This window comes from Oncorhynchus mykiss, chromosome 4, assembly GCF_057628025.1.
Source record: "Oncorhynchus mykiss isolate SJ-2025 chromosome 4, ASM5762802v1, whole genome shotgun sequence".
NCBI lineage: Eukaryota > Metazoa > Chordata > Actinopteri > Salmoniformes > Salmonidae > Oncorhynchus > Oncorhynchus mykiss.
Genome location: NC_143025.1, coordinates 3,119,886 through 3,264,064, shown reverse-complemented (window position 1 = coordinate 3,264,064; position 144,179 = coordinate 3,119,886). Strand labels below are relative to the sequence as shown.

Below are 144,179 nucleotides of genomic sequence, written 5' to 3'. Positions count from 1 at the left end.
GGATTCACCCCTCCTCTGGTATGGTAACTATGGAAGGATCCACCCCTCCTCTGGTATGGTAACTATGGAAGGATTCACCCCTCCTCTGATATGGTAACTATGGAAGGATCCACCCCTCCTCTGGTATGGTAACTATGGAAGGATTCAAGACTCCTCTGGTATGGTAACTATGGAAGGATCCACCCCTCCTCTGGTATGGTAACTATGGAAGGATTCAAACCTCCTCTGGTATGGTAACTATGGAAGGATCCACCCCTCCTCTGGTATGGTAACTATGGAAGGATTCACCCCTCCTCTGATATGGTAACTATGGAAGGATCCACCCCTCCTCTGGTATGGTAACTATGGAAGGATTCACCCCTCCTCTGGTATGGTAACTATGGAAGGATCCACCCCTCCTCTGGTATGGTAACTATGGAAGGATTCACCCCTCCTCTGGTATGGTAACTATGGAAGGATTCAAGACTCCTCTGGTATGGTAACTATGGAAGGATTCAAACCTCCTCTGGTATGGTAACTATGGAAGGATTCACCCCTCCTCTGGTATGGTAACTATGGAAGGATCCACCCCTCCTCTGGTATGGTAACTATGGAAGGATTCAAGACTCCTCTGGTATGGTAACTATGGAAGGATCCACCCCTCCTCTGGTATGGTAACTATGGAAGGATCCACCCCTCCTCTGGTATGGTAACTATGGAAGGATCCACCCCTCCTCTGGTATGGTAACTATGGAAGGATTCAAACCTCCTCTGGTATGGTAACTATGGCAGGATTCAAGACTCCTCTGGTATGGTAACTATGGAAGGATCCACCCCTCCTCTGGTATGGTAACTATGGAAGGATTCACCCCTCCTCTGGTATGGTAACTATGGAAGGATCCACCCCTCCTCTGGTATGGTAACTATGGCAGGATTCAAGACTCCTCTGGTATGGTAACTATGGAAGGATTCACCCCTCCTCTGGTATGGTAACTATGGAAGGATTCAAACCTCCTCTAGTATGGTAACTATGGAAGAATTCAAACCTCTTCTTTTATGGTAACTATGGAAGGATTCACCCCTCCTCTGGTATGGTAACTATGGAAGGATTCAAACCTCCTCTAGTATGGTAACTATGGAAGAATTCAAACCTCTTCTGGTATGGTAACTATGGAAGGATTCAACCCTCCTCTGGTATGGTAACTGTGGAAGGATTCAAACCTCCTCTGGTATGGTAACTATGGAAGGATTCAAACCTCCTCTGGTATGGTAACTATGGAAGGATTCACCCCTCCTCTGGTATGGTAACTATGGAAGGATTCAAGACTCCTCTGGTATGGTAACTATGGAAGGATTCACCCCTCCTCTGGTATGGTAACTATGGAACGATTCAAACCTCCTCTGGTATGGTAACTATGGAAGGATCCACCCCTCCTCTGGTATGGTAACTATGGAAGGATTCACCCCTCCTCTGGTATGGTAACTATGGAAGGATCCACCCCTCCTCTGGTATGGTAACTATGGAAGGATTCACCCCTCCTCTGGTATGGTAACTATGGAAGGATTCAAACCTCCTCTGGTATGGTAACTATGGAAGGATTCAAACCTCCTCTGGTATGGTAACTATGGAAGGATTCACCCCTCCTCTGGTATGGTAACTATGGAAGGATCCACCCCTCCTCTGGTATGGTAACTATGGAAGGATTCAAGACTCCTCTGGTATGGTAACTATGGAAGGATCCACCCCTCCTCTGGTATGGTAACTATGGAAGGATCCACCCCTCCTCTGGTATAGTAACTATGGAAGGATTCAAGCCTCCTCTGGTATGGTAACTATGGAAGGATCCACCCCTCCTCTGGTATGGTAACTATGGAAGGATTCACCCCTCCTCTGGTATGGTAACTATGGAAGGATTCAAGACTCCTCTGGTATGGTAACTATGGAAGGATTCAAACCTCCTCTGGTATGGTAACTATGGAAGGATTCAACCCTCCTCTGGTATGGTAACTATGGAAGGATTCAAACCTCCTCTGGTATGGTAACTATGGAAGGATTCAACCCTCCTCTGGTATGGTAACTATGGAAGGATCCACCCCTCCTCTGGTATGGTAACTATGGAAGGATTCAACCCTCCTCTGGTATGGTAACTATGGAAGGATTCAAACCTCCTCTGGTATGGTAACTATGGAAGGATTCAACCCTCCTCTGGTATGGTAACTATGGAAGGATCCACCCCTCCTCTGGTATGGTAACTATGGAAGGATTCAAACCTCCTCTGGTATGGTAACTATGGAAGGATTCACCCCTCCTCTGGTATGGTAACTATGGAAGGATCCACCCCTCCTCTGGTATGGTAACTATGGAAGGATTCAAGACTCCTCTGGTATGGTAACTATGGAAGGATCCACCCCTCCTCTGGTATGGTAACTATGGAAGGATCCACCCCTCCTCTGGTATGGTAACTATGGAAGGATCCACCCCTCCTCTGGTATGGTAACTATGGAAGGATTCAAACCTCCTCTGGTATGGTAACTATGGCAGGATTCAAGACTCCTCTGGTATGGTAACTATGGAAGGATCCACCCCTCCTCTGGTATGGTAACTATGGAAGGATTCACCCCTCCTCTGGTATGGTAACTATGGAAGGATCCACCCCTCCTCTGGTATGGTAACTATGGCAGGATTCAAGACTCCTCTGGTATGGTAACTATGGAAGGATTCACCCCTCCTCTGGTATGGTAACTATGGAAGGATTCAAACCTCCTCTAGTATGGTAACTATGGAAGAATTCAAACCTCTTCTTTTATGGTAACTATGGAAGGATTCACCCCTCCTCTGGTATGGTAACTATGGAAGGATTCAAACCTCCTCTAGTATGGTAACTATGGAAGAATTCAAACCTCTTCTGGTATGGTAACTATGGAAGGATTCAACCCTCCTCTGGTATGGTAACTGTGGAAGGATTCAAACCTCCTCTGGTATGGTAACTATGGAAGGATTCAAACCTCCTCTGGTATGGTAACTATGGAAGGATTCACCCCTCCTCTGGTATGGTAACTATGGAAGGATTCAAGACTCCTCTGGTATGGTAACTATGGAAGGATTCACCCCTCCTCTGGTATGGTAACTATGGAACGATTCAAACCTCCTCTGGTATGGTAACTATGGAAGGATCCACCCCTCCTCTGGTATGGTAACTATGGAAGGATTCACCCCTCCTCTGGTATGGTAACTATGGAAGGATCCACCCCTCCTCTGGTATGGTAACTATGGAAGGATTCACCCCTCCTCTGGTATGGTAACTATGGAAGGATTCAAACCTCCTCTGGTATGGTAACTATGGAAGGATTCAAACCTCCTCTGGTATGGTAACTATGGAAGGATTCACCCCTCCTCTGGTATGGTAACTATGGAAGGATCCACCCCTCCTCTGGTATGGTAACTATGGAAGGATTCAAGACTCCTCTGGTATGGTAACTATGGAAGGATCCACCCCTCCTCTGGTATGGTAACTATGGAAGGATCCACCCCTCCTCTGGTATAGTAACTATGGAAGGATTCAAGCCTCCTCTGGTATGGTAACTATGGAAGGATCCACCCCTCCTCTGGTATGGTAACTATGGAAGGATTCACCCCTCCTCTGGTATGGTAACTATGGAAGGATTCAAGACTCCTCTGGTATGGTAACTATGGAAGGATTCAAACCTCCTCTGGTATGGTAACTATGGAAGGATTCAACCCTCCTCTGGTATGGTAACTATGGAAGGATTCAAACCTCCTCTGGTATGGTAACTATGGAAGGATTCAACCCTCCTCTGGTATGGTAACTATGGAAGGATCCACCCCTCCTCTGGTATGGTAACTATGGAAGGATTCAAACCTCCTCTGGTATGGTAACTATGGAAGGATTCACCCCTCCTCTGGTATGGTAACTATGGAAGGATTCACCCCTCCTCTGGTATGGTAACTATGGAAGGATTCAAACCTCCTCTGGTATGGTAACTATGGAAGGATCCACCCCTCCTCTGGTATGGTAACTATGGAAGGATTCAAACCTCCTCTGGTATGGTAACTATGGAAGGATTCAAACCTCCTCTGGTATGGTAACTATGGAAGGATTCACCCCTCCTCTGGTATGGTAACTATGGAAGGATTCAAGACTCCTCTGGTATGGTAACTATGGAAGGATTCATCCTCATCTCTATGTCAAGCCTGCCCTCTACAGGGAAAACAGTGCACAGCTGGGATCATGATGAATTTGAAAAGAAGTATTTAAATGGAACTTTTATTTAAGTAGGCAAGTCAGTTAAGAACAAATTCTTATATACAATGACGGCCTACCGGGGAACAGTGGGGTTAACTGCCTTGTTCAGGGGAACAGTGGGTTAACTGCCTTGTTCAGGGGAACAGTGGGTTAACTGCCTTGTTCAGGGGAACAGTGGGGTTAACTGCCTTGTTCAGGGGAACATTGGGTTAACTGTCTTGTTCAGGGTAATAGTGGGTTAACTGCCTTGTTCAGGGGAACAGTGGGTTAACTGCCTTGTTCAGGGGAAGAACAACAGATTTTTTACCTTGTCAGTTCGGGGATTTTATCTAGCAACCTTTCGGTTGTTGGCCCAACGCTCTAACCACTAGGCTACCTGCCACCTCTACACTCTAACCACTAGGCTACCTGCCACCTCTACACTCTAACCACTAGGCTACCTGCCACCTCTACACTCTAACCACTAGACTACCTGCCACCTCTACACTCTAACCACTAGGCTACCTGCCACCTCTACACTCTAACCACTAGGCTACCTGCCACCTCTACACTCTAACCACTAGGCTACCTGCCATCTCTACACTCTAACCACTAGGCTACCTGCCTCCTCTACACTCTAACCACTAGACTACCTGCCACCTCTACACTCTAACCACTAGGCTACCTGCCTCCTCTACACTCTAACCACTAGACTACCTGCCACCTCTACACTCTAAACACTAGACTACCTGCCACCTCTACACTCTAACCACTAGGCTACCTGCCACCTCTACACTCTAACCACTAGGCTACCTGCCTCCTCTACACTCTAACCACTAGACTACCTGCCACCTCTACACTCTAAACACTAGGCTACCTGCCACCTCTACACTCTAACCACTAGGCTACCTGCCGCCCAAGTAGGCTTTTGTTAGTCCGGGTTGGGGTCAATTACAATTCCAGTCAATTCTGAAAGTAAATAGGATTTTAATTCCATATGTTCCTCATTGAAAAGTATTGAAGAGAATATGAATTTCAGAGTAGATCTGCATTGTGTCCCACCACCCGCCAACCCCTCTTTTTACGCTACTGCTACTCTCTGTTCATCATACATGCATAGTCCCTTTAACCATACCTACATGTACATACTACCTCAATCAGCCTGACTAACCGGTGTCTGTATATAGCCTCGCTACTGTATATAGCCTCTTTACTGTATATAACCTCGCTACTGTATATAGCCTATCTACTGTATATAGCCTCTCTACTGTATATAGCCTCTCTACTGTATATAGCCTCTCTACTGTATATAGCCTCTACTGTATATAGCCTCGCTACTGTATATAGCCTCTTTACTGTATATAACCTCGCTACTGTATATAGCCTATCTACTGTATATAGCCTATCTACTGTATATAGCCTCTCTACTGTATATAGCCTCTCTACTGTATATAGCCTCTCTACTGTATATAGCCTCTACTGTATATAGCCTCGCTACTGTATATAGCCTCTTTACTGTATATAACCTCGCTACTGTATATAGCCTATCTACTGTATATAGCCTCTCTACTGTATGTAGCCTCTCTACTGTATATAGCCTCCCTACTGTATATAGCCTCTCTACTGTATATAGCCTCTATTGTATATAGCCTCTACTGTATATAGTCTCCCTACTGTATATAGCCTCTCTACTGTATATAACCTCTACTGTTATATAACCCCTCTACTGTATATAACCCCTCTACTGTATATAGCCTCTACTGTATGTAGCCTCTCTACTGTTAGAGCCTCTCTACTGTATATAGCCTCTCTACTGTATATAGCCTCTCTACTGTATATAGCCTCTCTACTGTATATAGCCTCTCTACTGTATATAACCTCTACTGTTATATAGCCCCTCTACTGTATATAGCTTCTCTACTGTATATAGCCTCTCTACTGTATATAACCTCTACTGTATATAGCCTCTCTACTGTATTAAGCCCCTCTACTGTATATAACCTCTACTGTATATAGCCTCTCTACTGTATATAGCCTCTCTACTGTATATAACCTCTACTGTATATAGCCTCTCTACTGCATATAGCCTCTCTACTGTATATAGCCCCTCTACTGTATATAACCTCTCTACTGTATATAGCCTCTCTACTGTATATAGCCTCTCTACTGTATATAGCCCCTCTACTGTATATAGCCTCTCTACTGTATATAGCCTCTCTACTGTATATAACCTCTACTGTATATAGCCTCTCTACTGTATATAGCCCCTCTACTGTATATAACCTCTCTACTGTATATAGCCTCTCTACTGTATATAGCCTCTCTACTGTATATAGCCTCTCTACTGTATATAGCCTCTCTACTGTATATAGCCCCTCTACTGTATATAACCTCTCTACTGTATATAGCCTCTCTACTGTATATAGCCTCTCTACTGTATATAGCCTCTCTACTGTATATAGCCTCTCTACTGTATATAGCCCCTCTACTGTATATAGCCCCTCTACTGTATATAGCCTATCTACTGTATATAGCCCCTCTACTGTATATAGCCTCTCTACTGTATATAGCCCCTCTACTGTATATAGCCTCTCTACTGTATATAGCCTCTCTACTGTATATAGCCTCTCTACTGTATATAGCCTCTCTACTGTATATAGCCCTCTACTGTATATAGCCTCTCTACTGTATATAGCCTCTCTACTGTATATAGCCTCTCTACTGTATATAGCCTCTCTACTGTATATAGCCTCTCTACTGTATATAGCCTCTACTGTATATAGCCTCTCTACTGTTTAAAGCCTCTCTACTGTATATAGCCTCTCTACTGTATATAGCCTCTCTACTGTATATAACCTCTACTGTATATAGCCTCTCTACTGTATATAGCCCCTCTACTGTATATAGCCTCTACTGTATATAGCCTCTACTGTATATAGCCTCTCTACTGTATATAGCCTCTACTGTATATAGCCTCTCTACTGTATATAGCCTCTCTACTGTATATAGCCTCTACTGTATATAGCCTCTCTACTGTATATAGCCTCTCTACTGTATATAGCCTCTACTGTATATAGCCTCTCTACTGTTTATAGCCCCTCTACTGTATATAACCTCTACTGTATATAGCCTCTACTGTATATAGCCTCTCTACTGTATATAGCCTCTACTGTATATAGCCTCTCTACTGTATATAGCCTCTCTACTGTATATAGCCTCTACTGTATATAGCCTCTCTACTGTTTATAGCCCCTCTACTGTATATAACCTCTACTGTATATAGCCTCTCTACTGTTTATAGCCCCTCTACTGTATATAACCTCTACTGTATATAGCCTCTCTACTGTATATAACCTCTCTACTGTATATAACCTCTCTACTGTATATAGCCTCTCTACTGTATATAACCTCTCTACTGTATATAACCTCTCTACTGTATATAACCTCTCTACTGTATATAACCTCTCTACTGTATATAGCCTCTCTACTGTATATAACCTCTCTACTGTATATAGCCTCTCACCTGTATATAGCCTCTCTACTGTATATAACCTCTACTGTATATAACCTCTCCTGTATATAACCTCTCCTGTATATAACCTCTACTGTATATAACCTCTACTGTATATAACCGCTACTGTATATAGCCTCTCTACTGTATATAACCTCTACTGTATATAACCTCTCTACTGTATATAGCCTCTCTACTGTATATAGCCTCTACTGTATATAGCCTCTCTACTGTATATAGCCTCTCTACTGTATATAGCCTCTACTGTATATAGCCTCTCTACTGTTTATAGCCCCTCTACTGTATATAACCTCTACTGTATATAGCCTCTCTACTGTTTATAGCCCCTCTACTGTATATAACCTCTACTGTATATAGCCTCTCTACTGTATATAACCTCTCTACTGTATATAACCTCTCTACTGTATATAGCCTCTCTACTGTATATAACCTCTCTACTGTATATAACCTCTCTACTGTATATAGCCTCTACTGTATATAACCTCTCTACTGTATATAACCTCTCTACTGTATATAACCTCTCTACTGTATATAGCCTCTCACCTGTATATAGTCTCCCTACTGCATATATATATTTTTTCGATGCGATACGAAAGTAGAGGGATTTATGTTTTCTAGAACCGTGTCGCAATTGACAATCGATTTAAATGTAGATGGGGTATTCGGCTGTTTTGGCTGCCAGAACATGTCAGGTCCTTGGACTATAATTCACCTTTATGAGTATGAGTAAAAATCATTTCAAGTCGTTTTTTTAGGTCTACTTAGCTTTAGGCAATTTGTTTATTTTACTCCAATACATTCCTAAAGAAAATAATGTACTTTTTACTCATATACAACTTCCCTGACATCCAAAAAGTACTTGTTAACATTTCAAATGTTTCGGAAAAATGGTCCAATTCACACACTTATTAAGAAAACACATCTCTACAGCCTCTGATCTGGCGGACTCACAGACTCACTAAACACAAACGCTTCGTTTGTAAATTACGTCTAAAGTGTTGGAGTGTGCCCGTTGCTATGTGCCCGTTGCTATGTGTAAAAAAATAAAGTACATTTTTTAAAAAATCATGCCGTCTAGTTTGCTCAATATAAGGAATTGAAGTGACTTCGAGCATCTACTTTGCCTTGTGATACAAACTCCGTTATTGGAGGTGAGAGTTTGTATCACAATTTACATGAACCACCGTAGTTGAACTCAGTAAATACAACTGTTCGTACATACATTCACAAGACTTTCGAGGACGCGATGGTCTCATAGATATGAGAGGGAAATATGACACACACACTTAGTGTTGAAATGATGTGTGAAATGATAGTGTTGTCCACCAGGGGTCACCAGTGGCTAGGCTATCAGTATGCCTCCGAATGTCAACAATGTGGCAACTGCATTTATCATTAATATGTCAATTCAGACTTAGAGTCTTACAATAAATCAGTCACTGCCACCACTTTTAAACAGCCACAGCATCACAAAAAATAATGGAAATTCAATGCAACAAGGTATTGATGTGAATTTGAGTGTCGTCTGGTTCGTTAGACTTTCCGTTATGATGAAGTAAAGACAAGGAAAAGGTCTGTGGTCAGGGGTCATGTTGTTGCCGCTGTCGGTCGACGGCCCTCGTCTGGGCTCAAGCACAGGCTCTCTCTATCTCTCTCTCTCCCTTTCTCTCTCTCTCCCTTTCTCTCTCTCTTTCTCTCTCTCTTTCTCTCCCTTTCTCTCTCTCCCATTCTCTCTCCCATTCTCTCTCTCCCTCTCTCTTTTCCTCTCTCTCTCCCTTCTCTCTCTCTATTTGTTGATTGTAAGGATTCAGCATAGCAATATTCATATGATATAAACCTGATATTTGCCCATAAGTGTTCAGAGAACGCCAAAAAAAGTGACTTGAACAAGGAAAAAAAAAAAAAACAATCTCCAGGGTGAAATATGTGGCCTGTAGAGTCTGAACATGGCCCTGGTGTCACGGGATACTTCCTGGGAAGGAGAGACGGACCAAAACGCGGCGTGGTTATTGAGATACATCTTTAATGAAGATGAAAATAGAACAATATACAAAAACAATAACCGTGAAAAACCAAAAACAGCCCCATCTGGTGTAACAAAGACAGGAACAATCACCCACAAAACCCAACACAGAACAGGCTACCTAAATATGGCTCCCAATCAGAGAAAATGACTAACACCTGCCTCTGATTGAGAACCATATCAGGCCCAAACACAGAAACAGACAAACTAGACATCCAACATAGAATGCCCACTCAGATCACACCCTGACCAAACCAAACATAGAAACAGACAAACTAGACATCCAACATAGAATGCCCACTCCGATCACACCCTGACCAAACCAAACATAGAACATACAAAGCAAACGATGGTCAGGGTGTGACACCTGGTCACAAACCCATACACCCTATGCTGGTGTGACACCTGGTCACAAACCCCTACACCGTATACTGGTGTGACACCTGGTCACAAACCCCTACACCGTATGCTGGTGTGACACCTGGTCACAAACCCCTACACCGTATACTGGTGTGACACCTGGTCACAAACCCCTACACCGTATACTGGTGTGACACCTGGTCACAAACCCCTACACCGTATACTGGTGTGACACCTGGTCACAAACCCCTACACCGTATACTGGTGTGACACCTGGTCACAAACCCCTACACCGTATGCTGGTGTGACACCTGGTCACAAACCCCTACACCGTATGCTGGTGTGACACCTGGTCACAAACCCCTACACCGTATGCTGGTGTGACACCTGGTCACAAACCCCTACACCGTATGCTACAGCAAAAATAAATCCACATATAAAACAAGGTTATATCAACATGTCACGGCGCTCCAACATTTTTAATACAGAAAATAACATGTTTAAAAATGCCCTTTTTTTTGTGTTTTCTCTTCATTAAACGGAGATTGAGGGAAGAACCAATCCTTTGTTAAAGCAGGTCTCTGACGACAGTAATAGAAAATTAATAACAACTGCCCCCCCCCCCCCCCCCCAAAAAAAAATAACTAAGATATTCTACTAGATATTCTTCTAGTCCTGGTTATTCAAATAATTAGTCAATTGTGGAAATAAATCAAGATATTCAGGATTTGTATTATAATATCGTAGTTATATACTGAACAACTAAGGGGAACTCGTTGGAAATGCTTTTTTGGCTGCTCATCTGGTTCTGTTCAGTAGGTGGCGCTCTTGTCCCAATCTATCAAAGAACCTGGGATCCATGTGTACAGGGGCCAGTCACTGGAACGACGACCCAACATGGGAACGAGGGGAGGTTTTAGTGAATATTTTGAGGACAATTGGAGATTTACGCAGTTACCGTATGCCGTATGGATTACCGTATGGATTGTGTACGTGTGCCATTCAGAGGGTGAACGGACATCATTCAAAGAGGGTAAACGGGCACCATTCAGAGGGGGAACGGACAAGACAAAAGATTTAAGTGCCTTTGAACGAGGTTTGGTAGTAGGTGCCAGGCGCACCGGTTTGAGTGTGTCAACAGCTTCCCTTGTTCATCAAGAACGGTTCCACCACCGAAAGGACATAGTTTGTAGTGGGATTACCTTTAACCTGGAGATACAGGTTCCCCACTGAAAGGACATAGTTTGTAGTGGGATTTCCTTTAAGGGTCCGTGGAGATACAGGCAAAGACTGATCGTCTTTAAAAAAAACATCTGCTAAGCCAATACAATTATAACTATCTATACTGACTTGCAATAATATATAATATAATATAAATAATATATAATAAATAAATACATATTTTTACCACTTACCATAATGAGATACAAGTTTTGATTCTACTTCATTTCTTGTTTTGTCCTCAGAACAGCCTCAACTCGTCGGGGCGTGGACTCTACGAGGTGTCGAAAGCGTTCCACAGGGATGCTGGCCCCATGTTGACTCTACGAGGTGTCGAAAGCGTTCCACAGGGATGCTGGCCCCATGTTGACTCTACGAGGTGTCGAAAGCGTTCCACAGGGATGCTGGCCCCATGTTGACTCTACGAGGTGTCGAAAGCGTTCCACAGGGATGCTGGCCCCATGTTGACTCTACGAGGTGTCGAAAGCGTTCCACAGGGATGCTGGCCCCATGTTGACTCTACGAGGTGTCGAAAGCGTTCCACAGGGATGCTGGCCCCATGTTGACTCTACAAGGTGTCGAAAGCGTTCCACAGGGATGCTGGCCCCATGTTGACTCTACGAGGTGTCGAAAGCGTTCCACAGGGATGCTGGCCCCATGTTGACTCTACGAGGTGTCGAAAGCGTTCCACAGGGATGCTGGCCCCATGTTGACTCTACGAGGTGTCGAAAGCGTTCCACAGGGATGCTGGCCCCATGTTGACTCTACGAGGTGTCGAAAGCGTTCCACAGGGATGCTGGCCCCATGTTGACTCTACAAGGTGTCGAAAGCGTTCCACAGGGATGCTGGCCCCATGTTGACTCTACGAGGTGTCGAAAGCGTTCCACAGGGATGCTGGCCCCATGTTGACTCTACGAGGTGTCGAAAGCGTTCCACAGGGATGCTGGCCCCATGTTGACTCTACGAGGTGTCGAAAGAGTTCCACAGGGATGCTGGCCCCATGTTGACTCTACGAGGTGTCGAAAGAGTTCCACAGGGATGCTGGCCCATGTTGACTCTACAAGGTGTTGAAAGCGTTCCACAGGGATGCTGGCCCATGTTGACTCTACAAGGTGTTGAAAGCGTTCCACAGGGATGCTGGCCCATGTTGACTTCAATGCTTCCCACAGTTGTGTCAAGTTGGCAGGATGTCCTTTTGGGGTGTGGACCATTCTTGATACACACAGGAAACTGTTCACAAACCTGGCACCTACTACCATACCCTGTTCAAAGGCACTTAAATCGTTTGTCTTGCCCGTTCACCCTCTGAACGGCGCCCGTTCACCCTCTGAATGGCACACGTACACAATCCATGTCTCAATTCTCTCAAGGTTTAAAAATCCTTCTTTAACCTGTCTCCTCCCCTTCATCTACACTGATTGAAGTGGATTTAACTTGACTCCTCCCCTTCATCTACACTGATTGAAGTGGATTTAACCTGACTCCTCCCCTTCATCTACACTGATTGAAGTGGATTTAACCTGACTCCTCCCCTTCATCTACACTGATTGAAGTGGATTTAACCTGACTCCTCCCCTTCATCTACACTGATTGAAGTGGATTTAACCTGACTCCTCCCCTTCATCTACACTGATTGAAGTGGATTTAACCTGACTCCTCCCCTTCATCTACACTGATTGAAGTGGATTTAGCAAATACATTTTTTCTTGTAAAACAATTAGCATAATACAGTCTGACCTTCAGCTAGCTCCTATTGTTCTGTGTCTGACCTTCAGTTAGAACCTATTGTTCTGTGTCTGACCTTCAGCTAGCTCCTATTGTTCTGTGTCTGACCTTCAGTTAGAACCTATTGTTCTGTGTCTGACCTTCAGTTAGAACCTATTGTTCTGTGTCTGACCTTCAGTTAGCTCCTATTGTTCTGTGTCTGACCTTCAGTTAGCTCCTATTGTTCTGTCTGACCTTCAGCTAGCTCCTAATGTTCTGTCTGAGCAACCAGCTAGCTCCTATTGTTCTGTCTGACCTTCAGCTAGCTCCTATTGTTCTGTCTGACCTTCAGCTAGCTCCTATTGTTCTGTCTGACCTTCAGCTAGCTCCTATTGTTCTGTCTGACCTTCAGCTAGCTCCTATTGTTCTGTGTCTGACCTTCAGTTAGAACCTATTGTTCTGTGTCTGACCTTCAGTTAGAACCTATTGTTCTGTCTGACCTTCAGCTAGAACCTATTGTTCTGTGTCTGACCTTCAGTTTGAACCTATTGTTCTGTGTCTGACCTTCAGCTAGCTCCTATTGTTCTGTCTGACCTTCAGTTAGCTCCTATTGTTCTGTGTCTGACCTTCAGTTAGAACCTATTGTTCTGTGTCTGACCTTCAGCTAGAACCTATTGTTCTGTGTCTGACCTTCAGTTAGAACCTATTGTTCTGTGTCTGACCTTCAGTTAGAACCTATTGTTCTGTGTCTGACCTTCAGTTAGCTCCTATTGTTCTGTGTCTGACCTTCAGTTAGCTCCTATTGTTCTGTGTCTGACCTTCAGTTAGAACCTATTCTGTGTCTGACCTTCAGTTAGCTCCTATCGTTCTGTCTGACCTTCAGTTAGAACCTATTGTTCTGTGTCTGACCTTCAGTTAGCTCCTATTGTTCTGTGTCTGACCTTCAGTTAGCTCCTATTGTTCTGTGTCTGACCTTCAGCTAGCTCCTATTGTTCTGTCTGACCTTCAGTTAGAACCTATTGTTCTGTGTCTGACCTTCAGTTAGCTCCTATTGTTCTGTCTGACCTTCAGCCAGCTCCTATTGTTCTGTCTGACCTTCAGCTAGCTCCTATTGTTCTGTCTGACCTTCAGCTAGCTCCTATTGTTCTGTCTGACCTTCAGCTAGCTCCTATTGTTCTGTCTGACCTTTAGCTAGCTCCTATTGTTCTGTCTGACCTTCAGCTAGCTCCTATTGTTCTGTGTCTGACCTTCAGCTAGCTCCTATTGTTCTGTCTGACCTTCAGTTAGAACCTATTGTTCTGTCTGACCTTCAGTTAGCTCCTATTGTTCTGTGTCTGACCTTCAGTTAGAACCTATTGTTCTGTGTCTGACCTTCAGTTAGAACCTATTGTTCTGTCTGACCTTCAGCTAGAACCTATTGTTCTGTCTGACCTTCAGCTAGAACCTATTGTTCTGTGTCTGACCTTCAGTTAGAACCTATTGTTCTGTGTCTGACCTTCAGCTAGCTCCTATTGTTCTGTCTGACCTTCAGTTAGCTCCTATTGTTCTGTGTCTGACCTTCAGTTAGAACCTATTGTTCTGTGCCTGACCTTCAGCTAGCTCCTATTGTTCTGTCTGACCTTCAGTTAGCTCCTATTGTTCTGTCTGACCTTCAGTTAGCTCCTATTGTTCTGTGTCTGACCTTCAGTTAGAACCTATTGTTCTGTGTCTGACCTTCAGCTAGAACCTATTGTTCTGTGTCTGACCTTCAGTTAAAACCTATTGTTCTGTGTCTGACCTTCAGTTAGAACCTATTGTTCTGTGTCTGACCTTCAGCTAGCTCCTATTGTTCTGTCTGACCTTCAGTTAGCTCCTATTGTTCTGTCTAACCTTCAGCTAGCTCCTATTGTTCTGTCTGACCTTCAGTTAGCTCCTATTGTTCTGTCTGACCTTCAGCTAGCTCCTATTGTTCTGTCTGACCTTCAGTTAGCTCCTATTGTTCTGTCTGACCTTCAGTTAGCTCCTATTGTTCTGTCTGACTTTCAGTTAGCTCCTATTGTTCTGTGTCTGACCTTCAGTTAGAACCTATTGTTGTGTCTGACCTTCAGTTAGAACCTATTGTTCTGTGTCTGACCTTCAGTTAGAACCTATTGTTCTGTGTCTGACCTTCAGTTAGAACCTATTGTTCTGTGTCTGACCTTCAGTTAGAACCTATTGTTCTGTGTCTGACCTTCAGCTAGCTCCTATTGTTCTGTCTGACCTTCAGTTAGCTCCTATTGTTCTGGCTGACCTTCAGTTAGCTCCTATTGTTCTGGCTGACCTTCAGTTAGCTCCTATTGTTCTGGCTGACCTTCAGCTAGCTGCTATTGTTCTCTCTGGCCTGACCTTCAGCTAGCTCGTATTGTTCTCTCTGGCCTGACCTTCAGCTAGCTCCTATTGTTCTCTCTAGCCTGACCTTCAGCTAGCTCCTTTTGTTCTCTCTAGCCTGACCTTCAGATGGCTCCCATTGTTCTCTCTAGCCTGACCTTCAGATGGCTCCCATTGTTCTCTCTAGCCTGACCTTCAGATGGCTCCCATTGTTCTCTCTAGCCTGACCTTCAGCTAGCTCCTATTGTTCTCTCTTGCCTGACCTTCAGCTAGCTCCTATTGTTCTCTCTGGCCTGACCTTCAGCTAGCTCCTATTGTTCTCTCTAGCCTGACCTTCAGATGGCTCCCATTGTTCTCTCTAGCCTGACCTTCAGATGGCTCCCATTGTTCTCTCTAGCCTGACCTTCAGCTAGCTCCTATTGTTCTCTCTTGCCTGACCTTCAGCTAGCTCATATTGTTCTCTCTGGCCTGACCGTCAGTTAGCTCCTATTGTTCTCTGTCTGACCTTCAGCCTTCTCCTATTGTTCTCTCTTGCCTGACCTTCAGTTAGCTCCTATTGATCTCTCTGGCCTGACCTTCAGTTAGCTCCTATTGTTCTCTCTAGCCTGACCTTTAGTTAGCTCATATTGTTCTCTGTCTGACCTTTAGTTAGCTCATATTGTTCTCTGTCTGACCTTCAGCTAGCTCCTATTGTTCTCTGTCTGACCTTTAGTTAGCTCCTATTGTTCTCTCTGGCCTGACCTTTAGTTAGCTCCTATTGTTCTCTGTCTGACCTTTAGTTAGCTCCTATTGTTCTCTCTGGCCTGACCTTTAGTTAGCTCCTATTGTTCTCTGTCTGACCTTTAGTTAGCTCCTATTGTTCTCTCTGGCCTGACCTTTAGTTAGCTCATATTGTTCTCTGTCTGACCTTTAGTTAGCTCCTATTGTTCTCTCTAGCCTGACCTTCAGATAGCTCCTATTGTTCTCTCTGGCCTGACCTTCAGTTAGCTCCTATTGTTCTCTCTTGCCTGACCTTCAGTTAGCTCCTATTGTTCTCTGTCTGACCAGGCTAGCTCCTATTGTTCTCTCTAGTCTGACCTTCAGCTAGCTCCTATTGTTCTCTCTTGCCTGACCTTCAGTTAGCTCCTATTGTTCTCTCTGGCCTGACCTTCAGCTAGCTCCTATTGTTCTCTCTGGCCTGACCTTCAGCTAGCTCCTATTGTTCTCTCTTGCCTGACCTTCAGCTAGCTCCTATTGTTCTCTCTTGCCTGACCTTCAGCTAGCTCCTATTGTTCTCTCTGGCCTGACTTTCAGTTAGCTCCTATTGTTCTCTCTGGCCTGACCTTTAGTTAGCTCCTATTGTTCTCTCTTACCTTACCAGGCTAGCTCCTATTGTTCTCTCTTGCCTGACCTTCAGTTAGCTCCTATTGTTCTCTGTCTGACCTTCAGCTAGCTCCTATTGTTCTCTCTGGCCTGACCTTTAGTTAGCTCCTATTGTTCTCTCTGGCCTGACCAGGCTAGCTCCTATTGTTCTCTCTAGCCTGACCTTCAGCTAGCTCCTATTGTTCTCTCTGGCCTGACCTTCAGCTAGCTCCTATTGTTCTCTCTGGCCTGACCAGGCTAGCTCCTATTGTTCTCTCTTGCCTGACCTTCAGTTAGCTCCTATTGTTCTCTCTGGCCTGACCTTCAGTTAGCTCCTATTGTTCTCTCTAGTCTGACCTTCAGATAGCTCCTATTGTTCTCTCTGGCCTGACCTTCAGATAGCTAGGTATATTCCCCTTGGCTCCGCTATTTTTCAATATAAAACTGTGGAAATGTTACACAATGTGCTGTTATGGTTGCATAAGTTTTGTTAAATATTCATATTGTACATATTGTATGTTAAAACGTTTTTAAATCGAGCTCGCTAGCTAAGGTAACTATTGTAACTTGTGGGTACTTGGGGACAGTGTTCGAGTGAGTTTCCATGTGCCAGCGCAGGTGCCTGAGAGCTGTGACTGGGCCAAGGGCGTAACGTCTTGTACGTTGTCTCTCAGGACAAATAAAAAAAATCTAACAAGCAGACCTCCGGTTGTGGCATTAAAATGACCCGACGCAGCATAAGTCCATGGACCCACCCTGCCTGTTACAGGCTGGTGACGGTGGTTAGGTCCTTTTTGATACCAATTGAGCAATGAACAACACCTTGTAGAATCCATGCGCCGAAGATAGGTGTACCTAATAAACTGTCCGGTGAGTGTAAACGCATAATGACCTGCATGGGGGGGAAAACACACTTGGGCTTATGAGACCATCTGTAGCCTATTTTTCAGACTACTTTACACACAAAGCCTACACTCTTCCTCCCTCACAGACACACCCTCTCACACACACAGCCTACACTCTCCCTCCCTCACAGACACACCCTCTCACCCACTCACTTCCTCTCACACACACAGCCTACACTCTCCCTCCTCACAGACACACCCTCTCACAGACACACCTCGCTCGCTTGCGCACACACACACACACACACACACACACACACACACTGACACCCAGAGAACATTAGCACCGTAGCTCTTATTGCGGGACTCTGAAACAACTGAATTGAGCCAAATTTATTGTCAACCTACTATGTGTAGTGAGCACTGTTCCAGAGGAAAAACCAATACTGCGTGGATGTTTTGGAGTCTGATAACTCTCAGGACGTTAGGAAAAATATATATTGGGTATTGAGTAGACTGATACCCCATTTCATTGCTTCACATTCCAACCTTGTTTAAATCAAATAAAAATTGTATTTGTCACGTACACGTGGTTAGCAGATGTTAATGCGAGTGTAGCGAAATGCTTGTGCTTCTAGTTCCGACAATGCAGTAATAACCAACGAGTAATCTAGCTAACAATTCCACAACTACTGTCTTATACACACAAGTGTAAAGGGATAAAGAATATGTACATAAGGATATATGAACGAGTGATGGTTCAGAGCGGCATAGGCAAGATACAGTAGATGGTATCGAGTACAGTATTGAGATGAGTATGTAAACAAAGTGGCATAGTTAAAGTGGCTAGTGATACATGTATTACATAAAGATACAGTCGATGATATAGAGTACAGTATATACGTATGCATATGAGATGAATAATGTAGGGTAAGTAACATTATATAAGGTAGCATTGTTTAAAGTGGCTAGTGATATATTTACATCATTTCCCATCAATTCCCATTATTAAAGTGGCTGGAGTTGAGTCAGTGTCAGTGTGTTGGCAGCAGCCACTCAATGTTAGTGGTGGCTGTTTAACAGTCTGATGGCCTTGAGATAGAAGCTGTTTTTCAGTCTCTCGGTCCCAGCTTTGATGCACCTGTACTGACCTCGCCTTCTGGATGATAGCGGGGTGAACAGGCAGTGGCTCGGGTGGTTGTTGTCCTTGATGATCTTTATGGCCTTCCTGTGACAATCGGGTGGTGTAGGTGTCCTGGAGGGCAGGTAGTTTGCCCCCGGTGATGCGTTGTGCAGACCTCACTACCCTCTGGAGAGCCTTACGGTTGAGGGCGGTGCAGTTGCCGTACCAGGCGGTGATACAGCCCGACAGGATGCTCTCGATTGTGCATCTGTAGAAGTTTGTGAGTGCTTTTGGTGACAAGCCGAATTTCTTCAGCCTCCTGAGGTTGAAGAGGCGCTGCTGCGCCTTCTTCACGATGCTGTCTGTGTGGGTGGACCAATTCAGTTTGTCTGTGATGTGTACGCCGAGGAACTTAAAACTTACTTCCCTCTCCACTACATTATCTAGTCTAAATACGGTATGATTTCACACATTTTAACCTTCTTTATCACTTTCAAAGAGGTACTTTTATTTTGAAGGCAAACCGCAAATTCCCATATTGTGCCTAATCCTTACTGTGTCTAGCTTCACAACACATAAACCGGTCCGGTCGAGACTCACTCGCCAGATGAAGCTAGCTGGCTGCTTATAACGTTAGCTTTGGGCAACAGGGTTAAGTAGCTGGCGGGCTATTTATTTTCATGACCTTAAGTTCAGTTTCAATAGGAGAACAACAAGTGGCTACCTAGCTAATACTTACTCACAAGGATTCCTAAATCATTGCTAGGAATAATGAAAATGACTGCAGTTTCTACTGGTCTTTGTTTTCAGGCTGGTTGTATTGGTGCTAGATAAAGCTATCTTAGTACCTATCTAGCCCAGGAAGTATCGGTCAAGCAAACACTGCCTTATTACCAAACCCGATATTGTAAACACATCATTTGTGGCCGGTGTTTTCTTGTTTGCAGACTTTTTTTTGTACAGCTTTGAACAGTGCTACTGATAGTAGTGGTGGCGCTTGGCTGCAAATTCATTACACACAACATTCTATAATATAAATTGTATTATTTTGACGTGTCGAATTAAAACAATTATTTAACTATGACGCGTTAAATAACTCTTTTTTTTTTTGTAGCGTTATCAAAGTGTTATTTGACATGCAAAGCCCCAAACGGCGTTTCATACATACTCAGTAACAGCCTCCTCACTGCCTGATAGTCCGCAGCAGCAAGTCACAGAGAAATTACTATATATATTTTTTTAAGAGAAATGCCATGGCGGCCAAAGTGTAATATAGAAATAGCTCACCCCAAAAAAACGTACAACCCGCGACCAATACATGTTTTACCTGCAACATAGTTTTCCAAACAGGAAAATATCTGACATGGCAACCCTACAGACGGCTGTGTGTGACATCACGCATTCAGTAAGGCTCAACCAATCAGCCGACGGGGTTCTGTTTCGAATTTGCCACCCTCCTTCTACCGAAGGACATTTTGTGGACGGGAGACAAGTTTACATTCTCAGCCTGTGTGATGTAGGATATGAAATCTGACACCATTTGAAGCTGGGCTGTCCCTCATTCCATTTAGTGTGCTCTTCCGACTGGGAATCGATATTTTATTTTATTTTAACCATAAACTTTTGACTGAACCTTACTTCACAGCCAATGACAAAGCACATGCCTGCAATCCTTATATCATAGCGCCCGCAGGAGAGTGGTTTCGTCATTTTCAGAGATCGATTTATAGCCAACTTGATTAAAGTAGATGGGGGTAGATGTTTGTAATCAAGAGAGATCTTCAGAAAATATGCACATTTTCTCTAGCACTTAAAATACAACACTCTTGGCATTCTCTCTTCATTCCCTTGAATGAGTAGCTGTGTCCAAACTTTTGACTGGTACTGTCAGTTATCACACCCCTTTGCCTGGTGCTGTCAGTTATCACACCCCTTTGCCTGGTACTGTCAGTTATCACACCCCTTTGCCTGGTGCTGTCAGTTACCACACCCCTTTTGACTGGTACTGTCAGTTATCACACCCCTTTGCCTGGTACTGTCAGTTATCACACCCCTTTTGACTGGTACTGTCAGTTACCACACCCCTTTGCCTGGTACTGTCAGTTATCACACCCCTTTTGACTGGTACTGTCAGTTACCACACCCCTTTGCCTGGTACTGTCAGTTACCACACCCCTTTTGACTGGTACTGTCAGTTATCACACCCCTTTGCCTGGTGCTGTCAGTTATCACACCCCTTTGCCTGGTGCTGTCAGTTATCACACCCCTTTGCCGTGGCCAAATTGAGCTGAGGTGCATCCAACTTCCTGTGATCGTCCTTGAGATGATCTATAACATGAAACTAAACTCTGCAAAAAAAGGACCTTGTCTTTAAAAAATTATTCGTAAAAATCCCCCAAATAACTTCACAGATCTTCATTGTAAAGGGTTTAAACACTGTTTCCCGTGTTTGGTCAATGAACCATAAACAATTTATGAACATGCACCTGTGGAACGGTCGTTAAGACACTAACAGCTTACAGATTGACTGTCTGCAATAGGCTGAGAGAGGCTGGACTGAGGGCTTGTAAGCCAGTTGTAAGGCAGGTCCTCACCAGACATCACCGGCAACAACATCGCCTATGGGCACAAACCCACCGTCGCTGGATCAGACAGGACTGGCGAAAAGTGCTCTTCACTGATGAATCGCGGTTTTGTCTCACCAGGGGTGATGGTCGGATTCGCGCTCATCATCGAAGGAATGAGTGTTACACCGAGGCCTGTACTCTGGAGCGGGATCGATTTGGAGGTGGAGGGTCCGTCATGGTCTGGGGCGGTGTGTCACAGCATCATCGGACTGAGCTTGTTGTCATTGCAGGCAATCTCAATGCTGTGTGTTACAGGGAAGACATCCTCCTCCCTCATGTGGTACACTTCCTGCAGGCTCATCCTGACATGACCCTCCAGAATGACAATGCCACCAGCCATACTGCTCGTTCTGTGCATGATTTCCTGCAAGAGAGGAATGTCAGTGTTCTGCCATGGCCAGCGAAGAGCCCGGATCTCAATCCCATTGAGCACGTCTGGGACCTGTTGGATCGGAGGGTGAGGGCAAGGGCCATTCGCAGTTGATATTGATAGGACGTTTTTGGTGAGTTTACATAATTATCAAAAAGCCGTTGCAATTGATAGGCATTGGGAGCTCATTTAAATATTGTTATAGTTAGTCTAAATGCTATCAAAAAATGAATTCTCAAGGAACCCGAGTTGGGGCAGTCTGGATTTCAAGAAGTACGTTTTGTGTTAATAGTTTTAAGTTCTAGAGCGAGGGGGAAAAAAAAAAATAATATCCGGGTATCACCAAGCTCCTATTTCAGAAACAGTAAAAAGGCATCAAAACCTCACCATCATATTCAATCTACACACCATACCCCATAATGACATCACAATACCCCATAATGACATCACAATACCCCATAATGACATCACAATACCCCATAATGACATCACAATACCCCATAATGACATCACAATACCCCATAATGACATCACCATACCCCATAATGACATCACCATACCCCATAATGACATCACAATATCTCATAATGACATCACAATACCCCATAATGACATCACAATACTCCATAATGACCTCACAATATCTCATAATGACATCACAATAACCCAATAATGACATCACAATACTCCATAATGACCTCACAATATCTCATAATGACATCACCATACCCCATAATGACATCACAATACCCCATAATGACATCACAATACCCCATAATGACTTCACCATACCCCATAGGCTTAAAATCCGAGAAGCAGTCAAGAACAGAAACATAATTACTTCTGCAAAAAGCACCTTGATTCAAACACCCACAGACGCACATGACTCGACTGTATAGTATACAGTACAAACAGGTTGATTCAACCCCTCAAACACCCACATGACTCGACTGTATAGTATACAGTACAAACAGGTTGATCAACCACCCACAGACCCACAGACCCACATGACTCGACTGTATAGTATACAGTACAAACAGGTTGATTCAACCCCTCAAACACCCACATGACTCGACTGTCTAGTATACAGTACAAACAGGTTGATTCAACCCCTCAAACACCCACATGACTCGACTGTCTAGTATACAGTACAAACAGGTTGATTCAACCCCTCAAACACCCACAGACCCACATGACTCGACTGTATAGTATACAGTACAAACAGGTTGATCAACCACCCACAGACCCACATGACTCGACTGTATAGTATACAGTACAAACAGGTTGATTCAACCCCTCAAACACCCACATGACTCGACTGTATAGTATACAGTACAAACAGGTTGATTCAACCCCTCAAACACCCACATGACTCGACTGTATAGTATACAGTACAAACAGGTTGATCAACCACCCACAGACCCACATGACTCGACTGTATAGTATACAGTACAAACAGGTTGATCAACCCCTCAAACACCCACATGACTCGACTGTCTAGTATACAGTACAAACAGGTTGATTCAACCCCTCAAACACCCACAGACCCACATGACTCGACTGTATAGTATACAGTACAAACAGGTTGATTCAACCCCTCAAACACCCACAGACCCACATGACTCGACTGTATAGTATACAGTACAAACAGGTTGATTCAACCCCTCAAACACCCACAGACGCACATGACTCGACTGTCTAGTATACAGTACAAACAGGTTGATTCAACCCCTCAAACACCCACATGATTCGACTGTATAGTATACAGTACAAACAGGTTGATTCAACCCCTCAAACACCCACAGACCCACATGACTCGACTGTATAGTATACAGTACAAACAGGTTGATCAACCACCCACAGACCCACATGACTCGACTGTATAGTATACAGTACAAACAGGTTGATCAACCACCCACAGACCCACATGACTCGACTGTATAGTATACAGTACAAACAGGTTGATTCAACCCCTCAAACACCCACAGACCCACATGACTCGACTGTATAGTATACAGTACAAACAGGTTGATTCAACCCCTCAAACACCCACAGACCCACATGACTCGACTGTATAGTATACAGTACAAACAGGTTGATTCAACCCCTCAAACACCCACATGACTCGACTGTATAGTATACAGTACAAACAGGTTGATTCAACCCCTCAACCACCCACAGACCCACATGACTCGACTGTCTAGTATACAGAACAAACAGGTTGATTCAACCCCTCAAACACCCACATGACTCGACTGTATAGTATACAGTACAAACAGGTTGATTCAACCCCTCAACCACCCACAGACGCACATGACTCGACTGTATAGTATACAGTACAAACAGGTTGATTCAACCCCTCAAACACCCACATGACTCGACTGTATAGTATACAGTACAAACAGGTTGATTCAACCCCTCAAACACCCACATGACTCGACTGTATAGTATACAGTACAAACAGGTTGATTCAACCCCTCAAACACCCACATGACTCGACTGTCTAGTATACAGTACAAACAGGTTGATTCAACCCCTCAAACACCCACATGATTCGACTGTATAGTATACAGTACAAACAGGTTGATTCAACCCCTCAAACACCCACATGACTCGACTGTATAGTATACAGTACAAACAGGTTGATTCAACCCCTCAAACACCCACATGATTCGACTGTATAGTATACAGTACAAACAGGTTGATTCAACCCCTCAAACACCCACATGATTCGACTGTATAGTATACAGTACAAACAGGTTGATTCAACCCCTCAAACACCCACATGACTCGACTGTATAGTATACAGTACAAACAGGTTGATTCAACCCCTCAAACACCCACATGATTCGACTGTCTAGTATACAGTACAAACAGGTTGATTCAACCCCTCAAACACCCACAGACGCACATGACTCGACTGTATAGTATACAGTACAAACAGGTTGATTCAACCCCTCAAACACCCACAGACACACATGACTCGACTGTATAGTATACAGTACAAACAGGTTGATTCAACCCCTCAAACACCCACATGACTCGACTGTATAGTATACAGTACAAACAGGTTGATTCAACCCCTCAAACACCCACAGACCCACATGATTCGACTGTATAGTATACAGTACAAACAGGTTGATTCAACCCCTCAAACACCCACAGACACACATGACTCGACTGTATAGTATACAGTACAAACAGGTTGATTCAACCCCTCAAACACCCACATGACTCGACTGTATAGTATACAGTACAAACAGGTTGATTCAACCCCTCAAACACCCACATGACTCGACTGTATAGTATACAGTACAAACAGGTTGATTCAACCCCTCAACCACCCACATGATTCGACTGTCTAGTATACAGTACAAACAGGTTGATTCAACCCCTCAAACACCCACATGACTCGACTGTCTAGTATACAGTACAAACAGGTTGATTCAACCCCTCAACCACCCACAGACGCACATGACTCGACTGTATAGTATACAGTACAAACAGGTTGATTCAACCCCTCAAACACCCACAGACCCACATGATTCGACTGTATAGTATACAGTACAAACAGGTTGATTCAACCCCTCAAACACCCACATGATTCGACTGTCTAGTATACAGTACAAACAGGTTGATTCAACCCCTCAAACACCCACAGACGCACATGACTCGACTGTATAGCCATGTTTTTGCAAAGAGGCCATAGCATACTGTCACTTGGTTGTCGTCGTCTCCGTTTAATTTAACCAGTCAAACGTTTGGACACATTCAAGGGTTTTTCTTTGTTTTTACTATTTTCTACATTTGTAGAATAATAAGTGAAGAGGTCAACAAGTTTGAAATTACACATATCATGTAGTAACCCCTAAAAAGTGTTAATAAACAAATCAAAACATATTTCATTTCAGATTCTTCAAAGTAGCCACCCTTTGCCTTGACAGTTTTACACACTCTTGGCATTCTCTTAACCAGCTTCATGAAGTAGTCACCTGGAATGGGTTTCAATTAACAGCTGTGCCTTGTTAAAAGTTCATTTGTGGAATTTCTTTCCTTCTTAATGCGTTTCAGCCAATCAGTTGTGTTGTGACAAGGTAGGGGTGGTATACAGAAGACAGCTCTGTTTGGTAAAAGACCAAGTTCATATTACGGCAAGAACAGCTCAAATAAGCAATTAGAAACGACAGTCCATCATTACTTTAAGACACGAAGGTCAGTCAATGCAGAACATTTCAAGAACTTTGAAAGTTTCTTCAAGTGCAGTCGCAAAAACCATCAAGCGTTATGATGAAACTGTCTCTCATGAGGACCGCCACAGGAAAGGAAGACCCAGAGTTACCTCTGCTGCAGAGGATAAGTTCATTAGAGTTACCAGCCTCAGAAATTGTAGCCCAAATAAATGCTTCAGAGTTCAAGTAACAGAAACATCTCAACATCAACTCTTCAGAGCAGACTGCATGAAATCAGGCCTTCATGGTCAAATTGCTGAAAAGAAACCACTACTAAAGGACACAGAAGAAGAAGAGACTTGCTTGGGCCAAGAAACATGAGCAATGGACATTAGACCAGTGGAAATCTGTCCTTTGGTTTGATGAGTCCAAATGTGAGATTTTTGGTTCCAACCTCCGTGTCTTTGTGAGACGCAGAGTAGGTGAACAGATGATCTCTGCATGTGTGGTTCCCAACGTGAAGCATGGAGGAGGTGGTGTCATGGTGTGGGGGTGCTTTGCTGGTGACACTGTCTGTGATTTATTTAGAATTCAAGGCACACTTAACCAGCATGTCTACCACAGCATTCTGCAGGAATACGCCATCCCATCTGGTTTGTGCTTAGTGGGACTATCATTTGTTTTTCAGCAGGACAATGACCCAAAACACACCTCCAGGCTGTGTAAGGGCTATTTGACCAAGAAGGAGATTGATGATGCTGCATCAGATGACCTACCCTCCATAATCACCCGACCTCAACCCAATTGAGATGGTTTTAGATGAGTTGGACCACAGAGTGAAGGAAAAACATATGTGGGAACTCCTTCAAGACTGTTGTAAAACCATTCCAGGTGAAGCTGGTTGAGAGAATGCCAAGAGTGTGCAACGCTGTCATCAAGGCAAAGGGTGGATACTTTGAAGAATCTCAAATCTAAAATTATATTTGGATTTGTTTAACACTGTTTTTGGTTACTAAATGATTCCTTGTGTTATTTCAAAGTGTTGATGTCTTCACTATTATTCTACAAATGTAGAAAATAGTAAAAATAAAATAAAAACTTGTGAATGAGTAAGTGTGTGTACAAATATTTCACTGGCACTGTATACAATTATCAACAGCACAGTAGAATAGCCCTTGATCATGACTCGGTTCCATTACATTTAGCCTTGACCGAGTTCTCAACAACCGGATAATCTGGTTTGCCGTGGAAATGGAAAGAGAGCCTGTGAATAGACTTCTGATTTTTTTTTCCCCCTCATTGTGACACTCCATCTTAACTCCTCCTCCACGTGTACTGGATTGGTTGAACAGTGCAGAAGAGAACCTCCGACAGTTTTTTTCCCCTTCTCGTCAAGACCAGTATGTAGAGGGGGGGGGGGGGGGGGGGGATCTAGTGTCAGACCAGTATGTAGAGGGGGGGGGGGGGGGGGGGATCTAGTGTCAGACCAGTATGTAGAGGGGGGGGATCTAGTGTCAGACCAGTATGTAGGGGGGGGGGGATCTAGTGTCAGACCAGTATGTAGGGGGGGGGGGTCTAGTGTCAGACCAGTATGTAGAGTGCTACAGTAGGATGGAGGCTGTATGGGTCTGTAACTGCTACAGTGTAGTTTAGTAGGATGGAGGCTGTATGGATCTGTAACTACTACAGTGTAGTTTAGTAGGATGGAGGCTGTATGGATCTGTACCTGCTACAGTGTAGTTTAGTAGGATGGAGGCTGTATGGATCTGTAACTACTACAGTGTAGTTTAGTAGGATGGAGGCTGTATGGATCTGTAACTACTACAGTGTAGTTTAGTAGGATGGAGGCTGTATGGATCTGTACCTGCTACAGTGTAGTTTAGTAGGATGGAGGCTGTATGGATCTGTAACTACTACAGTGTAGTTTAGTAGGATGGAGGCTGTATGGATCTGTAACTACTACAGTGTAGTTTAGTAGGATGGAGGCTGTATGGGTCTGTAGCTACTACAGTGTAGTTTAGTAGGATGGAGGCTGTATGGGTCTGTAACTACTACAGTGTAGTTTAGTAGGATGGAGGCTGTATGGATCTGTAACTACTACAGTGCAGTTTAGTAGGATGGAGGCTGTATGGATCTGTAACTACTACAGTGTAGTTTAGTAGGATGGAGGCTGTATGGATCTGTAACTACTACAGTGTAGTTTAGTAGGATGGAGGCTGTATGGATCTGTAACTACTACAGTGTAGTTTAGTAGGATGGAGGCTGTATGGCTCTGTAACTACTACAGTGTAGTTTAGTAGGATGGAGGCTGTATGGATCTGTAACTACTACAGTGTAGTTTAGTAGGATGGAGGCTGTATGGATCTGTAACTACTACAGTGTAGTTTAGTAGGATGGAGGCTGTATGGATCTGTAACTACTACAGTGTAGTTTAGTAGGATGGAGGCTGTATGGATCTGTAACTACTACAGTGTAGTTTAGTAGGATGGAGGCTGTATGGATCTGTACCTGCTACAGTGTAGTTTAGTAGGATGGAGGCTGTATGGATCTGTAACTACTACAGTGTAGTTTAGTAGGATGGAGGCTGTATGGATCTGTAACTACTACAGTGTAGTTTAGTAGGATGGAGGCTGTATGGATCTGTAACTACTACAGTGTAGTTTAGCAGGATGGAGGCTGTATGGATCTGTAACTACTACAGTGTAGTTTAGTAGGATGGAGGCTGTATGGATCTGTAACTACTACAGTGTAGTTTAGTAGGATGGAGGCTGTATGGATCTGTAACTACTACAGTGTAGTTTAGTAGGATGGAGGCTGTATGGGTCTGTAACTACTACAGTGTAGTTTAGTAGGATGGAGGCTGTATGGATCTGTAACTACTACAGTATAGTTTAGTAGGATGGAGGCTGTATGGATCTGTAACTACTACAGTGTAGTTTAGTAGGATGGAGGCTGTATGGATCTGTAACTACTACAGTGTAGTTTAGTAGGATGGAGGCTGTATGGATCTGTAACTACTACAGTGTAGTTTAGTAGGATGGAGGCTGTATGGATCTGTAACTACTACAGTGTAGTTTAGTAGGATGGAGGCTGTATGGATCTGTAACTACTACAGTGTAGTTTAGTAGGATGGAGGCTGTATGGATCTGTAACTACTACAGTGTAGTTTAGTAGGATGGAGGCTGTATGGATCTGTAACTACTACAGTGTAGTTTAGCAGGATGGAGGCTGTATGGATCTGTAACTACTACAGTGTAGTTTAGTAGGATGGAGGCTGTATGGCTCTGTAACTACTACAGTGTATATTTTTATTGTAAAGATATCTTCTCACTGATGAAAGATAAGGTCCACATGTTACAAAAAGCAGTATCGCAAACAATGACCGACGTTTCTAAACATTAAAACCACAGTGTTGTGTAGTGCACGTGAGCCATTCGTCGGGCAGCGCTGAGCACTGAAAACTGTAGGGAGAAGGCCACCTGCAGTTTGAGAGCCAAGTAGAGCAAGACCCAAAGGGACAGTCAGAAAGCCTCTGTGGTGATATTGACATCGTTCAATAGTCAAAACAGACAGAAGAAAGAAACACAGAACACTGATGCATATCAAGCAGCAAGTGTCTTTTAAATAGCATGAATCATAGAATTACTAAAGCAATATCATATACAATGACTCCACCAACAATAAAAAGGAAAGAAATACTAACCGTGAACACAGGAAGGGGAAAGAGGGGACTACCAGAACTTACACAGGAAGGGGAGAGAGGGGACTACCAGAACTTACACAGGAAGGGGAGAGAGGGGACTACCAGAACTTACACAGGAAGGGGAGAGAGGGGACTACCAGAACTTACACAGGAAGGGAAGAGAGGGGACTACCAGAACTTACACAGGAAGGGAAGGGAAGAGAGGAGACTACCAGAACTTACACAGGAAGTGAAGAGAAGAGAGGGGACTACCAGAACTTACACAGGAAGGGAAGTGAAGAGAGGGACTACCAGAACTTACACAGGAAGGGGAGAGAGGGGACTACCAGAACTTACACAGGAAGGGAAGAGAGGGGACTACCAGAACTTACACAGGAAGAGAAGAGACGGGACTACCAGAACTTACACAGGAAGGGAAGGGAGGAGAGGGGACTACCAGAACTTACACAGGAAGAGAAGAGAGGGGACTACCAGAACTTACACAGGAAGTGAAGAGAAGAGAGGGGACTACCAGAACTTACACAGGAAGGGAAGAGAGGGGACTACCAGAACTTACACAGGAAGAGAAGAGACGGGACTACCAGAACTTACACAGGAAGGGAAGGGAGGAGAGGGGACTACCAGAACTTACACAGGAAGAGAAGAGAGGGGACTACCAGAACTTACACAGGAAGTGAAGAGAGGGGACTACCAGAACTTACACAGGAAGGGAAGAGAGGGGACTACCAGAACTTACACAGGAAGGGAAGAGAGGGGACTACCAGAACTTACACAGGAAGAGAAGAGAGGGGACTACCAGAACTTACACAGGAAGGGAAGAGAGGGGACTACCAGAACTTACACAGGAAGGGGAGAGAGGGGACTACCAGAACTTACACAGGAAGAGAAGAGAAGAGAGGGGACTACCAGAACTTACACAGGAAGGGAAGAGAGGGGACTACCAGAACTTACACAGGAAGAGAAGAGAAGAGAGGGGACTACCAGAACTTACACAGGAAGGGGAGAGAGGGGACTACCAGAACTTACACAGGAAGGGAAGAGAGGGGACTACCAGAACTTACACAGGAAGGGAAGGAAAGAGAGGGGACTACCAGAACTTACACAGGAAGGGAAGAGAGGGGACTACCAGAACTTACACAGGAAGGGAAGAGAGGGGACTACCAGAACTTACACAGGAAGGGAAGAGAGGGGACTACCAGAACTTACACAGGAAGAGAAGAGAGGGGACTACCAGAAATTACACAGGAAGGGAAGAGAGGGGACTACCAGAACTTACACAGGAAGAGAAGAGAGGGGACTACCAGAACTTACACAGGAAGAGAAGAGAGGGGACTACCAGAACTTACACAGGAAGGGAAGAGAGGGGACTACCAGAACTTACACAGGAAGGGAAGAGAGGGGACTACCAGAACTTACACAGGAAGAGAAGAGAGGGGACTACCAGAACTTACACAGGAAGAGAAGAGAGGGGACTACCAGAACTTACACAGGAAGGGAAGAGAGGGGACTACCAGAACTTACACAGGAAGGGAAGAGAGGGGACTACCAGAACTTACACAGGAAAGGAAGGGAGGGGACTACCAGAACTTACACAGGAAGGGAAGAGAGGGGACTACCAGAACTTGCACAGGAAGAGAAGAGAGGGGACTACCAGAACTTATACAGGAAGGGAATAGAGGGGACTACCAGAACTTACACAGGAAGTGAAGAGAAGAGAGGGGACTACCAGAACTTACACAGGAAGGGAAGAGAGGGGACTACCAGAACTTACACAGGAAGAGAAGAGACGGGACTACCAGAACTTACACAGGAAGGGAAGGGAGGAGAGGGGACTACCAGAACTTACACAGGAAGAGAAGAGAGGGGACTACCAGAACTTACACAGGAAGTGAAGAGAAGAGAGGGGACTACCAGAACTTACACAGGAAGGGAAGAGAGGGGACTACCAGAACTTACACAGGAAGGGAAGAGAGGGGACTACCAGAACTTACACAGGAAGAGAAGAGAGGGGACTACCAGAACTTACACAGGAAGGGAAGAGAGGGGACTACCAGAACTTACACAGGAAGGGGAGAGAGGGGACTACCAGAACTTACACAGGAAGGGGAGAGAGGGGACTACCAGAACTTACACAGGAAGAGAAGAGAAGAGAGGGGACTACCAGAACTTACACAGGAAGGGAAGAGAGGGGACTACCAGAACTTACACAGGAAGAGAAGAGAAGAGAGGGGACTACCAGAACTTACACAGGAAGGGGAGAGAGGGGACTACCAGAACTTACACAGGAAGGGAAGAGAGGGGACTACCAGAACTTACACAGGAAGGGAAGGAAAGAGAGGGGACTACCAGAACTTACACAGGAAGGGAAGAGAGGGGACTACCAGAACTTACACAGGAAGGGAAGAGAGGGGACTACCAGAACTTACACAGGAAGGGAAGAGAGGGGACTACCAGAACTTACACAGGAAGAGAAGAGAGGGGACTACCAGAAATTACACAGGAAGGGAAGAGAGGGGACTACCAGAACTTACACAGGAAGAGAAGAGAGGGGACTACCAGAACTTACACAGGAAGAGAAGAGAGGGGACTACCAGAACTTACACAGGAAGGGAAGAGAGGGGACTACCAGAACTTACACAGGAAGGGAAGAGAGGGGACTACCAGAACTTACACAGGAAGAGAAGAGAGGGGACTACCAGAACTTACACAGGAAGAGAAGAGAGGGGACTACCAGAACTTACACAGGAAGGGAAGAGAGGGGACTACCAGAACTTACACAGAAAGGGAAGAGAGGGGACTACCAGAACTTACACAGGAAGGGAAGAGAGGGGACTACCAGAACTTACACAGGAAGATAAGAGAGGGGACTAGTAGAACTTACACAGGAAGGGAAGAGAGGGGTCTACCAGAACTTACACAGGAAGAGAAGAGAGGGGACTACCAGAACTTACACAGGAAAGGAAGGGAGGGGACTACCAGAACTTACACAGGAAGGGAAGAGAGGGGACTACCAGAACTTGCACAGGAAGAGAAGAGAGGGGACTACCAGAACTTATACAGGAAGGGAAGAGAGGGGACTACCAGAACTTACACAGGAAGGGAAGAGAGGGGACTACCAGAACTTACACAGGAAGGGAAGAGAGGGGACTACCAGAACTTACACAGGAAGGGAAGGGAAGAGAGGAGACTACCAGAACTTACACAGGAAGTGAAGAGAAGAGAGGGGACTACCAGAACTTACACAGGAAGGGAAGTGAAGAGAGGGACTACCAGAACTTACACAGGAAGGGGAGAGAGGGGACTACCAGAACTTACACAGGAAGGGAAGAGAGGGGACTACCAGAACTTACACAGGAAGAGAAGAGACGGGACTACCAGAACTTACACAGGAAGGGAAGGGAGGAGAGGGGACTACCAGAACTTACACAGGAAGAGAAGAGAGGGGACTACCAGAACTTACACAGGAAGTGAAGAGAAGAGAGGGGACTACCAGAACTTACACAGGAAGTGAAGAGAAGGGACTACCAGAACTTACACAGGAAGTGAAGAGAGGGGACTACCAGAACTTACACAGGAAGAGAAGAGAGGGGACTACCAGAACTTACACAGGAAGGGAAGAGAGGGGACTACCAGAACTTACACAGGAAGGGAAGAGAGGGGACTACCAGAACTTACACAGGAAGAGAAGAGAGGGGACTACCAGAACTTACACAGGAAGGGAAGAGAGGGGACTACCAGAACTTACACAGGAAGGGGAGAGAGGGGACTACCAGAACTTACACAGGAAGAGAAGAGAAGAGAGGGGACTACCAGAACTTACACAGGAAGGGAAGAGAGGGGACTACCAGAACTTACACAGGAAGAGAAGAGAGGGGACTACCAGAACTTACACAGGAAGGGGAGAGAGGGGACTACCAGAACTTACACAGGAAGGGAAGAGAGGGGACTACCAGAACTTACACAGGAAGGGAAGGAAAGAGAGGGGACTACCAGAACTTACACAGGAAGGGAAGAGAGGGGACTACCAGAACTTACACAGGAAGGGAAGAGAGGGGACTACCAGAACTTACACAGGAAGAGAAGAGAGGGGACTACCAGAAATTACACAGGAAGGGAAGAGAGGGGACTACCAGAACTTACACAGGAAGGGAAGGAAAGAGAGGGGACTACCAGAACTTACACAGGAAGGGAAGAGAGGGGACTACCAGAACTTACACAGGAAGGGAAGAGAGGGGACTACCAGAACTTACACAGGAAGAGAAGAGAGGGGACTACCAGAAATTACACAGGAAGGGAAGAGAGGGGACTACCAGAAATTACACAGGAAGGGAAGAGAGGGGACTACCAGAACTTACACAGGAAGAGAAGAGAGGGGACTACCAGAACTTACACAGGAAGAGAAGAGAGGGGACTACCAGAACTTACACAGGAAGAGAAGAGAGGGGACTACCAGAACTTACACAGGAAGGGAAGAGAGGGGACTACCAGAACTTACACAGGAAGGGAAGAGAGGGGACTACCAGAACTTACACAGGAAGGGAAGAGAGGGGACTACCAGAACTTACACAGGAAGAGAAGAGAGGGGACTACCAGAACTTACACAGGAAGGGAAGAGAGGGGACTACCAGAACTTACACAGAAAGGGAAGAGAGGGGACTACCAGAACTTACACAGGAAGGGAAGAGAGGGGACTACCAGAACTTACACAGGAAGATAAGAGAGGGGACTAGTAGAACTTACACAGGAAGGGAAGAGAGGGGTCTACCAGAACTTACACAGGAAGAGAAGAGAGGGGACTACCAGAACTTACACAGGAAAGGAAGGGAGGGGACTACCAGAACTTACACAGGAAGGGAAGAGAGGGGACTACCAGAACTTGCACAGGAAGAGAAGAGAGGGGACTACCAGAACTTATACAGGAAGGGAAGAGAGGGGACTACCAGAACTTACACAGGAAGGGAAGAGAGGGGACTACCAGAACTTACACAGGAAGGGAAGAGAGGGGACTACCAGAACTTACACAGGAAGGGAAGGGAAGAGAGGAGACTACCAGAACTTACACAGGAAGTGAAGAGAAGAGAGGGGACTACCAGAACTTACACAGGAAGGGAAGTGAAGAGAGGGACTACCAGAACTTACACAGGAAGGGGAGAGAGGGGACTACCAGAACTTACACAGGAAGGGAAGAGAGGGGACTACCAGAACTTACACAGGAAGAGAAGAGACGGGACTACCAGAACTTACACAGGAAGGGAAGGGAGGAGAGGGGACTACCAGAACTTACACAGGAAGAGAAGAGAGGGGACTACCAGAACTTACACAGGAAGTGAAGAGAAGGGACTACCAGAACTTACACAGGAAGTGAAGAGAGGGGACTACCAGAACTTACACAGGAAGAGAAGAGAGGGGACTACCAGAACTTACACAGGAAGGGAAGAGAGGGGACTACCAGAACTTACACAGGAAGGGAAGAGAGGGGACTACCAGAACTTACACAGGAAGGGAAGGAAAGAGAGGGGACTACCAGAACTTACACAGGAAGGGAAGGAAAGAGAGGGGACTACCAGAACTTACACAGGAAGGGAAGAGAGGGGACTACCAGAACTTACACAGGAAGGGAAGAGAGGGGACTACCAGAACTTACACAGGAAGGGAAGAGAGGGGACTACCAGAACTTACACAGGAAGAGAAGAGAGGGGACTACCAGAAATTACACAGGAAGGGAAGAGAGGGGACTACCAGAACTTACACAGGAAGAGAAGAGAGGGGACTACCAGAACTTACACAGGAAGAGAAGAGAGGGGACTACCAGAACTTACACAGGAAGGGAAGAGAGGGGACTACCAGAACTTACACAGGAAGGGAAGAGAGGGGACTACCAGAACTTACACAGGAAGAGAAGAGAGGGGACTACCAGAACTTACACAGGAAGTGAAGAGAGGGGACTACCAGAACTTACACAGGAAGAGAAGAGAAGAGAGGGGACTACCAGAACTTACACAGGAAGGGGAGAGAGGGGACTACCAGAACTTACACAGGAAGGGAAGAGAGGGGACTACCAGAACTTACACAGGAAGGGAAGAGAGGGGACTACCAGAACTTACACAGGAAGGGAAGAGAGGGGACTACCAGAACTTACACAGGAAGGGAAGAGAGGGGACTACCAGAACTTACACAGGAAGAGAAGAGAGGGGACTACCAGAACTTACACAGGAAGGGAAGAGAGGGGACTACCAGAACTTACACAGGAAGAGAAGAGAGGGGACTACCAGAACTTACACAGGAAGTGAAGAGAGGGGACTAATACTTTAGGATGGCATAATAGAAGCGGTGACTTCAGGAATAGAAACCAACCTCACCATGGTCCATTCCACGGGGTCAATCTGAGCCAAGCTCTACTGTGTTCTCCTGGTTCCACATCCAGCATAGTTGCTAAACGGGCAATGTGAAAATATAAAAATCAGAGCCAGCACAGTATGGTTCAGGATGACCCCATCAGGATGACCCCATCAGGATGACCCCATCAGGCGTACGATGCTGCCGTCAGGTATTCAACAGTCACATTGAGCAACAATTCATCAGACCCACAAGGGCACGGCATGGCGATTACAGATCCACTGTGGTGACCGAACACGAGAGGCTTTGAGACGGAGAGATGTGTAAAAGGAGAGTACCACTTCTTCCCGATTCGGGCTCACATGGAGCCTCAAACCCAGGACCACTGCCTCACAAAACACACGTGACCCCGTCGTCCTGAAGGGTCGTGACCCCGTCGTCCTGAAGGTTCGTACCCAGTCGTGTTACAGAAAAGCCCGTTTAAAAATATAAAAATAAATTGAAATCGGGCATCGCGAGTTGGGAGACACTTCAAGGAGTGAGTGTTACAGATCCCATCTCCAAAGCATTTAAAAAAGTATGTTTTATTCAACAACAACAAAAAAACAACGTTTGTGAATAGTGAGAAAGTGGAATGATGGCACAAACTGACTGGCACCCAGGCTATACACGGGCTGGTTATAGATCCACTACTGTGGGTTGTTTGTGAATAGTGAGAAAGTGGAATGATGGCACAAACTGACTGGCACCCAGGCTATACACGGGCTGGTTATAGATCCACTACTGTGGGTTGTCTGGTTTGTGCTCCTCTCTCATCTCTATTTGGCTGAGGAAACCTTATTTTCCTGCCGAGTTCATCTTGTAGTTGTTTTCACGTAAGAAATACCATGCTGTATTGTCTGGTAAAAATAGTGTTGAATGGAAGATGCACCTTGCATGAAAAGGTAAAATGCTTCCATTTAATATAATAATAAACTGAATTTAAATCATATTATGTCTTCCTTATCCCCCAAAATGGACGCACGGCGGCTATTACAACACTATTTTACCAGACAATACAGCATGGTATTTCTTACGTGAAAACAACTACAAGATGAACTCGGCAGGAAAATAAGGTTTCCTCAGCCAAATAGAGATGAGAGAGGAGCACAAACCAGACAACCCACAGTAGTGGATCTATAACCAGGCCGTGTATAGCCTGGGTGCCAGTCAGTTTGTGCCATCATTCCACTCCTCAACCACCGTAGTGGATCTATAACCAGCCCGTGTATAGCCTGGGTGCCAGTCAGTTTGTGCCATCATTCCACTCCTCAACCACAGTAGTGGATCTATAACCAGCCCGTGTATAGCCTGGGTGCCAGTCAGTTTGTGCCATCATTCCACTCCTCAACCACAGTAGTGGATCTATAACCAGCCCGTGTAAAGCCTGGGTGCCAGTCAGTTTGTGCCATCATTCCACTCCTCAACCGCTTATTGTTTGGTCATGACGAGGAGTGGAATGATGGCACAAACAGACTTGGTATCCAGGCTAGCCTGTGTAATCCTAGCGACAACAATAACATGTAGAGGGAGGTGGGGGTGGGGGGGGGAGAAAAAGAAGCAATGCTTTTAAAAAAACAGCACACATTGATCTAACATAACTTAAAAGCATCATAAATAATACCTTGAAAATAATTAAAAAATACAATAGAATTTGACCACAGAATGTTTGACAGAAAATACAATCCACAGTGATGACGAAAACAGAAAAAAAAAAAAAACGGACAGATTCTCTTTTCGCGCCGAAGCGCAGTAAAAACACGCGTTTTGAGACAAGAAATAATGCCGTTGACAGGGGGTAAATATTGAAATAAAAACAGTGAAAACGAAGTACAAAAAGGTAATATATAATATCATATAATCAAAACGGGGAAAACGTGACGAGGCTGTTTTTTAAAAAACCACAGAAGAAGAAAAAAAAAAATAATAATCAATTGAAGTTACTCATCATCATCAGGATTTTGTTTACGGTAACATTTAAAATAGATATTTTTTCCTCTCTGTACATAGCACTGTTTCTTTCCCTTTTAGTTGTCTATTTACAAAACAAAACTCCGGTTTCTATTTTCTCCCTCCAGTTGTTTTTCCCGCCGGTTCTGTACGGACAGAAGCCCCTTCCCTTCAGTCTAGTGAGATCACGTCTGGTACGGAGCCGTATATGACTGTCGCCGCTGCGTTCGACCTGCTGTCCCTTTCCCTATCCCGATCCCTCTCTCTCAAACTACTTGACGACACCAGACTGGAGCTGCTGCCGCTGTTGCTGCCCCCGTTGGCTGCTGCCAGGGCGCTGCTCACACCGCCGGGGGTCCCTGATTGGTCCAGGAACATCTGGGAGGAGCTATAGGGCAGGAAGCGGTTCAGGAGCAAGTCGTGGTCATCGGAGGCTGAGGCCGCCGCAGCTGCGGCCATCACCATGTTGTAATGCTATAGAGAGAGAGAGAGAGAGAGGAGTGTCAAATAAATCACAATTATTTATTAAGACTTTTTTTTACATCAACAGTTACAGCAATGTGGCCAGACCGCAACGAGCAGAAGCAACTTGGGCCAGACCGCAACGAGCAGAAGCAACTTGGGCCAGACCGAAATGTGGGCCAGACCGCAACGTGGGCCAGACCGCAACGTGGACCAGACCGCAATGAGCAGAAGCAACGTGGGCCAGACCGCAACGAGCAGAAGCAACTTGGGCCAGACCGAAATGTGGGCCAGACCGCAACGTGGGCCAGACCGCAACGTGGGCCAGACCGCAATGAGCAGAAACAACGGGGCCAGACCGAAACGTGGACCAGACCGCAATGAGCAGAAGCAACGTGGGCCAGACCGCAACGTGGGCCAGACCACAACGAGCAGAAGCAACGTGGGGCAGACCGCAACGAGCAGAAGCAACATGGGCCAGACCACAACGAGCAGAAGCAACGTGGCCAGACCGCAACGTGGGCCAGACCGCAACGAGCAGAAGCAACGTGGGCCAGACCGCAACGTGGGCCAGACCACAACGAGCAAAAGCAACGTGGGCCAGACCACAACGTGGGCCAGACCACAACGAGCAGAAGCAACGTGGGCCAGACCACAACGAGCAGAAGCAACGTGGGCCAGACCACAACGAGCAGAAGCAACGTGGGCCAGACCGCAACGTGGGCCAGACCACAACGAGCAGAAGCAATGTGGCCAAACCGTAACGAGCAGAAGCAACGTGGGCCAGACCGCAACGTGGGCCAGACCACAACGAGCAGAAGCAACGTGGGCCAGACCGCAACGTGGGCCAGACCACAACGAGCAGAAGCAACGTGGGCCAGACCGCAACGTGGGCCAGACCGCAACGAGCAGAAGAAACGTGGGCCAGACCGCAACGTGGGCCAGACCACAACGAGCAGAAGCAATGTGGCCAAACCATAACAAGCAGAAGCAACGTGGGCCAGACCGCAACGTGGGCCAGATCGCAACGAGCAGAAGCAACGTGGGCCAGACCGCAACGTGGGCCAGACCACAACGAGCAGAAGCAACGTGGGCCAGACCGCAACGTGGGCCAGACCGCAACGAGCAGAAGCAACTTGGGCCAGACCGAAATGTGGGCCAGACCGCAACGTGGGCCAGACCGCAACGTGGACCAGACCGTAATGAGTAGAAGCAACGTGGGCCAGACCGCAACGTGGGCCAGACCACAACGAGCAGAAGCAAAGTGGGCCAGACCGCAACGTGGACCAGACCGCAATGAGCAGAAGCAACGTGGGCCAGACCGCAACGTGGACCAGACCGCAATGAGCAGAAGCAACGTGGGGCAGACCGCAACCAGCAGAAGCAACATGGGCCAGACCACAACGAGCAGAAGCAACATGGGCCAGACCACAACGAGCAGAAGCAACGTGGCCAGACCGCAACGTGGGCCAGACCGCAACGAGCAGAAGCAACGTGGGCCAGACCGCAACGTGGGCCAGACCGCAACGAGCAGAAGCAACGTGGCCAGACCGCAACGTGGGCCAGACCGCAACGAGCAGAAGCAACGTGGGCCAGACCGCAACGAGCAGAAGCAACGTGGGCCAGACCACACAGAGCAAAAGCAACGTGGGCCAGACCGCAACGAGCAGAAGCAACGTGGGCCGGACCACAACGAGCAGAAGCAACGTGGGGCAGACCGCAACGAGCAGAAGCAACGTGGGCCAGACCGCAACGTGGGCCAGACCACAACGAGCAAAAGCAATGTGGCCAAACCGTAACGAGCAGAAGCAACGTGGGCCAGACCACAACGTGGGCCAGACCACAACGAGCAGAAGCAACGTGGGCCAGACCACAACGAGCAGAAGCAACGTGGGCCAGACCACAACGAGCAGAAGCAATGTGGGCCAGACCGCAACGTGGGCCAGACCACAACGAGCAGAAGCAATGTGGCCAAACCGTAACGAGCAGAAGCAACGTGGGCCAGACCGCAACGTGGGCCAGACCACAACGAGCAGAAGCAACGTGGGCCAGACCGCAACGTGGGCCAGACCACAACGAGCAGAAGCAACGTGGGCCAGACCGCAACGTGGGCCAGACCGCAACGAGCAGAAGAAACGTGGGCCAGACCGCAACGTGGGCCAGACCACAACGAGCAGAAGCAATGTGGCCAAACCATAACAAGCAGAAGCAACGTGGGCCAGACCGCAACGTGGGCCAGATCGCAACGAGCAGAAGCAACGTGGGCCAGACCGCAACGTGGGCCAGACCACAACGAGCAGAAGCAACGTGGGCCAGACCGCAACGTGGGCCAGACCGCAACGAGCAGAAGAAACGTGGGCCAGACCGCAACGTGGGCCAGACCACAACGAGCAGAAGCAATGTGGCCAAAACGCAACGTGGGCCAGACCACAACGAGCACAAGCAATGTGGCCAAAACGCAACGTGGGCCAGACCACAACGAGCACAAGCAATGTGGCCAAAACGCAACGTGGGCCAGACCACAACGAGCACAAGCAATGTGGCCAAAACGCAACGTGGGCCAGACCACAACGAGCACAAGCAATGTGGCCAGACCACAACGAGCAGAAGCAATGTGGCCAGACCACAACGAGCAGAAGCAATGTGGCCAGACCACAACGAGCAGAAGCAATGTGGCCAGACCACAACGAGCAGAAGCAATGTGGCCAGACTGCAACGTGGGCCACACCGCAACGAGCAGAAACACAATGATAAAAAAAAATTAAAAACGCTCCAGAGAAGAAAGCAGACTGGCCGCACCAGGACCAGCTGTAGAAGTGACTAAAAGCAGTACATGATCCTGTTCTACGATGGTTGTCTCCCAGTGTGTTGTCTGGTTCTATCCTGTGAAGTCGTTACCTGACGGTTCTATCGTGTGAAGTCGTTACCTGACGGTTGTCTGGTTGTCTCCTGTGAAGTCATTCCCTGACGGTTCTATCTTGTGAAGTCGTTACCTGACAGATCTAACGTGTGAAGTCGTTACCTGACGGTTCTATCGTGTGAAGTCATTACCTGACGGTTCTATCGTGTGAAGTCAATACCTGACGGTTCTATCCTGTGAAGTCGTTACCTGACGGTTCTATCGTGTGAAGTTGTTACCTGACGGTTCTATCGTGTGAAGTCGTTACCTGACGGTTCTATCTTTTGAAGTCGTTACCTGACGGTTGTCTGGTTGTCTCCTGTGAAGTCATTCCCTGACGGTTCTATCTTGTGAAGTCGTTACCTGACAGTTCTATCGTGTGAAGTCGTTACCTGACGGTTCTATCGTGTGAAGTCGTTACTTGACGGTTCTATCGTGTGAAGTCGTTACCTGACGGTTCTATCTTGTGAAGTCATTACCTGACGGTTGTCTGGTTGTCTCCTGTGAAGTCATTCCCTGACGGTTCTATCTTGTGAAGTCGTTACCTGACAGATCTAACGTGTGAAGTCGTTACCTGACGGTTCTATCGTGTGAAGTCATTACCTGACGGTTCTATCGTGTGAAGTCAATACCTGACGGTTCTATCCTGTGAAGTCGTTACCTGACGGTTCTATCGTGTGAAGTCGTTGCCTGACGGTTCTATCGTGTGAAGTCGTTACCTGACGGTTCTATCTTGTGAAGTCGTTACCTGACGGTTGTCTGGTTGTCTCCTGTGAAGTCATTCCCTGACGGTTCTATCTTGTGAAGTCGTTACCTGACAGTTCTAACGTGTGAAGTCGTTACCTGACGGTTCTATCGTGTGAAGTCATTACCTGACGGTTCTATCGTGTGAAGTCATTACCTGACGGTTCTATCGTGTGAAGTCAATGCCTGACGGTTCTATCCTGTGAAGTCGTTACCTGACGGTTCTATCGTGTGAAGTCGTTACCTGACGGTTCTATCTTGTGAAGTCATTACTTGACGATTGTCTGGTTGTCTCCTGTGAAATCATTCCCTGACGGTTCTATCTTGTGAAGTCATTACCTGACGGTTCTAACGTGTGAAGTCGTTACCTGACGGTTCTATCGTGTGAAGTCGTTACCTGACGGTTCTAACGTGTGAAGTCGTTACCTGACGGTTCTATCGTGTGAAGTCGTTACCTGACGGTTCTATCGTGTGAAGTCGTTACCTGACGGTTCTATCGTGTGAAGTCGTTACCTGACGGTTCTATCTTGTGAAGTCATTACCTGACGGTTGTCTGGTTGTCTCCTGTGAAATCATTCCCTGACGGTTCTATCTTGTGAAGTCATTACCTGACGGTTCTAACGTGTGAAGTTGTTACCTGACGGTTCTATCGTGTGAAGTCGTTACCTGACGGTTCTAACGTGTGAAGTCGTTACCTGACGGTTCTATCGTGTGAAGTCGTTACCTGACGGTTCTATCGTGTGAAGTCGTTACCTGACGGTTCTATCATGTGAAGTCGTTACCTGACGGTTCTATCGTGTGAAGTCGTTACCTGACAGATCTAACGTGTGAAGTCGTTACCTGACGGTTCTATCGTGTGAAGTCATTACCTGACGGTTCTATCGTGTGAAGTCAATACCTGACGGTTCTATCCTGTGAAGTCGTTACCTGACGGTTCTATCGTGTGAAGTTGTTACCTGACGGTTCTATCGTGTGAAGTCGTTACCTGACGGTTCTATCTTTTGAAGTCGTTACCTGACGGTTGTCTGGTTGTCTCCTGTGAAGTCATTCCCTGACGGTTCTATCTTGTGAAGTCGTTACCTGACAGTTCTATCGTGTGAAGTCGTTACCTGACGGTTCTATCGTGTGAAGTCGTTACTTGACGGTTCTATCGTGTGAAGTCGTTACCTGACGGTTCTATCTTGTGAAGTCATTACCTGACGGTTGTCTGGTTGTCTCCTGTGAAGTCATTCCCTGACGGTTCTATCTTGTGAAGTCGTTACCTGACAGATCTAACGTGTGAAGTCGTTACCTGACGGTTCTATCGTGTGAAGTCATTACCTGACGGTTCTATCGTGTGAAGTCAATACCTGACGGTTCTATCCTGTGAAGTCGTTACCTGACGGTTCTATCGTGTGAAGTCGTTACCTGACGGTTCTATCGTGTGAAGTCGTTACCTGACGGTTCTATCTTGTGAAGTCGTTACCTGACGGTTGTCTGGTTGTCTCCTGTGAAGTCATTCCCTGACGGTTCTATCTTGTGAAGTCGTTACCTGACAGTTCTAACGTGTGAAGTCGTTACCTGACGGTTCTATCGTGTGAAGTCATTACCTGACGGTTCTATCGTGTGAAGTCATTACCTGACGGTTCTATCGTGTGAAGTCAATGCCTGACGGTTCTATCCTGTGAAGTCGTTACCTAAAAGTTCTATCGTGTGAAGTCGTTACCTGACGGTTCTATCTTGTGAAGTCATTACTTGACGGTTGTCTGGTTGTCTCCTGTGAAATCATTCCCTGACGGTTCTATCTTGTGAAGTCATTACCTGACGGTTCTAACGTGTGAAGTTGTTACCTGACGGTTCTATCGTGTGAAGTCGTTACCTGACGGTTCTAACGTGTGAAGTCGTTACCTGACGGTTCTATCGTGTGAAGTCGTTACCTGACGGTTCTATCGTGTGAAGTCGTTACCTGACGGTTCTATCTTGTGAAGTCATTACCTGACGGTTGTCTGGTTGTCTCCTGTGAAATCATTCCCTGACGGTTCTATCTTGTGAAGTCATTACCTGACGGTTCTAACGTGTGAAGTTGTTACCTGACGGTTCTATCGTGTGAAGTCGTTACCTGACGGTTCTAACGTGTGAAGTCGTTACCTGACGGTTCTATCGTGTGAAGTCGTTACCTGACGGTTCTATCGTGTGAAGTCGTTACCTGACGGTTCTATCGTGTGAAGTCGTTACCTGACGGTTCTATCGTGTGAAGTCGTTACCTGACGGTTCTATCGTGTGAAGTCGTTACCTGACGGTTCTATCGTGTGAAGTCGTTACCTGACGGTTCTATCATGTGAAGTCGTTACCTGACGGTTCTATCCTGTGAAGTCATTACCTGACGGTTGTCTGGTTGTCTCCTGTGAAGTCGTTACCTGACGGTTCTATCGTGTGAAGTCGTTACCTGACGGTTCTATCGTGTGAAGTCGTTACCTGACGGTTCTATCGTGTGAAGTCGTTACCTGACGGTTCTATCGTGTGAAGTCGTTACCTGACGGTTCTATCTTGTGAAGTCATTACCTGATGGTTGTCTCCCTGGAGGAATGAGAAGAAGTTGAGGTCCAGGTCATTGGGGGTGTGGTAGTAGTGGCTGTAGTCCTGTATGAGGGGGGGTGGAGGGGGGATATAGCTGGTCTCAACAGGAGGCATGCTGGGAGTTCTGGCCACCGGAGATACCTGGCTGTGGAGGTTCAACACGCTGTAGGGAGAAGACGACGATGAAGAAGATTACGCATTGAACAAAATGTCCAACGGAAATTAGCGTTCTCAAATTTATCCCAACTCCTCAAAACACACATACAGGTTCCACAACACACATACAGGTTCCACAACACACATACAGGTTCCACAACACACATACAGGTTCCACAACACACATACAGGTTCCACAACACACATACAGGTTCCACAACACACATACAGGTTCCACAACACACATACAGGTTCCACAACACACATACAGGTTCCACAACACACATACAGGTTCCACAACACACATACAGGTTCCACAACACACATACAGGTTCCACAACACACATACAGGTTCCAAAACAAACATACAGGTTCCAAAACACACATACAGGTTCCACAACACACATACAGGTTCCACAACACACATACAGGTTCCACAACACACATACAGGTTCCACAACACACATACAGGTTCCACAACACACATACAGGTTCCACAACACACATACAGGTTCCAAAACAAACATACAGGTTCCACAACACACATACAGGTTCCAAAACACACATACAGGTTCCACAACACACATACAGGTTCCAAAACACACATACAGGTTCCACAACACACATACAGGTTCCACAACACACATACAGGTTCCAAAACAAACATACAGGTTCCACAACACACATACAGGTTCCAAAACACACATACAGGTTCCACAACACACATACAGGTTCCAAAAACACACATACAGGTTCCACAACACACATACAGGTTCCAAAACACACATACAGGTTCCAAAAACACACATACAGGTTCCACAACACACATACAGGTTCCACAACATACATACAGGTTCCACAACACACATACAGGTTCCAAAACACACATACAGGTTCCAAAACATAAACGCCCCAGGAACAGTTCAAGGGGTTAGCAGGACGTGACATCGGAGGTGACGTACCCCTTGCTGATAGGCGGTGAGGCAGGGGACAAGGAGGAGGAGGAGGGACAGGGTCTCTTGAGAGGAGGCTCATCGTCCAGATCGTCGTCTGAAGAGCTGTCCAGAGTCAGATCAATCACCACCACCTTATTGGTACTGCTGTGGGATGAGCTGTTCCTGTGGGGCTCCGATTCTACTGTCCGACACGAGTCTGCAAGAGGGTGAATCCTTCTGTCAATCCATCTACAATAGCAGCCACAGCAGTCAACTAGCTAGGTAGCTGTTTCATTTTCTAGCCTCAGCAGTCAACTAGCTAGGTAGCCACCGCAGTCAACTAGCTAGGTAGCCACAGCAGTCAACTAGCTAGGTAGCCACAGCAGCCAACTAGCTAGGTAGCCACAGCAGTCAACTAGCTAGGTAGCCACAGCAGTCAGCTAGCTAGGTAGCCACAGCAGTCAACTAGCTAGGTAGCCACAGCAGTCAACTAGCTGGTTAGCCTCAGCAGTCAACTAGCTAGGTAGCTGTTTCGTTTTCTAGCCACAGCAGTCAACTAGCTAGGTAGCCACAGCAGTCATCTAGCTAGGTAGCCTCAGCAGTCAACTAGCTAGGTAGCCTCAGCAGTCAACTAGCTAGGTAGCCTCAGCAGTCAACTAGCTAGGTAGCCTCAGCAGTCAACTAGCTAGGTAGCCTCAGCAGTCAACTAGCTAGGTAGCCTCAGCAGTCAACTAGCTAGGTAGCCTCAGCAGTCAACTAGCTAGGTAGCCACAGCAGTCATCTAGCTAGGTAGCCACAGCAGTCATCTAGCTAGGTAGCCACAGCAGTCATCTAGCTAGGTAGCCACAACAGTCAACTAGCTAGGTAGCCACAGCAGTCATCTAGCTAGGTAGCCACAGCAGTCAACTAGCTAGGTAGCCACAGCAGTCAACTAGCTAGGTAGCCACAGCAGTCATCTAGCTAGGTAGCCACAGCAGTCATCTAGCTAGGTAGCCTCAGCAGTCATCTAGCTAGGTAGCCACAGTAGTCAACTAGCTAGGTAGCCACAGCAGTCAACTAGCTAGGTAGCCACACCAGTCAACTAGCTAGGTAGCCTCAGCAGTCAACTAGCTAGGTAGCCTCAGCAGTCAACTAGCTAGGTAGCCACAGCAGTCATCTAGCTAGGTAGCCTCAGCAGTAAACTAGCTAGGTAGCCTCAGCAGTCAACTAGCTAGGTAGCCTCAGCAGTCAACTAGCTAGGTAGCCTCAGGGGTCATCTAGCTAGGTAGCCTCAGCGGTCATCTAGCTAGGTAGCCTCAGCAGTCAACTAGCTAGGTAGCCACAGCAGTCATCTAGCTAGATAGCCTCAGCAGTAATCTAATTAGGTAGGAGGTGGTGGTTTGGGAACTACTGCAACAGAGGATTAAGTTGGCCACGTACCGCCATCGCCGTTGAATGAAGCAGATACCTCTGTGACCTCCTTCTTCGACCTCATGGGATACCAGTTCCCGTCCTCTTTAAACTGGATCTCATCACAGTCCTCACAGCTGTTCAGGATCTCCATGAACAACCTGCAGAGAGAGAGACAGAGAGACAGAGAGACAGACAGACAGACACATGCACGAGGAGGAGATTAGAAATAGGTGCTACTGTACTGCTATGCATTGGATGATAGAATAAAGACACGTGTTTGGAGTTTTCCCCTGTCAGAGAGACGGAGAGAGACGACGAGAAAGTGAGAGAGACGGAGAGAAATGTAGAGAGAGACGAAGAGAAACGGAGAGAGAGACGGATAGAAATGTAGAGAGAGACGAAGAGAAACGGAGAGAGAGACGGATAGAAATGTAGAGAGAGACGAAGAGAAACGGAGAGAGAGACGTAGAGAGAGACGGAGAGAGAGAGACGAAGAGAGACGGAGAGAAATGTAGAGAGAGACGAAGAGAAACGGAGAGAGAGACGGAGAGAGACGTAGAGAGACGAAGAGAGAGACGGAGAGAGAGACGAAGAGAGACGTAGAGAGAGAGACGAAGAGAGACGGAGAGAGAGACGGAGAGAGACGGAGAGAGAGACGGAGAGAAAGTGAGAGACGGAGAGAGAGACGGAGAGAGATGTAGAGAAACGGAGAGAGACGGAGAGAGAGACGTAGAGAGAGACGGAGAGAGACGTAGAGAGAGACGTAGAGAGAGACGGAGAGAGAGACGGAGAGAGAGACGTAAGAGAGACGTGGAGAGAGACGGAGAGAGAGACGGAGAGAGACGTAGAGAGAGACAGAGAGAAAGTGAGAGAGAGACGGAGAGAGACAGAGAGAGAGACGTAGAGAGAGACGGAGAGAGAGACGGAAAGAGAGACGGAGAGAGAGACGTAGAGAGAGACGTAGAGAGAGACGTGGAGAGACGTAGAGAGAGACAGAGAGAAAGTGAGAGAGAGACGGAGAGAGACAGAGAGAGAGACGTAGAGAGAGACGGAGAGAGAGACGGAAAGAGAGACGGAGAGAGAGACGGAGAGAGAGACGGAGAGAGAGACGGAGAGAGAGACGGAGAGAGACGTAGAGAGAGACAGAGAGAGACGGAGAGAGACGTAGAGAGAGACGGAGAGAGACGGAGAGAGAGACGGAGAGAGACGGAGAGAGAGACGGAGAGAGAGACGGAGAGAGAGACGTAGAGAGAGACGGAGAGAGAGACGTGGAGAGAGACGTAGAGAGACGTGGAGAGAGACGTAGAGAGACGTGGAGAGAGACGTAGAGAGACGTAGAGAGACGTGGAGAGACGTGGAGAGACGTAGAGAGACGTGGAGAGAGACGGAGAGAGAGACGGAGAGAGAGACAGAGAGAAAGTGAGAGAGAGACGGAGCGAGAGATAGTTCCACGAAAAGAGGGCCTTTTTGGGTCTCTTTGTTATTTTTTGTTGTAGAACTTGGGCACAAACGTTTAATTTTAAAAGCCTGTAATATTAAATAAAGTGCCCTTTAATATTGAACACACGAAGAACTCCATAAATATGCCTTTTTTTTTTGTATGAATAAATGATGTATTTTGACATGAACTGTGTAAATTCATGGGAGATTTTAACCCATCATTGTAAAGCTTTAGCTATTTGGTTGCTTATTAAAACAGTCATTTCTGAAGATGCTTATTTAATTAATGTGATTGTTTTATTTGTTTTATTTTATATGATTGATTAGTGATTCATTTACATATGTCCCTCATTTTAAAAAGGTCAACCCCCCCTGTTACGTGAACTGAACTCAAACAACAATTTTATTATTGTGACACTATTCCTTTAAAAAATAAATAATAATAATAATAATTTAAAAAATAAACATTGACCATATAAAGCCTTGTTCACATTGGAAGTTTGAAGTGACTCGGATCCTATTGTTTTGCATATCTAATTTGAATCAGTTGTTTTTCCCAGCAGTCTGAACAGCCAAAAAAGGACATGGAATAGGATATTTCCGGCCACAATTCAAACCACATTTGCAGGTGGTTTTAAAATCAGATACAAATCTGATTCCTAGCCATGTGACTTGTGTCTGAACGGTCAAATCTGATGTAAGTGGTTTTTAGACTGTTATTTGGCATATTGCTTGCCAGCTGCTCTGTTGACAGTTTGACAAGAACATGTTCTAGCTAACTAGCTGGTTAATCGTTTACAAACAAATTACTGAACGTGGTCGAAAACTAAACAGCTACCTAGCTAGTTGACTGGTGTGGCTAGAAAACTAAACAGCTGCCTAGCTAGTTGACTGGTGTGGCTAGAAAACTAAACAGCTGCCTAGCTAGTTGACTGGTGTGGCTAGAAAACTAAACAGCTAGCTAGCTAGTTGACTGGTGTGGCTAGAAAACTAAACAGCTACCTAGCTAGTCGACTGGTGTGGCTACCTAGCTAGTTGACTGCTGTGGCTAGAAAAACTAAACAGCTGCCTAGCTAGTTGACTGGTGTGGCTAGAAAACTAAACAGCTGCCTAGCTAGTCGACTGGTGTGGCTACCTAGCTAGTCGACTGGTGTGGCTACCTAGCTAGTTGATTGCTGTGGCTAGAAAACTAAACAGCTAGCTAGCTAGATGACTGCTGTGGCTTCCTAGCTAGTTGACTGCTGTGGCTAGCTAGCTAGTTGACTGCTGTGGCTAGAAAAACTAAACAGCTGCCTAGCTAGTTGACTGGTGTGGCTAGAAAACTAAACAGCTGCCTAGCTAGTCGACTGGTGTGGCTACCTAGCTAGTTGATTGCTGTGGCTAGAAAACTAAACAGCTAGCTAGCTAGATGACTGCTGTGGCTTCCTAGCTAGTTGACTGCTGTGGCTAGCTAGCTAGTTGACTGCTGTGGCTAGAAAAACTAAACAGCTAGCTAGCTAGATGACTGCTGTGGCTAGCTAGCTAGTTGACTGCTGTGGCTAGAAAACTAACCAGCTAGCTACCTAGCTAGTTGACTGCTGTGGCTAGAAAACTAACCAGCTAGCTACCTAGCTAGTTGACTGGTGTGGCTACCTAGCTAGTTGACTACTGTGTCTAGAAAACTAAACAACTAGCTACCTAGCTAGTTGACTGATGTGGCTAGAAAACTAAACAGCTAGCTAGCTAGTTGACTGCTGTGGCTACCTAGCTAGTTGACTGCTACGGCTACCTAGTTAGTTGACTGCTGAGGCTCGAAAACGAAACAGCTAGCTAGCTAGATGACTGCTGAGGCTCGAAAACGAAACAGCTAGCTAGCTAGATGACTGCTGTGGCTAGAAAACTAAACAGCTAGCTAGCTAGCTAGATCACTGCTGTGGCTAGAAAACTAAACAGCTAGCTAGCTAGATGACTGCTGTGGCTAGAAAACTAAACAGCTAGCTAGCTAAATGACTGCTGTGGCTAGTCAAAAAAAAGGACTCGTTTTAAAAGTTGGTTTATCTTATCCTTGAAGAATCTAAAATATATTTAGATTTGGTTGACACTTTTTTGGTTACTACATGATTCCACACGTGTTATTTCATAGTTGATGTCTTAACTATTTATTTTAGAAAATTATTGAAAATAATAAAAAAAATAAACTTTTGACTGGTACTGTATGTGACGTGGGCCTGTGGACGGGAGGGTAAGGGGGGGGGGGTAAGGAGGGGTAGCAGCAGAACGAACCCGTCGATGATGAGGTGTTGGTAGGGGGCCTTCTGATCACAGACAGGACACACCCACGTGGGTTTCTTCTCATTCATCTGGATGTAAAGCGTAGCGTCGAAACACTGGAGGTGGGAACACGTCAGCGCTCTGCACGGGATCATCAGACGCATCTTCCCCAGCTAGACAGGAAACAGGAAACAGGAAGATGAACATACATCAACATCATAACATTTTACGGTGATTTTGATGCGTTTCCTCTACTAATTAGCTATTTTACCCAGGTTGAATGCACTGATTTGACTGTAAATCTGATTAAGAACGTCTGCTAAATTACTCAAACGTAAATGAGTGTACGTACCGGACAGAGTAGAGAGACTCGTAGACTGGTGGTCGCAATCTCACTGTCAGGGTCTGCTGTTAACTTCTCTTTGACTGTGGAGAGAGAGAGACAACACAATCTCACTGTCAGCTGTTAACTTCTCTCTGACTGTGGAGAGAGAGAGACAACACAATCTCACTGTCAGGGTCAGCTGTTAACTTCTCTCTGACTGTGGAGAGAGAGACAACACAATCTCTGCTGTTAACTTCTCTGACTGTGGAGAGAGAGAGAGACAACACAATCTCTGCTGTTAACTTCTCTGACTGTGGAGAAAGAGAGACAACACAATCTCTGCTGTTAACTTCTCTGACTGTGGAGAGAGAGACAACACAATCTCTGCTGTTAACTCCTCTGACTGTGGAGAGAGAGAGAGACAACACAATCTCTGCTGTTAACTTCTCTGACTGTGGAGAGAGAGAGAGACAACACAATCTCTGCTGTTAACTTCTCTGACTGTGGAGAGAGAGAGAGACAACACAATCTCTGCTGTTAACTCCTCTGACTGTGGAGAGAGAGAGAGACAACACAATCTCTGCTGTTAACTTCTCTGACTGTGGAGAAAGAGAGACAACACAATCTCTGCTGTTAACTTCTCTGACTGTGGAGAGAGAGAGAGACAACACAGAGACAACACAGAGACATAATGAGCTGGATGGCACCAATAAAGATGACGTTCCCAATCCCCCAGCTTGGTGCCTTAAGAGTCAGCTCCTATGGTCCATTAGGGTCTTGGGTTCACAGTACCAACAGATCTGGGACGAGGCCTGGCAGCACAGTCTAATATCAGAGAGCCACCTACTGAGAGCTCTGGAGTGGTCTGGGTTGCGGATGCCTTTGGCTCGTAGTCTCTGTAGCAGGGTTGTGGATGTCTGCTGTCTCGCCAGGTAGACTGCCATGGAGAAATTCTGAGAGAGGAGGCAGGACAACAGGGAGGGAGGTTATCACAGTGAACCACCATGACACAAAACAATGTAACAGAATAGAATAACATTCTCCATGCTCTGTGGGGCTTCGCAGCAGCAACCACATGGTACACAAACACTGGTCTATATCTTTATGCCACAGCTTTATCCAACAGTCTTTGCTAACATCTATTTCAGTAGTTTGCCAGCCAGCCAGCCTGCCAGCCTGCCTTAGGGTTGCAAAATACTGGTCATGTTCCCAAATTTCCCAGGTTTCCAGAAATCCTGGTTGGTGGATTCTGGATTTCTTGCTTAATCCTATCTGATCCCGGGAATCTTCCAATCGGGATTCTAAATAACCTGTCTATCTCTGAGGTCCATGACATCACAATAGATTCCTTACCCTGCCTATCTCTGAGGTCCACGACACCACAACAGATTCCTTACCCTGCCTATCTCTGAGGTCCATGACATCACAATAGATTCCTTACCCTGCCTATCTCTGAGGTCCACGACATCACGATAGATTCCTTACCCTGCCTATCTCTGAGGTCCATGACATCACGATAGATTCCTTACCCTGCCTATCTCTGAGGTCCATGACATCACAATAGATTCCTTACCCTGCCTATCTCTGAGGTCCATGACATCACCATAGATTCCTTACCCTGCCTAACTCTGCGGTCCATGACATCACGATAGATTCCTTACCCTGCCTATCTCTGAGGTCCACGACACCACGATAGTGTTGGGCACTGTGGTGGACAGTCTGACCAGTGACGTGATGTTGATGGGGCGACTCGGCCGTTTGGGTTCCACTCCGTTTTTGGTTGGAGGAAGGTAGCTCTGAGGAAGAGGTGAGACAACATGGGTCAATGTCAAGTTGGGAAGAGCAGGACGCTAGGCTAACAAATCCAAGAATGGTGGGTTCAAGTCCCACAGGGATAACATACACTGAACACAAACACAACTGAGTTACAGTTCAGATAAGGAAATCAGTCAATTGAGAAATGTATTGGGCCCTAATCTATGGATTTCACATTACTGGGAATACAGATATGCATCTGTTGGTCACAGATACCTTTAAAATTAAAGGTAGGGGTGTGGATGAGAAAACCAGTCAGTATCTGGTGTGGATCAGAAAACCAGTCAGTATCTGGTGTGGATCAGAAAACCAGTCAGTATCTGGTGTGGATCAGAGAACCAGTCAGTAGCTGGTGTGATCAGAAAACCAGTCAGTATCTGGTGTGGATCAGAAAACCAGTCAGTATATGGTGTGATCAGAAAACCAGTCAGTATCTGGTGTGGATCAGAGAACCAGTCAGTATCTGGTGTTGATCAGAAAACCAGTCAGTATCTGGTGTGATCAGAAAACCAGTCAGTATCTGGTGTGATCAGAAAACCAGTCAGTATCTGGTGTGGATCAGAAAACCAGTCAGTATCTGGTGTGATCAGAAAACCAGTCAGTATCTGGTGTGATCAGAAAACCAGTCAGTATCTGGTGTGGATCAGAGAACCAGTCAGTATCTGGTGTGATCAGAAAACCAGTCAGTATCTGGTGTGATCAGAAAACCAGTCAGTATCTGGTGTGATCAGAAAACCAGTCCGTATCTGGTGTAATCAGAAAACCAGTCCGTATCTGGTGTGGATCAGAAAACCAGTCAGTATCTGGTGTGATCAGAAAACCAGTCAGTATCTGGCGTGGATCAGAAAACCAGTCAGTATCTGGTGTGATCAGAAAACCAGTCAGTATCTGGTGTGATCAGAAAACCAGTCCGTATCTGGTGTGACCATTTGCCTCATGCAGCGCGACACATCTCCTTCACATAGTGTTGATCAGGCTGTTGGTCGTGGACTGTGGAATGTTGTCCCACTCCTCTTCAACGGCTGTGTGAAGTGGCTGGATATTGATGGGAACTGGAACAGGCTGTCCAACATGTCGATCCACAGCATCCCCAACATGCTCAAATGGGTGACATTTCTGGTGAGAATGCAGGCCATGGAAGCTTCCAGGAATTGTGTCCAGATCCTTGCGACATGGGGCCGAGTATCGTCATGCTGAAACATGAGGTGACGGCGGCGGATGAATGGCACGACAATGGGCCAAAAGGATCTCGTCACGCTATCTCTGTGCACTCAAATTGCAAATCGATAAAATGCATTTGTGTTCGTTGTCCGTAGCTTCTGCCTGCCCCATACCATAACCCCACCACCACCATGGGGCACTCTGTTCACAACGCTGACATCAGCAAACCGCTCGCCCACACGGCGCAATACACGCTGTCTGCCATCTGCCCGGTACACGTGAAACCGGGATTCATCCGTGAAGAGCACACTTCTCCAGCGTGCCAGTGACCATCGAAGGTGAGCATTTGCCCACGGAAATCGGTTACGACGTCGAACTGCAATCAGGTCAAGACGACGGGCCCACAGATGAGCAGTTTCTGCAGAAATTATTTTGGTTGTGCAAACCCAGTTTCATCAGCTGTATGAGTGACTGGTCTTAAGACGATGTGGAGATCCTGGGTTGGCGTGGTTACACGTGGTCTGCAGTTGTCAGGCCCGGTTAAACGTACTGCCAAATTCGCTAAAATGATGGAGGTGGCTCATGGTAGAGAAATTAAACATTACATTCTCTGGCTACTGCTCTGGTGGACATTCCTGCAGTCAACATGCCAAATGTGTTGTGCGACAAATCTGCACATTTTAGAATGGCCTTTTATTGTCCCCAGCACAAGGTGCACCTGTGTAATGATGATGGTGTATTAATCAGCTTCTTGATATGCCACACCTGTCAGGTGGATGGATTATATTGGCAAAGGGAGAAATGCTCACTAACAGGGATGTAAACAAATTTGAAAGAAATATGATTTTTTTGCGCGTTTGGAACATTTCTGGGATCTTTTATTTCAGCTCATGAAACATGGGACCAACACGTGGGACCAACACGTGGGACCAACACGTGGGACCAACACGTGGGACCAACACTTGGGACCAACACTTGGGACCAACACTTGGGACCAACACTTGTCATGTTGAGTCTATATTTTTTCCTGGGTGTACTAAAATAAAAGGTATTACTGTCAAGCACTTTGGATAAAAGTGTCATTACTTGAGCATTGCTTAATGCAGCGTTTCCCAATCCTGGAAAGGAGTGCAAACTAACATTTGATTCAATGAAAGGCTTGATGAGGAGCTGATGAGTGCAATAATGTGTTTTAGTATGAGGGCAAATACACACCATGTAGGACCAGGATAATGTTTTAGTACTAGACCACCATGTAGCACCAGGATAATGTTTTAGTACTAGAGCAAAGATACACCATGTAGGACCAGGATAATGTTTTAGTACTAGAGCACCATGTAGGACCAGGATAATGTTTTAGTACTAGAGCACCATGTAGGACCAGGATAATGTTTTAGTACTAGAGCAAAGATACACCATGTAGGACCAGGATAATGTTTTAGTACTAGAGCACCATATAGGACCAGGATAATGTTTTAGTACTAGAGCACCATGTAGGACCAGGATAATGTTTTAGTACTAGAGCACCATGTAGGACCAGGATAATGTTTTAGTACTAGAGCACCATGTAGGACCAGGATAATGTTTTAGTACTAGAGCACCATGTAGGACCAGGATAATGTTTTAGTACTAGAGCACCATGTAGGACCAGGATAATGTTTTAGTACCAGAGCACCATGTAGGACCAGGATAATGTTTTAGTACTAGAGCACCATGTAGGACCAGGATAATGTTTTAGTACCAGAGCACCATGTAGGACCAGGATAATGTTTTAGTACCAGAGCACCATATAGGACCAGGATAATGTTTTAGTACTAGAGCACCATGTAGGACCAGGATAATGTTTTAGTACTAGAGCACCATGTAGGACCAGGATAATGTTTTAGTACCAGGGCAAAGACACACCATGTAGCACCAGGATAATGTTTTAGTACTAGAGCACCATGTAGGACCAGGATAATGTTTTAGTATTAGAGCACCATATAGGACCAGGATAATGTTTTAGTACTAGAGCACCATGTAGGACCAGGATAATGTTTTAGTACTAGAGCACCATGTAGGACCAGGATAATGTTTTAGTACTAGAGCACCATGTAGGACCAGGATAATGTTTTAGTACTAGAGCAAAGATACACCATGTAGGACCAGGATAATGTTTTAGTACTAGAGCACCATGTAGGACCAGGATAATGTTTTAGTACTAGAGCACCATGTAGCACCAGGATAATGTTTTAGTACTAGAGCAAAGATACACCATGTAGGACCAGGATAATGTTTTAGTACTAGAGCAAAGATACACCATGTAGGACAAGGATAATGTTTTAGTACTAGAGCACCATGTAGGACCAGGATAATGTTTTAGTACTAGAGCAAAGATACACCATGTAGGACCAGGATAATGTTTTAGTACTAGAGCACCATGTAGGACCAGGATAATGTTTTAGTACTAGACCACCATATAGGACCAGGATAATGTTTTAGTACTAGAGCACCATATAGGACCAGGATAATGTTTTAGTACTAGAGCACCATGTAGGACCAGGATAATGTTTTAGTACTAGACCACCATATAGGACCAGGATAATGTTTTAGTTCAAGAGCACCATATAGGACCAGGATAATGTTTTAGTACCAGAGCACCATATAGGACCAGGATAATGTTTTAGTACTAGAGCACCATGTAGGACCAGGATAATGTTTTAGTACCAGACCACAATGTAGCACCAGGATAATGTTTTAGTACCAGACCACCATATAGGACCAGGATAATGTTTTAGTACCAGACCACCATGTAGCACCAGGATAATGTTTTAGTACTAGAGCACCATGTAGGACCAGGATAATGTTTTAGTACTAGAGCACCATGTAGGACCAGGATAATGTTTTAGTACCAGGGCAAAGACACACCATATAGGACCAGTATAATGTTTTAGTACCAGGGCAAAGACACACCATATAGGACCAGGATAATGTTTTAGTACCAGGGCAAAGACACACCATATAGGACCAGGATAATGTTTTAGTACCAGGGCAAAGACACACCATGTAGGACCAGGATAATGTTTTAGTACTAGAGCGCCATGTAGCACCAGGATAATGTTTTAGTACCAGGGCAAAGACACACCATGTAGGACCAGGATAATGTTTTAGTACCAGGGCAAAGACACACCATGTAGGACCAGGATAATGTTTTAGTACCAGGGCAAAGACACACCATGTAGGACCAGGATAATGTTTTAGTACCAGGGCAAAGACACACCATGTAGGACCAGGATAATGTTTTAGTACCAGGGCAAAGACACACCATGTAGGACCAGGATAATGTTTTAGTACCAGGGCAAAGACACACCATGTAGGACCAGGATAATGTTTTAGTACCAGGGCAAAAACACACCATGTAGGACCAGGATAATGTTTTAGTACCAGGGCAAAGACACACCATGTAGGGCCAGGATAATGTTTTAGTACCAGGGCAAAGACACACCATGTAGGACCAGGATAATGTTTTAGTACCAGGGCAAAGACACACCATGTAGGACCAGGATAATGTTTTAGTACCAGAGCACCATGTAGGACCAGGATAATGTTTTAGTACCAGGGCAAAGACACACCATGTAGGACCAGGATAATGTTTTAGTACCAGAGCACCATGTAGCACCAGGATAATGTTTTAGTACCAGGGCAAAGACACACCATGTAGCACCAGGATAATGTTTTAGTACCAGGGCAAAGACACACCATGTAGGACCAGGATAATGTTTTAGTACCAGACCACCATGTAGCACCAGGATAATGTTTTAGTACCAGGGCAAAGACACACCATGTAGGACCAGGATAATGTTTTAGTACCAGACCACCATGTAGCACCAGGATAATGTTTTAGTACCAGGGCAAAGACACACCATGTAGGACCAGGATAATGTTTTAGTACCAGACCACCATGTAGCACCAGGATAATGTTTTAGTACCAGGGCAAAGACACACCATGTAGGGCCAGGATAATGTTTTAGTACCAGAGCACCATGTAGGGCCAGGATAATGTTTTAGTACTAGAGCACCATGTAGGACCAGGATAATGTTTTAGTACTAGAGCACCATATAGGACCAGGATAATGTTTTAGTACTAGAGCACCATGTAGGACCAGGATAATGTTTTAGTACCAGAGCACCATGTACGGCCAGGATAATGTTTTAGTACTAGAGCACCATGTAGGACCAGGATAATGTTTTAGTACCAGAGCACCATGTAGGACCAGGATAATGTTTTAGTACTAGAGCACCATGTAGGACCAGGATAATGTTTTAGTACCAGAGCACCATGTAGGACCAGGATAATGTTTTAGTACCAGGGCAAAGACACACCATGTAGGGCCAGGATAATGTTTTAGTACCAGAGCACCATGTAGGGCCAGGATAATGTTTTAGTACTAGAGCACCATGTAGGGCCAGGATAATGTTTTAGTACCAGACCACCATGTAGGGCCAGGATAATGTTTTAGTACTAGAGCACCATGTAGGGCCAGGATAATGTTTTAGTACTAGAGCATCATGTAGCACCAGGATAATGTTTTAGTACCAGGGCAAAGACACACCATGTAGGACCAGGATAATGTTTTAGTACCAGACCACCATGTAGGACAAGGATAATGTTTTAGTACTAGAGCACCATATAGGACCAGGATAATGTTTTAGTACCAGACCACCATATAGGACCAGGATAATGTTTTAGTACCAGGGCAAAGACACACCATGTCGGATGTCACGTATTTATGCTATAAAATACATTTTACCAAGACAGATATGATAATTCATGTTCTGAATCGTTCAATGAGGTGTTTCTATAACATATTGTATGTATTGTGCCTTGTCTTGTTGTCTCTAACCTTCTTACCCGTTGTGCTGTTGTCTGTGCCCAATAATGTTTGTACCATGTTGTGTTGCTACCATGTTGTTGTCATGTTGTGTTGCTACCATGTTGTGTTGCTACCATGTTGTTGTCATGTTGTGTGGCTACCATGTTTTTGTTATGTTGTATTGCTACCACGTTGTTGTCATGTTGTGTTGCTACCATGTTGTGTTGCTACCATGTTGTGTCGCTACCAGGTTATTGTCATGTTGTGTTGCTACCATGTTGTGTTGCTACCAGGTTATTGTCATGTTGTGTCGCTACCATGTTATTGTCATGTTGTGTTGCTACCATGTTGTGTTGCTACCATGTTGTGTCGCTACCATGTTATTGTCATGTTGTGTCGCTACCATGTTGTTGTCATGTTGTGTTGCTACCATGTTGTGTTGCTACCATGTTGTGTCGCTACCATGTTGTTGTCATGTTGTGTTGCTACCATGTTGTTGTCATGTTGTGTTGCTGCCGTGCTGTTGTCATGTGTTGCTGCCGTCATGTTGTGTTGTTGTCTCTCTTTATGTAGTGTTGTGTTGTCTCTGTATTTTTCCTTATTTAAAAAATAAAATAAAAAACCACAGGAATCCATAGATTTACTCAGTAATTTTGGCCATCCTAAAGGGGTAAAATGCTTTGAATGGATTATGATAGAGACATGAGGTTTGGCCCACAGCTTTTCTTAGAGAATTATGTACATAATTAACACATTCATTTTTACCCATTGGTCAAAACATGGGTTTTTGATTGGCCACCCTAGAAAAGGTTAGTCGGCTGTCAGACCGACTCACCGGGAGGTTGCAGGGCTTGCTGTTGACTTTAACACACAGGTTGGACGGGAAATGATCCTCCTGGGCACAGCTCGTCTCTGACAAACAAAACCTGGGAGAAAGACCACGGATCAATAACAAATAACAGAGATTAATAAAATGGATAGGAATACCACAGAGATGAATAACCAATTCAAAAATCACAGACACATCAATAAACAACTGACAGGCTATATACTATCATATTTATTAATTTATTTTCTTGTTTTTTAAAAAGAGAGAGTGATCCCCCAAAAAGACCACAACAAAATAGTTTCCGTCTTTGGGAGATGATATATATACACAAAAAAATATCTACACACAATAACCCCCATAACGACAAAGTGAAAATATGCTTCTTTTTTTTCAGCTAATGAAATACAGAAATGTAATTTACATCTAACACCATACACCCCTCAGTCAATACTTTGTAGAAGCACCTTTGTCAGCGATTACAGCTGTGAGTCTTTCTGGGTAAGTCTCTAAGAGCTGTGCGTCTTATCTGGGTAAGTCTCTAAGAGCTGTGAGTCTTTCTGGGTGAGTCTCTTAAGAGCTGTGAGTCTTTCTGGGTGAGTCTCTAAGAGCTGTGAGTCTTTCTGGGTAAGTCTCTAAGAGCTGTGAGTCTTTCTGGGTGAGTCTCTTAAGAGCTGTGAGTCTTTCTGGGTGAGTCTCTAAGAGCTGTGAGTCTTTCTGGGTAAGTCTCTAAGAGCTGTGAGACTTTCTGGGTGAGTCTCTAAGAGTGATTACAGCTGTGAGTCTCTGGGTAAGTCTCTAAGAGCTGTGAGACTTTCTGGGTGAGTCTCTAAGAGTGATTACAGCTGTGAGTCTTTCTGGGTAAGTCTCTAAGAGTGATTACAGCTGTGAGTCTTTCTGGGTAAGTCTCTAAGAGTGATTACAGCTGTGAGTCTTTCTGGGTAAGTCTCTAAGAGTGATTACAGCTGTGAGTCTTTCTGGGTAAGTCTCTAAGAGTGATTACAGCTGTGAGTCTTTCTGGGTAAGTCTCTAAGAGTGATTACAGCTGTGAGTCTTTCTGGGTGAGTCTCTAATAGTGATTACAGCTGTGAGTCTTTCTGGGTAAGTATCTAAGAGTGATTACAGCTGTGAGTCTTTCTGGGTAAGTCTCTAAGAGCTGTGAGTCTTTCTGGGTAAGTCTCTAAGAGCTGTGAGTCTTTCTGGGTGAGTCTCTAAGAGTGATTACAGCTGTGAGTCTTTCTGGGTAAGTCTCTAAGAGCTGTGAGTCTTTCTGGGTGAGTCTCTAAGAGCTGTGAGTCTTTCTGGGTGAGTCTCTAAGAGCTGTGAGTCTTTCTGGGTGAGTCTCTAAGAGCTTTATACACCTGGATTGTGCAACATTTGTCCATTATTTTTTTTAAATCTTCAAGCTCTGTCAAATTGGTTGTTGATCATTGCAAGACAACCATTTTCAGGTCTTAGATTTTCAAGTAGATTTAAGTCAAAACTGTAACTTGGTTACTCAGGAATATTCTCTGTCTTCTTGGTTAGCAACTCCAGTATAGATTTGGCCTTGTGTTTTAGGTTATTGTCCTGCTGAAAGGTGAATTCATCTCCCAGAGTCAGGTGGAAAGCAGACTGAAGCAGGGTTTCCTCTAGGATTTTGCCTGTGTTTAGCTTCAGTCCATTTAATTTTTATCCTGAAAAACTCCCCAGTCCTTAATTACAAGCATACCCTTAACATGATGCAGCCACCACTATGCTTGAAAATATGGCAAGTGGTACTCAGTAATGTGTTGTATTGGACTTGACCCCAAACATAACACTTTGTATTCAGGACATAAAGTTAATTGCAGTATTACTTTAGTGCCTTTTTGCAAACGGGATGTTATTGAAAAAAATATATTCTGCCTTCTTTCACTCTGTCATTTAGGTTAGTATTGTGGAGTAACTACAATGTTGTTGATCCATCCTCAGTTTCCTCCTATCACAGCCATTAAACTCTGGTATTTAGGTTAGTATTGTGGAGTAACTACAATGTTGTTGATCCATCCTCAGTTTTCTCCAATCACAGCCATTGAACTCTAACTGTTTTAAAGTCACCATTGGCCTCATGGTGAAATCCCTGAGCAGTTTCCTTCCTCTCCGGCAACTGAGTTAGGAAGGACGCCTGTATCTTTGTAGTGACTGGGTGTATTGATACACCATCCAAACTGGAATGAATAACTTCACCATGCTCAAAGTTATATGCAAATGCCTGTAAGGTGCTCTTTGCAAGGCATTGGAAAACCTCCCTGGTCTGTGGTTGAATCGGTGTTTGTTCAACTGAGGGACCTTACAGATAATTGTATGTGTGGGGGTACAGAGATGATGTGTTCATTTAAAATGAATGCAACTTATGTGATTTGTTAAGCAAATGTTTACTCCCGAACTTATTTAGGCTTGATATAACAAAGGGGTTGAATGCTTATAGGCTCAATATATTTTGAATCTTTTACATTTAAAAAAAAAATAATTTGTAAAAGTTTTTAAAAACATAATTCCACTTTGACATTATGGGTTATTGTGTGTAAAGCAGTGACCCCATAACCCCCCCCCCCAAAAAAATAATAAATAAATGTAATCTATTTTATTTCAGTCTGTAAACCAACAAAATGTGGAAAAAGCCAAGGGGTGTGAATACTTGCTCTGTAAGAAGACAGGAAAGCCTTTTACCTTAACTGAACCTGCACCGCAAAGTCACACTTGGTCCCAGAGATGTCCCTGTAGAGACAGAGAGACATACGCTTTAGGTGAGAAGGCAGGTTGACAGTGTTTTGGAGAGTAAATGGCAGCGAGCAAAAAATAACCATAGAATTAAAACTAGCTGGGAAGGCTATCCAATGGGAAGGCATTGTTATCCCGTTATCCAATGGGAAGGCATTGTTATCCAATGGGAAGGCTATCCAATGGGAAGGCATTGTTATCCCGTTATCCAATGGGAAGGCATTGTTATCCCATTATCCAATGAGAAGGCATTGTTATCCAATGGGAAGGCACTGTTATCCCGTTATCCAATGGGAAGGCATTGTTATCCAATGGGAAGGTATTGTTATCAAATGGGAAGGCACTGATATCCCGTTATCCAATGGGAAGGCATTGTTATCCAATGGGAAGGCATTGTTATCCAATGGGAAGGCACTGTTATCCCGTTATCCAATGGGAAGGCATTGTTATCCAATGGGAAGGCATTGTTATCCAATGGGAAGGCATTGTTATCCAATGGGAAGGCATTGTTATCCCGTTATCCAATGGGAAGGCATTGTTATCCCATTATCCAAAGGGAAGGCATTGTTATCCTGTTATCCAATGGGAAGGCATTGTTATCCCATTATCCAATGGGAAGGCATTGTTATCCCATTATCCAATGGGAAGGCATTGTTATCCCATTATCCAATGGGAAGGCATTGTTATCCCGTTATCCAATGGGAAGGCATTGTTATCCCATTATCCAATGGGAAGGCATTGTTATCCCGTTATCCAATGGGAAGGCATTGTTATCCCGTTATCCAATGGGAAGGCATTGTTATCCCGTTATCCAATGGGAAGGCATTGTTATCCCATTATCCAATGCGAGTTCCAAATATTGTTACTAGCAATAGGATCACGTGTTACTGCATGCATCGATTTGCAGTTTATTAAAACTGTATTATTTTTGTACATATCTATCGAAAATGACACCCAGTGCGTGTATAAATTGAAACCAGTCACATCCTGTTTCTGCCAGCAGGAGAGACTGACGACACAGACGTTCTAGTGGTCTAGATAGGGGTGTGTTCTAGTGGTGTAGATAGGGGTCAGTCTTACATGGAGCTGCTGATCTGCTGGACCTGCTGGGGCGTCAACGCAAAGGCATAACACGTCTCCTGAAACCGCTGACTGTTGTCTGAGGCTGAGGACGAGAGAGAGAGAGAGAACTAGAACAATCTCATCATACCAACCCCCCCTCCCACAAGAAAGAACACAGTCAGTACGAAAATGGAGAAGTTCACAACTGAAAACTAGACATACTTCAGTTACAGCCGTTACAATGCCGGTTACGCTGTGGGTTACCAAGAGATGGGACGGATATGAATATGATATGAATATATGATATGGATATGATAATAATATATGAATATGATATGAATATGATATGAATATGATATGAATGTGATATGATATGAATACGATATGGATATGATATGAATAGGAATATGCTATCATATGATATGATATGGATATGAATATTAAATGAACATGATATGAATATGATATGGATATGAATATTAAATGAATATTCAATTAATATGAATATGATATGAATATGATATGAAATGAATATTAAATGAGTATATATGAATATGATTATGGATATGAATATTACGTTAATATGAATATGATATGAATATGATATGAACCATACACCCTTTATTCTATGGACTTATAACACACAGGATAGACAGACATGCATCTAATTATATGTTTAGAAACAACAGTTAAATAACAATCATTCACCGGTTAAAGCCTTATAGCTTTAATAAAACACAACGTGTTTGATGAATGTATATGATTATGATTATGAAAACTAGACAAATTTCAGTTACAGCAGTTACAATGCCGGTTACGCTGTGGGTTACCAAGAGATGGGACAGATATGAATATGATAATGATATGATAATAATATGAATATGATATGAATGTGATAATAATATGAATATGATATGAATATGATATGAATGTGATATGAATATGATAATAATATGATATGAATATGATAATAATATGAATATGATATGATAATAATATGAACATGATATGAATATGATAATAATATGAATATGATATGAATATGACAATAATATGAATATGACAATAATATGAATATGATATGAATATGATAATAATATGAATATGATATGAATACGATATGAATATGATAATAATATGAATATGAATATGATAATAATATGAATATGATATGAATATGATAATAATATGAATATGATAACGATATGAATACGATATGGATATGATAGGAATAGGAATATGCTATGACTATGATATGAATATAGGTATGAATATGATATTGATATAAATATGCTATGAAATTAATATGATATGAATATGATATGAAATTAATATTAAATTAATATTACATGAATTTCATATGACTATGATTATGATATGGATATGATATGAATATTAAATGAATATGATATGAATATGACTATGATATGGATATGAATATTAAATGAATATATACTGTCTGTACAAACCAGGTGAATCCAGGTGAAAGCTATGATCCCTTATTGATGTCACTTGTTAAATCCACTTCAATCAGTGTAGATGAAGGGGAGGAGATGGGTTAAAGAAGGATTTTTAAGCCTTGAGACAACTAAGACATGGATTGTGTATGTGTGACCATTCAGAGGGTGAACGGGAAAAACAAACATTTAAGTGCCTTTGAACGAGGGAATGGTAGTAGATGCCAGGCGCACCGGTTTGAGTGTGTCAAGAACTGCAATGCTGCTGTTTTTTTTTTAAAGCTTGTGTATCAACAATGGTCCATCACCCCAAAAGAACATCCAGCCAACTTGACACAACTGTGGGAAGCATTGGAGTCAACATGGGCCAGCATCCCTGTGGAAGCATTAGAGTCAACATGGGCCAGCATCCCTGTGAAAGCATTAGAGTCAACATGGGCCAGCATCCCTGTGGAAGCATTAGAGTCAACATGGGCCAGCATCCCTGTGGAAGCATTGGAGTCAACATGGGCCAGCATCCCTGTGGAAGCATTAGAGTCAACATGGGCCAGCATCCCTGTGGAAGCATTAGAGTCAACATGGACCAGCATCCCTGTGGAAGCATTGGAGTGAACATGGGGCCAGCATCCCTGTGGAAGGTTTTCGACACCTTGTAGAGTCCATGCCCAGTACTAATTGAGGCTGTTCTGAGGACAAACGGTGAGCAAATCAAAATTAGGAAGGTGTTCTTAAATGTTTTGTACACACAGTGTGTGTAAGTCCAAGCACCACTTACCCAGGCTGGTGGGTTTGATGAGCTCATCCAACATGTCGTAGAAGGGCAGCCTCTGGAGCTTCACGTCAGGGTGTACGGGGTGAAGGCCCAGCTCGTGTTTGGGCACCAGCAGAGAGCCAGGCGAGGGGGATCCGTGGCTGTCGAACCCCAGCGAGGTGAGGCCTCCGGGCAGGCTGGAGGTGGAGTGGACACTGGGCAGGGCCAGATCCACCGGAGACAGCATCTTGGCGGGGAAGCGGCGTCTGTACAGCTCCTTCACCTTCATCTGGACAGCGGGGCTGCAGCCGGCCTTAAGGAGGTGCAGGGCTTTGGTCAACAGTTGATGTTTGCGGCCGTGTTTGTTGCGTCCTGCGTAGCCTAGTAACACTTGTAGCTCTGAAACACGAAGGCTCATCACCATTTGCTTTGGGAGGAGGAAAGACAAAAAAAATGTAATTACAAATCAGCATAATTACTTCACAGTACTATAAACATGGAAGATAATAGGATACACGAGTAGAACAACTAAAATTAATTTACATCATATTTTACCCACTTCTTATGTATATACTGTATTCTAGTCAAGGCCTGTCCTATTTAACTACTACTGTCCACTTCATATGTACATACTGTATTCTAGTCATGATTCATCCTATATAACTACTACTGTCCACTTCATATGTATATACTGTATTCTAGTCAAGGCCTGTCCTATTTAACTACTACTGTCCACTTCATATGTATATACTGTATTCTAGTCAAGGCCTGTCCTATTTAACTACTACTGTCCACTTCATATGTATATACTGTATTCTAGTCAAGGCCTGTCCTATTTAACTACTACTGTCCACTTCATATGTATATACTGTATTCTAGTCAAGGCCTGTCCTATTTAACTACTACTGTCCACTTCATATGTATATACTGTATTCTAGTCAAGGCCTGTCCTATTTAACTACTACTGTCCACTTCATATGTATATACTGTATTCTAGTCATGATTCATCCTATATAACTACTACTGTCCACTTCATATGTATATACTGTATTCTAGTCATGATTCATCCTATATAACTACTACTGTCCACTTCATATGTATATACTGTATTCTAGTCATGATTCATCCTATATAACTATTGCTGTACATATACTATTATATACACGTATTCTTCATAGATATGTGACTCATTTCAGGAAAACTGTTGCGTGTCCCAGGAGAGCCATTTGAAATGCCTTCTGGGACAGAAATGCCTTCTGGGACTAGAGTATGATTGCTAAGGAGATGGAGAAGGTTCTGGCGTTTGATTGCAAATATGCAGACAGAGTCGAAAAGCGAACACACAGAAGGCTGTTGTGTAAAACCTCCGGATTACATCTTCAAACTTAAGGGCAACCGTGGCAACCTGACAGAGGGAGAAGCGTCCATCCAAGTATACAAGGATGAGAGTCTAGCTAGCTACATTTTTCAGAAATTACACATTTCTAATTTTGGTCAGAAAGTCGTTTTCATTTCAAGTTAAAGTGTACTGTTAGCTTGCTAGCTAAAGTTAGCCGGCTGGCTTGCTAAAGTTACGTGTACGATCTGTGTAGGAAAATTATTCGTATCTGAGAGCAATTTGCATTGCTAGTTATAGCCTAAGGTTAGCTAGCTAACATTGAACCTGGTTGGTTAGCAGATTCATGCAGGGTAGTAACATTATGAGTTGGGATTATGGGTCATTGTTTAGCTAGCTAGCTACATGTCTAAACCAAAAGACTTCACTATGCAAATAACTATTTCAATAGAATGTTCATGATGTCTCTGCGGTACAACTGCCGATAGACATAGCTGGTAAATTCACTCTGGCTATCTACTCCGATTTCAGAGGTGTTTAGTACATGGCTTCACACGTGGCTAAAGCTTAATAAGAAGGAACGATGCTGAATGGGCGAAGACAAAGAAGAGTTCTCCAGCAGTAGGTACCAAAACATTCCAAGGGCCATTTTCTCAAAAGCAAGGTTACAAGTTCATCAACTTACTAAGCAGACTGTACAGACAGTACTTTCCCCAGTGTTCCTCAACTGTAGTGTATGATATAACATTTTCTCTACTTTTTATCCAATGTAAAAAAAAAACACAACTTCAAATTTTGCTACATAAAACCGAACCAGTCGGTCACATGTTCTATTCGTATAGTCTACATCATTCCCATCCACCCATTTACACACAATACCAATCAAAAGTTGACACCTACTCATTCAAGGATTTCTTTATTTGTACTATTTTCTACATTGTAGAATAATAATGAAGACATCAAAACTATGAAATAACACATATGCAATCATGTAGTAACCAAAAAAAAAAAGTGTTACATCAAAATATATTTTATATTCTTCAAAGTAGCCACATTTTGCATTGACGACGTCTTTCCATATTCTTGGCATTCTCTCAACCAGCTTCATGAGGTAGTCACCTGGAATGCATTTCAATTAACATGCGTCTTGTTAGGATTTGTGAAATTTCTTTCCTTCTTATTGCATTTGAGCCAATCTGTTGTGTTGTGACAAGGTAGGAGTGATATACAAAATATAGCCCTATTTGGTAAAAGACCAAGTCCATATTATGGCAAGAACAGCTCAAATAAGCAAAGAGAAACGACAGTCCATCATTACTTTAAGACATGAAGGTCAGTCAATACGTAACGTTTCAAGAAATTTGAAAGCTCCTTCAAGTGCAGTCGCAAAAAACCATCAAACGTTATGATGAAACTGGCTCTCATGAGGACCGCCACAGGAATGGAAGACACAGAGTTACCTCAGAGGAGAAGTTTAGAAACTAAAGCTTTGGCTGTCTTCCTCTCAGACTTCCATGTCTTCTCCCTGGACATGATGACGCTTCACTGAGACACGGTAGTGATGACACCGTGGGCCTTGTTGATCTCTGCAACAGACAGGATGCTCTTTTTTTAAAAATGTTATTTATCCGTTATCTTGCCAGCATACTTGGGCTTCAGGCAGAACTCTTCGCTTTTTGATGTGTTTCAGAACTGCAGTTTCCTCTGCTTGGAGCAACAGTGAAGTGGGCAGAGCAGTACGGATTTCTTCTCTTACATCTGCAAGCAGAGTCTGAACATCAGACAGGATGGCTTTGTCTCCCTCAATCTGTGCAATGGCTACTGCTATAGGTTTCAGGAGTTTCAGGCTGCTTACCACTCTCTCCCAAAATACATCATCCAGGAGGATCCTCTTGATGGGGCTGTCCATAATCGGCAGACTGTGATATGGCCATTTCTTAGAGAGACTCCTTCCCCTCAGGAGACTGTCACCACCCCAACTGGTGTTGCTGGGCAGCCTCAACATTTTCTTCTCACTTTGCTTGGTGAGGACTGCTATAACTTGATGACCCTTCACCTACCTAACCATTCCCTTGGCTCTCTTGTAGATTCTATCCATTGTTTTCAGTGCCATGATGTCCTTGAGGAGCAGATTCAATGCATGAGCAGCACAGCCAATGGGTGTGATGTGAGGGTAGGACCCCTCCACTTTAGACCAATCAGTCTTCATGTTCCCAGCATTGTCTGTCACCAGTGCAAATACCTTCTGTGGTCCAAGGTCATCGATGACTGCCTTCAGCTCATCTGCAATGTAGAGACCGGTGTGCCTGTTGTCCCGTCTGTCTCACACTCCTCAGCTAGCAGGCTCAAGCAAGCTAAAACCCACCTGGTAGTTTTTTTGCTAACTAACAGAAATTGTTAACAAGTTAGAAATTATTTAAACACACTTTGCTGTAGGCTACTATTTACTAGTTAACAAAAAAAATAAATAATGTATGTATGTCATAATATATTCACCCCCACCCAGTATTGTAATCAAAACTCACCAGAAAGCATGTAGTCCTTGGCTCAGACAGTGTAGTAGTGTGGGCTCAATAGCATCTCATTAGTGTGCAAGATGTTGAGAATCAGCTGTACATGTGATGGAAGAATGCACTGTGAGGGTTGCAATTCCATTGTATTGGGGATAGTTTGACCAAAAAGGTTAACTGTTATAAGCTAACTTTTTAAATTAAATTATCCCAATTCCAGGGTTTAACTTCCTATGAAAATTCAGGACATTTTTTTGACCCTTTGCAACCCTAGAGGTGACCAAGAACCAGATGGTCACTCTGACAGAGCTCCTGAGTTCCTCTGTGGAGATGGGAGAACCTTCCAGAAGGACAGCCATCTCTGCAGCACTCCACCAATCAGGCTTTTATGGTAGAGTGGTCAGACGGAAGCCACTCCTCAGTAAAAAGGCACATGACAGCCCGCTTGGAGTTTACCAAAAGGCTCCTAAAAGACTCTCAGACCATGAGAAACAAGACTCTGATGAAACCAAGATTGAACTCTTTGGACCTGAAAGCCAAGAGTCACACCTGGAGGAAACCTGGCACCATCCCTACGGTGAAGCATGGTGGTGGCAGCATCACGTCTGGAGGAAACCTGGCACCATCCCTACGGTGAAGCATGGTGGTGGCAGCATCACGTCTGGAGGAAACCTGGCACCATCCCTACAGTGAAGCATGGTGGTGGCAGCATCAAGCTGTGGGGACGTTTTTTAGTGACAGGGACTGGTAGACTAGTCAGGATCGAGGGAAAGACGAACAGAGTAAAATACAGAGAGAGACGCTTGATGAAAACCTGCTCCAGAGCACTCAGGACCTCAGACTGTGGTGAAAGCTCACCTTTCCAACAGGACAACGACACTAAGCACACAGCCAAGACAACGCAGGAGTGGTCTCTGAATATCCTTGGCCGGGACTTGATGTGACCATTTGCCGAAACATTTCCTTCAAATAGAGTTGATCAGGCTGTTGATCCTCTTCAATGGCTCTGCATACCTCAGTGGTAAACAGTCAGGACAGGATGCTATGGGTTCCTCCCTACTACCTCAGTGGACTGGTAGACAGCTAGTCAGTGGACTGGTAGACAGCTAGTCAGTGGACTGGTAGACAGCTAGTCAGTGAACTGGTAGACAGCTAGTCAGGACAGGATGCTATGGGTTCCTCCCTACTACCTCAGTGGACTGGTAGACAGCTAGTCAGTGGACTGGTAGACAGCTAGTCAGTGGACTGGTAGACAGCTAGTCAGTGAACTGGTAGACAGCTAGTCAGGACAGGATGCTATGGGTTCCTCCCTACTACCTCAGTGGACTGGTAGACAGCTAGTCAGTGGACTGGTAGACAGCTAGTCAGTGGACTGGTAGACAGCTAGTCAGTGGACTGGTAGACAGCTAGTCAGTGGACTGGTAGACAGCTAGTCAGTGGACTGGTAGACAGCTAGTCAGTGGACTGGTAGACAGCTAGTCAGGACAGGATGCTATGGGTTCCTCCCTACTACCTCAGTGGACTGGTAGACAGCTAGTCAGTGGACTGGTAGACAGCTAGTCAGTGGACTGGTAGACAGCTAGTCAGTGGACTGGTAGACAGCTAGTCAGTGGACTGGTAGACAGCTAGTCAGTGGACTGGTAGACAGCTAGTCAGTGGACTGGTAGACAGCTAGTCAGTGGACTGGTAGACAGCTAGTCAGTGGACTGGTAGACAGCTAGTCAGGACAGGATGCTATGGGTTCCTCCCTACTACCTCAGTGGACTGGTAGACAGCTAGTCAGTGGACTGGTAGACAGCTAGTCAGTGGACTGGTAGACAGCTAGTCAGTGGACTGGTAGACAGCTAGTCAGTGGACTGGTAGACAGCTAGTCAGTGGACTGGTAGACAGCTAGTCAGTGGACTGGTAGACAGCTAGTCAGTGGACTGGTAGACAGCTAGTCAGGACAGGATGCTACTTAGACAGCGTAGAAGGAGCCTCAGATTATTATTTTTGTTTTAAATGTTGTTGATTGCAAAGTATAATTGCATTGGGATAGTTCCCAATGCAATTATACTTTGCAATCAACAAAAGCAAATCAATCAGCCCCACCCTGACCAACTCTTAACACTTTGTTTGGATTTGCATCAGATAGTTAATGAATGATGAATGACCGTAGATTCATTGTGATCTAATACACAGGATTAAGCATTTATTTACATAGAACCATGTTCCCAAATTGTATTACATAAAGTTACTACACTAGAGTCGGGGGGGGGGGGGGGGGGGGGGGGGGGGGCGGCAGCGTAGCCTGGTGGTTAGGGCGTTGGACTAGCAGCTGAAAGGTTGCAAGTTCAAATCCCCGAGCTGACAAGGTACAGTCAGTGCAGTCGTTCTGCCCCCCCCCCTGAACAAGGCAGTTAACCCCACTGTTCCCCGGTAGGCCGTCATTGAAAATAAGAATTTGTTCTTAACTGACTTGCCGAGTTAAATAAAGGTTAAATAAATACATATAAAAAATAACAAGAGTCACAAAAGAAGAAGCTTTCTGCAGAAAATAAAAATAAAATAAATCCCTAACAGATTCCGTTTGGGAATCAAATGGGTTCATAGTTATTAAGTCCAAAAATAGACGTAGCAACTGCTGATTGGCCAGCCATTAACCTTATTAGCTAGCTAAAAACATAGACGTAGCAACTGCTGATTGGCCAGCCATTAACCTTAAGCTAACTTTAGCTAGCTAAAAACATAGACGTAGCAACTGCTGATTGGCCAGCCATTAACCTTATTAGCTAGCTAAAAACATAGACGTAGCAACTGCTGATTGGCCAGCCATTAACCTTAAGCTAACTTTAGCTAGGTAAAAACATAGACGTAGCAACTGCTGATTGGCCAGCCATTAACCTTAAGCTAACTTTAGCTAGCTAAAAACATAGACGTAGCAACTGCTGATTAACTTTAGCCACCGCTAGCTAAAAACATGTGACCACGTGTTTTAAAAATTGACAAAATATGGAGTTGATTTCTGGTAATTTCTGGTGATTTAGACAACAACAAAAAAATTCCCCCATCAAATCCATTAATGCTTTCATTAGCAGTTACCTGAAGTTTAATGTCGGTTTATAGAAAACAAAATCTAGTGGTTCAGTTTCTCTTAGCCCCATAGACTACATTGAGGAACCATCGAACATCAAGTTGTAAAATATTGAACTAGACACTTTAGAGTAGCAGAGACAGCTTGTGAATCAGGAGGATTCAGACTCCAGAGATCAGGGCCCAGACCCATCAAGCATTTTAGGGTTAATTAAACGGATCTTATCCTCAAAGACTCTGGCTTTATGGATAGTGAGGCCCTGAGCACATGTGTGATACGATGAACTACAGATGGGTGGGATTACAGGGAAGCAGAAGACCCTGGTGAACTACAGATAGGTGGGATTACAGGGAAGCAGAAGACCCTGGTGAACTACAGATGGGTGGGATTACAGGGAAACAGGATGAGAAGCCCCTGGTGAACTACAGATAGGTGGGATTACAGGGAAACAGGATGAGAAGCCCCTGGTGAACTACAGATGGGTGGGATTACAGGGAAACAGGATGAGAAGCCCCTGGTGAACTACAGATAGGTGGGATTACAGGGAAACAGGATGAGAAGCCCCTGGTGAACTACAGATAGGTGGGATTACAGGGAAACAGGATGAGAAACCCCTGGTGAACTACAGATAGGTGGGATTACAGGGAAACAGGATGAGAAGCCCCTGGTGAACTACAGATGGGTGGGATTACATGGAAGCAGAAGACCCTGGTGAACTACAGATGGGTGGGATTACAGGGATCAGAAGCCCCTGGTGAACTACAGATGGGTGGGAGTACAGGGAAACAGGATGAGAAGCCCCTGGTGAACTACAGATGGGTGGGATTACAGGGAAGCAGAAGCCCCTGGTGAACTACAGATGGGTGGGATTACAGGGAAGCAGAAGCCCCTGGTGAACTACAGATGGGTGGGATTACAGGGAAGCAGAAGCCCCTGGTGAACTACAGATGGGTGGGATTACAGGGAAGCAGAAGACCCTGGTGAACTACAGATGGGTGGGATTACAGGGAAGCAGAAGACCCTGGTGAACTACAGATGGGTGGGATTACAGGGATCAGAAGCCCCTGGTGAACTACAGATAGGTGGGATTACAGGGAAACAGGATGAGAAGCCCCTGGTGAACTACAGATGGGTGGGATTACAGGGAAGCAGAAGACCCTGGTGAACTACAGATGGGTGGGATTACAGGGAAGCAGAAGCCCCCGGTGAACTACAGATGGGTGGGATTACAGGGAAGCAGAAGACCCTGGTGAACTACAGATGGGTGGGATGACAGGGATCAGAAGCCCCTGGTGAACTACAGATAGGTGGGATTACAGGGAAACAGGATGAGAAACCCCTGGTGAACTACAGATGGGTGGGATTACAGGGATCTGAAGCCCCTGGTGAACTACAGATAGGTGGGATTACAGGGAAACAGGATGAGAAGCCCCTGGTGAACTACAGATGGGTGGGATTACAGGGAAGCAGAAGACCCTGGTGAACTACAGATGGGTGGGATTACAGGGATCAGAAGCCCCTGGTGAACTACAGATAGGTGGGATTACAGGGAAATAGGATGAGAAGCCCCTGGTGAACTACAGATTGGTGGGATTACAGGGAAGCAGAAGACCCTGGTGAACTACAGATGGGTGGAATTACAGGGAAACAGAAGCCCCTGGTGAACTACAGATGGGTGGGATTACAGGGAAACAGAAGCCCCTGGTGAACTACAGATGGGTGGGATTACAGGGAAACAGAAGACCCTGGTGAACTAAAAATGGGTGGGATTACAGGGAAACAGAAGCCCCTGGTGAACTACAGATGGGTGGGATTACAGGGAAACAGAAGCCCCTGGTGAACTACAGATGGGTGGGATTACAGGGAAACAGGATGAGAAGCCCCTGGTGAACTATAGATGGGTGGGATTACAGGGAAACAGGATGAGAAGCCCCTGGTGAACTACAGATGGGTGGGATTACAGGGACGTACTGGGGATCAGAAGCCAACCCCCAAAACCAACATCATGTAATATTTATACTTAATCAACTACAGAGAAACAAGCACTTCTTTACAGCTCACACAACATATCCTAGAATGGTCATTTAAAATTGCATTAAATATAAAGTTATAACTCTTTGGCTCACAACAATGTATTCGAGTTTCGTATTTAGCGTAACATTAAAATAGGTTGGGCTTGCCATCTTCAACCTAGACTTTAGAGAAAGACCGAATTTCAAAACGGGCACATTCTGCATAATAGTTTGCTAAATGTTTTGGCTAAAAATAGCTTTCTACTTTGCTAGTTAGATGTGGCTAACCGTGATAGCTAGCTATCTTTTTTGACACCCTTGTAATAACCATATTTTTAACGTCAATCTCGTAATTAGCTAGCTAAGCAGCTATTAGCCACTTAGCCAACTGCTAAACGTGGGAGAGAGAAAATTAACAAATTCAACTGGAAGGTATCAGCTAGCTAGTTAGCTACAAATCTTCAGGGCTGTCTGGTCCAGGCTAATTCTCCCGGTCAGACTGTAGATAGCTAATTTAGGTAACTGTACTCCAAAAAACTGTACTCCAACTGTACTGGCAGTTTCCCCCCAAAAAACGAGCAGTATTTCCATCTTTTCAACGAAGCCATGTGGATTAAGGTAACATTCGGAGTACAGTGGTATATCCCATTCCTGAATTGAGGTACGTTTCCCAACCCCACATCTCACACCGGCTCCACGGTGTCTTTATGTAAAGACATGATAGCGTTCCGATCCAAGTGCAGCTCAGTGTAAACACTCCGAAATTATATGACTTTGGGTATTTTTCTGGTAAATTAGCATTACTAGTTTCCTGGATAACATTGGGCTCTTTGGCTGGAAAATGATCACTGGCGGATAGAGAACATTAGTATAACAGGGTTCTGGTAAGTATAACAGGGTTCTGGTAAATATAACAGGTGTCTGGTAAGTATAACAAGGTTCTGGTAAGTATAACAGGGTTCTGGTAAGTATAACAAGGTTCTGGTAAGTATAACAGGGTTCTGGTAAGTATAACAAGGTTTTGGTAAGTATAGCAGGGTTCTGGTAAGTATAACAGGGTTCTGGTAAGTATAACAGGTGTCTGGTAAGTATAACAAGGTTCTGGTAAGTATAACAGGGTTCTGGCAAGTATAACAGGGTTCTGGTAAGTATAACAGGTGTCTGGTAAGTATAACAAGGTTCTGGTAAGTATAACAGGGTTCTGGTAAGTATAACAAGGTTCTGGTAAGTATAACAGGGTTCTGGTAAGTATAACAGGTGTCTGGTAAGTATAACAGGGTTCTGGTAAGTATAACAAGGTTATGGTAAGTATAACAGGGCTCTGGTAAGTATAACAAGGTTCTGGTAAGTATAACAAGGTTCTGGTAAGTATAACAGGGTTCTGGTAAGTATAACAAGGTTCTGGTAAGTGTAACAGGGTTCTGGTAAGTGTAACAGGGTTCTGGTAAGTATAACAGGGTTCTGGCAAGTATAACAGGGTTCTGGTAAGTATAACAGGGTTCTGGTAAGTATAACAAGGGTTCTGGTAAGTATAACAAGGTTCTGGTAAGTATAACAAGGTTCTGGTAAGTATAACAAGGTTCTGGTTAGTATAACAGGGTTCTGGTTAGTAGAACAAGGTTCTGGTAAGTATAACAAGGTTCTGGTTAGTATAACAGGGTTCTGGTAAGTATAACAAGGTTCTGGTAAGTATAACAGGGTTCTGGTTAGTATAACAAGGTTCTGGTAAGTATACCAAGGTTCTGGTAAGTATAACAGGGTTCTGGCAAGTATAACAAGGTTATGGTAAGTATAACAAGGTTGTGGCAAGTATAACAAGGGTTCTGGCAAGTATAACAAGGGCTCTGGTAAGTATAACAGGGTTCTGGTAAGTATGACAAGGGTTCTGTTAAGTATACCAGGGTTCTGGTTAGTATAACAGGGTTCTGGTAAGTATAACAAGGGTTCTGGTAAGTATAACAGGGTTCTGGTAAGTATAACAAGGTTCTGGTTAGTATAACAAGGTTCTGGCAAGTATAACAAGGGTTCTGGCAAGTATAACAGGGTTCTGGTAAGTATAACAAGGTTCTGGTTAGTATAACAAGGTTCTGGCAAGTATAACAGGGTTCTGGTAAGTATGACAAGGGTTCTGGTAAGTATAACAACGTTCTGGCAAGTATAACAAGGTTCTGGTAAGAATAACAAGGTTCTGGTAAGAATAACAAGGGTTCTGGTAAGAATAACAGGGTTATGGTAAATATTAAAAGGTTCTGGTAAGTATAACAATGTTCTGGTAAGTATAACGAGGTTCTGGTTAGTATAACAATGTTTTGGTAAGTATAACAGGGTTCTGGTAAGTATAACAAGGGTTCTGGCAAGTATAACAGGGTTCTGGTAAGTATAACAAGGGTTCTGGTAAGCATAACAGGGTTCTGGCAAGTATAACAGGGTTCTGGTAAGTATAACAGGGTTCTGGTAAGTATAACAAGGGTTCTGGTAAGCATAACAGGGTTCTGGCAAGTATAACAGGGTTCTGGTAAGTATAACAGGGTTCTGGTAAGTATAGCAGGGGTCTGGTGAGTATAACAGGGTTCTGGTGAGTATAACAGGGTTATGGTGAGTATAACAAGGTTCTGGTAAGAATAACAAGGGTTATGGTAAGTATTAAAAGGTTCTGGTAAGTATAACAAGGTTCTGGTAAGTATAACAAGGTTATGGCAAGTATAACAATGTTCTGGTAAGTATAACAGGGTTCTGGTAAGTACAACAGGGTTCTGGTGAGTATAACAGGGTTCTGGTAAGTATAACAGGGTTATGGTAAGTATAACAGGGTTATGGTAAGTATAACAGGGCTCTGGTAAGTATAACAAGGTTCTGGTAAGTATAACAGGGTTCTGGTAAGTATAACAGGGTTCTGGTGAGTATAACAGGGTTCTGGTGAGTATAACAGGGTTCTGGTAAGTATAACAGGGTTATGGTAAGTATAATAGGGTTATGGCAAGTATAACAAGGTTCTGGCGAGTATAACAGGGTTCTGGTAAGTATAACAAGGTTCTGGCAAGTATAACAGGGCTCTGGTAAGTATAACAAGGTTCTGGTAAGTATAACAGGGTTCTGGTGAGTATAACAGGGTTCTGGTGAGTATAACAGGGTTCTGGTGAGTATAACAGGGTTCTGGTAAGTATAACAGGGTTATGGTAAGTATAATAGGGTTATGGTAAGTATAACAGGGTTCTGGTAAGTATAACAAGGTTTCTGGTTAGTATAACAAGGTTCTGGTAAGTATAACAAGGTTATGGCAAGTATAACAAGGTTCTGGCGAGTATAACAGGGTTCTGGTAAGTATAACAGGGTTCTGGTAAGTATAACAGGGTTATGTAAGTATAACAAGGTTCTGGCAAGTATAACAGGGTTCTGGTAAGTATCACAGGGTTATGGTAAGTATAACAGGGTTCTGGTAAGTATAACAAGGTTCTGGCAAGTATAACAGGGTTCTGGTAAGTATAACAGGGTTCTGGTAAGTATAACGGGGTTCTGGTAATTATAACAAGGTTCTGGCAAGTATAACAAGGTTCTGGCAAGTATAACAGGGTTCTGGCAAGTATAACAAGGTTCTGGCAAGTATAACAGGGTTCTGGTAATATATATTAACTACCAGTCTGATCTATTAACCAACATAACTACCAGTCTGATCTATTAACCAACATAACTACCAGTCTGATCTATTAACCACATAACTACCAGTCTGATCGATTAACCCACATAACTACCAGTCTGATCGATTAACCCACATAACTACCAGTCTGATCTATTAACCAACATAACGTTAGCTATCAGCTAACAATAACAATACTAGCTTACGACTTCCACTGTACCGTTTTCGTACACAAATGAAATTCATTCCCTACAACAAATCAAGTAAATCTTCAAAATAAATTCGATTTCAACTATATGTAAACAGCGGAGATTAGTTTAATACATGAATACGTCATTTTATTTTAGTTTTTTTTGTTATTATTTCGGGATACGCTTTACCTTCAGTTGCGCACTCTCCGCCATCTTGTAACTTTTAGCGCATGCGTGATCAGGGTTGCCAGCCCCCTCCAGGTCTAACACATGTATAGATATCAATGACCACTCAAAACCAGCCCACAAATAACTGAAAACTAGTCCAAAATTGTTTTTTTTTAGCAGCAAGCTACGATTTGCCACATCTATCTAATAGGTTTCTCAGAAGATGATAATCTACAGCAAATAGAGTCCCACAGTGGTGGTGTCTTAATACCAATGAAACCATTTCTCTCTTGACTGTTTTCTATCGTTTTTTCTACCATACATTTTTTTCCCCCATGGGGGATTTTAGAAACACTTCCCACAAGAGCTATGTTTCATGTAGGCTTACCCTGGCGTGACGTTTTGATAACCATGTAAATCTCTCTTAAGACAAGGTGACGTTTATCAATACATTCATCTCTATTTACTCTCAGATTCGAAAATGCTAATTGGCAGCAAAGTAGACGTCATTGAAAACTACAAATCCCAGCATGCTCCTTGCACGTCATCTCTAGCTGACACCTTTATTAACAAGTAGTGTCAATTTAAACTTGCACAAGACAGTTCACAGAATTGTCAATTTTAAAGAAATGTAGCCAATTTATTTGTTACTACATTTAGCTAACATGAGATAGTTAATCCAGAGATTCTTACCCTTGCCTCCATCCGACAGTCTTTTCCAGATCATCATGGCATTTGTAGTTCTTTGTGATAGCAGCTAATTAGCGTTTCATTTTTGGGAAGGGGGAGGGGTAAATACAGGCGAATATATGGATAAAAGTCACCTTGTCCTTACATGCCAGGGGCCTTCCGAGTGGCACAGGGGTCTACAGCCACTGCATAGCAGTGCTTGAGGTGTCACTACAGACCCGGGTTGATCCCAGGCTGTGTCGCAACTGGCTGTGACCGGGGTCCCATAGGGTGGTGCACAATTAGCCCAGCCTCGCCCGGGTTAGGGGAGGGTTTACTTGGCTCATCGTGTTCTCGTGGCAGGCCGGGTACCTGCAGGCTGACATCGGTTGTTAGTTGTGGACGACAGGAAAAGGAGGGCCGAGCACGCCCCCTTTCTCATCGACGGGGCTGCGGTGGAGCAGGTCGAGAGCTTCAAGTTACTTGGTGTCCACATCACCAAACAAGCAAAGAGAAATGACAGTCCATCATTACTTTAAGACATAGTTAGGTATGTGAAGGGTCATCCATTTATAGCAGCCATCTACCTCACCAAGCAAAGTAGGAAGAATAAGAGACCACGTTGAAGCATCCCAGCAACACCCGTTGGGGTGATGTTGCCAGTCTTCTGTAGGGGAAGGAGTCTTTCCAAGAAATGGCCATATCACAGTCTGCCGATATGGACAGCAGCACCCGTTGGGGTGGTGATGTCATCATGTTTGACAGTCTTCTGGAGGGGAAGGAGTCTCTCCAAGAAATGGCCATATCACAGTCTGCCGATATGGACAGCAGCACCTGTTGGGGTGGTGATGTCATCATGTTTGACAGTCTTCTGGAGGGGAAGGAGCCTCTCTAAGAAATGGCCATATCACAGTCTGCCGATATGGACAGCAGCACCTGTTGGGGTGGTGATGTCATCATGTTTGACAGTCTCCTGGAGGGGAAGGAGCCTCTCTAAGAAATGGCCATATCACAGTCTGCCGATATGGACAGCAGCACCTGTTGGGGTGGTGATGTCATCATGTTTGACAGTCTCCTGGAGAGGAAGGAGCCTCTCTAAGAAATGGCCATATCACAGTCTAGAATCTACAAGGCACTGAAAACAATGGATACACTCGTTGGGGTGATGTTGTCATCATGTTTGATGGATCATAAAAACGTAATTGCAAATGATTAAATCTTTCCAATAAAAAAAAAATAAAAAAATGTAGTTACAAATTTAACTTTAATTAAATGAGTTGACTCTTCACAATGGATCATTTCACTGAACAACCGAAGGGAATATTGAATGATTCATAGCATCTCCCAAAAATATTTTCAACTTACATCAGTAAAATGATAGTCTACAAACTAAAGCTTTGGTTGTCTTGCTCTCAGGCATCCATGTTTTTTTCCCTGGACCTCCTCAATGTCCACCTTTTGAACATCAGACTCTGAGGCCTCATCTTCACTATCACTTTCCAACCTTGTTTAGGATAGCTCGTTGTCAGGCTCAAAAAAGCCTCAAATTTGCCCAGATGGCCACCAAATTTTCTAAACTTGTGTTGGTCAGCCTGTTGCGTGCGTTGGTGTGTGTGTTTCCAAACAAGGACCAGTTGCGCTCTGAGGCGGCTGATGTCGGTGGGATTTGGAGGATGATGGAGGCAACAGAGGAAAGAACCTCAGATCCACAAAGTCCCTTCCACCCGGTGGCTGATGAGATATGTTGGCACGACTGCCATATTGCATCTCCATCCCAAAGCCCTTGCTTGGAAGTGTACTTTGTCAGACTGCCAAGAACCTTGCCCTCATCCAGGCCAAGGTGGCGAGACACGGTAGTGATGACTTCCATGTCTTCTCCCTGGACATGATGACGCTTCACTGAGACACGGTAGTGATGACACCGTGGGCCTTGTTGATCTCTGCAACAGACAGGATGCTCTATTTTTTTAAATGTTATTTATCCGTTATCTTGCCAGCATAAGACAGAAGTCTTCACTTTTTGATGTGTTTCAGAACTGCAGTTTCCTCTGCTCGGAGAAACAAGTGAAGTGGGCAGGGCAGTACGGATTTCTTCTCTTACATCTGCAAGCAGAGTCTGAACATCAGACAGGATGACAATTTCTCCCACAATCTGTGCAATGGCTACTGCTATAGGTTTCAGGCTGCTTTACCACTCTCTCCCAAAAATACATCATCCAGGAGGATCCGCTTGATGGGGCTGTCCATAAAATAAGTCAGAATCATGAGTGTCTGCTGCAGCGCTCTCTCTCAACACCAATGACTGTGCTCAACACATACACACCCTTCCGGCCCTAATCTTCCCTGCCCATGTATCACTCACTCACTCATTTACTCAGTAACAGCCACACCGCCTGATAGTCAGCAGGAGTGGGGCACAGTGAAACGTATTGCTCTCACAATTGACCAGAAGATGGCACTCTCACACCACATAAATCAATAGACTGTAGCCTGTATATAAATCAATAGCCTGTAGCCTGTATATACAGTGCCTTGCGAAAGTATTTGGCCCCCTTGAACTTTGCGACCTTTTGCCACATTTCAGGCTTCAAACATAAAGATATAAAACTGTATTTTTTTGTGAAGAATCAACAACAAGTGGGACACAATCATGAAGTGGAACGACATTTATTGGATATTTCAAACTTTTTTAACAAATCAAAAACTGAAAAATTGGGCGTGCAAAATTATTCAGCCCCCTTAAGTTAATACTTTGTAGCGCCACCTTTTGCTGCGATTACAGCTGTATGTCGCTTGGGGTATGTCTCTATCAGTTTTGCACATCGAGAGACTGACATTTTTTTCCCATTCCTCCTTGCAAAACAGCTCGAGCTCAGTGAGGTTGGATGGAGAGCATTTGTGAACAGCAGTTTTCAGTTCTTTCCACAGATTCTCGATTGGATTCAGGTCTGGACTTTGACTTGGCCATTCTAACACCTGGATATGTTTATTTTAGAACCATTCCATTGTAGATTTTGCTTTATGTTTTGGATCATTGTCTTGTTGGAAGACAAATCTCCGTCCCAGTCTCAGGTCTTTTGCAGACTCCATCAGGTTTTCTTCCAGAATGGTCCTGTATTTGGCTCCATCCATCTTCCCATCAATTTTAACCATCTTCCCTGTCCCTGCTGAAGAAAAGCAGGCCCAAACCATGATGCTGCCACCACCATGTTTGACAGTGGGGATGGTGTGTTCAGGGTGATGAGCTGTGTTGCTTTTACGCCAAACATAATGTTATGCATTGTTGCCAAAAAGTTCAATTTTGGTTTCATCTGACCAGAGCGAGCACCTTCTTCTTCTACATGTTTGGTGTGTCTCCCAGGTGGCTTGTGGCAAACTTTAAACTACACTTTTTATGGATATCTTTAAAAAATGCTTTCTTCTTGCCACTCTTCCATAAAGGCCAGATTTGTGCAATATACGACTGATTGTTGTCCTATGGACAGAGTCTCCCACCTCAGCTGTAGATCTCTGCAGTTCATCCAGAGTGATCATGGGCCTCTTGGCTGCATCTCTGATCAGTCTTCTCCTTGTATGAGCTGAAAGTTTGGAGGGACGGCCAGGTCTTGGTAGATTTGCAGTGGTCTGATACTCCTTCCATTTCAATATTATCGCTTGCACAGTGCTCCTCACCACTATGACAAGCTATAGCCCACCTATTACCAGTCTGTCACCACTATGACAAGCTATAGCCCCACTATTACCAGTCTGTCACCACTATGACAAGCTATAGCCCCACTATTACCAGTCTGTCACCACTATGACAAGCTATAGCCCCACTATTACCAGTCTGTCAACACTATGACAAGCTATAGCCCCACTATTACCAGTCTGTCACCACTATGACAAGCTATAGCCCCACTATTACCAGTTTCTATGTCACCACTATGACAAGCTATAGCCCCACTATTACCAGTCTGTCTCCACTATGACAAGCTATAGCCCCACTATTACCAGTCTGTCACTACTATGACAAGCTATAGCCCCACTATTACCAGTCTGTCTCCACTATGACAAGCTATAGCCCCACTATTACCAGTCTGTCTGCACTATGACAAGCTATAGCCCCACTATTACCAGTGCATTTGTGTAATTTCAATCGTTATAACACATCCATGATATTGTGTTATGTTATTATTTCACGAAAATATCAGCGTGAGAATCACCAAACAAGGTATTTTATTACACGTTGAAGTCATTTCGGGGTTTAAAGTTTAAAGTGCATTACATCGAGAGAATAGAAAGTTGTGGATGAACAAAGAGCAAACCGTGGTAATGAATAAACAACGTTAGGAAATGAAATCAAAACGTAAACTACTCACATTCAAATGATAACATAGTACTTCCATAAAGACATTTGACTAACAACTATCACAGGATACAGATTCATTGCACTTTGCCTCTAAATATATATATATATATATATATATATATAAATGCTTAATAAAAGTTATGGTATAAATAAAATGTATTTGATGTGGTGTTTTATAATTTTATATAAATTATACATTGAGTCTGAATTCACACGCCCCCAATATGTTAATTACAGACCAGTGACGTCTTACAGACCAGTGACAATGCTGATCTAGGATCAGGTCCGTCCATGTCCAGTCATTCAAAGTCATAGAAGCATCTGAGTAGCAGTGCTGATCTAGGATCAGGTCCGTCCATGTCCAGTCATTCAAAGTCATAAAGCATCTGAGTAGCAGTGCTGATCTAGGATCAGGTCCGTCCATGTTCATAATAATATTATGTATTTTGATCTAAAATGCGAAACTGATCCTAGATCATTACTCAGTTGCAAAATTATTTCCCAAAATACCCATCATTTCCAGAGATCCCGTTTGGAAGATTGATGGAATCAGGATGGAATAAAGCAGGTAATCCAGGAATCGTCCAACCGGGATTACTGGAGAACCTTGGAATTTTGGGGAAAGTCACTGGAAATGTGCTACCCTAACTCAGACACTTCCTCTTTCGTATTTAGGCAGCTGTAGTCTTCAGGTTGGTTTGTAGTCTTGGGGGTGGTAGTAGTCTTCGGGGTAATAGTAGTCTTGGGGGTGGTAGTAGTCTTGGGGGTGGTAGTAGTCTTTGGGGCGGTAGTATTCTTCGGGGCGGTACTAGTCTTGGGGGTGGTAGTAGTCTTTTGGGCGGTAGTAGGCTTTGGGGCGGTAGTAGTCTTTGGGGTGGTAGTAGTCTTCGTGGCGGAAGTAGTCATGGGGGAGGTAGTAGTCTTCAGGGTGGTAGTAGTCTTTGGGGCGGTAGTAGTCTTGGGGGCGTTAGTAGTTTTGGGGCGGTAGTAGTCTTCAGGGCGGTTGTAGTCTTGGGGGTGGTAGTAGTCTTTTGGGCGGTAGTAGTCTTTGGGGTGGTAGTAGTATTGGCAGTGGTAGTAGTCTTGGGGGTGGTGGTAGTCTTTGGGGTGGTAGTAGTCTTGGGGGTGGTAGTAGTCTTGGGGGTGGTAGTAGTCTTGGGGGTGATAGTAGTCTTTGGGGTTGGTAGTAGTCTTGGGGTTGGTAGTAGTCTTGGGGGTGGTAGTAGTCTTGGGGTTGGTAGTAGTCTTGGGGGTGGTAGTAGTCTTCAGGGTGATAGTAGTCTTTGGGGCGGTTGTAGTCTTGGGGGTGGTAGTAGTCATGGGGGTGGTAATAGTCTTGGGGGTGGTAGTAGTCTTGGGGGCGGTTGTAGTCTTGGGGGTGGTAGTAGTCATGGGGGTGGTAATAGTCTTGGGGGTGGTAGTAGTATTGGGGGTGGTAGTAGTCTTCAGGGCGGTTGTAGTCTTGGGGGCGGTAATAGTCTTGGGGGTGGTAGTAGTATTGGGGGTGGTAGTAGTCTTCAGGGCGGTTGTAGTCTTGGGGGCAGTGGTAGTCATGAGGGCGGTAGTGGTCTTGGGGGTGGTAGTAGTCTTGGGGGTGGTAGTAGTCTTCTGGGTGGTAGAAGTCTTCTGGGTGGTAGTAGTCTTCGAGGTGGTAGTAGTCTTTGGGGGTTTAGTAGTCTTGGGGGCGGTAGTAGTCTTGGGGGCGGTAGTCTTTGGGGCGATAGTAGTCTTCGCGGTGGTGGTAGTCCTCTGGGTAGAAGTAGCCTTGCTTTCCAGACTGACGGAGCTCCACGGCGGACTGTGGGAAGGGACTAGGGTGGTAGAAGAGGAGGTTTGAAGGAGCAGGTTCCAGTGCAGTGTCGAGGAGTCAGCATCTTACAGGAGAAATGTTGTAGCGCGTTGTGAGCTTCTGGGAAGAAAGAGAATAGATCACTAAATAGATCCACTAGACGAAGAAAGGGAATAGATCACTAAATAGATCCACTAGATGAAGAAAGGGAATAGATCACTAAATAGATCAACTAGATGAAGAAAGAGAATAGATCCACTAAATGAAGAAAATAGATCACTAAATAGATCCACTAGATGAAGTAAGGGAATAGATCCACTAGATGAATAAAGGAAATAGATCACTAAATTGATCCACTAGATGAAGTAAGGGAATAGATCCACTAGATGAATAAAGGGAATAGATCACTAAATAGATCAACTAGATGAAGAAAGAGAATAGATCACTAAATAGATCCACTAGATGAAGTAAGGGAATAGATCAACTAGATGAAGAAAGAGAATAGATCACTAAATAGATCCACTAGATGAAGTAAGAGAATAGATCACTAAATAGATCCACTAGATGAAGTAAGGGAATAGATCAACTAGATGAAGAAAGAGAATAGATCACTAAATAGATCAACTAGATGAAGTAAGGGAATAGATCAACTAGATGAAGAAAGAGAATAGATCACTAAATAGATCCACTAGATGAAGAAAGGGAATATATCCACTAGATGAAGAAAGGGAATAGATCACTAAATAGATCCACTAGATGAAGTAAGGGAATAGATCACTAAATAGATCAACTAGATGAAGTAAGGGAATAGATCCACTAGATGAAGAAAGAGAATAGATCACTAAATAGATCCACTAGATGAAGTAAGGGAATAGATCCACTAGATGAAGAAAGGGAATAGATCACTAAATAGATCCACTAGATGAAGTAAGGGAATATATCCACTAGATGAAGAAAGGGAATAGATCCACTAGATGAAGAAAGGGAATAGATCACTAAATAGATCCACTAGATGAAGTAAGGGAATAGATCACTAAATAGATCAACTAGATGAAGTAAGGGAATAGATCCATTAGATGAAGAAAGGGAATAGATCCACTAAATGAAGAAAGGGAATAGATCCACTAGATGAATAAAGGGAATAGATCACTAAATAGATCCACTAGATGAAGAAAGGGAATAGATCCACTAGATGAATAAAGGGAATAGATCACTAAATAGATCCACTAGATGAAGAAAGGGAATAGATCCACTAGATGAAGAAAGGGAATAGATCACTAAATAGATCCACTAGATGAAGTAAGGGAATAGATCCACTAGATGAAGAAAGGGAATAGATCCACTAGATGAATAAAGGGAATAGATCACTAAATAGATCAACTAGATGAAGAAGGGAATAGATCACTAAATAGATCCACTAGATGAAGAAGGGAATAGATCACTAAATGGATCCACTAGATGAAGATTTGGGAATAGATCACTAAATAGATCCACTAGATGAAGAAAGGAAATAGATCACTAAATAGATCCACTAGATGAAGAATGGGAATAGATCACTAAATAGATCCACTAGATGAAGAAAGAGAATATAATACACTAGATGAAGAAAGGGAATAGATCACTAAATAGATCCCCTAGATGAAGAAGGGAATAGATCACTAAATAGATCCACTAGATGAAGAAAGGGAATAGATCACTAAATAGATCCCCTAAATGAAGATTGGGAATAGATCACTAAATATATCCACTAGATGAAGATTTGGGAATAGATCACTAAATAGATCCACTAGATGAAGAAAGGGAATAGATCACTAAATAGATCCACTAGATGAAGGATGGGAATAGATCACTAAATAGATCCACTAGATGAAGATTTGGGAATAGATCACTAAATAGATCCACTAGATGAAGATTTGGGAATAGATCACTAAATAGATCCACTAGATTAAGATTTGGGAATAGATCACTAAATAGATCCACTAGATGAAGATTTGGGAATAGATCACTAAATATATCCACTAGATGAAGAAGGGAATAGATCACTAAATAGATCCACAAAGGTGTATGTGTGTTTCAGTGTGGTGGTCCTCACAATGCACATTAAATAGACTTTGCTATTGATGTGTATTCAAATGTTTATAGTCATTTCTCTTTTCAATTGTATATATATATACATTGAAATTTAACTAGGCAAGTCAGATAAGAACAAATTCTTATTTACAATGACGGCCTACCGTGGAACAGTGGGTTATTAACTGCCAAGGTCAGGGGCAGAACGACAGATTTTTACCTTGTCAGCTCAGGGATTCGATTTAGCAACCTTTCAGTTACTGGCCCAACGCTCTAACCACTAGGCTACTTGCCGTATATAGGCCAAAGTCAGTTCTCTTTTCAAATGTATGTAGGCCTAAATCAAATATATTTTCAAATGTATATAGGCCTAAATCAAATCTCTTTTCAAACGTATATAGGCCTAAATCAAATCTCTTTTCAAATGTATATAGGCCTAAATCAATTCTCTTTTCAAATGTATATAGGCCTAAATCAAATCTCTTTTCAAATGTATATAGGCCTAAATCAATACTCTTTTCAAATGTATATAGGCCTAAATCAAATCTCTTTTCAAACGTATATAGGCCTAAATCAATTCTCTTTTCAAATGTATATAGGCCTAAATCAAATCTCTTTGGGTTCAAATATAGTATTAAAGGCAGTTGTGGGTCAATTGAATCAAGGCCATGCTCTAAAATGAATTTAAACTTTAACTAAGCAATAAGGCACGAGGGTGTATGGTATATGGCCAATATACCACGACTAAGGGTTGTTCTTCAGCGTGACAAGTGCCTGGACACAGCCTTTAGCCGTGGTATATGGGCCATATACCACAACCCCCCGAAGTGCCTTATTGCCATTAGAAACTGGTTTTGAGCAGTAAAAATACATGTTTTGTCATAACCGTTGTACACGGTCTGATATACCACAGCTGTCAGCCAATCAGCATTCAGGGCTCGAATATTCCAGTTTATAAAATGTACTATATTGGCCATAAACCACACCCCCGTGCCTTATTGCTTAAACAAAACTTGATTCAAGGGTATGCTCTAAAATGTAATACAACTGCAATCACACAGAACAACACCGGATAAAAACTTAAGAGTTTTTCAATTTAATTTAAATTATTGACATTTACATAAGTATTCAGACCCTTTACTAAGTACTGCACCTTTGGCAGTGATTACAGCCTCAAGTCTTCCTGGGTATGATGCTACAAGCTTGGCACACCTGTATTAGGGGAGTTTCTTCAATTCTTCTCTGCAGATCCTCTCAAGTTCTGTGAGGTTGGATGGGGAGCGTTGCTGCACAGCTGTTTTCAGGTCTCTCCAGAGATGTTCGATCGGGTTCAAGTCCGTTCTCTGGCTGGGCCTTTTAAGGAATTTCAGAGACCTGTCCCGAAGCCACTCCCGTGTTGTCTTGGCTGTGTGCTTAGAGTCGTTGTCCTGTTGAAAAGTGGACCTCCGCCTAAGTCTGAGGTCCTGAGCACTCTGGAGCAGGTTCACAAGGATCTCTCTGAACTTTTCTCCGTTCTTCTTTGCCTCGATCCTGACTAGTCTCCCAGTCCCTGCCACTGAAAAACATCCCCACAGCATGATGCTGCCACCACCATGCTTCATCGTAGGGATGGTGGCAGGTTTCCTCCAGACGTGACGCTTGGCATTCAGGCCAAAGAGTTCAATCTTAGTTTCATCAGACCAGAGAATCTTGTCTCTCATGGTCTGAGAGTCCTTTAGGTGCCTTTAGGCAAACTCCCAGCAGGCCGTCATGTGCCTTTTACTGAGGAGTGGCTTCTGTCCGGCCACTCTACCATAAAGGCCTGATTGGTGGAGTGCTGCAGAGATGGTTGTCCTTCTGGAAGGTTCTTCCATCTTCACAGAGGAACTCTAGAGCTCTGTCAGAGTGGGTTCTTGGGTCACCTAACTAACCAAGGCCCTAACCAAGGCCCTTCTCCCTCGATTGCTAAGTTTAGCCGGGTGGCAAGCTCTAGGAAGAGTTTTCGTGGTTCCATTCGTCCACTGTGTTCTTGGGGACCTTCAATGCTGCAGAAATGTTTTGGTACTCTTCCCCAGATCTGTACCTCGACACAATCCTGTCTCGGAGTTCTAGGGACAATTCCTTCCATCTCATGGCTTGGTTTTTGCTCTGACATGCACTGGCAACTGTGGGACCTTATATAGACAGGTGTGTGCCTTTCCAAATTATGTCCGATCAATTGAATTTACCACAGGTGGACTCCAATCAAGTTGTACAAATATATCAAGGATGATCAATGGAAACAGGATTCACCTGAGCTCAATTTCGAGTCTCATAGCAAAGGGTCTGAATACTTATGTAAATAAGGTATATCTGTTTTTTGTTTTTTAATACATTGTCAAACATTTATAAAAACCTGTTTTTGCTTTGTCATTATGGGGTATTGTGATGTCATTATGGAGGATTGTGATGTCATTATGGAGGATTGTGATGTCATAATGGAGGATTGTGATGTCATAATGGAGTATTGTGTGTAGATTGCTGAGGAAATTATTTTTTAGAATAAGGCTGTAACATAACAAATGTGGAAAATGTGAAGGGGTCGGAATACTTTCCCGAAGGCACTGCACATATAAATAAATAAAATAAATAAAATATGAATCAAGGCCATGATCTGAAATGTAGTAAAACATGTTCATGTATGTCTGAAGAAATGATCTAACCCTTTAGCCACAGCAAGACTGTCTGTTCACAGGTCAGTGTTCCTGACTATGTGTGTTCTTGTGTATAAAATCTGTCAACAAACTATAGTTCTGGCAAGTCGGTTAGGACATCTACTTTGATGCTTGACACAAGTAATTTTTTCAACAATTTTTTACAGACAAATTATTTCACTTATAAATTCACTGTATCACAATTCCAGTGGGTCAGAAGTTTACATACACTAAGTTTACTGTAACTTTAAACAGCTTGGAAAATTCCAGAAAATGATGTCATGGCTGGCTTTAGAAGTTTCTGATAGGCTAATTGACATAATTTGAGTCAATTGGAGGTTTACTTGTGGATGTATTTCAAGGCCTACCTTCAAACTCAGTGCCTCTTTGCTTGACATCATGGAAAAATCAAAAGAAATCAGCCAAGACCTCAGAAAAAGTCTGTTTCATCCTTGGGAGCAATTTCCAAACACCTGAAGGTACCACATTCAAGTATAAACACCAAGTATAAACACCATGAGACCACGTAGCCGTCATACCGCTCAGGAAGGAGACGCGTTCTGTCTCCTAGAGATGAACGTACTTTGGTACGAAAAGTGCAAATAAATCCCAGAACAACAGCAAAGGACCTTGTGAAGATGCTGGAAGAAACGGGTACAAAAGTATCTACATCCACAGTAAAACAAGTCCTACATCAACATAACCTGAAAGGCCGCTCAGCAAGGAAGAAGTCACTGCTCCAAAACCGCCATAAAAAAGCCAGACTACGGTTCGCAACTGACCATGGGGACAAAGATCGTACTTTTTGGAGAAATGTCCTCTGGTCTGATGAAACAAAAACTGTTTGGCCAAAGGAATGGGCCAAAATTCACCCAACTTATTGTGGGAGGCTTGTGTAAGGCTACCCGAAACGTTTGACCCAAGTTAAACCATTTAAAAGCAATGCTACCAAATACTAATTGAATATAAGTACACTTCTGACCCACTGGGAATGTGATGAAAGAAATAAAAGCTGAAATAAATCATTCTCTTCTACTATTACTCTGACATTTCACATTCTTAAAATAAAGTGGTGATCCTAACTGACCTAAAACATGGAATTTTTTACTGGGATTAAATGTCAGGAATTGTGAAAAACTGAGTTTAAATGTATCTGTATCCTTTTGGTTCCTTCCCCAGGCATGATTGTTTCTGTTGCAATGTTAATTCTGTGCGTTGTTCGTGTTTCTTGTTTTGTTTTATGTTGCGTTTATTTATTAAAACTCCCTGAACAAGGTGGTTTACAGAAGAAGATAGCCCCATTTGGAAAAAGACCAAGTCCACACTATGGCAAGACTGGCTCAAATAAGCAAAGAAGAAGCAACAGTCCATCATTACTTTAAGACATGAAGGTCCGTCAATATGGAACATTTCAAGGACTTTGAAAGTTTCTTCAATTGCAGTTGCAAAAAACCATCATGCGCTATGATGAAACTGGCTTTCATGAGGACCGCCACAGGAAAGGAAAGACCCAGAGTTATCTTTGCTGCAGAGGATCAGTTCATTAGAGTTACCAGCCTCAGAAATGTCAGCCCAAATAAATGCTTCACAGAGTTCAAGTAACAGACCCATCTCAACATCAACTGTTCAGAGGAGACTGCGTGAATCAGGGCTTCATGGTTGAATTGATGCAAAGAAACCACTACTATAGGACACCAATAATAAGAAGAGACTTGCTTATGCCAAGAAACACGAGCAATGGACATTAGACCGGTGGAAATCTGTCCTTTGGTCTGATGAGTCCAAATTTGAGATTTTTCGCTCCAACCGCCATGTCTTTGTGAGATGCAGAGTAGGTGAACAGATGATATCCGCAGGTGTGGTTCCCAACATGAAGCATGGAGGAGGAGGTGTTATGGTGTGGGGGTGCTTTGCTGGTGACACTGACTGTGATTTATTTAGAATTCAAGGCACACTTAACCAGCATTGCTACCACAGCATCCTGCAGTGATACGCCATCCCATCTGGTTTGGGCTTAGTGGGACTATCATTTGTTTTTCAACAGGACAATGACCCAACACACCTCCAGGCTGTGTAAGGGCTATTTGACCAAGAAGGAGAGTGATGATGCTGCATCAGATGACCTGGCCTCCACAATCACCCGACCTCAACCCAATTGAGATGGTTTTAGATGAGTTGGACCACAGAGTGAAGGAAAAACATATGTGGGAACTCCTTCAAGACTGTTGGAAAAGCATTCCAGGTGAAGCTGGTTGAGAGAATGCCAAAAGTGTGCAACACTGTCATCAAGGCAAAGGGTGGATACTTTGAAGAATCTCAAATATGAAATATATTTGGATTTGTAGTCTGATTAGTAGTTGTATCAGGTCTGCTAGTAATATCAGGTCTGATAGTTGATTAGTAGTTATATCAGGTCTGCTAGTTATATCAGGTCTGATAGTTGATTAGTAGTTATATCAGGTCTGATAGTTGATTAGTAGTTATATCAGGTATGATAGCTGTGGGACAGTCTGATTTGTAGTTATATCAGGTCTGTTAGCTGTGGGACAGTCTGATTTGTAGTTATATCAGGTCTGTTAGCTGTGGGACTGTCTGATATGTAGTTATATCAGGTCTGTTAGCTGTGGGACCGTCTGATTTGTAGATATATCAGTTATGTTAGCTGTGGGACAGTCTGATTTGTAGTTATATCAGGTCTGTTAGCTGTGGGACAGTCTGATTTGTAGTTATATCAGGTCTGTCAGCTGTGGGACTGTCTGATTTGTAGTTATATCAGGTCTGTCAGCTGTGGGACTGTCTGATTTGTAGTTATATCAGGTCTGTTAGCTGTGGGAACGTCTGATTTGTAGATATATCAGGTCTGTTAGCTGTGGGAACGTCTGATTTGTAGATATATCAGGTCTGTTAGCTGTGGGACTGTCTGATTTGTAGATATATCAGGTCTGTTAGCTGTGGGACTGTCTGATTTGTAGTTATATCAGGTCTGTTAGCTGTGGGAACGTCTGATTTGTAGATATATCAGGTCTGTTAGCTGTGGGAACGTCTGATTTGTAGTTATATCAGGTCTGCTAGTTATATCAAGTCTGATGGTTGATTAGTAGTTAAATCAGGTCTGATAGCTGATTAGTAGTTATATCAGGTCTTTTAGTTATGTCAGGTCTGATAGCTGATTAGTAGTTATATCAGGTATTTTTGTTGATTAGTAGATATATCAGGTCTGATAGTTATATCAGGTCTGATAGTTGATTAGTAGTTATATCAGGTCTGATAGTTGATTAGTAGTTATATCAGGTCTGATAGTTGATTAATAGTTATATCAGGTCTGTTAGCTGTGGGACCGTCTGATTTGTAGTTATATCAGGTCTGATAGCTGATTAGTAGTTATATCAGGTATTTTTGTTGATTAGTAGATATATCAGGTCTGTTAGTTATATCAGGTCTGATAGCTGATTAGTAGTTATATCAGGTCTGATAGCTGATTAGTAGTCATATCAGGTCTGATAGTTGATTAATAGTTATATCAGGTCTGATAGTTGATTAGTAGTTATATCAGGTCTGATAGTTGATTAGTAGTTATATCAGGTCTGCTAGTTATATCAGGTTTGATAGCTGATTGGTAGTTATATCAGGTCTGTTAGTTATATCAGGTCTGTTAGCTGATTAGTAGTTATACCAGGTCTGTTAGTTATATCAGGTCTGTTAGCTGATTAGTAGTTATACCAGGTCTGTTAGCTGATTAGTAGTTATACCAGGTCTGTTAGCTGATTAGTAGTTATACCAGGTCTGTTAGTTATATCAGGTCTGCTAGCTGATCAGTAGTTATACCAGGTCTGTTAGTTATATCAGGTCTGTTAGCTGATTAGTAGTTATATCAGGTCTGATAGCTGATTAGTAGTTATATCAGGTCTGATAGTTGATTAGTAGTTATATCAGGTCTGATAGTTATATCAGGTCTGATAGTTGATTAGTAGTTATATCAGGTCTGATAGTTGATTAGTAGTTATATCAGGTCTGATAGTTGATTAGTAGTTATATCAGGTCTGCTAGTTGATTAGTAGTTATATCAGGTCTGATAGTTGATTAGTAGTTATATCAGGTATGTTAGTTATATCAGGTCTGTTAGCTGATTAGTAGTTATATCAGGTCTGCTAGCTGATTAGTAGTTATATCAGGTCTGTTAGATGATTAGTAGTTATATCAGGTCTGTTAGCTGATTAGTAGTTTTATCAGGTCTGTTAGCTGATTAGTAGTTATATCAGGTCTGTTAGCTGATTAGTAGTTTTATCAGGTCTGTTAGCTGATTAGTAGTTATATCAGGTCTGTTAGCTGATTAGTAGTTTTATCAGGTCTGTTAGCTGATTAGTAGTTATATCAGGTCTGTTAGCTGATTAGTAGTTATATCAGGTCTGTTAGCTGATTAGTAGTTTTATCAGGTCTGCTAGCTGATTAGTAGTTATATCAGGTCTGCTAGCTGATTAGTAGTTATATCAGGTCTGCTAGCTGATTAGTAGTTATATCAGGTCTGCTAGCTGATTAGTAGTTATATCAGGTCTGATAGTTGATTAGTAGTTATATCAGGTCTGCTAGCTGATTAGTAGTTATATCAGGTCTGCTAGCTGATTAGTAGTTATATCAGGTCTGATAGTTGATTAGTAGTTATATCAGGTCTGCTAGCTGATTAGTAGTTATATCAGGTCTGCTAGCTGATTAGTAGTTATATCAGGTCTGATAGTTGATTAGTAGTTATATCAGGTCTGCTAGCTGATTAGTAGTTATATCAGGTCTGATAGTTGATTAGTAGTTATATCAGGTCTGCTAGCTGATTAGTAGTTATATCAGGTCTGCTAGTTATATCAGGTCTGCTAGTTATATCAGGTCTGATAGTTGATTAGTAGTTATATCAGGTCTGATAGCTGATTAGTAGTTATATCAGGTCTGATAGTTGATTAGTAGTTATATCAGGTCTGATAGCTGATTAGTAGTTATATCAGGTCTGATAGTTGATTAGTAGTTATATCAGGTCTGATAGTTGATTGATAGTTATATCAGGTCTGTTAGCTGTGGGACCGTCTGATTTGTAGTTATATCAGGTCTGATAGCTGATTAGTAGTTATATCAGGTATTTTTGTTGATTAGTAGATATATCAGGTCTGTTAGTTATATCAGGTCTGATAGCTGATTAGTAGTTATATCAGGTCTGATAGCTGATTAGTAGTCATATCAGGTCTGATAGTTGATTAATAGTTATATCAGGTCTGATAGTTGATTAGTAGTTATATCAGGTCTGATAGTTGATTAGTAGTTATATCAGGTCTGCTAGTTATATCAGGTTTGATAGCTGATTGGTAGTTATATCAGGTCTGTTAGTTATATCAGGTCTGTTAGCTGATTAGTAGTTATACCAGGTCTGTTAGTTATATCAGGTCTGTTAGCTGATTAGTAGTTATACCAGGTCTGTTAGCTGATTAGTAGTTATACCAGGTCTGTTAGCTGATTAGTAGTTATACCAGGTCTGTTAGTTATATCAGGTCTGCTAGCTGATCAGTAGTTATACCAGGTCTGTTAGTTATATCAGGTCTGTTAGCTGATTAGTAGTTATATCAGGTCTGATAGCTGATTAGTAGTTATATCAGGTCTGATAGTTGATTAGTAGTTATATCAGGTCTGATAGTTATATCAGGTCTGATAGTTGATTAGTAGTTATATCAGGTCTGATAGTTGATTAGTAGTTATATCAGGTCTGATAGTTGATTAGTAGTTATATCAGGTCTGCTAGTTGATTAGTAGTTATATCAGGTCTGATAGTTGATTAGTAGTTATATCAGGTATGTTAGTTATATCAGGTCTGTTAGCTGATTAGTAGTTATATCAGGTCTGCTAGCTGATTAGTAGTTATATCAGGTCTGTTAGATGATTAGTAGTTATATCAGGTCTGCTAGCTGATTAGTAGTTTTATCAGGTCTGTTAGCTGATTAGTAGTTATATCAGGTCTGCTAGCTGATTAGTAGTTTTATCAGGTCTGCTAGCTGATTAGTAGTTATATCAGGTCTGCTAGCTGATTAGTAGTTATATCAGGTCTGTTAGCTGATTAGTAGTTATATCAGGTCTGCTAGCTGATTAGTAGTTTTATCAGGTCTGCTAGCTGATTAGTAGTTATATCAGGTCTGCTAGCTGATTAGTAGTTATATCAGGTCTGATAGTTGATTAGTAGATATATCAGGTCTGCTAGCTGATTAGTAGTTATATCAGGTCTGATAGTTGATTAGTAGTTATATCAGGTCTGCTAGCTGATTAGTAGTTATATCAGGTCTGCTAGCTGATTAGTAGTTATATCAGGTCTGATAGTTGATTAGTAGTTATATCAGGTCTGCTAGCTGATTAGTAGTTATATCAGGTCTGATAGTTGATTAGTAGTTATATCAGGTCTGCTAGCTGATTAGTAGTTATATCAGGTCTGCTAGTTATATCAGGTCTGCTAGTTATATCAGGTCTGATAGCTGATTAGTAGTCATATCAGGTCTGTTAGTTATATCAGGTCTGATAGCTGATTAGTAGTCATATCAGGTCTGATAGTTGATTAGTAGTTATATCAGGTCTGATAGTTGATTAGTAGTTATATCAGGTCTGCTAGCTGATTAGTAGTCATATCAGGTCTGTTAGTTATATCAGGTCTGATAGCTGATTAGTAGTCATATCAGGTCTGATAGTTGATTAGTAGTTATATCAGGTCTGATAGTTGATTAGTAGTTATATCAGGTCTGATAGTTGATTCGTAGTTATATCAGGTCTGATAGTTGATTAGTAGTTATATCAGGTCTGATAGTTGATTAGTAGTTATATCAGGTCTGATAGCTGATTAGTAGTTATATCAGGTCTGCTAGTTATATCAGGTCTGATAGCTGATTAGTAGTTATATCAGGTCTGATAGTTATATCAGGTCTGTTAGCTGATTAGTAGTTATATCAGGTATGATAGCTGATTAGTAGTTATATCAGGTCTGATAGCTGATTAGTAGTTATATCAGGTCTGATAGCTGATTAGTAGTTATATCAGGTCTGATAGTTATATCAGGTCTGATAGTTGATTAGTAGTTATATCAGGTCTGCTAGTTATATCAGGTCTGATAGTTGATTAGTAGTTATATCAGGTCTGCTAGTTATATCAGGTCTGATAGTTGATTAGTAGTTATATCAGGTCTGCTAGTTATATCAGGTCTGATAGCTGATTAGTAGTCATATCAGGTCTGTTAGTTATATCAGGTCTGATAGTTGATTAGTAGTTATATCAGGTCTGCTAGCTGATTAGTAGTTATATCAGGTCTGCTAGCTGATTAGTAGTTATATCAGGTCTGCTAGCTGATTAGTAGTTATATCAGGTCTGCTAGCTGATTAGTAGTAATATCACGTCTGCTAGCTGATTAGTAGTTATATCAGGTCTGCTAGCTGATTAGTAGTCATATCAGGTCTGTTAGTTATATCAGGTCTGATAGTTGCTTAGTAGTTATATCAGGTCTGATAGTTGATTAGTAGTTATATCAGGTCTGCTAGCTGATTAGTAGTTATATCAGGTCTGCTAGCTGATTAGTAGTTATATCAGGTCTGTTAGCTGATTAGTAGTTATATCAGGTCTGCTAGCTGATTAGTAGTTATATCAGGTCTGCTAGTTATATCAGGTCTGTTAGCTGATTAGTAGTTATATCAGGTCTGTTAGCTGATTAGTAGTTATATCAGGTCTGTTAGTTATATCAGGTCTGATAGTTGATTAGTAGTTATATCAGGTCTGCTAGCTGATTAGTAGTTATATCAGGTCTGCTAGCTGATTAGTAGTTATATCAGGTCTGTTAGCTGATTAGTAGTTATATCAGGTCTGTTAGTTATATCAGGTCTGATAGTTGATTAGTAGTTATATCAGGTCTGCTAGTTGATTAGTAGTTATATCAGGTCTGCTAGCTGATTAGTAGTTATATCAGGTCTGTTAGCTGATTAGTAGTTATATCAGGTCTGCTAGCTGATTAGTAGTTACATCAGGTCTGCTAGTTATATCAGGTCTGTTAGCTGATTAGTAGTCATATCAGGTCTGCTAGTTATATCAGGTCTGATAGTTGATTAGTAGTTATATCAGGTCTGCTAGTTATATCAGGTCTGCTAGTTATATCAGGTCTGCTAGTTATATCAGGTCTGATAGTTGATTAGTAGTTATATCAGGTCTGCTAGTTATATCAGGTCTGCTAGTTATATCAGGTCTGTTAGCTGATTAGTAGTTATATCAGGTCTGTTAGTTATATCAGGTCTGTTAACTGATTAGTAGTTATATCAGGTCTGATAGTTGATTAGTAGTTATATCAGGTCTGTTAGTTATATCAGGTCTGTTAGCTGATTAGTAGTTATATCAGGTCTGCTAGCTGATTAGTAGTTACATCAGGTCTGCTAGTTATATCAGGTCTGTTAGCTGATTAGTAGTTATATCAGGTCTGATAGTTGATTAGTAGTTATATCAGGTCTGTTAGCTGATTAGTAGTTATATCAGGTCTGATAGTTGATTAGTAGTTATATCAGGTCTGCTAGCTGATTAGTAGTTATATCAGGTCTGTTAGCTGATTAGTAGTTATATCAGGTCTGTTAGCTGATTAGTAGTTACATCAGGTCTGCTAGCTGATTAGTAGTTACATCAGGTCTGTTAGCTGATTAGTAGTTATATCAGGTCTGCTAGCTGATTAGTAGTTACATCAGGTCTGCTAGTTATATCAGGTCTGTTAGCCGTGTGATAGCTGAACTGAGTGGCTGGAGACGGCTTTACGTTGTTAATTTAGGTTGAGTTGATCATAGTTATATAGACTCATGTATTATGTGCATGTAAATATTATTGTTCTGACCTAATATTGTCTTTCTAATCTTTTTAAATTTTTTGTTGTTGCAGGTCTGTGTGTTAATAACGCCAGTGTTGAATTAAACACAAAATATCTGTTTTTAGATTCATTAAAAAAATACTTAAATCCTTAAACGATGTCCACAGTTATGACTATAGACTGTAGGCCTATACATCCATCTGTGTTGTGATATAGTTTATTTTGACTGTTCATCAAGGGCCCGATTCTGACTTAGGAAATTAAGCCTTTCTTACGTACACCTTGACGATGCACTTCTCAGGGGTTGCTATTCAGACTTACCTTTATGAAGGTGCGTAACGGCTTTGCAGGTGTGGTTCCCTTACCTTATGAAGGTGCGTAACGGCTTTGCAGGTGTGGTTCCCTTACCTTATGAAGGTGCGTAACGGCTTTGCAGGTGTGGTTCCCTTGCCTTATGAAGGTGCGTAACGGCTTTGCAGGTGTGGTTCCCTTACCTTTATGAAGGTGCGTAACGGCTTTGCAGGTGTGGTTCCCTTACCTTTATGAAGGTGCGTAACGGCTTTGCAGGTGTGGTTCCCTTACCTTATGAAGGTGCGTAACGGCTTTGCAGGTGTGGTTCCCTTACCTTTATGAAGGTGCGTAACGGCTTTGCAGGTGTGGTTCCCTTACCTTATGAAGGTGCGTAACGGCTTTGCAGGTGTGGTTCCCTTACCTTATGAAGGTGCGTAACGGCTTTGCAGGTGTGGTTCCCTTACCTTTATGAAGGTGCGTAACGGCTTTGCAGGTGTGGTTCCCTTACCTTTATGAAGGTGCGTAACGGCTTTGCAGGTGTGGTTCCCTTACCTTATGAAGGTGCGTAACGGCTTTGCAGGTGTGGTTCCCTTACCTTATGAAGGTGCGTAACGGCTTTGCAGGTGTGGTTCCCTTACCTTATGAAGGTGCGTAACGGCTTTGCAGGTGTGGTTCCCTTACCTTTATGAAGGTGCGTAACGGCTTTGCAGGTGTGGTTCCCTTACCTTATGAAGGTGCGTAACGGCTTTGCAGGTGTGGTTCCCTTACCTTATGAAGGTGCGTAACGGCTTTGCAGGTGTGGTTCCCTTACCTTTATGAAGGTGCGTAACGGCTTTGCAGGTGTGGTTCCCTTACCTTTATGAAGGTGCGTAACGGCTTTGCAGGTGTGGTTCCCTTACCTTTATGAAGGTGCGTAACGGCTTTGCAGGTGTGGTTCCCTTACCTTTATGAAGGTGCGTAACGGCTTTGCAGGTGTGGTTCCCTTACCTTTATGAAGGTGCGTAACGGCTTTGCAGGTGTGGTTCCCTTACCTTATGAAGGTGCGTAACGGCTTTGCAGGTGTGGTTCCCTTACCTTATGAAGGTGCGTAACGGCTTTGCAGGTGTGGTTCCCTTACCTTATGAAGGTGCGTAACGGCTTTGCAGGTGTGGTTCCCTTACCTTTATGAAGGTGCGTAACGGCTTTGCAGGTGTGGTTCCCTTACCTTATGAAGGTGCGTAACGGCTTTGCAGGTGTGGTTCCCTTACCTTATGAAGGTGCGTAACGGCTTTGCAGGTGTGGTTCCCTTACCTTTATGAAGGTGCGTAACGGCTTTGCAGGTGTGGTTCCCTTACCTTTATGAAGGTGCGTAACGGCTTTGCAGGTGTGGTTCCCTTACCTTTATGAAGGTGCGTAACGGCTTTGCAGGTGTGGTTCCCTTACCTTTATGAAGGTGCGTAACGGCTTTGCAGGTGTGGTTCCCTTACCTTATGAAGGTGCGTAACGGCTTTGCAGGTGTGGTTCCCTTACCTTTATGAAGGTGCGTAACGGCTTTGCAGGTGTGGTTCCCTTACCTTTATGAAGGTGCGTAACGGCTTTGCAGGTGTGGTTCCCTTACCTTATGAAGGTGCGTAACGGCTTTGCAGGTGTGGTTCCCTTGCCAGGGGCTGAATAAATGTAATGCAACTAATTAAATCCACTTGTTGGCTGACAGATTTTATTCTGGTGGAATTTTCATTCAATCAGGGTTTTTAGTACATGTATCTTAAGCCATCCCTTTAAATATGGTGTACCCTTTAATAAGAAAGACTAGAATACATGTAGAGAACTGGTTTAAATATGGTGTACCCTTTTAGTGGGGCGGCAGTGTGGTTAGAGCGTTGGACTAGTAAACCGAAAGGTTGAAAGTTCAAATCCCCGAGCTGACAAGGTACAAATCTGTCGTTCTGCCCCTGAACAGGCAGTTAACCCCACTGTTCCTAGGCCGTCATTGAAAATAAGAATTTGTTTGGTTGATTGATTAAAGGCATGGGATGATCAAAGGCATTATTGTGTATATAAATATATATATATATATATAGATAGACTAAATATATATATATATATATATATATATATATATATAAATATATACACACACTGAGTGTACAAAACATTAAGAACACCTGCTTTCTCCATGACATAGACTGACCAGGTGAATCCAGGTGAAAGCTATGATCCCTTATTGATGTCACTTGTTAAATCCACTTCAAAATCAGTGTAGATGAAGGGGAGGAGACAGGTTAAAGAAGGATTGTTAAGCCTTGAGACTATTGAGAGATGGATTGTGTATGTGGTGGTGGTGGTGGGGGGTGTGGGTGGGGGGTATGGGGGGGGGGGGGGTATGTTGGTATGTTCTCACCTCTGACAATATGAAGCTGCTGAACCATCTCTTCCCTGTAGGACAGCTCCCTTTTCATCTGATGATGGAAATTATCTGGGGAGCAATTACAATAGCTTAGTCATCTTTAGTATAGCCGATAAACGACTATTTGAATGTGGTTGCCTATACACGCTCGGGCATCCTACTCGGGCAAAAAATTGAATAAAGCCTCCTAAATCATCAAGTACACAAACGAATAGCCATATGAATTGGATTGAAAAATAAATGACATTCGAATCATGCAATAAAAACTGACATGCACTATAAAACACACCTAACGTCGTGAAAACCATATCGACGTGTGTTTGTTCAGCGGTCAACATGCTGATCGTGATGTGCGTGATACTACGAGAAACATTCTCTTTTTTACAACCCCTTCGACTCGAAAACTAACATTTGATTTAAAATGAATTATACTTTTTAAATGTTGGAATTCTCGTTCCAATTTCTTCCTTAGCTCCACTTGCTCAACGAGCTGTCTCTGCAATTCGTCTGTAGAAAATGAATGAACAAATGTGTTAAAAATAAATAAAAAATGAATATGGGGTGAAAATGGCTGCGGGGTATAGGCTAAATGGTAGACTAAATTATGTTAAACGATTCATGTCAAGCGATTGGTAAAAGGCCTAGGGTGAAAGCCAGTCTATTCTATTCTGCAGGGATCATGTAAAGGCATCATTTAGGGATTCTTCCAATTATTAAAGAAAGCCTATAAATAAACAATATCATTATTATTATTATAAAAACAAAAAAAAACAAATAGGCAAACATTTTTTTATAAATAACAATGTAATAATAATAAGTTATTGTACGGTGTTACCTTTTGCCAGGTTTTCTATGTCTTTCTGAGTTTGTAATACTCTGCTAACATTGTGCGTTGCCTCGCCTGAAAACACACAGAGACAATATTTATAGCGTTACAAAATATACACAAATAGGCCATTAAAAAAAAAAAAGAGGCTTTAATTCTTCTTTTTTTTTTATATATAAGAAAAAGTTCCGACAGAAAATGTAAAATCGCCTATTATCGACGGAGAAGATGATCGCTAGAACTAACCCTCATTCAGAGCTACTCTCGGGCTCTCCTCGCCGCTTTGGCCGTCACAAGACTTCGTTTCAACCTCCTCCATTGTCGAAGACGGCTCCTCTCTACTGACACAGTCGTCTAAATAAACATCAAATAAATCCAATGGAAATCAATGAGTCTCGTTGCTTTTCCCGAAATGTTTTTTATTATAACATTTGAACAGAACAACATCCAACCTTTCGATTCCACGGTATCTTTACGGTAATTCGGTGCTGAACCAAAAGCATATGGACTTCTCCTTTGTTGCATATCACTCCTGTCCGGTGAATATATCTAGATAAATCAGGACAGGATAATGAAGTTAATCGGTAAATTGCATTCAATTCATGCTCTCTGACATTTGTTTTTTTTTTGGGGGGGACAAATTGTGTATTTGAACGACCTTTGATTCTCTGCTGTTTAAACACAGACAAAACAAACGTGAACGTAAAAATGAAAAATAAGCCCAAATCTATACGTGACATTATAAAGGATGATGCCTTTTCCGATGAGTCAATTAATGAACGGTGGTCTATTGTTACTTTTTAATTCCTATCTGTGAATTCCTAATTCACAACAAACAAACACAAACTATTTGCCTTGGTATGTAGAACATCGAGAGTGTGTCCATATCAATCACTCACTTCAACAATAGACGTGGTCTTGTTCTCCTGTCTCTCTCTGTCTGAAGACAGTAGTACCACGTGTAGAGGTAAATTCATTCTCTGTGAGTCGACCACAGCCGCTTGTTCCGGCTCCGATTTGGATTCTAGGCCGTTTAGTGAAGCACCCTGTGCCAAGTTTAGAAAGGGTACAGGGGGGCTCTTGCTGACCTCAATGTTGTGCGGAAGTGACTCCTCATCCTCTTGTGATTTATTGGTTTCAACGTCCACATCCGTCTCTCCCACACTGTCCACGCTTCCGGGGGACACGGACCTGTAACTCGAGCTCTCGCTCAGGAAATCTGGTGACAGGTAGCCAGCTCGAGCCCCGTTGTACGACCCCCGGTTACCGTAAAGTTTGGCTATACTCTCCGCGTCTTTGATGACGGGTCTGAATGCAGAGACGTAGCTAATCTTCCGTGATAGAACTGGCCTTATACAGTCCATTGGCCTCGCCTCATCGCCAAACTTGTCGTCCTCATTCCGGGTGGACTGTGTGCTAGAGCACTGGTCACTGTCCATCAGACTGTCCCTCGGAGTGTTGCTACTTCTGTCACTCTGCTCGGATGCGTCCAGATCACTCTGTCGGGCGCACAGGAGATCCGAGTGCGGTTTGTGCTGGGCCTGTGGCTGTGGCTGGGGGTGGGGGTGGGGGTAGGGGGGCATGGTCAGGCCACCTGCAGTAGGCCAGAACATGGGGAAAGAGTGGTAGGCGCTGTCCTTGGTGCTAGGCCAGGAGAAGACCCCGGAGAGGTGGGCTTTGTTTTGCTCTCCTTCCATCACACCACCACTATCATTCTTTTTCTGGAACAGCCCGAATGTCGGGAACCCGTAGGGATGTGGGTAAAGCGGCGGAGGAATCTTCACATTCTGCAGCATACCGAAGCTCTTACTGGGCACCGGGATAACCGGATAGCTGCGCGTGGTACTCATACTCCCCATGCCTCCCCGGTTGTCCTCGCAGCGGAGGATTTTAGGGGGGATCTCCGGTGAGTCTCTCCGGGAGAGGTTGCTAGGTCCTTGATGTGATTTCAATGGAAAAGAACGCTCAGACCCGTGACCGTGCACGGGCATCGTTCTCTTCCGGCTGCCCCCGTTGAACATGGCCTTCACGTCCTCCCATGCATGTGCCACGTCGTCAGACGAGCCCTTGTCGGTGAGTTTGAGGTGTCTCCTCCAGGAGTTAAAGTTAGCAGCGTCTGGCTGGGTATACTTGGATTCTGGTGTGCGGTGAGAGTGGAATATGAACTTATTGGGAGAAAAATACATGTTACAGAAGGAGCACTTGATGCACTTGGCTCGGGAGCTGTTGTACCTGGCTGGTATAAAGTTACCACGGCTCCCCCACGCGCACTCGTGGGACACATCAAACGCGAAGTTTTCCGGTAATTTTGGAGGGTTGTGAGCTCCAAGAAATGATTTACAAAGCCTCTCGGCCTCGCGCTTTGTAATCATCCCACAGCGCCTCGAGGAGATGGGCATGGCGCCCGCACGCCTCAGAATCTCCAGCTGGACCGGGGTGCATTGCACGCAGGTGATTCCCAGCGCCACGCGCCGGTTGTGGATCTCGTTATAGCTGTAGTTCTTCAGCAGAGTGTTGGAGATCTGCGCCAGGCACAGTCTCTCCTGACCGTCCAGCACCAGGCAGACTATGGGTATTCCATACAGGGCGGTCTCGCTGACCTGGTTGGGTTTCAGGTTGGGGTTGAATGTTGGGAGGTCCTGTTTGGAGCTCGGTGGAGAAGAGCTGGAGTCCCGTGTCGCAGGTAGCAGACGAGGATTACACTCCATTGCTGGAAGCCTGCAGAAACAAAACGAACAATTATTATCATGACAAAGTTTTAATTTATATATATATATATATATATATTTTACCAATAATACTTATAAACTAATTTATAATCCAGGCTGCATCACATCCGGCCGTGATTGGGAGTCCCATAGGGCGGCGCACAATTGGTCCAGCGTCGTCCGGGTTTGGCCCGGTGTAGGCCGTCATTGTAAATAAATAAGAATGTGTTCTTAACTGACTTGCCTAGTTATACAAAGGTTAAATACATTTTTTTTTTTAAATAAAGAATACAAATAATGATTTTAAAACAATCCGTATCCTCTTTCCAGCTTCCAAAAAATATAATCTATTGATTAGCCTATAATGACAGCAAATAGTCCTAATAAAAATCGCACAATTACATAGACATAATACTAGTCATCATAAAAACAATAAAATAGACCTGTATTGTTTAAATAGCCCATAAGAACAATATAAAAAATATAGTAAAATTGATTATATGTATGCGTAAAAGATAATACTTTTACGAGAAACGCTTGGTGGTTTCTCAGGATTTTGTAAAAGCCTATTTTCCAAATCAGATCTAGTGCTATTGCCGCCTAAACCCGTCTTTAACGTGATGAGAGCTGACTCAGCCGGGCCCAAAGCTGATTTAGCCGGTCCCAGAGCTGACCTTAGCCGCGCGGAGAGCAGAGGAGAAGGGCTGAACAGGGCCGGCTAAGAGGCTAACAGGATACGGAACAGAAGGAAAAGACACATGTAGCCATGCCAAGCAGCTTAACCTGGAGGATTGAGCCTGTAAGCAGCTCTATAGGTCCTGGATCGGTTAGTAAGATAACAGACCCACTAAAAGAGGAACATTTAAGACCTTTCCAAGAACATACTCGTTTTTTCCCCGTTTTTTTCTTCTTTCGATTAAGCGACATGCAATATGCATTTTTAATCCCTCATCAAATATATATTGTAATTGACGCTCTAATTTTTTACAAACAAATATATAGCCGATAAGCCATCAGTGAGCGCGTAGATCAATAGGCGTATTGATGATTGGTAAACAGCAAGCCAATATATTGTTGTATTTTATTTGGAATGTTTCAAGATTTTTAAACATTATGTCAAAAGATTGTTGCATGAAATGAAATGTATGGCTGTGAATTTACCCGAATGCATTAGGAAATCATGTAATTGTCAATGGCACAACAAGGTAAAAAAAAAAGACAAGACACGCTAATCCTTTCTTATCGCAAAGCTCACCTTTTTGTATGGTGCAAACCCTTCTTCGTTGTGTCAGCAGCAGCAACAACAACAACAACAACAACAACAACAAAAGAGTGATCAAGTATTGTAATGAGGTAAAAGAGCAGCGTTCACTCGTCCGATGGTTTGAGCAAAACGAGATCAACACCGAATTTTTGACCGGAAGGTTTGTCCAATAATAATTATGTCTGCCTGCCTCTGACCGCTCACGCATCCCTCGCTGGAGCTCGACTCTCGCGGCTGTGTGTGCGTTCCGTGTGTGTGCAGTGTGTAAAGAGAGCATCCACTAGGTAGAGCAGCCAGCCCACTCCAACGATATTCCACGCGACGCCCTCAACACCATCAAGTGACAGCTGAAGTAATGGCAAGGCACTCCCACTTAGTGCCAGCATCTTTACATTAACCGTTTGCCTTCGGGATCAATGGAAAATAGCAGCGCTCTTATAGGCCTGAGGACAATTAAATGTGGCCCTGAGTCCTTTTCCATCAAAATGTAAGGAGAGAGAGAGAGCGATGATGAATAAAGACATAGACTATAGGGTTTAAACATTGATAGCAACTGACTTATGGTTTCCCTCATTTATTCCAAGGTTGGTGGCACTTAAAGATTGATTGTCTCTCAGAATATATCTTGCTTCCCATGATATTTTTCAAGTGGATGTGTAATATTTAAGCAACAGTCTAGGGAACGTGGATGTGTAGGCTAATGTCCGAGGACTATTGTGTCCTATTCATTATTTAACACGGTTTATGGCGCGATCAATTACAGGCATTTCTCCCTTGCAGTCTCCGTGTTAAAATGGAAAGGCCATAGAGATAATATGGTAAAATGTGCATTTAAAAGGTATGTATTAGCCTATCATTATTAAAGGGTATGTATTAGCCCATCATTATTAAAGGGTATGTATTAGTCTATCATTATTAAAGGGTATGTATTAGCCCATCATTATTAAAGGGTATGCATTAGCCTATCATTATTAAAGGGTATGTATTAGCCCATCATTATTAAAGGGTATGCATTAGCCTATCATTATTAAAGGGTATGTATTAGCCTATCATTATTAAAGGGTATGTATTAGCCTATCATTATTAAAGGGTATGTATTAGCCCATCATTATTAAAGGGTATGTATTAGCCCATCATTATTAAAGGGTATGCATTAGCCTATCATTATTAAAGGGTATGCATTAGCCTATCATTATTAAAGGGTATGTATTAGTCTATCATTATTAAAGGGTATGTATTAGCATATCATTATTAAAGGGTATGTATTAGCATATCATTATTAAAGGGTATGTATTAGCCCATCATTATTAAAGGGTATAAAGGGTATTAGCCCATCATTATTAAAGGGTATAAAGGGTATTAGCCTATCATTATTAAAGGGTATAAAGGGTATTAGCCCATCATTATTAAAGGGTATAAAGGGTATTAGCCTATCATTATTAAAGGGTATAAAGGGTATTAGCCTATCATTATTAAAGGGTATAAAGGGTATTAGCCCATCATTATTAAAGGGTATAAAGGGTATTAGCCTATCATTATTAAAGGGTATAAAGGGTATTAGCCTATCATTATTAAAGGGTATAAAGGGTATTAGCCTATCATTATTAAAGGGTATAAAGGGTATTAGCCCATCATTATTAAAGGGTATAAAGGGTATTAGCCTATCATTATTAAAGGGTATAAAGGGTATTAGCCCATCATTATTAAAGGGTATAAAGGGTATTAGCCCATCATTATTAAAGGGTATAAAGGGTATTAGCCCATCATTATTAAAGGGTATAAAGGGTATTAGTCTATCATTATTAAAGGGTATGTATTAGCATATCATTATTAAAGGGTATGTATTAGCCCATCATTATTAAAGGGTATAAAGGGTATTAGCCTATCATTATTAAAGGGTATAAAGGGTATTAGCCTATCATTGTCAAAATGAATAAATAAACCAAACAAAAGAGAGAAGCAACTGGTAAGATAACTGGTATTGAAAACAAATAATTTGTTTATAATCAAGACCTCTGACATTTCATATATATTTTCTCAAACAGGCCTATTCACATTCATAGAATTTGTACATTGTAGGCCTACAGAGTACGGAACCCCGTTTGGGTCTTTGGGTGTCAAAAAAATATACACGTCTCACTATTTGACACGTCAAATAATAATGTTGGACTGGTATGTCAAACAATAATTGAATTTGACGTGTCACATTAAAAAAAATATATATATATATATATTTGAATGTTGTGTGCGCAGAAGCCAAGCGACACCACAAAGATCAGTAGCATTGTCAAACTAAAAAAAACGCAAAACTAAACAACAAGTTTGCAAACAAGCGCACACTCCGGCCACGATGTGATATTGGTGATAATCCATTATCTGTTCGACCGAATGGGAAAAGTCTTTGAAATAAGATCAGGACCTAACTAGCAGGATTTAAAAGTAAAGAATGTTTGCTAGGTAGTCTAAGATCACGCTGCTGCTTGAAAGCCAGCACATATTTATTTTATCTTTATTTAATTAGGCAAGTCAGTTAAAGAAAACATTCTTATTTACAAGTGCAGATTTGTCAGCTAGGGGATTCGAACTTGCAACCTTTCGGTTACTAGTCCAACGCTCTAACCACTAGACTACCTGCAGCCCCAGGTGTTACACCTGATTCATCCTAGCCAGTCAAAAATACAGAATCATAATCAAGCATTTTTTGTCAACGTTGATGACTGTTTGGAAACTGGAGGTAGGCTGTCTCCCAACTATGTCAACTTCGGTTTTCAGTATGACAAATATCTTTGATAAAAAAATGTTTTAGCAACTTCTGGGGTAGCTTGGTACCTATCTAGCACCAATGCAACCAGTCTGAAAACAAGGACCAGGAACTGCAATTATTTCCAATATTCTTAACAATAATTTAGGAACCCATGGGACTATTAGCTAGGCAGCCACTTGTTGTTCACCTATTGAAATCGACCTTCAGTTCATGGAAATAATATCTAACTAGCTGCTAAATAACGAACGGAACAAGACAGCCGGCTACCTAGCCCTGTTACCTTATTGTCTTATACGCATAGCTAGTGTAGCTTGACAGGACCGGGTAGGACCATCATCAACCACATACTAAAACTGTCTTATAAATTAGGGATATCTTAGCTGCGGAAACAGATTATGTCGTTTTGCTATGTTATTTGGGGAGAACATTGTTTGTATCCATCAGCTGGCTAGCCCCCCCCCCCCCCTCCCTTCTGACCAGCACTTTTCCCAGAGTTTAGGGTGGGGGGGGGGGGGGGGGGTGTCGGCTTCATGCAGCAGGCAGGTGCGTGAGACAACCAGTATCATAGCAAGCATATCAGTGAATGGTATTCATGAACATGTTCAATTGTTATTTAAAGTGCAGTCATATTCAGGTCCTGATTGGTCAAGGAGCTTATTTTTTTGTTTGTTGACGTTTTGCATGGTGTTATTTGATTGGTCAAATAGTGTTATTTGATGCGTCAAATAGTGTTATTTTGACGCGTATCCCTGTTGACATGCAAAGACACCCCCCCCCCCCCCCCCCCCCCCCACAAAAAAACGTTCAATATAAGACTGATCCCATACATGGTTAGATTATCCATGTATATTTTTAAATACATTATCAACGGTCTCTGACGCGCTACGCAGGGTTCTAACAGCAATGAATCATAGTGTCGTCACGAAATGCTTCTGAATACTTTACCCAATCAGAGGGTGTTAAATGACCACAACACAACCCACCTCGAGCTGTTGCTCAAATACACCATTCACCTAAATAAAAACACGCATTGTTATTGGGATGATATGTGTACTGTGATGTGGCACGTGGTAAAGACAGATTGGCAGCGAAGACGCATTGATAGTGAATGAGGTTTGAAATGATAATATGGGGTACAGGCCTTCGTCATATGTTGAGTTCCCACGGACTCTCTCTCTCCCTTCAGCTCAGCAGCCTCCAGACATGAGTCCTGACAATGACCGGCTGTTCTAGAGGTCGTTCAATCATTATGCATCAATCATGTCACCTTTCACGCATGTTATAAGTAAAATAGAACACATTTCCCAAATCATTTTGAAAGACTTCTACATTCAAATGGAAAAAACACATTTTATTTAAAAAATAAAAATAAAATGTTCCTTTTGGCCATTTGGTTAACCACATCAGACCTATACCCCAAATAAGGTGTAAATAAAATATGTCCCCCCCATCTCTCTCTAAACATTGATAATCCATTGTAGCCTAAATATTTTCATCGTTGTTTGACTTCACCAAAGCAGTCAGTTTAGCGCATGTGTGTTACTGTGTTTCACCCCTGCCGTTGAAAGCGTGTGCGCGCACGGATCACAGCCCAGTCCACTGTAATATTGATGGTGGTGTGTAACCGGATCGGTCCCCCCGGTGCCAGGTCCAATATCGACCTCCACCACCGTGATACTTTGCTCCTCAACAACAACAATAATTCCAATTTTTGTACTGTAATTATTCATCGATTTAAATAATTCAGAGACTAAGGTGGATGCCACACTGTCAGCCATTATATTGTAGGTTCAGGATGAACTCATGACGGTGTTTTAGTTTAGCTTTAGTTTAGCACAGGTATTCCTATATATAGCTTGTTCGCGCACGGATCACAGTATATATATATACTGAACCAGCATATACTGGTATACCAGCATATACTGAACCAGCACGTTTTAACATTTTAATCAGAACAAAGTATCTTTCTATTTTTCGTTTTGAAGCTTTATGTTTTATATTAAAACAAACAAGTTGGATATTAACTTGGTCCAATATGTCGATAATAATCCGTACCTGACTTTGCTGAAACGAATTAAGCTTTTAAATATAAATATTCAACATTTGACACTGAAGAACTGTGACTGAATATAACCTAAATTATATATATTTTTTTTAAATGCTTGATAAAGAAAACAATTATTGTTAAATAATACATTGAGATTTAAATGAGTCATAAAATTATGATTCAAATGATTAACCAACATCAGTCATCTGAGGGGGGAGGAGGGACACAATCTTGATATCCGGTGAAATGCCACCATTGATACAGTTTTTACTAATAAAATACATCGTCTAAACGGTTGATATACGAATAAGTAGACTATATATTAAAGAACAGACAAAAAAAAAAGCAGAGTAATAAAGTTTTTTAAACCTGAAAAATAGTAGACCTATAGGAATATTATACAAACTGTCCCTGTTCTCTTGCTGTTAAAACGACACAAAAAAAACATGCTAATGGGACCTATTCTTTACTGCAGGCAGCTAATAACACATACCGTTGCCAGTTAGTGGTGGTCCCATCTGTCAGAGGGAGGCCTCGCGTCGCCTGAATAGAGGAGCTACCCACTTGGCACAGACCACAGCCGCGGAAAGTAGGGGTTCTGAGGGCACCCCCTAAAAAAATCTGAATAAAAAAAGAAATATATATATATATATATATATATATATAAACATACACTGTGCCTTTAATTGTCCCGTATTAGCAGGCCGAAATAGCAGTCTGCAGCGCAGGTAAAAACAGAAGGCTCTGCCTTGATGTCCTGTATTACTATTCAAAAGAAAACAAAACCAGGGAATTAGTCATTTCATTTCTTCATGCTCTCTGCTAAATTTGACATACACAAAAAACACATGTTTGAAATCTGCCCCCAAATGTCATTTATTTTTACTTATAAAATCCAATATTTTATCAAATCTCTAGAATTCGTCAATACTATTTTAAAAAGTATACTGATAACTCTATCATGGGTTTATACATCTGTAACCCCTGACAACTCTATAATAGGTTTATACAGCTGTAACCCCTGATAACTCTATCATAGGTTTATACATCTGTAACCCCTGATAACTCTATCATAGGTTTATACATCTGTAACCCCTGATAACTCTATCATAGGTTTATACATCTGTAACCACTGATAACTCTATCATAGGTTTATATAGCTGTAACCCCTGATAACTCTATCATAGGTTTATACATCTGTAACCCCTGACCTGATAACTCTATCATAGGTTTATACAGCTGTAACCCCTGATAACTCTATCATAGGTTTATACAGCTGTAACCCCTGATAACTCTATCATAGGTTTATACATCTGTAACCCCTGATAACTCTATCATAGGTTTATACAGCTGTAGCCCCTGATAACTCTATCATAGGTTTATACATCTGTAACCCCTGATAACTCTATCATAGGTTTATACAGCTGTAACCCCTGATAACTCTATCATAGGTTTATACATCTGTAACCCCTGATAACTCTATCATAGGTTTATACATCTGTAACCCCTGATAACTCTATCATAGGTTTATACAGCTGTAACCCCTGATAACTCTATCATAGGTTTATACAGCTGTAGCCCCTGATAACTCTATCATAGGTTTATACAGCTGTAACCCCTGATAACTCTATCATAGGTTTATACAGCTGTAACCCCTGATAACTCTATAATAGGTTTATACAGCTGTAGCCCCTGATGACTCTATCATAGGTTTATACATCTGTAACCCCTGATAACTCTATCATAGGTTTATACAGCTGTAACCCCTGACAACTCTATAATAGGTTTATACAGCTGTAACCCCTGACCTGATAACTCTATCATAGGTTTATACAGCTGTAACCCCTGATAACTCTATCATAGGTTTATACATCTGTAACCCCTGATAACTCTATCATAGGTTTATACAGCTGTAACCCCTGATAACGCTATCATAGGTTTATACATCTGTAACCCCTGATAACTCTATCATAGGTTTATACAGCTGTAGCCCCTGATAACTATATCATAGGTTTATACAGCTGTAACCCCTGACCTGATACCTCTATCATAGGTTTATACATCTGTAACCCCTGATAACTATATCATAGGTTTATACATCTGTAACCCCTGATAACTCTATCATAGGTTTATACAGCTGTAGCCCCTGATAACTCTATCATAGGTTTATACATCTGTAACCCCTGATAACTCTATCATAGGTTTATACAGCTGTAACCCCTGATAACTCTATCATAGGTTTATGTAGCTGTAACCCCTGATAACTCTATCATAGGTTTATACATCTGTAACCCCTGATAACTCTACCATAGGTTTATACAGCTGTAACCCCTGACCTGATAACTCTATCATAGGTTTATACATCTGTAACCCCTGATAACTCTATCATAGGTTTATACATCTGTAACCCCTGATAACTCTATCATAGGTTTATACAGCTGTAGCCCCTGATAACTCTATCATAGGTTTATATAGCTGTAACCCCTGATAACTCTATCATAGGTTTATACAGCTGTAGCCCCTGATAACTCTATCATAGGTTTATACAGCTGTAACCCCTGATAACTCTATCATAGGTTTATACATCTGTAACCCCTGATAACTCTATCATAGGTTTATACAGCTGTAACCCCTGACCTGATAACTCTATCATAGATTTATACATCTGTAACCCCTGACCTGATAACTCTATCATAGGTTTATACATCTGTAACCCCTGACCTGATAACTCTATCATAGGTTTATGCAGCTGTAACCCCTGACCTGATAACTCTATCATAGGTTTATGCAGCTGTAACCCCTGACCTGATAACTCTATCATAGGTTTATACATCTGTAACCCCTGATACCTCTATCATAGGTTTATACAGCTGTAACCCCTGACCTGATAACTCTATCATAGGTTTATGCAGCTGTAACCCCTGATAACTCTATCATAGGTTTATACATCTGTAACCCCTGATAACTCTATAATAGGTTTATACAGCTGTAGCCCCTGATAACTCTATCATAGGTTTATACATCTGTAACCCCTGATAACTCTATAATAGGTTTATACAGCTGTAACCCCTGATAACTCTATCATAGGTTTATACATCTGTAACCCCTGACCTGGTAACTCTATCATAGGTTTATACATCTGTAACCCCTGATAACTCTATCATAGGTTTATATATCTGTAACCCCTGATAACTCTATCATAGGTTTATACATCTGTGACCCCTGACCTGATAACTCTATCATAGGTTTATACATCTGTAACCCCTGATAACTCTATCATAGGTTTATACATCTGCAACCCCTGATAACTCTATCATAGGTTTATACAGCTGTAACCCCTGATAACTCTATCATAGGTTTATACAGCTGTAACCCCTGATAACTCTATCATAGGTTTATACAGCTGTAGCCCCTGATAACGCTATCATAGGTTTATACAGCTGTAACCCCTGATAACTCTATCATAGGTTTATACAGCTGTAACCCCTGATAACTCTATCATAGGTTTATACAGCTGTAACCCCTGATAACTCTATCATAGATTTATACATCTGTAACCCCTGATAACTCTATCATAGGTTTATACATCTGTAACCCCTGATAACTCTATCATAGGTTTATATAGCTGTAACCCCTGACCTGATAACTCTATCATAGGTTTATACATCTGTAACCCCTGATAACTCTATCATAGGTTTATACAGCTGTAACCCCTGATAACTCTATCATAGGTTTATACATCTGTAACCCCTGATAACTCTATCATAGGTTCATACATCTGTAACCTCTGATAACTCTATCATAGGTTTATACATCTGTAACCCCTGATAACTCTATCATAGGTTTATACATCTGTAACCCCTGATAACTCTATCATAGGTTTATACATATGTAACCCCTGACCTGATAACTCTATCATAGGTTTATACAGCTGTAACCCCTGATAACTCTATCATAGGTTTATACATCTGTAACCCCTGATAACTCTATCATAGGTTTATACATCTGTAACCCCTGATAACTCTATCATAGGTTTATACATCTGTAACCCCTGATAACTCTATCATAGGTTTATACATCTGTAACCCCTGATAACTCTACCATAGGTTTATACATCTGTAACCCCTGATAACTCTATCATAGGTTTATACATCTGTAACCCCTGATAACTCTATCATAGGTTTATTCATCTGTAACCCCTGATAACTCTATCATAGGTTTATACATCTGTAACCCCTGACCTGATAACTCTATCATAGGTTTATTCATCTGTAACCCCTGATAACTCTATCATAGGTTTATACATCTGTAACCCCTGATAACTCTATCATAGGTTTATACAGCTGTAACCCCTGATAACTCTATCATAGGTTTATACAGCTGTAACCCCTGATAACTCTATCATAGGTTTATACATATGTAACCCCTGATAACTCTATCATAGGTTTATACATCTGTAACCCCTGATAACTCTATCATAGGTTTATACATCTGTAACCCCTGATAACTCTATCATAGGTTTATACAGCTGTAACCCCTGATAACTCTATCATAGGTTTATACATCTGTAACCCCTGACCTGATAACTCTATCATAGGTTTATACATCTGTAGCCCCTGATAACGCTATCATAGGTTTATACAGCTGTAACCCCTGATAACTCTATCATAGGTTTATACAGCTGTAACCCCTGATAACTCTATCATAGGTTTATACATCTGTAACCCCTGATAACTCTATCATCGGTTTATACAGCTGTAACCCCTGATAACTCTATCATAGGTTTATACATCTGTAACCCCTGATAACTCTATCATAGGTTTATACATATGTAACCCCTGATAACTCTATCATAGGTTTATACATCTGTAACCCCTGATAACTCTATCATAGGTTTATACAGCTGTAACCCCTGACCTGATAACTCTATCATAGGTTTATACAGCTGTAACCCCTGATAACTCTATAATAGGTTTATACATCTGTAACCTCTGATAACTCTATAATAGGTTTATACAGCTGTAACCCCTGACCTGATAACTCTATCATAGGTTTATTCATCTGTAACCCCTGATAACTCTATCATAGGTTTATACATCTGTAACCTCTGACCTGATAACTCTATCATAGGTTTATACATCTGTAACCCCTGATAACTCTATCATAGGTTTATACATCTGTAACCCTTGATAACTCTACCATAGGTTTATACATCTGTAACCCCTGATAACTCTATCATAGGTTTATACATCTGTAACCCCTGATAACTCTATCATAGGTTTATTCATCTGTAACCCCTGATAACTCTATCATAGGTTTATACATCTGTAACCCCTGACCTGATAACTCTATCATAGGTTTATTCATCTGTAACCCCTGATAACTCTATCATAGGTTTATACATCTGTAACCCCTGATAACTCTATCATAGGTTTATACAGCTGTAACCCCTGACCTGATAACTCTATCATAGGTTTATGCAGCTGTAACCCCTGACCTGATAACTCTATCATAGGTTTATACATCTGTAACCCCTGATACCTCTATCATAGGTTTATACAGCTGTAACCCCTGACCTGATAACTCTATCATAGGTTTATGCAGCTGTAACCCCTGATAACTCTATCATAGGTTTATACATCTGTAACCCCTGATAACTCTATAATAGGTTTATACAGCTGTAGCCCCTGATAACTCTATCATAGGTTTATACATCTGTAGCCCCTGATAACTCTATCATAGGTTTATATAGCTGTAACCCCTGATAACTCTATCATAGGTTTATACAGCTGTAGCCCCTGATAACTCTATCATAGGTTTATACAGCTGTAACCCCTGATAACTCTATCATAGGTTTATACATCTGTAACCCCTGATAACTCTATCATAGGTTTATACAGCTGTAACCCCTGACCTGATAACTCTATCATAGATTTATACATCTGTAACCCCTGACCTGATAACTCTATCATAGGTTTATACATCTGTAACCCCTGACCTGATAACTCTATCATAGGTTTATGCAGCTGTAACCCCTGACCTGATAACTCTATCATAGGTTTATGCAGCTGTAACCCCTGACCTGATAACTCTATCATAGGTTTATACATCTGTAACCCCTGATACCTCTATCATAGGTTTATACAGCTGTAACCCCTGACCTGATAACTCTATCATAGGTTTATGCAGCTGTAACCCCTGATAACTCTATCATAGGTTTATACATCTGTAACCCCTGATAACTCTATAATAGGTTTATACAGCTGTAGCCCCTGATAACTCTATCATAGGTTTATACATCTGTAACCCCTGATAACTCTATAATAGGTTTATACAGCTGTAACCCCTGATAACTCTATCATAGGTTTATACATCTGTAACCCCTGATAACTCTATAATAGGTTTATACATCTGTAACCCCTGACCTGGAAACTCTATCATAGGTTTATACATCTGTAACCCCTGATAACTCTATCATAGGTTTATACATCTGTAACCCCTGATAACTCTATCATAGGTTTATACATCTGTGACCCCTGACCTGATAACTCTATCATAGGTTTATACATCTGTAACCCCTGATAACTCTATCATAGGTTTATACATCTGCAACCCCTGATAACTCTATCATATGTTTATACAGCTGTAACCCCTGATAACTCTATCATAGGTTTATACAGCTGTAACCCCTGATAACTCTATCATAGGTTTATACAGCTGTAGCCCCTGATAACGCTATCATAGGTTTATACAGCTGTAACCCCTGATAACTCTATCATAGGTTTATACAGCTGTAACCCCTGATAACTCTATCATAGGTTTATACAGCTGTAACCCCTGATAACTCTATCATAGATTTATACATCTGTAACCCCTGATAACTCTATCATAGGTTTATACATCTGTAACCCCTGATAACTCTATCATAGGTTTATATAGCTGTAACCCCTGACCTGATAACTCTATCATAGGTTTATACATCTGTAACCCCTGATAACTCTATCATAGGTTTATACAGCTGTAACCCCTGATAACTCTATCATAGGTTTATACATCTGTAACCCCTGATAACTCTATCATAGGTTTATACATCTGTAACCTCTGATAACTCTATCATAGGTTTATACATCTGTAACCCCTGATAACTCTATCATAGGTTTATACATCTGTAACCCCTGATAACTCTATCATAGGTTTATACATATGTAACCCCTGACCTGATAACTCTATCATAGGTTTATACAGCTGTAACCCCTGATAACTCTATCATAGGTTTATACATCTGTAACCCCTGATAACTCTATCATAGGTTTATACATCTGTAACCCCTGATAATTCTATCATAGGTTTATACATCTGTAACCCCTGATAACTCTATCATAGGTTTATACATCTGTAACCCCTGATAACTCTACCATAGGTTTATACATCTGTAACCCCTGATAACTCTATCATAGGTTTATACATCTGTAACCCCTGATAACTCTATCATAGGTTTATTCATCTGTAACCCCTGATAACTCTATCATAGGTTTATACATCTGTAACCCCTGACCTGATAACTCTATCATAGGTTTATTCATCTGTAACCCCTGATAACTCTATCATAGGTTTATACATCTGTAACCCCTGATAACTCTATCATAGGTTTATACAGCTGTAACCCCTGATAACTCTATCATAGGTTTATACAGCTGTAACCCCTGATAACTCTATCATAGGTTTATACATATGTAACCCCTGATAACTCTATCATAGGTTTATACATCTGTAACCCCTGATAACTCTATCATAGGTTTATACATCTGTAACCCCTGACCTGATAACTCTATCATAGGTTTATACATCTGTAGCCCCTGATAACGCTATCATAGGTTTATACAGCTGTAACCCCTGATAACTCTATCATAGGTTTATACAGCTGTAACCCCTGATAACTCTATCATAGGTTTATACATCTGTAACCCCTTATAACTCTATCATCGGTTTATACAGCTGTAACCCCTGATAACTCTATCATAGGTTTATACATCTGTAACCCCTGATAACTCTATCATAGGTTTATACATCTGTAACCCCTGATAACTCTATCATAGGTTTATACAGCTGTAACCCCTGATAACTCTATCATAGGTTTATACATCTGTAACCCCTGATAACTCTATCATAGGTTTATACATCTGTAACCCCTGATAACTCTATCATAGGTTTATACATCTGTAACCCCTGATAACTCTATCATAGGTTTATACAGCTGTAACCCCTGATAACTCTATCATAGGTTTATACATCTGTAACCCCTGATAACTCTATCATAGGTTTATACATCTGTAACCCCTGATAACTCTATCATAGGTTTATACATCTGTAACCCCTGATAACTCTATCATAGGTTTATACAGCTGTAACCCCTGATAACGCTATCATAGGTTTATACATCTGTAACCCCTGATAACTCTATCATAGGTTTATACATCTGTAACCCCTGATAACTCTATCATAGGTTTATTCATCTGTAACCCCTGATAACTCTATCATAGGTTTATACATCTGTAACCCCTGACCTGATAACTCTATCATAGGTTTATTCATCTGTAACCCCTGATAACTCTATCATAGGTTTATACATCTGTAACCCCTGATAACTCTATCATAGGTTTATACAGCTGTAACCCCTGATAACTCTATCATAGGTTTATACAGCTGTAACCCCTGATAACTCTATCATAGGTTTATACATCTGTAACCCCTGATAACTCTATCATAGGTTTATACATCTGTAACCCCTGATAACTCTATCATAGGTTTATACATATGTAACCCCTGATAACTCTATCATAGGTTTATACATATGTAACCCCTGATAACTCTATCATAGGTTTATACAGCTGTAACCCCTGATAACTCTATAATAGGTTTATACATCTGTAACCTCGGATAACTCTATCATAGGTTTATACATCTGTAACTCCTGATAACTCTATCATAGGTTTATACATCTGTAACCCCTGATAACTCTATCATAGGTTTATACAGCTGTAACCCCTGATAACTCTATCATAGGTTTATACATCTGTAACCCCTGATAACTCTATCATAGGTTTATACATCTGTAACCCCTGATAACTCTATCATAGGTTTATACATCTGTAACCCCTGATAACTATATCATAGGTTTATACAGCTGTAACCTCTGATAACTCTATAATAGGTTTATACAGCTGTAACCCCTGACCTGATAACTCTATCATAGGTTTATTCATCTGTAACCCCTGATAACTCTATCATAGGTTTATACATCTGTAACCCCTGATAACTCTATCATAGGTTTATACATCTGTAACCCCTGATAACTCTATCATAGGTTTATACAGCTGTAACCCCTGATAACTCTATAATAGGTTTATACAGCTGTAACCCCTGATAACTCTATAATAGGTTTATACATCTGTAACCTCTGATAACTCTATAATAGGTTTATACAGCTGTAACCCCTGACCTGATAACTCTATCATAGGTTTATTCATCTGTAACCCCTGATAACTCTATCATAGGTTTATACATCTGTAACCCCTGATAACTCTATCATAGGTTTATACATCTGTAACCCCTGATAACTCTATCATAGGTTTATACAGCTGTAACCCCTGATAACTCTATCATAGGTTTATACATCTGTAACCCCTGATAACTCTATCATAGGTTTATACAGCTGTAACCCCTGATAACTCTATCATAGGTTTATACATCTGTAACCCCTGATAACTCTATCATAGGTTTATACATCTGTAACCCCTGATAACTCTATCATAGGTTTATACATCTGTAACCCCTGATAACTCTATCATAGGTTTATACAGCTGTAACCCCTGATAACTCTATCATAGGTTTATACATCTGTAACCCCTGATAACTCTATCATAGGTTTATACATCTGTAACCCCTGATAACTCTATCATAGGTTTATACATCTGTAACCCCTGATAACTCTATCATAGGTTTATACAGCTGTAACCCCTGATAACGCTATCATAGGTTTATACATCTGTAACCCCTGATAACTCTATCATAGGTTTATACATCTGTAACCCCTGATAACTCTATCATAGGTTTATTCATCTGTAACCCCTGATAACTCTATCATAGGTTTATACATCTGTAACCCCTGACCTGATAACTCTATCATAGGTTTATTCATCTGTAACCCCTGATAACTCTATCATAGGTTTATACATCTGTAACCCCTGATAACTCTATCATAGGTTTATACAGCTGTAACCCCTGATAACTCTATCATAGGTTTATACAGCTGTAACCCCTGATAACTCTATCATAGGTTTATACAGCTGTAACCCCTGATAACTCTATCATAGGTTTATACATCTGTAACCCCTGATAACTCTATCATAGGTTTATACATATGTAACCCCTGATAACTCTATCATAGGTTTATACATCTGTAACCCCTGATAACTCTATCATAGGTTTATACAGCTGTAACCCCTGATAACTCTATCATAGGTTTATACATCTGTAACCCCTGATAACTCTATCATAGGTTTATACATCTGTAACCCCTGATAACTCTATCATAGGTTTATACATCTGTAACCCCTGATAACTCTATCATAGGTTTATACAGCTGTAACCCCTGATAACGCTATCATAGGTTTATACATCTGTAACCCCTGATAACTCTATCATAGGTTTATACATCTGTAACCCCTGATAACTCTATCATAGGTTTATTCATCTGTAACCCCTGATAACTCTATCATAGGTTTATACATCTGTAACCCCTGACCTGATAACTCTATCATAGGTTTATTCATCTGTAACCCCTGATAACTCTATCATAGGTTTATACATCTGTAACCCCTGATAACTCTATCATAGGTTTATACAGCTGTAACCCCTGATAACTCTATCATAGGTTTATACAGCTGTAACCCCTGATAACTCTATCATAGGTTTATACATCTGTAACCCCTGATAACTCTATCATAGGTTTATACATCTGTAACCCCTGATAACTCTATCATAGGTTTATACATCTGTAACCCCTGATAACTCTATCATAGGTTTATACATCTGTAACCCCTGATAACTCTATCATAGGTTTATACAGCTGTAACCCCTGATAACGCTATCATAGGTTTATACATCTGTAACCCCTGATAACTCTATCATAGGTTTATACATCTGTAACCCCTGATAACTCTATCATAGGTTTATTCATCTGTAACCCCTGATAACTCTATCATAGGTTTATACATCTGTAACCCCTGACCTGATAACTCTATCATAGGTTTATTCATCTGTAACCCCTGATAACTCTATCATAGGTTTATACATCTGTAACCCCTGATAACTCTATCATAGGTTTATACAGCTGTAACCCCTGATAACTCTATCATAGGTTTATACAGCTGTAACCCCTGATAACTCTATCATAGGTTTATACATCTGTAACCCCTGATAACTCTATCATAGGTTTATACATCTGTAACCCCTGATAACTCTATCATAGGTTTATACATATGTAACCCCTGATAACTCTATCATAGGTTTATACATATGTAACCCCTGATAACTCTATCATAGGTTTATACAGCTGTAACCCCTGATAACTCTATAATAGGTTTATACATCTGTAACCTCGGATAACTCTATCATAGGTTTATACATCTGTAACTCCTGATAACTCTATCATAGGTTTATACATCTGTAACCCCTGATAACTCTATCATAGGTTTATACAGCTGTAACCCCTGATAACTCTATCATAGGTTTATACATCTGTAACCCCTGATAACTCTATCATAGGTTTATACATCTGTAACCCCTGATAACTCTATCATAGGTTTATACATCTGTAACCCCTGATAACTATATCATAGGTTTATACAGCTGTAACCTCTGATAACTCTATAATAGGTTTATACAGCTGTAACCCCTGACCTGATAACTCTATCATAGGTTTATTCATCTGTAACCCCTGATAACTCTATCATAGGTTTATACATCTGTAACCCCTGATAACTCTATCATAGGTTTATACATCTGTAACCCCTGATAACTCTATCATAGGTTTATACAGCTGTAACCCCTGATAACTCTATAATAGGTTTATACAGCTGTAACCCCTGATAACTCTATAATAGGTTTATACATCTGTAACCTCTGATAACTCTATAATAGGTTTATACAGCTGTAACCCCTGACCTGATAACTCTATCATAGGTTTATTCATCTGTAACCCCTGATAACTCTATCATAGGTTTATACATCTGTAACCCCTGATAACTCTATCATAGGTTTATACATCTGTAACCCCTGATAACTCTATCATAGGTTTATACAGCTGTAACCCCTGATAACTCTATCATAGGTTTATACATCTGTAACCCCTGATAACTCTATCATAGGTTTATACAGCTGTAACCCCTGATAACTCTATCATAGGTTTATACATCTGTAACCCCTGATAACTCTATCATAGGTTTATACATCTGTAACCCCTGATAACTCTATCATAGGTTTATACATCTGTAACCCCTGATAACTCTATCATAGGTTTATACAGCTGTAACCCCTGATAACTCTATCATAGGTTTATACATCTGTAACCCCTGATAACTCTATCATAGGTTTATACATCTGTAACCCCTGATAACTCTATCATAGGTTTATACATCTGTAACCCCTGATAACTCTATCATAGGTTTATACATCTGTAACCCCTGATAACGCTATCATAGGTTTATACATCTGTAACCCCTGATAACTCTATCATAGGTTTATACATCTGTAACCCCTGATAACTCTATCATAGGTTTATTCATCTGTAACCCCTGATAACTCTATCATAGGTTTATACATCTGTAACCCCTGACCTGATAACTCTATCATAGGTTTATTCATCTGTAACCCCTGATAACTCTATCATAGGTTTATACATCTGTAACCCCTGATAACTCTATCATAGGTTTATACAGCTGTAACCCCTGATAACTCTATCATAGGTTTATACAGCTGTAACCCCTGATAACTCTATCATAGGTTTATACAGCTGTAACCCCTGATAACTCTATCATAGGTTTATACATCTGTAACCCCTGATAACTCTATCATAGGTTTATACATATGTAACCCCTGATAACTCTATCATAGGTTTATACATATGTAACCCCTGATAACTCTATCATAGGTTTATACAGCTGTAACCCCTGATAACTCTATAATAGGTTTATACATCTGTAACCTCTGATAACTCTATCATAGGTTTATACATCTGTAACTCCTGATAACTCTATCATAGGTTTATACATCTGTAACCCCTGATAACTCTATCATAGGTTTATACAGCTGTAACCCCTGATAACTCTATCATAGGTTTATACATCTGTAACCCCTGATAACTCTATAATAGGTTTATACATCTGTAACCCCTGATAACTCTATCATAGGTTTATACAGCTGTAACCCCTGATAACTCTATCATAGGTTTATACAGCTGTAACCCCTGATAACGCTATCATAGGTTTATACAGCTGTAACCCCTGATAACTCTATCATAGGTTTATACATCTGTAACCCCTGATAACTCTATCATAGGTTTATACATCTGTAACCCCTGATAACTCTATCATAGGTTTATACATCTGTAACCCCTGACCTGATAACTCTATCATAGGTTTATACATCTGTAACCCCTGATAACTCTATCATAGGTTTATACATCTGTAACCCCTGATAACTCTATCATAGGTTTATACAGCTGTAACCCCTGATAACTCTATCATAGGTTTATACATCTGTAACCCCTGACCTGATAACTCTATCATAGGTTTATACAGCTGTAACCCCTGATAACTCTATCATAGGTTTATACATCTGTAACCTCTGACCTGATAACTCTATCATAGGTTTATACATCTGTAATCCCTGACCTGATAACTCTATCATAGGTTTATACAGCTGTAACCCCTGATAACTCTATCATAGGTTTATACATCTGTAACCCCTGATAACTCTATAATAGGTTTATACATCTGTAACCCCTGATAACTCTATCATAGGTTTATACAGCTGTAACCCCTGATAACTCTATAATAGGTTTATACATCTGTAACCCCTGATAACTCTATAATAGGTTTATACAGCTGTAACCCCTGATAACTCTATCATAGGTTTATACATCTGTAACCCCTGATAACTCTATCATAGGTTTATACATCTGTAACCCCTGATAACTCTATCATAGGTTTATACATCTGTAACCCCTGATAACTCTATCATAGGTTTATACATCTGTAACCCCTGATAACTCTATCATAGGTTTATACATCTGTAACCCCTGATAACTCTATCATAGGTTTATACATCTGTAACCCCTGATAACTCTACCATAGGTTTATACATCTGTAACCCCTGATAACTCTATCATAGGTTTATACATCTGTAACCCCTGATAACTCTATCATAGGTTTATTCATCTGTAACCCCTGATAACTCTATCATAGGTTTATACATCTGTAACCCCTGACCTGATAACTCTATCATAGGTTTATTCATCTGTAACCCCTGATAACTCTATCATAGGTTTATACATCTGTAACCCCTGATAACTCTATCATAGGTTTATACAGCTGTAACCCCTGATAACTCTATCATAGGTTTATACAGCTGTAACCCCTGATAACTCTATCATAGGTTTATACATATGTAACCCCTGATAACTCTATCATAGGTTTATACATCTGTAACCCCTGATAACTCTATCATAGGTTTATACATCTGTAACCCCTGACCTGATAACTCTATCATAGGTTTATACATCTGTAGCCCCTGATAACGCTATCATAGGTTTATACAGCTGTAACCCCTGATAACTCTATCATAGGTTTATACAGCTGTAACCCCTGATAACTCTATCATAGGTTTATACATCTGTAACCTCTGACCTGATAACTCTATCATCGGTTTATACAGCTGTAACCCCTGATAACTCTATCATAGGTTTATACATCTGTAACCCCTGATAACTCTATCATAGGTTTATACATATGTAACCCCTGATAACTCTATCATAGGTTTATACATCTGTAACCCCTGATAACTCTATCATAGGTTTATACAGCTGTAACCCCTGACCTGATAACTCTATCATAGGTTTATACAGCTGTAACCCCTGATAACTCTATAATAGGTTTATACATCTGTAACCTCTGATAACTCTATAATAGGTTTATACAGCTGTAACCCCTGACCTGATAACTGTATCATAGGTTTATTCATCTGTAACCCCTGATAACTCTATCATAGGTTTATACATCTGTAACCCCTGATAACTCTATCATAGGTTTATACATCTGTAACCCCTGATAACTCTATCATAGGTTTATACAGCTGTAACCCCTGATAACTCTATCATAGGTTTATACATCTGTAACCCCTGATAACTCTATCATAGGTTTATACAGCTGTAACCCCTGATAACTCTATCATAGGTTTATACATCTGTAACCCCTGACCTGATAACTCTATCATAGGTTTATACATCTGTAACCCCTGATAACTCTATCATAGGTTTATACAGCTGTAACCCCTGATAACTCTATCATAGGTTTATACATCTGTAACCCCTGATAACTCTATCATAGGTTTATACATCTGTAACCCCTGATAACTCTATCATAGGTTTATACATCTGTAACCCCTGATAACTCTATCATAGGTTTATACATCTGTAACCCCTGATAACTCTATCATAGGTTTATACAGCTGTAACCCCTGATAACTCTATCATAGGTTTATACATCTGTAACCCCTGATAACTCTATCATAGGTTTATACATCTGTAACCCCTGATAACTCTATCATAGGTTTATACATCTGTAACCCCTGATAACTCTATCATAGGTTTATACATCTGTAACCCCTGATAACTCTATCATAGGTTTATACATCTGTAACCCCTGATAACTCTATCATAGGTTTATACAGCTGTAACCCCTGATAACTCTATCATAGGTTTATACATCTGTAACCCCTGATAACTCTATCATAGGTTTATACATCTGTAACCCCTGATAACTCTATCATAGGTTTATACATCTGTAACCCCTGATAACTCTATCATAGGTTTATACAGCTGTAACCCCTGATAACGCTATCATAGGTTTATACATCTGTAACCCCTGATAACTCTATCATAGGTTTATACATCTGTAACCCCTGATAACTCTATCATAGGTTTATTCATCTGTAACCCCTGATAACTCTATCATAGGTTTATACATCTGTAACCCCTGACCTGATAACTCTATCATAGGTTTATTCATCTGTAACCCCTGATAACTCTATCATAGGTTTATACATCTGTAACCCCTGATAACTCTATCATAGGTTTATACATCTGTAACCCCTGATAACTCTATCATAGGTTTATACATCTGTAACACCTGATAACTCTATCATAGGTTTATACATCTGTAACCCCTGATAACTCTATCATATGTTTATACATCTGTAACCCCTGATAACTCTATCATAGGTTTATACAGCTGTAACCCCTGATAACTCTATCATAGGTTTATACATCTGTAACCCCTGATAACTCTATCATAGGTTTATACATCTGTAACCCCTGATAACTCTATCATAGGTTTATACATCTGTAACCCCTGATAACGCTATCATAGGTTTATACAGCTGTAACCCCTGATAACTCTATCATAGGTTTATACAGCTGTAACCCCTGATAACTCTATCATAGGTTTATACATCTGTAACCCCTGATAACTCTATCATCGGTTTATACAGCTGTAACCCCTGATAACTCTATCATAGGTTTATACATCTGTAACCCCTGATAACTCTATCATAGGTTTATACATATGTAACCCCTGATAACTCTATCATAGGTTTATACATCTGTAACCCCTGATAACTCTATCATAGGTTTATACAGCTGTAACCCCTGACCTGATAACTCTATCATAGGTTTATACAGCTGTAACCCCTGATAACTCTATAATAGGTTTATACATCTGTAACCTCTGATAACTCTATAATAGGTTTATACAGCTGTAACCCCTGACCTGATAACTCTATCATAGGTTTATACAGCTGTAACCCCTGACCTGATAACTCTATCATAGGTTTATACAGCTGTAACCCCTGATAACTCTATAATAGGTTTATACATCTGTAACCCCTGATAACTCTATCATAGGTTTATACAGCTGTAACCCCTGATAACTCTATCATAGGTTTATACATCTGTAACCCCTGATAACTCTATCATAGGTTTATACAGCTGTAACCCCTGATAACTCTATCATAGGTTTATACATCTGTAACCCCTGATAACTCTATCATAGGTTTATACATCTGTAACCCCTGATAACTCTATCATAGGTTTATACATCTGTAACCCCTGATAACTCTATCATAGGTTTATACAGCTGTAACCCCTGATAACTCTATCATAGGTTTATACATCTGTAACCCCTGATAACTCTATCATAGGTTTATACATCTGTAACCCCTGATAACTCTATCATAGGTTTATACATCTGTAACCCCTGATAACTCTATCATAGGTTTATACAGCTGTAACCCCTGATAACGCTATCATAGGTTTATACATCTGTAACCCCTGATAACTCTATCATAGGTTTATACATCTGTAACCCCTGATAACTCTATCATAGGTTTATTCATCTGTAACCCCTGATAACTCTATCATAGGTTTATACATCTGTAACCCCTGACCTGATAACTCTATCATAGGTTTATTCATCTGTAACCCCTGATAACTCTATCATAGGTTTATACATCTGTAACCCCTGATAACTCTATCATAGGTTTATACAGCTGTAACCCCTGATAACTCTATCATAGGTTTATACAGCTGTAACCCCTGATAACTCTATCATAGGTTTATACAGCTGTAACCCCTGATAACTCTATCATAGGTTTATACATCTGTAACCCCTGATAACTCTATCATAGGTTTATACATATGTAACCCCTGATAACTCTATCATAGGTTTATACATATGTAACCCCTGATAACTCTATCATAGGTTTATACAGCTGTAACCCCTGATAACTCTATAATAGGTTTATACATCTGTAACCTCTGATAACTCTATCATAGGTTTATACATCTGTAACTCCTGATAACTCTATCATAGGTTTATACATCTGTAACCCCTGATAACTCTATCATAGGTTTATACAGCTGTAACCCCTGATAACTCTATCATAGGTTTATACATCTGTAACCCCTGATAACTCTATCATAGGTTTATACATCTGTAACCCCTGATAACTCTATCATAGGTTTATACATCTGTAACCCCTGATAACTCTATCATAGGTTTATACAGCTGTAACCCCTGATAACGCTATCATAGGTTTATACAGCTGTAACCCCTGATAACTCTATCATAGGTTTATACATCTGTAACCCCTGATAACTCTATCATAGGTTTATACATCTGTAACCCCTGATAACTCTATCATAGGTTTATACATCTGTAACCCCTGACCTGATAACTCTATCATAGGTTTATACATCTGTAACCCCTGATAACTCTATCATAAGTTTATACATCTGTAACCCCTGATAACTCTATCATAGGTTTATACAGCTGTAACCCCTGACCTGATAACTCTATCATAGGTTTATACATCTGTAACCCCTGACCTGATAACTCTATCATAGGTTTATACATCTGTAACCCCTGATAACTCTATCATAGGTTTATACATCTGTAACCCCTGATAACTCTATCATAGGTTTATACAGCTGTAACCCCTGATAACGCTATCATAGGTTTATACAGCTGTAACCCCTGATAACTCTATCATAGGTTTATACATCTGTAACCCCTGATAACTCTATCATAGGTTTATACATCTGTAACCCCTGATAACTCTATCATAGGTTTATACATCTGTAACCCCTGACCTGATAACTCTATCATAGGTTTATACATCTGTAACCCCTGATAACTCTATCATAGGTTTATACATCTGTAACCCCTGATAACTCTATCATAGGTTTATACATCTGTAACCCCTGATAACTCTATCATAGGTTTATACAGCTGTAACCCCTGATAACGCTATCATAGGTTTATACAGCTGTAACCCCTGATAACTCTATCATAGGTTTATACATCTGTAACCCCTGATAACTCTATCATAGGTTTATACATCTGTAACCCCTGATAACTCTATCATAGGTTTATACATCTGTAACCCCTGACCTGATAACTCTATCATAGGTTTATACATCTGTAACCCCTGATAACTCTATCATAAGTTTATACATCTGTAACCCCTGATAACTCTATCATAGGTTTATACAGCTGTAACCCCTGACCTGATAACTCTATCATAGGTTTATACATCTGTAACCCCTGATAACTCTATCATAGGTTTATACATCTGTAACCCCTGATAACTCTATCATAGGTTTATACATCTGTAACCCCTGACCTGATAACTCTATCATAGGTTTATACATCTGTAACCCCTGATAACTCTATCATAAGTTTATACATCTGTAACCCCTGATAACTCTATCATAGGTTTATACATCTGTAACCCCTGACCTGATAACTCTATCATAGGTTTATACAGCTGTAACCCCTGACCTGATAACTCTATCATAGGTTTATACATCTGTAACCCCTGACCTGATAACTCTATCATAGGTTTATACAGCTGTAACCCCTGACCTGATAACTCTATCATAGGTTTATACATCTGTAACCCCTGACCTGATAACTCTATCATAGGTTTATACAGCTGTAACCCCTGACCTGATAACTCTATCATAGGTTTATACATCTGTAACCCCTGACCTGATAACTCTATCATAGGTTTATACAGCTGTAACCCCTGACCTGATAACTCTATCATAGGTTTATACAGCTGTAACCCCTGATAACTCTATCATAGGTTTATACATCTGTAACCCCTGACCTGATAACTCTATCATAGGTTTATACATCTGTAACCTCTGACCTGATAACTCTATCATAGGTTTATACATCTGTAACCCCTGACCTGATAACTCTATCATAGGTTTATACAGCTGTAACCCCTGACCTGATAACTCTATCATAGGTTTATACATCTGTAACCCCTGACCTGATAACTCTATCATAGGTTTATACAGCTGTAACCCCTGATAACTCTATCATAGGTTTATACATCTGTAACCTCTGACCTGATAACTCTATCATAGGTTTATACATCTGTAACCCCTGACCTGATAACTCTATCATAGGTTTATACAGCTGTAACCCCTGATAACTCTATCATAGGTTTATACATCTGTAACCCCTGATAACTCTATAATAGGTTTATACATCTGTAACCCCTGATAACTCTATCATAGGTTTATACATCTGTAACCCCTGATAACTCTATAATAGGTTTATACATCTGTAACCCCTGATAACTCTATAATAGGTTTATACATCTGTAACCCCTGATAACTCTATCATAGGTTTAAACATCTGTAACCCCTGATAACTCTATCATAGGTTTATACATCTGCAACCCCTGATAACTCTATCATAGGTTTATACATCTGTAACCCCTGATAACTCTATCATAGGTTTATACATCTGTAACCCCTGATAACTCTATCATAGGTTTATACATCTGTAACCCCTGATAACTCTATCATAGGTTTATACATCTGTAACCCCTGATAACTCTATCATAGGTTTATACATCTGTAACCCCTGATAACTCTATCATAGGTTTATACATCTGTAACCCCTGATAACTCTATCATAGGTTTATACATCTGTAACCCCTGATAACTCTATCATAGGTTTATACATCTGTAACCCCTGATAACTCTATCATAGGTTTATACATCTGTAACCCCTGATAACTCTATCATAGGTTTATACATCTGTAACCCCTGATAACTCTATCATAGGTTTATACAGCTGTAACCCCTGATAACTCTATCATAGGTTTATACAGCTGTAACCCCTGATAACTCTATCATAGGTTTATACATCTGTAACCCCTGATAACTCTATCATAGGTTTATACAGCTGTAACCCCTGATAACTCTATCATAGGTTTATACAGCTGTAACCTCTGATAACTCTATCATAGGTTTATACAGCTGTAACCCCTGATAACTCTATCATAGGTTTATACATCTGTAACTCCTGATAACTCTATCATAGGTTTATACATCTGTAACCCCTGATAACTCTATCATAGGTTTATACAGCTGTAACCCCTGATAACTCTATCATAGGTTTATACATCTGTAACCCCTGATAACTCTATCATAGGTTTATACATCTGTAACCTCTGACCTGATAACTCTATCATAGGTTTATACATCTGTAACCTCTGACCTGATACCTCTATCATAGGTTTATACATCTGTAACCTCTGACCTGATAACTCTATCATAGGTTTATACATCTGTAACCCCTGATAACTCTATCATAGGTTTATACATCTGTAACCCCTGATAACTCTATAATAGGTTTATACATCTGTAACCCCTGATAACTCTATCATAGGTTTATACATCTGTAACCTCTGACCTGATAACTCTATCATAGGTTTATACATCTGTAACCCCTGATAACTCTATCATAGGTTTATACATCTGTAACCCCTGATAACTCTATCATAGGTTTATACATCTGTAACCTCTGACCTGATAACTCTATCATAGGTTTATACATCTGTAACCTCTGACCTGATACCTCTATCATAGGTTTATACATCTGTAACCTCTGACCTGATAACTCTATCATAGGTTTATACAGCTGTAACCCCTGATAACTCTATCATAGGTTTATACATCTGTAACCCCTGATAACTCTATCATAGGTTTATACATCTGTAACCCCTGATAACTATATCATACGTTTATACATCTGTAACCCCTGATAACTCTATCATAGGTTCATACATCTGTAACCCCTGATAACTCTATCATAGGTTTATACAGCTGTAACCCCTGATAACTCTATCATAGGTTTATGTAGCTGTAACCCCTGATAACTCTATCATAGGTTTATACATCTGTAACCCCTGATAACTCTATCATAGGTTTATACATCTGTAACCCCTGATAACTCTATCATAGGTTTATACAGCTGTAACCCCTGATAACTCTATCATAGGTTTATACAGCTGTAACCCCTGATAACTCTATCATAGGTTTATACATCTGTAACCCCTGATAACTCTATCATAGGTTTTTACAGCTGTAGCCCCTGATAACTCTATCATAGGTTTATACAGCTGTAATAACCCCTGATAACTCTATCATAGGTTTATACAGCTGTAACCCCTGATAACTCTATCATAGGTTTATACAGCTGTAACCCCTGATAACTCTATCATAGGTTTATACATCTGTAACCCCTGATAACTCTATCATAGGTTTATACAGCTGTAACCCCTGACCTGATAACTCTATCATAGGTTTATGCAGCTGTAACCTCTGACCTGATACCTCTATCATAGGTTTATACAGCTGTAACCCCTGATAACTCTACCATAGGTTTATACAGCTGTAGCCCCTGATAACTCTATCATAGGTTTATACATCTGTAACCCTGATAACTCTATCATAGGTTTATACAGCTGTAACCCCTGATAACTCTATCATAGGTTTATACATCTGTAACCCCTGATAACTCTATCATAGGTTTATACAGCTGTAACCCCTGATAACTCTATCATAGGTTTATACATCTGTAACCCCTGACCTGATAACTCTATCATAGGGTTATGCAGCTGTAAGCCCTGATAACTCTATCATAGGTTTATACATCTGTAACCCCTGATAACTCTATCATAGGTTTATGCATCTGTAACCCCTGATAACTCTATCATAGGTTTATACAGCTGTAACCCCTGATAACTCTATCATAGGTTTATACATCTGTAATCCCTGATAACTCTATCATAGGTTTATACATCTGTAACCCCTGATAACTCTATCATAGGTTTATACATCTGTAACCCCTGACCTGGTAACTCTATCATAGGTTTATACATCTGTAACCCCTGACCTGATAACTCTATCATAGGTTTATACAGCTGTAACCTCTGACCTGATACCTCTATCATAGGTTGATACATCTGTAACCCCTGATAACTCTATAATAGGTTTATACATCTGTAACCCCTGATAACTCTATCATAGGTTTATACATCTGTAACCCCTGATAACTCTATCATAGGTTTATATAACTGTAACCTCTGACCTGATAACTCTATCATAGGTTTATACAGCTGTAACCCCTGATAACTCTATCATAGGTTTATACATCTGTAACCCCTGATAACTCTATCATAGGTTTATATAACTGTAGCCCCTGACCTGATAACTCTATCATAGGTTTATACAGCTGTAACCCCTGATAACTCTATCATAGGTTTATACATCTGTAACCCCTGATAACTCTATCATAGGTTTATACATCTGTAACCCCTGATAACTCTATCATAGGTTTATACATCTGTAACCCCTGATAACTCTATCATAGGTTTATACATCTGTAACCCCTGATAACTCTATCATAGGTTTATACATCTGTAACCCCTGATAACTCTATCATAGGTTTATACATCTGTAACCTCTGACCTGATAACTCTATCATAGGTTTATACAGCTGTAACCCCTGATAACTCTATCATAGGTTTATACAGCTGTAACCCCTGATAACTCTATCATAGGTTTATACATATGTAACCCCTGATAACTCTATCATAGGTTTATACAGCTGTAACCCCTGACCAGATAACTCTATCATAGGTTTATACATCTGTGACCCCTGACCCGATAACTCTATCATAGGTTTATACATCTGTGACCCCTGACCAGATAACTCTATCATAGGTTTATACATCTGTGACCCCTGACCTGATAACTCTATCATAGGTTTATACATCTGTAACCTCTGACCTGATACCTCTATCATAGGTTTATACAGCTGTAACCCCTGATAACTCTACCATAGGTTTATACATCTGTAACCCCTGATAACTCTATCATAGGTTTATACATCTGTAACCCCTGATAACTCTATCATAGGTTTATACAGCTGTAGCCCCTGATAACTCTATCATAGGTTTATACATCTGTAACCCCTGATAACTCTATAATAGGTTTATACATCTGTAACCCCTGATAACTCTATCATAGGTTTATACAGCTGTAGCCCCTGATAACTCTATCATAGGTTTATACATCTGTAACCCCTGATAACTCTATCATAGGTTTATGCATCTGTGACCCCTGATAACTCTATCATAGGTTTATACAGCTGTAACCCCTGACCAGATAACTCTATCATAGGTTTATACATCTGTGACCCCTGACCTGATAACTCTATCATAGGTTTATACATCTGTGACCCCTGACCAGATAACTCTATCATAGGTTTATACATCTGTGACCCCTGACCTGATAACTCTATCATAGGTTTATACAGCTGTAACCCCTGATAACTCTATCATAGGTTTATACATCTGTAACCCCTGACCAGATAACTCTATCATAGGTTTATACAGCTGTAACCCCTGATAACTCTACCATAGGTTTATACAGCTGTAGCCCCTGATAACTCTATCATAGGTTTATACATCTGTAACCCCTGATAACTCTATCATAGGTTTATGCATCTGTGACCCCTGATAACTCTATCATAGGTTTATACAGCTGTAACCCGTGATAACTCAATCATAGGTTTATACATCTGTAACCCCTGATAACTCTATAATAGGTTTATACATCTGTAACCCCTGATAACTCTATCATAGGTTTATACATCTGTAACCCCTGATAACTCTATCATAGGTTTATACAGCTGTAACCCCTGATAACTCAATCATAGGTTTATACATCTGTAACCCCTGATAACTCTATAATAGGTTTATACATCTGTAACCCCTGATAACTCTATCATAGGTTTATACAGCTGTAACCCCTGATAACTCTATCATAGGTTTATACATCTGTAATCCCTGATAACTCTATCATAGGTTTATACATCTGTAACCCCTGACCTGGTAACTCTATCATAGGTTTATACATCTGTAACCCCTGACCTGATAACTCTATCATAGGTTTATACAGCTGTAACCTCTGACCTGATACCTCTATCATAGGTTGATACAGCTGTAACCCCTGACCTGATAACTCTATCATAGGTTTATACAGCTGTAACCCCTGATAACTCTATAATAGGTTTATACATCTGTAACCCCTGATAACTCTACCATAGGTTTATACATCTGTAACCCCTGATACCTCTATCATAGGTTTATACATCTGTAACCCCTGACCTGGTAACTCTATCATAGGTTTATACATCTGTAACCCCTGACAACTCTATAATAGGTTTATACATCTGTAACCCCTGACCTGGTAACTCTATCATAGGTTTATACATCTGTAACCCCTGATAACTCTATCATAGGTTTATACATCTGTAAACCCTGATAACTCTATCATAGGTTTATACATCTGTAACCCCTGATAACTCTATCATAGGTTTATACAGCTGTAACCCCTGATAACTCTATCATAGGTTTATACATCTGTAACCCCTGACCTGATAACTCTATCATAGGTTTATACATCTGTAACCCCTGATAACTCTATCATAGGTTTATACATCTGTAACCCCTGACCTGATAACTCTATCATAGGTTTATACAGCTGTAACCTCTGACCTGATACCTCTATCATAGGTTGATACAGCTGTAACCCCTGACCTGATAACTCTATCATAGGTTTATACAGCTGTAACCCCTGATAACTCTATCATAGGTTTATGCATCTGTGACCCCTGATAACTCTATCATAGGTTTATACATCTGTAACCCCTGACCTGATAACTCTATCATAGGTTTATACAGCTGTAACCCCTGATAACTCTATCATAGGTTTATACATCTGTAACCCCTGATAACTCTATCATAGGTTTATACATCTGTAACCCCTGATAACTCTATCATAGGTTTATACATCTGTAACCCCTGATAACTCTATCATAGGTTTATACATCTGTAACCTCTGACCTGATAACTCTATCATAGGTTTATACAGCTGTAACCCCTGATAACTCTATAATAGGTTTATACATCTGTAACCCCTGACAACTCTATAATAGGTTTATACATCTGTAACCCCTGATAACTCTATAATAGGTTTATACATCTGTAACCCCTGATAACTCTATCATAGGTTTATACATCTGTAACCCCTGATAACTCTATCATAGGTTTATACATCTGTAACCCCTGATAACTCTATCATAGGTTTATACAGCTGTAACCCCTGATAACTCTATCATATTTTTATACAGCTGTAACCCCTGATAACTCTATAATAGGTTTATACATCTGTAACCCCTGATAACTCTATCATAGGTTTTTACAGCTGTAGCCCCTGATAACTCTATCATAGGTTTATACAGCTGTAATAACCCCTGATAACTCTATCATAGGTTTATACAGCTGTAACCCCTGATAACTCTATCATAGGTTTATACATCTGTAACCCCTGATAACTCTATCATTGGTTTTTACAGCTGTAGCCCCTGATAACTCTATCATAGGTTTATACAGCTGTAATAACCCCTGATAACTCTATCATAGGTTTATACAGCTGTAACCCCTGATAACTCTATCATAGGTTTATACAGCTGTAACCCCTGATAACTCTATCATAGGTTTATACAGCTGTAACCCCTGACCTGATAACTCTATCATAGGTTTATGCAGCTGTAACCTCTGACCTGATACCTCTATCATAGGTTTATACAGCTGTAACCCCTGACCTGATAACTCTATCATAGGTTTATACAGCTGTAACCTCTGACCTGATACCTCTATCATAGGTTGATACATCTGTAACCCCTGATAACTCTATAATAGGTTTATACATCTGTAACCCCTGATAACTCTACCATAGGTTTATACATCTGTAACCCCTGACAACTCTATAATAGGTTTATACATCTGTAACCCCTGATAACTCTATCATAGGTTTATACAGCTGTAATCCCTGATAACTCTATCATAGGTTTATACAGCTGTAACCCCTGATAACTCTATAATAGGTTTATACATCTGTAACCCCTGACCTGATAACTCTATCATAGGTTTATACAGCTGTAACCCCTGACCTGATAACTCTATCATAGGTTTATACAGCTGTATCCCCTGATAACTCTATAATAGGTTTATACAGCTGTAACCCCTGACCTGATAACTCTATCATAGGTTTATACATCTGTAACCCCTGATAACTCTATAATAGGTTTATACATCTGTAACCCCTGATAACTCTATCATAGGTTTATACAGCTGTAACCCCTGACAACTCTATAATAGGTTTATACATCTGTAACCCCTGATAACTCTATCATAGGTTTATACATCTGTAACCCCTGATAACTCTATCATAGGTTTATACAGCTGTAACCCCTGATAACTCTATCATAGGTTTATACAGCTGTAACCCCTGACCTGGTAACTCTATCATAGGTTTATGCAGCTGTAAGCCCTGATAACTCTATCATAGGTTTATACATCTGTAACCCCTGATAACTCTATCATAGGTTTATACATCTGTAACCCCTGATAACTCTTTCATAGGTTTATACAGCTGTAACCCCTGATAACTCTATCATAGGTTTATACAGCTGTAACCCCTGATAACTCTATCATAGGTTTATACATCTGTAACCCCTGACCTGATAACTCTATCATAGGTTTATACAGCTGTAACCTCTGACCTGATAACTCTTTCATAGGTTTATACATCTGTAACCCCTGATAACTCTATCATAGGTTTATACAGCTGTAACCCCTGATAACTCTATCATAGGTTTATACATCTATAACCCCTGATAACTCTATCATAGGTTTATACATCTGTAACCCCTGATAACTCTATCATAGGTTTATACAGCTGTAACCCCTGATAACTCTATAATAGGTTTATACAGCTGTAACCCCTGATAACTCTATCATAGGTTTATACAGCTGTAACCCCTGATAACTCTATCATAGGTTTATACATCTGTAACCCCTGATAACTCTATCATAGGTTTATACAGCTGTAGCCCCTGATAACTCTATCATAGGTTTATACAGCTGTAACCCCTGATAACTCTATCATAGGTTTATACATCTGTAACCCCTGATAACTCTATCATAGGTTTATACAGCTGTAACCCCTGATAACTCTATCATAGGTTTATACAGCTAGAACCCCTGATAACTATATCATAGGTTTATACAGCTGTAACCCCTGATAACTCTATCATAGGTTTATACAGCTGTAACCCCTGATAACTCTATCATAGGTTTATACATCTGTAACCCCTGATAACTCTATCATAGGTTTATATAGCTGTAACCCCTGATAACTCTATCATAGGTTTATACAGCTGTAACCCCTGATAACTCTATCATAGGTTTATACAGCTGTAACCCCTGATAACTATATCATAGGTTTATACAGCTGTAACCCCTGATAACTCTATCATAGGTTTATACATCTGTAACCCCTGATAACTCTATCATAGGTTTATACAGCTGTAGCCCCTGATAACTCTATCATAGGTTTATACATCTGTAACCCCCGATAACTCTATAATAGGTTTATATAGCTGTAACCCCTGATAACTCTATAATAGGTTTATATAGCTGTAACCTCTGACCTGATAACTCTATCATAGGTTTATACAACTGTAAGCCCTGATAACTCTATCATAGGTTTATACATCTGTGACCCCTGACCTGGTAACTCTATCATAGGTTTATACAGCTGTAACCCCTGATAACTCTATCATAGGTTTATACATCTGTGACCCCTGACCTGATAACTCTATCATAGGTTTATACAGCTGTAACCCCTGATAACTCTATCATAGGTTTATACATCTGTAACCCCTGATAACTCTATCATAGGTTTATACAACTGTAACCCCTGATAACTCTATCATAGGTTTATACAGCTGTAACCCCTGATAACTCTATCATAGGTTTATACAGCTGTAACCCCTGATAACTCTATCATAGGTTTATACAGCTGTAAGCCCTGATAACTCTATCATAGGTTTATACATCTGTAACCCCTGATAACTCTATCATAGGTTTATACAGCTGTAACCCCTGACAACTCTATCATAGGTTTATACAGCTGTAACCCCTGATAACTCTATCATAGGTTTATACATCTGTAACCCCTGACCTGGTAACTCTATCATAGGTTTATACATCTGTAACCCCTGATAACTATATCATAGGTTTATATAGCTGTAACCTCTGACCTGATAACTCTATCATAGGTTTATACAGCTGTAACCCCTGATAACTCTATCATAGGTTTATATAGCTGTAACCTCTGACCTGATAACTCTATCATAGGTTTATACAGCTGTAACCCCTGATAACTCTATCATAGGTTTATACAGCTGTAACCCCTGATAACTCTATCATAGGTTTATGTAGCTGTAACCCCTGATAACTCTATCATAGGTTTATACAGCTGTAACCCCTGACCTGATAACTCTATCATATGTTTATACAGCTGTAACCGCTGATAACTCTATCATAGGTTTATACATCTGTAACCCCTGATAACTCTATCATAGGTTTATATAGCTGTAGCCCCTGATACCTCTATAATAGGTTTATACATCTGTAACCCCTGACCTGATAACTCTATCATAGGTTTATACATCTGTAACCCCTGATAACTCTATCATAGGTTTATACAACTGTAAGCCCTGATAACTCTATCATAGGTTTATACAGCTGTAACCCCTGATAACTCTATCATAGGTTTATACAGCTGTAACCCCTGATAACTCTATCATAGGTTTATACATCTGTAACCCCTGATAACTCTATCATAGGTTTATACAGCTGTAACCCTGATAACTCTATCATAGGTTTATACAGCTGTAACCCCTGATAACTCTATCATAGGTTTATACAGCTGTAACCCCTGATAACTCTATCATAGGTTTATACATCTGTAACCCCTGATAACTCTATCATAGGTTTATACATCTGTAACCCCTGATAACTCTATCATAGGTTTATACATCTGTAACCCCTGATAACTCTATCATAGGTTTATACAGCTGTAACCCCTGATAACTCTATCATAGGTTTATACAGCTGTAACCTCTGACCTGATAACTCTATCATAGGTTTATACATCTGTAACCCCTGATAACTCTATCATAGGTTTATACAGCTGTAAGCCCTGATAACTCTATCATAGGTTTATACATCTGTAACCCCTGACCTGATAACTCTATCATAGGTTTATACATCTGTAACCCCTGATAACTCTATCATAGGTTTATACATCTGTAACCCCTGACCTGATAACTCTATCATAGGTTTATACATCTGTAACCCCTGATAACTCTATCATAGGTTTATACATCTGTAACCCCTGACCTGATAACTCTATCATAGGTTTATACATCTGTAACCCCTGATAACTCTATCTTAGGTTTATACATCTGTAACCCCTGATAACTCTATCATAGGTTTATACATCTGTAACCCCTGACCTGATAACTCTATCATAGGTTTATACACCTGTAACCCCTGATAACTCTATCATAGGTTTATACATCTGTAACCCCTGACCTGATAACTCTATCATAGGTTTATACATCTGTAACCCCTGATAACTCTATCATAGGTTTATACATCTGTAACCCCTGATAACTCTATCATAGGTTTATACATCTGTAACCCCTGATAACTCTATCATAGGTTTATACATCTGTAACCCCTAATAACTCTATCATAGGTTTATACAGCTGTAACCCCTGATAACTCTATCATAGGTTTATACATCTGTAACCCCTGATGACTCTATCATAGGTTTATACAGCTGTAACCCCTGATAACTCTATCATAGGTTTATACAGCTGTAACCCCTGATAACTCTATCATAGGTTTATACAGCTGTAACCCCTGATAACTCTATAATAGGTTTATACAGCTGTAACCCCTGACCTGATAACTCTATCATAGGTTTATACATCTGTAACCCCTGACCTGATAACTCTATCATAGGTTTATACAGCTGTAACCCCTGATAACTCTATAATAGGTTTATACAGCTGTAACCCCTGACCTGATAACTCTATCATAGGTTTATACATCTGTAACCCCTGATAACTCTATCATAGGTTTATACAGCTGTAACCCCTGATAACTCTATCATAGGTTTATACATCTGTAACCCCTGATAACTCTATCATAGGTTTATACATCTGTAACCTCTGATAACTCTATCATAGGTTTATACATCTGTAACCCCTGATAACTCTATCATAGGTTTATACATCTGTAACCCCTGATAACTCTATCATAGGTTTATACATCTGTAACCCCTGACCTGATAACTCTATCATAGGTTTATACAGTTGTAGCCCCTGATAACTCTATCATAGGTTTATACATCTGTAACCTCTGATAACTCTATCATAGGTTTATACATCTGTAACCCCTGATAACTCTATCATAGGTTTATACATCTGTAACCCCTGATAACTCTATCATAGGTTTATACATCTGTAACCTCTGATAACTCTATCATAGGTTTATACATCTGTAACCCCTGATAACTCTATCATAGGTTTATACATATGTAACCCCTGATAACTCTATCATAGGTTTATATAGCTGTAACCCCTGATAACTCTATCATAGGTTTATACAGCTGTAACCCCAGATAACTCTATCATAGGTTTATACATCTGTAACCCCTGATAACTCTATCATAGGTTTATACAGCTGTAACCCTGATAACTCTATCATAGGTTTATACAGCTGTAACCCCTGATAACTCTATCATAGGTTTATACATCTGTAACCTCTGATAACTCTATCATAGGTTTATACATCTGTAACCCCTGATAACTCTATCATAGGTTTATACATCTGTAACCCCTGATAACTCTATCATAGGTTTATACAGCTGTAACCCCTGATAACTCTATCATAGGTTTATACATCTGTAACCCCTGATAACTCTATCATAGGTTTATTCATCTGTAACCCCTGATAACTCTATCATAGGTTTATACATCTGTAACCCTGATAACTCTATCATAGGTTTATACATCTGTAACCTCTGATAACTCTATCATAGGTTTATACATCTGTAACCCCTGATAACTCTATCATAGGTTTATACAGCTGTAACCCTGATAACTCTATCATAGGTTTATACATCTGTAACCTCTGATAACTCTATCATAGGTTTATACATCTGTAACCTCTGATAACTCTATCATAGGTTTATACATCTGTAACCCCTGATAACTCTATCATAGGTTTATACATCTGTAACCCCTGATAACTCTATCATAGGTTTATACAGCTGTAGCCCCTGATAACTCTATAATAGGTTTATACATCTGTAACCCCTGATAACTCTATCATAGGTTTATACATCTGTAACCTCTGATAACTCTATCATAGGTTTATACATCTGTAACCCCTGATAACTCTATCATAGGTTTATACATCTGTAACCCCTGATAACTCTATCATAGGTTTATACATCTGTAACCCCTGACCTGATAACTCTATCATAGGTTTATACAGCTGTAACCTCTGACCTGATACCTCTATCATAGGTTGATACATCTGTAACCCCTGATAACTCTATAATAGGTTTATACATCTGTAACCCCTGATAACTCTATCATAGGTTTATACATCTGTAACCCCTGATAACTCTATCATAGGTTT

The 144,179-nt window shown here is 41.9% G+C and overlaps 2 protein-coding genes across 3 annotated transcripts; both read right to left on the bottom strand.

Moving 5' to 3' along the window:
* Nucleotides 1-37,987: 37,987 nt before the first annotated feature.
* LOC110521158 (E3 SUMO-protein ligase PIAS1) lies at nt 37,988-78,744 on the bottom strand. Its single transcript, XM_090230834.1, has 13 exons — nt 78,684-78,744; nt 65,763-66,165; nt 63,549-63,633; nt 62,418-62,465; nt 59,736-59,826; nt 52,733-52,867; nt 51,919-52,024; nt 51,099-51,172; nt 50,759-50,919; nt 47,084-47,214; nt 45,692-45,881; nt 44,559-44,736; nt 37,988-38,386 (listed from the first exon to the last, which is right to left on the bottom strand). Exons 1-13 carry the CDS (start codon nt 78,705-78,707, stop codon nt 38,084-38,086), a joined length of 1,929 nt encoding a protein of 642 aa, XP_090086960.1. The 5' UTR covers nt 78,708-78,744; the 3' UTR covers nt 37,988-38,083.
* Nucleotides 78,745-83,532: 4,788 nt separating this feature from the next.
* Nucleotides 83,533-105,279, bottom strand: LOC110522690 (SKI family transcriptional corepressor 1 homolog-B-like). Of its 2 annotated transcripts, none has more exons than XM_036969280.2 (7): nt 103,461-105,279; nt 103,014-103,110; nt 102,808-102,915; nt 102,571-102,636; nt 102,168-102,242; nt 101,730-101,804; nt 83,533-85,588 (listed from the first exon to the last, which is right to left on the bottom strand). In XM_036969280.2, exons 1-7 carry the CDS (start codon nt 105,267-105,269, stop codon nt 85,494-85,496), a joined length of 2,325 nt encoding a protein of 774 aa, XP_036825175.2. In that variant the 5' UTR covers nt 105,270-105,279; the 3' UTR covers nt 83,533-85,493. The 2 variants fall into 2 exon arrangements, with proteins under 2 accessions (XP_036825175.2, XP_036825174.2); XM_036969279.2 differs by having other exon boundaries at nt 85,011-85,591.
* Between the last annotated feature and the right edge of the window lie 38,900 nt (nt 105,280-144,179).

What these genes read in the sequence shown, in the direction of transcription:
- LOC110521158 (XM_090230834.1), bottom strand. Translation starts at nt 78,707, where the DNA reads ATGGCGGAGAGTGCGCAACTGAAG. An exon ending in CATCAAACCCACCAGCCTGG is followed by an intron (nt 63,634 to 65,762) that starts GTAAGTGGTGCT and finishes TCTCGTCCTCAG; the next exon opens with CCTCAGACAACAGTCAGCGG. An exon ending in CAACACCTCATCATCGACGG is followed by an intron (nt 47,215 to 50,758) that starts GTTCGTTCTGCT and finishes CTCTCTCTGCAG; the next exon opens with GTTGTTCATGGAGATCCTGA.
- LOC110522690 (XM_036969279.2), bottom strand. Translation starts at nt 105,269, where the DNA reads ATGGAGTGTAATCCTCGTCTGCTACCTGCGACACGGGACTCCAGCTCT. An exon ending in AGACCACGTCTATTGTTGAA is followed by an intron (nt 103,111 to 103,460) that starts GTGAGTGATTGA and finishes TGATTTATCTAG; the next exon opens with ATATATTCACCGGACAGGAG. An exon ending in AGATACCGTGGAATCGAAAG is followed by an intron (nt 102,916 to 103,013) that starts GTTGGATGTTGT and finishes ATGTTTATTTAG; the next exon opens with ACGACTGTGTCAGTAGAGAG.